General features: G+C 36.8%; 4 protein-coding genes across 6 annotated transcripts in view; 1 reads left to right on the plus strand and 3 right to left on the minus strand.

Moving 5' to 3' along the window:
* The first annotated feature begins 20,362 nt into the window (after positions 1–20,362).
* Positions 20,363–34,645, plus strand: IL17B (interleukin 17B). Its single transcript, XM_031949512.1, has 3 exons — positions 20,363–20,480; positions 31,031–31,359; positions 34,114–34,645. The coding sequence occupies exons 1-3, from the start codon at positions 20,460–20,462 to the stop codon at positions 34,358–34,360; spliced, it is 597 nt and encodes a 198-aa protein (XP_031805372.1). The 5' UTR covers positions 20,363–20,459; the 3' UTR covers positions 34,361–34,645.
* A 5,221-nt stretch (positions 34,646–39,866) lies between these two features.
* Positions 39,867–53,027, minus strand: PCYOX1L (prenylcysteine oxidase 1 like). The gene is made up of 6 exons (XM_003756849.4): positions 51,655–53,027; positions 49,804–50,010; positions 47,926–48,100; positions 42,573–42,784; positions 42,215–42,355; positions 39,867–40,925 (listed from the first exon to the last, which is right to left on the minus strand). The coding sequence occupies exons 1-6, from the start codon at positions 51,731–51,733 to the stop codon at positions 40,264–40,266; spliced, it is 1,476 nt and encodes a 491-aa protein (XP_003756897.3). The 5' UTR covers positions 51,734–53,027; the 3' UTR covers positions 39,867–40,263.
* A 4,717-nt stretch (positions 53,028–57,744) lies between these two features.
* Positions 57,745–79,519, minus strand: GRPEL2 (GrpE like 2, mitochondrial). Its single transcript, XM_012552635.3, has 4 exons — positions 79,334–79,519; positions 64,131–64,284; positions 60,364–60,445; positions 57,745–59,525 (listed from the first exon to the last, which is right to left on the minus strand). The coding sequence occupies exons 1-4, from the start codon at positions 79,408–79,410 to the stop codon at positions 59,170–59,172; spliced, it is 669 nt and encodes a 222-aa protein (XP_012408089.1). The 5' UTR covers positions 79,411–79,519; the 3' UTR covers positions 57,745–59,169.
* Positions 79,520–97,814: 18,295 nt separating this feature from the next.
* Positions 97,815–144,179, minus strand: part of AFAP1L1 (actin filament associated protein 1 like 1) — a 60,100-nt gene continuing 13,735 nt past the window's right edge. For 2 of the 3 annotated variants that reach the window (XM_031953686.1, XM_031953684.1), the window contains exons 2-18: positions 133,126–133,257; positions 130,754–130,837; positions 128,881–128,975; positions 127,117–127,225; positions 122,826–122,924; positions 121,487–121,698; positions 119,629–119,808; positions 118,713–118,805; positions 116,344–116,434; positions 115,029–115,181; positions 113,842–114,053; positions 111,966–112,111; positions 111,493–111,565; positions 111,040–111,151; positions 109,771–109,935; positions 102,789–102,967; positions 101,310–101,725 (exon numbers count right to left, since the gene is read on the minus strand). In XM_031953686.1, coding sequence (XP_031809546.1) covers positions 101,549–101,725; positions 102,789–102,967; positions 109,771–109,935; positions 111,040–111,151; positions 111,493–111,565; positions 111,966–112,111; positions 113,842–114,053; positions 115,029–115,181; positions 116,344–116,434; positions 118,713–118,805; positions 119,629–119,808; positions 121,487–121,698; positions 122,826–122,924; positions 127,117–127,225; positions 128,881–128,975; positions 130,754–130,829 — 2,172 coding nt within the window. In that variant the 5' untranslated portion in view covers positions 130,830–130,837; positions 133,126–133,257 and the 3' untranslated portion in view covers positions 101,310–101,548. Of the gene's footprint in view, positions 98,027–101,309; positions 101,726–102,788; positions 102,968–109,770; positions 109,936–111,039; positions 111,152–111,492; positions 111,566–111,965; positions 112,112–113,841; positions 114,054–115,028; positions 115,182–116,343; positions 116,435–118,712; positions 118,806–119,628; positions 119,809–121,486; positions 121,699–122,825; positions 122,925–127,116; positions 127,226–128,880; positions 128,976–130,753; positions 130,838–133,125; positions 133,258–144,179 lie in introns of those variants that run through there. The other variant, XM_023506399.2, reaches the window with a different exon arrangement.

Below are 144,179 nucleotides of genomic sequence, written 5' to 3' on the forward strand. Positions count from 1 at the left end.
ATACTTATTCTGTATCTAATTTATATTTTAATATATTTAACATCTACTGGTCATCCTGCTATCTGGGGGAGGGGATGGGGGGTAAGAGGTGAAAAATTGGAACAAGAGGTTTGGCAATTGTTAATGCTGTAAAGTTACCCATGCATATAACCTGTAAACAAAAGGCTATTAAATAAAAAAAAATTTTTTTAAATAATAAAAGAAAAAAAAAAAAGAAATTTAGGCCTAAGCTCTGACCTTCTTTACCTTACAGACTCTGAGGAATCTTCACTGATCCCATTCAAGCTCAAATACCCAATACTTTTTTTCTTTCATTTATTTATATTACTAACAGTGATAATAATAATATTAACTTAGATTTTATCGGAACTCGATAATTTATGAAATACTTTTCCCAAAACAATTTCATGACATCAGAAAGACAAATACTATTATCCCCATTTTATAAATTCGAAAACTGAATCAAGGTAGCTGATATGACTTCCTCAAGATTTTACAGCTACTGAGTATCAAGAGTTGAACTGTGAATTCAGGTATGTTCATTCTAAAATCTTTGTGTACTGGACTTCTTTCTGTATTTATTAGAGATGGTTTCTTTTGAAAGTAACACTACTTGATGCTACCTATTGCCCACTTTTCAATTGGAGAAATGAAATTGCAAAGAATAAAAATGTGCCATAAGGAATCAGGACAGTGGTGACATAAGAATATATTTCTCCTCACTTATTTTTTTAAAATAATATTTTGTGTTTTCCAATTATATGTAAAGATAGTTTTCAATATTAATTTTTTGTGATTTTGAGTTCCAAAATTTTTCCCTTCTTTTCTTACTTATCCCTCCCAAGACATCAAGCAGTATGTTATAGGTTATATATGTACAATCAGTATGTTATAGGTTATATATATACAATCATTTTATTTTATTTTATTTTATTTGCTGAGGCAATTGGGGTTAAATGACTTGCCCAGGATCACACAGCTAGGAAGTGTTAAATGTCTGAGACCAGATTTGAACTCAGGTCCTCCTGATTTCAGGGCTGGTGTTCTATCCACTGAATCACCTAGCTGCCCCTGTACAATCATTTTAAATATATTTCCATTAGTCATGCCATAAAAGAAAAATCGGAACAAAAGGAGAAAATCATAAAAAAAAAATCAAACAAGAAAATGATGAAAATAGTATGTATGCTTCAGTCTCCATAGTTCTCATGTTGACATTTAAAGGAGACCCAAAAAGGCTGGGGTTACAGACTGGTTCACAAGGTATCTCAAAAGAATTTGTAGGCTTGAACCTATCTTCAAGTCAAGGGCCAAAGTTTATTATAATTGTAATGCCAGTTGAAGAGGGCTAAGTTCCAAAAGGATTTAGCAAAAACTAAGAGAAAGAAGACAAACTTATGAGAAAAGATAAGGAGATCAGATGCTTCCTGTCCCTGATATACTAATTTTATAGCTTAGTGGTAGAACTGAGAAGTGGTCTGATATGCACCTCAATATTGAATTTTATGATTTAGAGGTGGGATTGAGGCATAGTCTGATATGTACCTCATCATTGTCTCATAAACTTTGTTATTACAGACTAATAGATTATTATCTGGTATGTTTGTAGGACTCTACTATAGTATTCCTAAAATTATCAACAAACAGATTGTTAGAACAATAGCACCCCTAAGGTCAGGGGGTCTCAGGATTACTGCTATATTTTCCCTATAAGCTGTATCCCATCACTTTCTCTGATTGCAGGTGGCATTTTCCATCCTAAATCTATTGGAATAGACTTGAATCACTGTATAGCTGAAAAGGGCTAAGTCTATTGCGGTTGATCATCACATTATCTTGTTACTGTGTACAATGTTCTCAAGGTTCTGCTCAATTAATTCGGCATCAATTCATGTAAAGAATAATTACAATTACAATTTCTTACTTATTCTTACTTATTCTTTAACACAAATGCTGGAGATTTTGAAGAAATCTGGCTTTCCTTTAATCCAGATGAAAAAGATTTAGGAAAAAGGGGTGGGGTCTTAGTCAAATAAGAGTTTAATTGAGTCAATAGTGTGGCATGGAAGCTACATGAACTAAAGAACTAAAACCATCTTAGGCTACATGAATTGTTTTTGGCTCAATCATTCATTCAACAAGTGATCACTAAGTTGAATTTATTTCCACAAATATTTTTTATAACTATTAAGTTCAGAGCATTGTGCTAAGTGATATAAATTTCAAAAAAGGTAAAGTCCCTGCCCTCACAGAACTTTTCCCAAGATTTTGAAAGAATATTGTTGTTTGGGAATCAGAAAAGATTTCCTGGAGGAGATAGCATTTGACTTGGATTGTAAAAGACAAATAAAGGGGCAGCAAGGTGGTAGAGTAGGTAGAGCACAATCCCTGGAGTCAGGGAGACCTGACTTCAAATCCAGCCTCAGATACTTATTAGCTATCTGGGCAAGTAACTTTAAAAATTGCCTCCATCCAAGGCAATCCCAATAAACTTTGGATAGGAAATGCCATCTGTATCCTGAAAGAGAACTATGGAGATTGAATATAAATCAACACATGCTATGTTCACTTTTTTTTCCTGTCCCTTTTTTTTTTTTTTGTCATGGTTTTTTCCCTTTTGTTTTGATTTTTCTCTCCTAACATGATTCATAGAGAATTGAAAAGTTGATATACATATATAGATGTAAAAAATAAAAAAATACATATGTGAAAAAAGATTACCTCAATAAAATAATATAAAATAAAAAACAGGAATTGTGAGTGTGTGTGTGTGTGTGTGTGCGTACATGCGTGTGCGTTTATATGAAATAAACTATAGAGAGAAGCTGTGTAGCATAATGGATACAGAACTGGCTTCAGAATAAGGGATACTCTGGTTCAAAATATGCCATATGAGCAAGTCACCTATCCCACATTGCTCTCAGCCAGGTAGACTTCCCAAAGGGGGAAACATAATATCCTGATGAAATCATATACCTAATCCAAAAAGAAATGTTTAAAGAGATAGTTTGTAACTACCCAATGGATGACCTTGGGTGCCATGCAAGGAAAATCAAACTTTACTTAGAAGACAATAAATATAAAACTATCAAATTATCTCCATAGAGGAGCAACATGATGAGATCAATGCAAGAAGGTAAGTCTAGAAACAGTATAAAGATTGGACTAATCAAGGGAGACTAAAGATGAGAACACTTTTTAGGAGGTTCTTGCAATAAACTAAGCAGACAATTTGATTATGGTAGTGGTGGTTTTAGTAAAGAGGTGGGATCATAGTTTTAGATTTAGAGTCGGAAAATAATCTAAACCCTTTCACTTTATAGATGTTGGAAATGAGACCTAGAAAAGTTAACTGATTTGCCCAACCTCATACAGTTAGATCAGGATTCAAACCCAGGTTCTGTGCAAGAAATGAAAGCAAAACATACTGTACATGTGGAATTAACAGTGATCAGTAATGGATGAAAAGAGAAGAATCAAAGCTAACATCAAAGTTTCCAAAATGGAAGAATAAGTGAACAATGGTTTCTTAGTTAGAAATAGTGAAGCCAGGAAACAGAGAATAACTTGGACATATTGAGTTTGTGGTGCTGGTCAAACAAAACTTGTAGAAAACTAGAGATGCAAGTCCACATATAAGGAGAGACAATGGGCTGAAGATATAAATTTGATAGTGAGTGATGGAGTTCATAGTCAAAGCTCTGGAAATGAAGGAAATTGTCCAGGGAAAGGGTATAAAAAAAGATGCAAGGAAGGCTAATCACTGAGTCTTAGGCTTAAAAGGACAGCTAGTCAACAGTCATTTATTAAGCACAAAAAAAGAAAATGCACTGAATCAGTGAAGACAAACAAGGAAGTTAGTGTCACTAGATCACAGGAATATGGAGGATAGGAAACACAGGAAGAAATTATAAAAGCTTTGAAAGCCATACCACGGATTTTATATTTCCTTCTGAAAGATGTCAACAATTATCAATTTTGAAAGTTTACTAAATTAAAAAAAATACAGGGCATCTATCATGAGTTCATATTCCCTCGAGTCAGCACTTTAAATCCTTTCAAAATCATTCCATATTCACTTTGCTTTAGTCTCAGAGAAAGACATCTGTCTTCTCCTTGCCAAGATCATTTCAACTTCTTTTGATACCAAGAAATGTTGCTTCTTTGATCAATCATACCCTTCTCTTTATCACTTTATTTACTTGTTTTTTTCCCTAGTATCTACAAATGTTACTAGAGTTCCTACTTCTTTCCATTCCCCCCCCCAAAAAACTTCCTTTTATCTGCAATTCCCAAAAGCTATTATCTATATTTACCCTTCTTTTCATAGTCAAATTTCTGGGGAAATATTTTTATATTTCTAGCCTCTATTTCCCCACTTTCCTTTCTTTAAGATTCCTTTCACTCTAAATCCTATTATCCTATTAGTGTTAGACAAAGAGTTTGAAGATAGAGTGGAGTTGGCTGAAAATAGGTCTAGTTGGGAAGAGCCAAGATGGCAGAATAGCAGCAGCACTACAGCCTATCTCTCCCAATATTCCCTTCCAAACAACTTTAAAATGAAACCTCAAGTTGAATTCTGGAGTTGCACAGCCAACAGAAGGTTGCAGTGAGACATTTTTTTTCTAGCCCAACACAACCTAGGAGATCAGAAGGAAAGCTCTAGGACAACTAGGATGAGAGCTGTCACAACACACAATGCAGTGGGAACAGCATATATGGGCTTTGGAGGTAACTGTGATAATAGTAGCAATTTCAGAAATTCTTAGCCCAAAGATGGTAAAAGGATTGGACAAATGATCAGAAAAAGATTACAAGAGACCCATATACTAGCACTGAATGAAGGACCAGGGGCTATTTGGTAACTATATTACTCACATGTAGTTCCAGGTTATAGTTCCAAGGCAAATAGGGGAAGAAGCATTTGCAGTGACAGCTTCCTTTCCTGGGTAAGGACAATAAAACAGATCAGGAGAACAATGACCATATTTCTCTTCAGATCACATCACCCTGAAGGTACTAGAAATATGTTTTACATGACTTCACATGTATAATTGATGATACTGATGAGATGCAAATGATGAGGTGTGAGAATCAAGAGGAAGAGATCCCTTAACAGCAATGGGATCCCCTTGGCCAGTGGCAGGCTTTGCGAAAGAATTGGTCAATTCCAGTGAATATAGACATGAGGTTTGTGGCAGAAAATGGGATTTAATTGCACTAAGAAGCCAGCTTGCTAGGATGACAGATTTCTTAGTGGGCGAGGAATATAGCAAAAGTGGGTTACACCGAGAAGAAAATATCATGTCTAATTTATTGTGACCCCATTTGGGGTTTTCTTAGCAAAGATATTGAAGTGGTTTGCTATTTTCTTCTTCAGCTCATTTTTATAGATGAGGAAACTGAGGCAAACAGGATTAAATAATATGTCCAGAGTCACATAGTGAATGTCTGAGGTCAGATTTGAACTCATGAAATTGAGTCTTCCTGATTTCAGGCCTGGCACTCTATTTACTATACCATCACATTGCCCCAAATGTTTAGTCATTGATTGAATTAAAAATTATCCATTTTTTTAATTTAAGGAGATGTGGAAAGAAATATCTTGCACAAATGTGCCTACGGGAATGCCATAATTAAACAAAGAGAAATAGAAGATAAAATGAGAAATTTGGATTTTACAAAATTAATATACTTTTGAATGGCCAAAATCAATGCAGCTATAATTAGGAGCCAGACAGTTTTATAGAGAAAAAAAATATTTGTGTAAAATATTTCTGGCAAAGGTTTGCTATATATTTGCCAGAAATAGATATAAACACATATAAAAACAAGATAAGTGATCACAGGCAACTTTTAAGAAAAATATAAGCTATGAACAATCAAATGGTGAAAAATCCTCTAGATTAAATGTGAATTAAAACAGCTCTGAGGTTTTACCTCTCAACTATCATATTGGTAAAAATGACGAAAGACAAAAATGATCAAAGTTAGAGCTACAGAATTTAAAAAATAGGCATGGTTCCACTATTGATGAATTGGACTAACCATTTTGGACAACAATTTGGAATTATGCTTTAAAAGTCATTAAATAATATATATTCTTTTACCTATTTCTAAGGGTACAAAGATCAAAGATAAAGGAACAGGATCCATGTGTACAAAAGTATCTATAATAGCATTTTTGTAATAATAGAGTACTGAATTGCCTTTAAATTCAGAAGTGACTTAAGAAATTATGATTTGTTAACATCAGTGAATAAAACTGTATCATAAGAAATTATATATAAGTAAAAAAGATTTATTTGAACCAATGAAGAGCAAAATAAGTAGAACTTGGAGAGCAATTTACATTATGATTAAAAAAAATAAAGGAAAACAACATGGACAGCTTCTTTCATAATTCTGATCCACACAGTGATCAATTTTCAGACTTCAGAGAACTTGATGCCAGGCTATGTCTCCCATCAATCACAAGAGAAATGGTAGTCAATAGATATAGAATAAGTCATGCCTTTTAAGACATGGCAACATGTTGATTTGTTTTGCTTGACTATATTTATATCTTACCAAGGAGGTTTCTTTTGGTGGGGTTGGAGTAGACACTGGGAAATGACAGTGATAGTGGAAAAAAAAATAGATATCAAAAATACTTAAAAGAATAGTGTTTCACAAGGAAGAGAAATATCAAGGTCTGAATGTATTTAGAGAGGAGAATTCTGTGTCATTTGACAAGCAGTACATAGCAATGGGTTGTAGGAGATAAGAATTAAGATAAAGAGAAAGGCAGAATTTAAAGCTGGAAGAATCCCTATAGTTTGTTTAGCTCAGATTCTTTATTTTGCAGGTAAAGTAGACTGGGACCAGTTTGTGAATATCTTTATTACATAAAGGACGCTGAATTTTATCCTTTAGATTGCAAAGACACATTCAAGATTCATTTTTGAGCAGAGAAGTGACAAGATCAAAATTGTATGTTAGGAAAATTTGACCAATGATATGCACAGACTATATTAGAGGAGAAAAGAGTCAGGAAGACCAAATAGAAGGTAATATTGGGAAGGGAAAATTGATAAGAAAATGGACAACAAAAAAGAGAAAAATTGATGTGACAAATATTTCCAAGGGAGATAACTTGGTATATAGAATAGAAAACAACACTTGGAGAACATCTGGATTCAAAGTCCAGTCCTACTACTTACAATCTGTGTGATGTGCAAGTTCACATGACCTCTCTAAGCTTCAGTTTTCCTATTTACAAAATGAGGTGATTTTTAAGGTCTTTTCCTGATCTTATTCTTTGGAATAATTAGGTAAAGAATAAAGGCAAAGGAAGAGTCAAAGACAGCACAGAATTTCAACCAGATAAGAATGAAACTGCTTTTAACAGAAATAGGGAAATTAGGAAACAAAGTTGTTTTGAAGAGTGCTGCTTTGGACAGAAACCTAGGGCCTATGTTCTTTGACCCAGAAATACTATTAGTAATATGCCTCAAGGAAGTCAAAGGCAGAAAGGTTGCACATATTCCAAAATATTCATTGCAGGACTTTTATGGTAACTAAAAAGCAGAAACAATGTAGGTGCCCATCAGTTAGGGAAGGGCTAAATAAACTGTGCTACAAAAACGTAATGAAATATTACTGTTTGTAGGAAATAATGAATGTTACAAATACAGAGAAACATAGGGACATTTTTATGAATGGATGCCAAGTAAAGTAAGCCACCCCAAAAAATATACACAACCACTACAATATAAATGGAAGGAACTGTAATGGAATGATGTGTATGTACAATGACCAAGCTTGGAACCAGGAAAGAGAACGAGAATGTCCCTCTCTCCATTCAATAAAGAGAAGAAGCCTATAAATGGAAAGTAATATATATGTTATAAGATCTGGCCAATATGTCAAGTGGTTTTTGCTGACTACATTTTTATTTTTTAAATCTTTGTTAAAAGAGAAGGCTCACTTGGTAAATCGGGAAAGACACATTCAGAATCAAATAGGATATAAAGACAGAAGGGTATATATACATATATGTATATTCTCCCAAAAGAAGTTGAACCTATGTTTATTATGGAACATTCAAATCAGATGTCTTCTGAAATACTTGCCAATTCAAAGATTCTTTGATTTTTCATCAAGCTGGAAGTATTAAGGAAGGAGCCATAAGGATAAAGAAAGATCATAAGTTTTAGGATTCAGAGATAACCTAAATTCCAAATTATGTCATGTGAGGTTTAGCTTAAGAAAATAATGATTTAGTCTGGAAAAGATAAGACAAAGAAGATTTTAAGTATTGAAAGGATTATCATTTAGAACAGTACCATAGAGCTAGAAGGGACCTTAGCAGCATTCTAATGCACCTCCTTTATTCTACAATAAGGAAACTGCTGCTTGCAGTGCTACTACTGGGTTTATATCGCAAAGAGCTCTTAAAGAAGTGAAAGGGACCCATATAAGCAAAAATGTTTGGGCAGCCTTCTTTGTAGTGGCCAGAAACTGGAAACTGAGTGGATGCCCATCAATTGGAGAATAGCTGAGTAAATTACGTTATATGAATGTTATGGAATTTTATTGTTCTGCAAGAAATGACCAGCAGGATGATTTCAGAAAGGCCTGGAGAGACTTACATGAACTAAGTGAAGTGAGCAGGACCAGAAGATCATTATATACTTCAACAACAACACTATATGATGATCAATTCTGATGGATGTGGCTCTCTTTATCAATGAAATGAAACAAATCATCTCCAATAGAACAGTAATGAATTGAACCAGCTACACCCAGTGAAAGTACTCAAGGAAATGAGTGTGAACCACTACATAGAATTCCCAATCCCTCTATTTTTGTCTGCCTGCATTTTCGATTTCCTTTACAGGTTAATTGTACACTATTTCAAAGTCTGACTCTTTTTGTGCAGCAAAATAACTGTATGGACATGTATACATACATTGTATTTAACATATTTAACATGTATTGGTCTGCCTGCCATCTGGGGGAGGGGGTGGAAGGAAGGAGGGGAAAAATTGGAACAAAAGGTTTTGCAAGGATCAATGCAGAAAAATTACCCATGCATATATTTTGTGAATAAAAAGCTATTTTTAAAAAAGGAAACTGTTGCTCCAAGAGATTAAATGACTTCTTCAATATCATACAGCTGGTAAGTAGCAGAGTCAAATTTTAATTCAGATTCTATGGAGACAGTGTTCTTTCCAGTTAACCACATTGCTACCCTCAAGGGATTAGAATTATTCTGCTTGGATCTAGAGGTAGGTGGTACAAAGAGGAAAGTAATCAATGTAGAGTCAGAAGAATGGTTCAAAATCTAGATACTACCTCATAATCTTAAGGAAGACACATAAATATCTTTGAGCTTCCTTTTTCTCATCTATAAAATGAAATTGGACAAGATGATCTTTGTTTCCTCCTAGTCAGAGGTGTGTTAATAAATGCTTATTAACTGCTCACCAAAAAAGCATGGAGGTACAGCACATTTTTAAAGCTACATTCTTATTATTTACATTTTTTCCAATGCTTTCTTAAGTCTAGACAATCAGCAAAACAATAAATTTATCCCTGATTTGTGGTGTTTGCAGACTTCTGAGGTATCAGTGCTTACACTAAAGAAAATTAATAATCAGTTCTCACAAGCTAGCCACAGGCACTCCTGCTTCCAGGTCAAAAATAATCTCATGAATGGAGCAATGGCGATAAAATAGGACATTTACTACCTATATGACCATGGAAAAATCATCAACCTTGTTGGGCCTCATCTTCCTCATCTTAAAAATAAGTGGGATTGATGCCAATAAATCACTTATCTGCCCTTCTATTGGTTGATTTCTCACCAATTGGTATGGAACTCTCAGTTGCCAGCATATGAGCTCCCAGACTCAGGCCTGCGTATCTAAACAGAATTGGTATGGAGCAGATGGACAAGTCAGCCAGGCCTCCCTCCATGTTTATATTATCCAGAGGCACTGGTCTGGTAGTTTTCCCTTTTTTGAGAATGGGGAGCTCACAGGCCTGTCTCATTCCCACCAAACAATGTTCCTTTCCTGAGAGCTTAAAATAGCTCCTTTTGGCTAGGACTCCAGAGAGATCAGTGAGCAGGCATTTGTGCAAATATGGGCCTGGGCAAGGAGCCCCCAAGTGGGGCTGAGCTGCAGGGGAGCTGATGGCAAGACTCCTTGGCCAGTAGCCTACCTCTGAACTCCTCTGTATAATGCTGCCTTCTGTCTTCCCAACCTGTTCACTTCTAGACCTTCTGCCTGAGACTCAGATTTCTCCCCTCCCTCACAATTGTCCCCCTGCTCAATATATTTAAAAAGCTCTAGCTCTGCAGTTACAAGTCCTGCTTCTAGCACCTAGTACTTGTATGGGTTGGGTGAGTCATTAAAACTTCCCATGCTTCAGTTTCCTCATCTGAAAATTGAGAATTGGACTAGAAAGCCATTGGGATCCCTTCTAGTTCACTATGATCCCTTTACCTCTTGACACTCTCTCCTCTCTCCCCACCCGCTTTGTCCCCTATTGTCCTCACTCAGAACATGCTATCCTCTCTCCTTTACCCTGCCTATTCTCTGCTCCCAAATCTACTTTGTCCCCATCCTTCTAAACTTTGTTCCTTGCTCCACCCTCTCCCCATGAATCAGTCTATCCATTTCTCTTGGAATCTGCTCATTTGCAGCCCCCCTGATAATTTTTCCTCTCTTCTCTTTCCCACTGTCACTCTCCAGGCAGCACTGACGCAAACCTTATTTCAGGCTCCTGTCTCAAAACGCTGCTGTCTCCTTCCTCCCTCAGGCTTATGCTGTCCCCTGCTCCCCACCCTGCCCTTGTTCCCTATCTCTTTCACCCTGTCCCTGCCTCCCTAGACTTTGTTCTTTTTTTTTTTTTATTTTCCCTTTAAATCATTCAGTCCTTGCTCTATATTCTGCCCCTTTGTCTCCTCACACAATCACATGTTTGCCAAATTCTGTCCTTTCTCCCTCCACACTGAGGTTCCCCACCCCCATCACTAACTGCCTCCTCCAAAATATGGCTGTCCCCTTTCTCCCTCCTGCCCATTCTGTTACTCCCTAGTGGTTTTTCAACTGGACCAAGGAAGTAGAAATTTCAATTCATCATCTCATCATCCCACATTCCAAGGCCAGATAGTCTTTAAATCTTCTAAGGACAACTTGTATACAGGCACCACAGCCAAACGACTCATTCTTAGAGTCATAGCACTTAGAGTTGGAAGGGACCTTAGAGAAAATCTAGTTCAATTTTACTTTACAAAGAAGAAATTAAGGTCTGAGCAACAGCAACAACATGCCCAACATGCATAGGTAAAAAGTAAAATTGCCTGGAACTATGCCCAAAGGGCTATCAAAATGTGCATACCCTTTGATCCAGCAGTGTTTCTACTGGGCTTATATCCCAGAGATCTTAAAGGAGGGAAAGGGACCCACATGTGCAAAATGTCTGTGGCAACCTTTTTGTAGTGGCAAGAAACTGGAAACTGATGGATGCCTATTAATTGGAGAATGGCTGAATAAGTTACGTTATATGAATGTTATGGAATATTATTATTCTATAAGAAATGATCAGCAGGATGATTTCAAAGAGGCCTGGAAAGATTTACATAAACTGATGTTGTATGAACAGAACCAGGAGAGCATTGTACATGGCAACAACAAGATTATATGATGATCAAATCTGATAGACATGGCTCTTTTCAACAATGAGATGATTCAGACCAGTTCCAATGATAGTGTGATGAAGAGAGCCATCTACATCCAGAAAGAAGATTGTGGGAACTGAGTGTGGATCACAACATAGCATTTTCACACTTTTTGTAGTTGTTTACTTGCATTTATTTTCTTTCTTATTTTTTTACTTTTTGAGCTGATTTTTCTTGATAAAATTGTATAAAGATAAATTGTAAGATAATTGCAAGATAAATTGTATAATATGCATGCATATATTGGATTTAACATATATTTACTATGTTTAACATATATTGGATTACTTGACTTGTCATCTGGGGAAGAGGTGGAGGGAAGGGGGAGGAAACTGGAACACAAAGTTTTGCAAGAGTCAATGTTGAAAAATTATTCATGCATAAGTTTTGAAAATAAAAAGCTATAAAAAAAGAACTGCTTTGGCTGCATTGCCTCTCCCCCCCCCCAAAAAAAATAAATAAAATGTTCATTGGCAAAAACAAATAAATAAATAAATTCTTAAGGACAAAAAAAGTAAGATTGCAAATCCTGCTCTATTTAATACGTAATAGTGTTTTCAAAGTAGCAAAAGTATTCTACAAATAAATTGCAAATCCTACTCTATTTAATATTTAGTCTTTCTATAGAGCTTCCAAGTTAGCAAGTACTTCACAAATATTATCTCATTTGATCCTCACAACTAATCTAGGAGGAAGGTGATATTATTCCCATTTGACAAATAAGTGACCTAAGACAGGAAGAAATTAAGCGTCACTCAGCCAATAAATGTCAAAGGCTAGTTATATAAACTCAGATCTTCCTGACAAGAGGCACAGTACTCTATCCACTGTTTTTCATGAAGCAGTTGCTTTGTTCAGAGACACTGGGCTACAAATAAAAATATATGGTAACTCTTATATAGTTTAGAGAAGTAACATTGTATGGGAGTGGGAAAATCCCAATTATGTCACATCAAGGAGATCATATCTACTATCAGCTTAAGTTTCCTCATAGTTGCCATTCATATCACACTTTAAGATCTGAAGAACATTTTATATACATGTGTTATCTCACTGGATTATACCCAAAACCCTGAGAAGTAAGTGTTGTCCTCATCTGTTAGTCATTCACTCAACAGGCATTTGTCATGCTCAGTCCTGAGGATTTCAGTGAGGGGGCAAAATATGGTGCCTACCTTTAAGAAGCTTATACTCTAATAGGGAAGTAGCATGCAAATAACTGTATATACAAAGAGCTATATCCTATAGATGGAAGATGATTTCAGAGGGAAGAAACCAGTAGTTGAAGAAGAAGGGCAACAGAAAATCTCCTAGAGAAATTAGAAGGCAGCAGGGAAGTTGAACATATCAGAAGTGATGAAGGAGAGTAAGTATTCCAGGCATAGGGAATCAGTCAGTGCCAAAAGTACTCAGTAGGGAAATTAAGGGTTATGTGTGAGAACAACAGGTATGCCAGTGTAACTATATTAAAAAGTATGTTAGATATACAATAACAGAATGTGAGATGATCAGTTATGAAAGATTTGGTTCTTCTTGGTGATTCAGTGATCCATGGCAATTACAATAGACTTTGAATAGAAAATGCCATCTGTGTCCAGAAAAAGAACTATGGAAGTTGAATGTAAATCAACACATGCTAAGTTAACTTTTTTCTGTTTTTTTCTCTCATTTTTTTTCCTTTCTGTTCTGATTTTTCTCTCCCAATATGATTTGTAAAGCAATAAATGATTTAAAATAAATAATTAATTTAAATAAATGATTTAAAAAATTAAACAAACAAACAAACAAAAATGAGTACATTGGAGTTAGATGTAACAAGACTGGAAAGGTAGGGGGGAAAAAGTCCAGGTGGTAAAACAATTCAATTCAATTAACATTTATTAAGCACCTACTGTGTTCTAGATACTGTGCTAAGACTTGGGGGAGTACAAAAAGAGGCAAAAGACAGTATCAAACCTCTGGCGCTTATTTTGATATTAGATGCTGAAGGCAATAGGAAGCCATTAGAGTTTATTGGAGGAGGAAGGGGTAACATTCAGATCTGCAGGTTAGGAAGATCATTTTAATCACTAAGTGGATGATGGATTGGAGAAGATAATATTAAACTATTTATTCCATAGGGATGTTGTGAGGTTCATTTGAGATGAAGAATATAAAAGATTAATAAATATTTACTATCATTACTATTATGAAATATATGCTAAGTACATGAGAAGTAAAAACATATTACTCTACAAAATCAGCCTGGAAGATCTCCATTGGAAGAAGCTGGTTTTTGAATTAAGCCTTGAAGACTAGGTAGGATTTCCAAATGAGAGCTGAGGCAGCCTAGGACAGTAGAAAAGGTCACAGTTTCTGGAATGAAAGAATCTGCCATTAAATTCTGGATCTGAGCATACAGTCCAGATGAGTCTTGACCAAACCGTGAACTTTCCTGGACAACAACCATAAAATGAAAAGATTAGATTAATCAGTCTCTGAGGCCCCTTCCAGCTTTAGGTCTATGATCTTATGATTCTGAGTGCTTGATTGGGGAGAGGGAGGGAGAGAAGAAGAGAGAGTAAAACCGGGGGAATTGTGTGAGCCAAGGACCGGTGGCAGAAAACAAGTTCCCGAGTTCCTGTATCAGGAATATGACTTTATAGCATTGCCACCTGGTGGACAAAAACAGTTTCCCACCATCATTATCAACCTTCCCTGATTCTTCAAGTTTTCTGATCTTCTCATTCATTCAACAATTTGTCTTTACTTAAGGCCCATGTGGAGGAAATAAAGATGAATAGGCATTGGTTACTCTTTGTTGGTAGTCCATCTTTTAGTTTGTTGTTATTCAGTCACATCTGACTCTTCATAATCCCATTTGTTTTGTTTTGGCAAACATATTGGAGTGGTTTGCCATTTCTTTCTCCAGTTCATTTTACACATGAAGAAACTGAGGTAAACAGGGTTAAGTGACTTGCCTAGGGTCTAAAAATAATAAGTGTCTGAGGCCAGATTTGAACTCAGGAAGAATGAGTCTTTCTGATTCCAAGCCCAATGCTCTATCCTCTTTGCAACCGTGATGTCCCCATTCTTTAGTAGAAGAGATCAGAAATGATCTCAAACTCAGACTGAGAAGAAACAGATTTGCAGTAGTGGAAAGAATACTAAACAGGAGCAAGTCACCTTCACTTCTCTAGAGCTGTTTTATTTTTTCTAAAATATGAGTAGAGGAGTTTAGGGAATGAAAGAAGAGTTAGATGACCTCTGATGCCTCCTCCAGAAAGAACATGATCAGCACAATAGGAAAGTAACAACAAAGTGTCATTGGGCTCAAAGATGGGAGACATCATTTCCAATATGAAAAAGTTCTGGATAGGTAAGATTGAAAGCTGAATGACATTTCATAGAATGCTAGCTCTAGGGTTGGAAGGAACCTCAACTTTCTTAACCCAACTAGCCTTAACCACTTATTTTTCAGATTAGAAGGGCTTTGTTCGAGGTAACTTAGGTGATAATAATAACCAGAAGCAAAATTTGATTAATCCTCTAATTCCAGAGCTAATGCCTAAAGAAAGGAATTGAGGCAGAAAAGCACTTGGCATCTCTCTGATGCTTGTTACCTGTATAAGCTTGGGTGAGTCATTTAAATACCTTGAGGTTCAGTTTTCTCATCTCAAGTCCTTTCCAGCTTTACAGCTATGATGCTGTTTGATGGAGTGCAAAGAAAGCACAATGTTTAGAACTCAGGGTTTGTGTTGGAGAACAGAAGGAAAAAATGTTAAAGATGGAGATGAGGACAAAAGGGCAAAAGACTTTGAGTAGCAAGCTGAGGAGACAGGATGTTATCTCAGAAGCAATGAGGAACCATTGAAAGTTTCTGAGAAGGGGTGTAATATGATCTGAGAAGCAATCCAGCTATGATTATCCAGGAAAAATACTGATTGATCCAAAGAAGAGAGACTAAAAGTAGAAAGATCTTTTAATAAGATATTATAATAGTTCAAATAAGTGATGGAAATCTGTGCCAAATTTGGTTGTGGTGGGAGTGTACAGGATAGGAAATATGAGACAGCTCGTTTGGAATGGACTTGGTGATGACTTTAAGAACGATATTGATTAATGGAGAGGCTCCAGAGTAGAATGAGTACAATGGAAAAGGGCCTCAAGATTAATCCATATGAGGATCAGCTGAAGAAAGGCAACGTTTCACCTGGAGAAGAGAAGGCATGGTCGGATAAAGAAGGGGAATGTGCTATGTTTTTAAATATTTTAAAAATTATCATATGGAAAAGAATTTAGATTTATTTTTATTCAATTCAGTCATTTTTCAGTCATGTCCAACTCTTCATGATCCCTTTTCAGGTTTTCTTAACATAAATACTGGAGTAGTTTGCCACCCTTCTTCAGCTCATTTAACAGATGAGGAAATTAAAGCAAATAGGGTGACTTGCCCAGGTCCCATAGCTAGTAAGTGTCTGAGGCCAGATTTGAACTCAGGAAGAGGAGTCTTCTTGACTCCAGATCTGGTACTCTGTCTAGATTTGTTCTGCTACTCCCCAAAGAGAAGTAGTACCAAACAGTGGGGAAAATTCTAGAGAGACAAATTCCACCTTGGCTTGAAGAAAAACTTTCCAACATATAAGAATGAGCTGGTTTAATCAGTGGTCAATTTCTTATCACTACAGGTTTGCAGAGGAGATATAGAGGAGATTTTCAGTATGTGTGAGAGCAGGTGGCCCTTGAGATTCCCCTCTGACTTTGAGATCCTCTGATTCCATCATGAAATAACAAGATTAGAGCAATGGATATTACAAAGAAAAATAAGAAGCACAAAAAGCAAGCCTTGTCTATGCCAAACTTTCTATAAGGCCAGCCTTGCTTTGGTGGTGTGGGAGAATGAGTGCTGCTGTAGAAAGATCCCTGAGTAACCTCCAGAAACTGTTCCACTTCTTACTTCTGCTATCTTCATGCTCTAAAATCTATTCTAGTTTTGACATCGTATGTTTTGTCTGTATTAGCTCTCTCATTTCTGAAATTCTATGCTCTACGTGATAAGCCCCTTCCAGCTTTGACATTCTATGTTTTAAGCTCTAAAATCACATTCAGCTCTGCCATGCTATATTCTAAAGTTCTTTCCTGTTCTGATATTCTGTTCTAAGACTTCTGACACTATATTCTAAGTTCTAAAGCTACTTCTAACTCTGACATTCTATTCTGAAATCCTATGTTCTATGGTCTAGACGCAGGGGTCCTCAAACTTTTTAAATAGGGGGCCATTCACTGTCCCTTAGACTGTTGGAGGGCTGGATTATAGTAAAAACAAAACCTTTGTTTTGTGGGCCTTTAAATAAACTTCATAGCCCTAGGTGAGGGGGATGACCATCCTCAGCTGCTGCATCTGGCCCACAGGCCATAGTTTGAGGACCCCTGACTCTAGACTCTAGAGTCACTTTCAGATTGGATATTCCATTTCTAAGGCTACTTCCTATTCTGACGTCTGTTCTAAAGCATTTTCCAACTCTGACAGTTTATGTTCTTTGTTCCAAGGCATCTTCTAGTTCTGACATGCCATGTTCTGGTGTACTAAGGTCAATTTCATATCTAATATTTTATATTCTAAGACCTCTTCTACCTCTGGCAGACTTTATTCTAACTTCCAAGGCCACCTCCAGCTCTGATATTCTATGTCCCATGTTCTGAATTTCCTTCCAACTCTGACATTCTATGTTTTCTGTTCTAAAGTCCTTCCTCCTTTATGAACTTCATGAAGTCTTTGGATGGTTGTTGTGGCTTTTGTTTTAGAACAAAACTGAAATGACATCACTACATTGGAATAAAGGTAGTGTGTCTGACTGTGTCTGATCTGACCAATACAATCTCAGAAGGACCTATCACAATTCAGACACAAATAGTATATGATTATAAATTTGTATATCTCATGTTTCTTTTGAGCTAATGAAATTCTGTTTTACTCATAGGACACATCACCTTCTCTGATGAAAGCATGCCATTCTGGGCAGTCCTGTGCCAGTGTTTCCCATGTCATGCAATTGATTCCAAATTTGAAACTGCAATGAGGTCTTTAATAATGAGTAAAATGGAAAGTCACTTGTGTAAGGCTGTGAGCGAGTTGATCATGGGGATCAGAAATGATCAGAAACTATGCAAGTCCTCGGACTCCTCAGTGACAGGAGGAACCAGATAGATCCCTATGTTCCTGCTCAATAATAAAAAAAAAATTGAGAGAGATGAAGAGCAAGAGGCTGAGGACTAAGTCCCACAGCTCTCCAGTCTTTCCAACCCCCACCCAGGGTTATTTATAGGAAAGGAAAGAAGTCAGGAAAGTGAAGCTCATTCGTAGAACTAGAACCACTTTGGAATGTCACAAGATGGATGTGTCCAGGGGAGGTTTGCACTACATGACTGAGGAGCTGGCAAGGGCAGGAGGATATGGGGAAATACCACCATATTTGGTCAAATACCAAGCAGGGCTCAGTTCTATCACTGGAAACTTTGTAAGGAAGATGGCTCTGAAAACATGTCTTGAGGCACAACCTCCTTGCCCCTCCCCTTGTTCTCCCACGGGCTTGTCACCCACTTGAGGGAGGACATGAAGAGCTGCCTTCCCAGATCTATTTCCTGCCTTCCTTCTGCCAGACCCCCCAGGCCTTGCTCACAGAAGAGCCTTGTTGGAAGACTGGTACAGTGGGAAAAGACCTGGCCTAGCAGGCAGAAGATCTGCATTCAAGGGTCTACTCTGCCAGTGGCTAGCTCTGTGATGCAGTGAGCCATTTTGCTATTTGTGATCTTTAGTTTCCCTTGGCCTAGCAGGCAAAAGATCTGCATTGAAGAGTCTACTCTGCCAGTGGCTAGCTCTGTGATGCAGTGAGCCATTTTGCTATTTGTGATCTTTAGTTTTCCAATCTGTACAATGGAAACAATAATATTCTCATATTTGCATTTCCTCATTAGAGTAGAGTAAGGAAAGTGTTTTACAAACTTATCTAAATATGAAGTACTTAAGTGGTGTAGTGGATAAAAGCTGGACTTGATGTCAGAAGACTTGAGTTTAAATTTAGCACATTACATTTACTGGTATGTGTGACCCTGGGCAAGTCACTCTATCCTAATTTTCTCAGTTGTAAATTGGGATAATAATGGCATCTATTTCCTAATTCTAAATCTGTAGCTTATATAGTCTAGTCAGTACCTGAACAAAAATTCTTTTTGTAATATCTCTGACACATGGTCATTAGCCCTTTGCTTAAAGATTGTGAGGGTTACTTTCTGAAGTGGCACATTCTACTTTTTGATGGATCTAATTAGTAGGAATTTTTGGTTTCTTACCTCAAGCTTAAATCTGTTTCTCTGCAAATTTTACCTATTGTTACTAATTCTTTCTGCCAGGGCCTAGCAGAACAGTTTAATCCCTCTGCCATATAAATATGTTAAGGGAGCTAGCATCATTATCTCTTCTCCACTACCACCCCATCCCTGCCCCAGACTTGGCAGCCTATAAAAGTTTCTTCAACCAGTTATCATAGATATAATCTCAATTTCTCCTCCCAATCCTAGTGTCCTCCTCTAGGCACATTTGCATGTCATAGGTTAGGAACAAATTTCATTTCTTCTAAACAAAGTCCAGAACGATTGCATTCCTTGTTATTTTAGGAACAATCATGCTACTTCCATATTTCTTTAGGTTTTAAGAAAAATCTTATATTTCTTTTGAATAAAAGAATACACTTTCTATCCCATTTAGAATGCCATAGCTGAGATGGGCCTAAGACCACAGAACATAGTATGTAAGTGCTGAGATGAGCCTTAGAACATAGAACACAGTATGTCAGGACTGAGGTGGGCTTTAAAACAGAAAACAAAATGTCAGAGCTAAAACTGACTTTAGAACACAGAATATAGAGTGTCAGCTAAAGCTGACTTTAGAACACTGAATAGAGAAGATCAGAGCTAAAATAGATAGTGGATCTTGGAAGGTAGAAAGTCAGTAGTAAAAGCATCTTTAAACATAGAGGATCACAGTTGAAGATATCTTAGAGCATAGAGCTTTGAGTGTTAGAGTTGTAGGAAATGTTAGGAATTAATTGTCTCTTCCAGCCCAACTCACTTTCCATTTGGATAAATTAAGGCTCAGAAATGGCAAGTGTCTTGCCTAAAATTACAGAATAGATTGGTGGCAAAGCAGGAATTATAAAACAAACGACCTGATTCTTGTTGAAAATGTGGCTTCTTTGCAGAGCTCAGGAGCTGTTTCCTTGTGAGATTAGGCTGAGCTCCAGCTGCAGCCAAAGAAACTGCTGAGGACGTTTGCTCTTCTGACCGCACCTCCCCAACCTTCACCCTCCCCCCAAAGTCCATCCAGGGAACCTGATTGTCTCAGTTTGAACTGTGGGTGCTGGTGGTCAGGTGGCCACAAGCCAAGAGCAGAGATGCTGTCCAGCTAAACTCTACCAGACACACAGGACATTGTCCTTTTGTCAACAGCCCAGGCAACACCTTGGGCAGCTTCCGAGGCTGCCCACGGCCCCCTTTCCTTGCCAATATGAATCTAGGCCAGACATGGCCAGGGGGTGAAGCTCTGAACTATCCCACCCACCCCTCAGTCTCCACAAACACACCCCTTTTTATCTATAATTGCCTTGTTCCATATTCTCTTTGCCAGTCCGAGGGAGACATCCCTGCTGTTACTGTTGCTGCTGCGGCTGCTGTCATCAACTGGTTCCCTACAATGCCTTCAGTTCACACTCTGGTACGTGGCTGTTTCTCACCCCCATCCTTCTGCTTCTCTCCCTTTTACCCCATTTAGGGATCTTGGGGTTCAGTTTTTCTTATTCAGTTCTTTCTTATGGGTGCATGGCTGAGGCTGTTTGATCTGGAAATATAGTCCACCAGAGAATCATTCTTTCACTAGTCCCCCTCTTCTCCCTTCATGCCTGCGAGGTCCCTCAGGCCAAGGAAGAAACAGAGCCTAGTTTTATAACATTTGCCAATGGCGACTATTAAGAGGGCTGGATCACAGTCCTAAGGCTGCAGATTCAAAGCAATGCATATGGAGTGTAACAACTTGGATTCAAAATCTTACTATCACTTGTCACACTAACTGGAGGATGTTAGGTGAGTCACTTTCTTTCTCTTTCTGGACCTCAGTTTCCTCCTCAATAAAATAAAGAAGTCAGTCTTAATGATCTCTAAAATGCATTAGTCTCTTAGTCTGACAACAACACATTTGTACTGTATGGTACGTTGAGTTTTACAAAGTACTTTCTTCACAAATATTCACTATCCCTGTTTTACAGGTAAAGGAAATAAGGTTCAGAAAAGTGAATGATTACCTAAGGATCAAGTATGCATCAAGTGTCCTGAGGCAGGTTAGACCCAAATCTCTCCTGATTCCAGGCACAGAGCACTGTCTACTCTCCCACACTGCCTCTCTCTGAATAAGTAAAGTTGGAGTGGGTGAAAACTCCCCACTTAAAGGCTATGTCTAAAGGACACATCTGGGTGATACCTAGCAAAATTTTTCCAATCATCTGATCCTTCCAAAAAAGCAACGTATGAGCCAAACAACCTTAAAGCTTGACTGACTTTTTCATATTTCATTTTGAGTGATTAATGTTACACTGACAAAGAAAGGGAAACAATGTTGATGTAAAGAAAAGAGTGGAAGTTAAGAGACCTGGGTGCTAGTCCAGATTCTTCCAGTGACACACACATAAGAGCACCAAGCCTAGAGATAGGAAGACTCATCTTCATGAGTTCAAATGTGACTTCAGACACTTACCAGCTGTGTGACTCTGAGCAAGTCACTTAACTCTGCCTCAATTTCCTCATCTGTAAAACAAACTAGAGAAGAAAATGGCAAATTACTTTAGTATTTTTGCCAAGAAAAATCCCAAATGAGATCAGAAAGATACAGACACAAGTTAGCTCAATAACAACAAAAACTCCACAGGTGGTTGTTGTTTATTAGCATGTCAGTAGAGTAACTACCTTTCTGTTCCAGAGTATAAAAATTTCTGTTCCAGAATTTACAATGAGAAAGGAGGAACAATTTAGCCACTGGTTGTAAGAATAAAAAGGCACATTTACAGATATATAGACAATTCCAGGTGAAATGCTCTTTCCAGACTACCTATAAGGAGTTGTTAAAACTTAATTTGAGCTGGGATACTTCACCTTCCCCTCCTCCTATCCTTATATGGTCTCCTCTAGGCCTTGATTTACCTAGATATTTTATTGAGCCTACAGATCTTTAGCTAAAAGCTCTAGGAAGAGACTTATCCAGCCAGTTTGTCTTTTCCTTCAAACTCAGCACCTCATTTTCATTAAGTCACATCCCACTCTTCTGATTCCCATCTTACTGAGGTATATTGCTCCTCCTTCACTTTCTCTTCAAATATCATTCAGTGATGATCCAGATGTGCCACATCTGTTGCCATTTGTCTCATCATAATATTATTAACAACTATTTGCATAGTTTTAAATATGTTCAATCAAAATTCTAGTACTAGGAGTTCAGGATGCCTTAGACATTTACTATCAGTGTGATCCTGAGCAAGTCACCTAGCCACCAACTTGCCTCGGTTTTATTATCTGTAAAATGTAAAAAAAAACAAACAAAAAAAAAAACCAAAAAAAACCAAACTCTCATGGTTATTGTAAGAATAAAATGAGATAACATTTATAAAGTTATTTGTGAACCTTAAAGCATTATATAATTGCTAGCTATTATTATTATTAATCCTATCTTAATACTAAAACTCTTATCTGCCCAAAGGATCTGCAGCTTATCTTAATACTATCCCCATATTTTGTTATATGAATTTATTTAAACAAGTCCTCACTTTTCCCCTGCTTTTCTGAATTTCACCCTTCTCTTTTTATTAGTTAGCAGTCAACCTGTTATTTTTTAAATGACACAATACCAATCACATGCCACCCTACTTATTCTTCCTTCCATTAATAATAAAAGTCATCATTCCAGTTGCTCTTTCTACCTTTCTATCTTTGTGTATATGAAACACAAAAGGGGAAGCAATAATGTCTCCAGATACTCCAAATTCAGGTCCATAGTCCAAACAGGATGAGTTCTAATAGTACATGACCCATTTCTTCCAGTATTTCACAGACCATTTATGCTTCGTTTGCATCCTCTAGCTCTGTGTTTTGGTACCTGGGTTGCTATACCTATACTGAAAATAGAAGTTAGTCATCTGGCCTTCTCACCAAAGGTAGAAGAAGGACCACTTTTTATGCTATAATACCCATATACCTGGGCATCTAGATGGAACAGTGGATAATGTGCCAGGCCTGAAGTCAAGAAGATTTATCTTCCCGAGTTTAAATCTGGCCTCAAACATTTACTAGCTATGTGACTCTGGGCAAGTCATTCAACTCTGCCTCAATTTACTCATCTGCAGAATGAGCTAGTGAAGAAAATGGCAAACTACTCCAGTATCTTTGCCAAGAAAATACCAAATGAGGTCCTGAAGAGTTGGACATGACTGAAACAACTAAACAACAGATTATACATATCTATATATAGGAACTCTCTCAGATGTACAAAGCAATAAATTGTGTCTGAGCCCATAATATCCAACCCATTCTCCCTCCAAATATTTGATTAGCATAACAATCAATCAATCAATCAGCATTTGTTAAACACTTACTTTGTGCCAGGCACTGTACAAGGCACTAAGAATACGAAAGCAAAAATGAAACAGTACTGTCTTCAAAGGGCTTACATTCTATTGGAGGAAACAACAGGTATACATATAAGCAAACACAAAACACATACAAAGTGAATACAAAGGGCACACTCTGTCCTATTTGCACCCAAATCTCCCTCTGACAGCTTTGATCACATCCAGTTTACCCATAAGAATATGGTTCCTAATTTGCTCATGATGTTGCATGGCAGAATGTTGCATTTTGAGTTCCAAAATCTCCAAAAATTCTTCCTTTCCCCTCCCCTCCATGGAAAACAAGGATATGGAGAATGCCCTACTAATGGAAGAGAATTAACAAGTGCTGAGTATCCACATGCTCCTTCCCTATAGATGCTGCCTTGATCCATCACAATAGAAACTTTCACTACTATCTAAGGAGTTAGGGATTAGACCAATATCATGTATTCCTTTAATAGGATTGATTTTAAGTTTATCCTTGATTCATCCTGTTTACAAGTCTAAAAGATTTGGGGGATTATAACACAACTTTTGTCTCTGACACACTCCAGATAATGAAACAGCCAATTCTCATGGTCTCTAAGACTGGTCACTGAAATTACTGAGGTGCTATACTAAGAGATGTTTCTATACCTTAAATTCATGTAACTTGTATCTGCATGTAACCCTTAACTGCAGATGTGCTGCCCGAAGGAATGTAAATTTTTAATCACTAAAACCTTACAAAATCTTTTAGGGTTACTGGCTAGATTTCTTTCTTAAGAACCATCCAAATCACTCTGGTTTGGGACCAATAATAGGTTGCAGGCCAAATTTTATTTGGTCATTGTTTGGGTGCTATTGGCTCAGAATGAGTGTAAGCAACAATTGTTTCTGTTTTGACCAAAAACCCAAAGGATCTTCCGCTTCCAGGTTGATTTTTTTTTTGACTAGGTTATTCCCGGATTCATTTCTAATCTAGTCTTACCCATATTGGATGTTGCCCAAACTGGAACCTGTTAAATATCTTAGCTTAAAAAAGCCAAAGTACATGGATTGATGCTGAGTGAAGTGAGCAGAGCCAAGAGAACATTGTACATAGTAACAGTAACATTGTTGCAATTGTGCAACTCTAATAGAATTAGCTCTTCTCAGCCATACAATGATTTAAGACAGTTCCAAAATACTCAGATTGGAAAAGGGTATCCAGATCCAGAGAAAGAACTATACAGTCTGAATGTAAATTGAAGCATATTATTTTTGCTCTTTTTTTTCTTGCTCATGGTTTGTACCTTTTGTTCTGATTTATTTGTCTTTCACAGCATGATTAATGTGAATGTTTGATATGATTGTACATATATAATCTATCAACTAGCTTGATCTCCTGGGGAGAGAGGATAAAGGGGAGGAAGAGAGAAACATTTGGAACTCAAAATGCTATAAAAGTAAATGTTGAAAACTAAAATAAAAAAAATAATAATGTAAAAAAAAAAAAAAAGCTTAAAAAGATTGCAACCAGAGTTGTCTCTAGTCATCTTAATCTATATTTTGCCACTGAACCCAGATGATTAAAGTGAGTCTGATAACTTTGCACAACCTTATAATCCAAGAATTTATTAAATGCTGGCTCTGGGTTGTGTATGTATGTGTGTGTGCGTGTGCGTGTGTGTGTGTGTGTATGTATGTGTGTGTGTGATGTATTATCTCTCTGTGTCTCTGTTTCTCTCTGACTCTGTTTCTCTGTGTCTGTGTCTGTCTCTCTCGCTTTCTTCCCCCCCCCATATATATGTATATATATATATATGCATAGATATATATATGTACACACATATATACACACACATATGAAATGAAGGTATCAGACTCATTGGCCTCTTAAGTGTCCTTCCAGTTCCAAAATTAAGACCTGATGATTACATGAAACAGAATTTGATGCAGCTTTGGGAAGACTTCCTCCTTTTTTCAGGCTGCTCACCACTTTGGAAAATGTCTCCTTTCTTCTACTCTTTGCAACCCTATTTGACTCCTGCCTACATGCTACTCTCCTCAGTCCCCTATGGACTTTGACCAATGATACAGACTCTTCTCTGTATTTTGTGAATAAGGCACTGCCCTCCCCCCAATTTGTAATGGGAAGCATACAAACAAAATCCAGGTCAAAGAAGCACTGGTTGTCCCAACCTCCTGTGCTTGTTCAACCCCAGCAAGATTCCAAGGGCTTACCCCACTTTAACTCAGCTCGACCACGTCAAAATTTTTGAGCTGTCTCTTGGCTGCAGTCCTTTCCTCTGGGACCTCAAATCTGGAGTTTTTTTTTCCCTGAAATAGACTTGTCAACTATTTTTCTCTCTTGTCTTCCTTTCTGGGATGATCATAGAGCATTCCCCATGAGCTCTTTTAGGGGAGAGGATTTATCTTTCTGTCTTTAGGGATCCAAGTGAAACAATCTCCTAAGGAACTCCAGGCTTAATTTTTCTGGGTATCTTAGGCTTTCTTCCTTGCAGGAAAGTCAGCAACACAATTCATTATTTATTCTGTAATGAACTCCTTTCTCCTATTTCTCCTAGGCATCCTATAATTCTTTTTGTAATGTTAAACATTTCTTCTGTCCCAGATGATATGTCATTGAGCAAAAATCTGATAACTCACAGTCTCTGACTCCACAGATTTAACTTTCACAGTTGTTTCTTTGTTAATTCTTATGTTTCACTGGTTTAATTTCAAGTTTGTTTAAGGGGTAATCTACTCACCTCTTGATCTGATTTTTCTGTTTTATATGCACCTACTCCTCATTTTCATTGATCTGGGGCACCAAAATCTTCCAGAGTATAGCCCTCACCCTTCCCTTACAGTTTTCTTTCTTCTTTTTATTTAAGTTATAAAGACTGCAATGCAGGAACTTCATCCCTTGAAATAGCCATTCAGTTGTATAGAATCAACTAATCCTTATTTCTAGTTAGCAAAAATAACTAGTTTTAGAAGCATAGTCCTTCCTTTTAGTGGACAAATTCTAACTAGCTCTGCCAAAATGTATCTTAGCAATTATATCTTAAAGTTGATTTAAGGGCATGTTTTGTGTTATTTGTCTCAGGCATTGATTTCCAATTATAGCTCTGCTATAATATTTATCAACTAAACTTTCCATTTCCTCTTCAATGAACAATAATCTTTTTTTCCCCACGGACAAATTTCTACCCTATATGTTTACTATTTTAAAGTGACTATAAATCTCCCTTTTCCTTATCTGTAATTTGGATTCTTAAAATGTAAGATTATATATCACCATATAATCAGCTCCCAGAAAACTATCAGTCAAGTCCATACTGCACTGGAACTGCACCACCTCCATGCAGAACTCCCAGACCCTATTCCTGAGACTCATCATGGCCAATGGGAGTTTCAGGAAAAATATATAGGAAACTTGGATTCACCTACTTTTCTTGAACTTGCATATCTCTGGCTAAAGGCTATGTGAATTGAACTTGCCATCTAAACCTAACTTTTCTCCCAAAATAGGATAACAAATTCAGTGAGCCAAATCCCACTCTCTCTCCATGCCCATGACACTTATCCAAATTGCCCCTCCCACAGCCATTCCTGAATGTCACTCAAATATTAGCCTATGGTTTCTTGACCTCGTTGTTACATAGTTCAACACATGCTCAACCCACTCTCCAGTAAGGGAGTACCTCTGTCGTCTGGGTAACAGTCTTACTGCCCATGCGTGTTAATAAATCTCTTCATCCTCTGGTTATCTTGACCTGGTCATTTATTCCTCTCATCTCCTAAGTATCCTTCTTGTATTGTCCCCTTTGTCCTGTCTCCTCTGCATTCCTTAAACTAACAGGCTTACAATAGTGCATTCTCAAAGCTATCCATCCTCGGATATCAGCCTAGTATTCTACACCCTTGTCAGCATCCAGCCGGCAGCCATTTTTAATCCTCTTTGCCACAGTAACAGAGATGACTTGTTTACAATGCTGACAACTTGGTATGCAACATGAAAATATAACTATTTCTTTACTTCCTGTAAGAGTGTTTCATATAGTAGACAGGAAGGAATTTACATGGTCTTAGTACTAGAAGGCTTTTAGAGACAATCTACTTCAATGTTTCCCCTTGACAGAAAAGGAAACTGAGCTCAGTGTGGTCAAGTCACACACTAAAAATCATAAAGATTGTTAGGGTCAAGGTTATAAGGTTCATAACTCATAAGGGCCAAAGCCAGGACTCAAAGTCAAGCTGTGGTAATGTTTTCCATTTTGTTTTGTTTGGCTTTTTATTCTGAATCCAGGATTCTTTTGCTGCAGCATTCTGACTCCCAAATATAAAAAAATCTGACAGTCAATGAACAAGCAATTATAGAAAATGCACTCTGTGCCAGACATTGTGCTAATCATTCCATTCACACAAAGAAAAACCAGTTTCTGCCTCAAGGAACTGATATTCTAATGAATGTTAAAGTACTATAGACATATATACACATATATTTGCATGTATATACATATATACACCCACATGCATATATGCATACACTTATATGTGTATAAAATATACATGAAAATGTCCCTCTAAGCAATGTTCATAATTATAATTGCAATAATCATATTAGATATATGTATATGTAATAATCATGTTAGATATACAGATTATTACAATTACAGCTATGAGCATTGCTTAGGAAAGGAATTAAGTACAGACTGGAAATTAAAGATAAATATCAAAGCTTCGATTTCAATTCAATTTACTAAGCAAAGGAAACAAAAATGAAGAATGTTATAGTCCTACCCCACATGCTTATTCTCTGTGTGATACTAGACAAGTAATTTCACCTGTTTTTCTCAGTTTTCTCATCTATAAAAATGGAGATTATAATACCTTCTATTTCCTAGGATTGTTGCAAGGATGAAATGAAATTATGTTTTCAAAGTGTTTTGCAAATGTCCGAGTACTATATTAATGCTAGCTTGTTTTATTTTTATTATCTCTGCCTTCAGGAACATTAATTAATTGGTCAATTATTTTAAAAAAAACATTTATTAAGCATTTACTATGTGTCAGGCACTAGGCTAAAGCCCTGGGGGCATAAATAGAAGAAACAATCTCTGTCTTTAGGAAGCTGCAGTTCTAATAGGGATAGTGGTAATTTAACAAGGAAAGGTAAAATTATAGGGATGATGAGTAGAGCCACAGAGCAATGTGATGACGGGCCATTTCCAAAAAACAATCATAGTATTGATATTGAAGTTGCCATTCTAATAGGGAGGGTGGTAACTTAAGAAGGAAAGGTAAAGTTAGAGGGATGATGAGTAGAGCCATAGAGCAATGTGATGATGGGCCATTTCCAAAAACAATCATAGTATTGATTTGATGATTATTCCTAAAGCAAGTTAGAAGGGAAGGAGGAATTGTACAATGACAAGGAATAGCAAGGAAGTAAGGGTCACTAGATCATAAAATAATTCATTGGCTGCATTGGATATAGATAAAACATAGATCCAAACAAAATACATATTAATGTAAGTAATATGTAAGAAGCCTGGAGAGGTAGGAAGGAGTTGTGCCATGGAGGGCTTTAAAAAAAAAAAGGCCATGAAGGTCAAAGAAAGAATTTTGTATTTAATCCTATAGGTAATAAAGAGCCACTGGGATTTATGGAATGGTTTAGATTGCCATGATCAAACTTATGCTTTTGGAAGATAAGCTTGACAGCTGATTGGAGGATAAGTTAAAATAAGAAGAAATTATTGCAGTGGTTCAGGTGTGAAATGATGAGGGCCTGAACTTACATGGTTGTAGTGGCAGAAGAGAGAAAGTGCTGCATACTAAAAAGCTGACATGACAGCTGATTGGATACGGAATGGCCTCCCTCACTGGAGTCTTCTAAAACTGCATGACCACTCATCAGATATGTTGTGGGGGGAATTCTCCGTTCATATATTTTTCAAGTTCTTGAAGTCTTCCAAATCTGAGAAACTGTGATTCTGCAACACAAGTTAAGATGTGATGGGGGCAAGGAACAGGAGGGATTATGGATAAAACAGAAATCCAAACAAAATACTTAGGCAAATTCAAGAAGTCAGAAATTACTTTCATCTGGAAGGAATTAGGAAATCTTCATTGAAGAATCAGCATTTAAACTGTGCCTTCAAGGAAAGAAAGGATTCTAATAGGTAGATATATGGAGGAAATACATTTCAGGCATGAGAGAGAACCAGTAAATATACAGAGGCAAGAGATAGCAGTAGATAAGAGGTTATCTGGTAATGCAATTTGCTTGGAATTTAGAGTGTGTCTAGGGATGTAACATAAATCTGACTAGATTATTTGGACCCAGATTATGGAGGGCCTTAAATGACAAGTTAGGAAGTTAGCATTTTATCTGATAGGCAATAAGGAGCAATAAAAGATTTCTGAGTTGGAGTAACTGTGTGAAGGCAAGACTAGGCAGGGGAGACAAATGTGACAGGGATGCTAATGAGAAAACTTCCATAATAGTTCAGGTGAGAGATAATGAGGTATGAAATTAGGTGACATGAGGAGAGGAGGGGATAGATGCAGTTTTGAAGATGGAATCAATAGGATAAAGAACCTCATTGGATGTATTAATAAGGGAGAGGAAAGAATCAATATTTCATCAAAGTTCTGATTCAAGATGACTGGGAAAACAGGGCAGCTGGTTGGCAAAGTGAATAGAGTGCTGGACCTGGAGTCAGGAAGACTCATTTTCCTGAGTTCCAAACTGGCTTCAGATACTTACCAGCTGTGTAACCCTGAACAAACCACCTCACCCTGTTTGCCTCAGTTTCCTTATCTGTAAAATGACCTGGAGAAGTAAATGGTGACCCGCTCTATTATCTCTGCCAAGCAAGTCCCAAATGGCATCACAAAGGTTTGGGCTAAACAACAACAATGACTGTGAAGATATATCACTAATAAAAGTGTAGAATTAAGTAATTCTTATGATCCTGCCCTCACCACTTACTATGTGACTTTTGATAAGGCTCTATTTTCCCTCTTTTGGCTTTAATTTCTTCATTCACAAAATGCAGAAAATGGATTAGATAATTGCAACAGTCTCTTCCAAGTCTAAACCAGAAAATCCCATGATTCTAGAATAATTCTTTTTAATATTTTGATAATTATTTTAATCTAATTGTTTTCCTTTGTAATCCTATATATTTTATGATAGGGATAAGGGAGTGAGGGTAAATGTAATTGGATAGGCATGTATGAAGTAGTATGGAATTGAAGAAAGGTATAAGTGAGGTAGAGTAGTTGACTGTTGATGGAAGGTAAGTGTGGTTTTAGGGGAAGGAAGGAACATGTATGATTATGTCTAGAAATGTATGGATGGGAATTGGGATGGTGGTAGACGTGAGAAGATGGTACTAGGTATGATCATGGGTAAGGAGGGAAGGGCAAGAGGAGGCCTGAGTATTGTAGCAGGCATTGGGGGAGACGATTTTAGACAATATAGAATTCTTTTCTCCTTGGGATATCTTGCATGGCCAGGGCTGTGGGACTGTGGATTGACTCTTGCTGCTTGACCTCACAAAGAGTCAGGAGTGTGACTCTTGGCTCTTTGTAAAACTAACTTAGATGGTAACACTTCTATGGGCTCTTTCTTTAGCTTGGACTCCTTGCCATCTCCATCTTCTTCTCCCTGACCCTGAGTGTCCCAGGGCAGCCAAAGACCAAACTCCAGAATCCCAAAGGAAAGAGGAAGGGGTTGACGAGGACAAAAATTCTTCCCTCAGTGGCTCAGGGATCCTTAGACTTGGTCCAAAGGGTGAAGCTGCCAGGGGAAAAGGTGTTTGCCTTAATGGAAGAATATGAAAGGAGCATTCAGGAGATGGTGGCCCAGCTGAGGAACAGCTCAGAGCAATCTAAAGGCAAATGTGAGGTCAACCTGCAACTGTGGATGTCCAACAAGAGGAGCCTATCCCCATGGACATACAGGTGAGTCCAGCATCTGGTCCCCAGAATAAGGGTAATAGAAGGGTAAGTGGTAATAGAATCTAGAATGATAGACAGTAGACACTTTTCAATTTAATCTAAACCCTTCATTTTACAGATGAGGAAACTGAGACTCAGGGAGGGCATGTTCTTTAGTCAAGACACATGATTGTCACTATGAGGTCTAATATCTTGGACTCAAATCCAGTCTTCTTTCCACTATCTCATGTTCCTATAGTACATTAAGATTAACAAAGCACTCTCTTCCAAACAATCCTAAGAAATAGGTTGGGTAAATATTATTATCCAAAAAGAGAATGGAGCATCAGAGAAATAAAGTCATTTGCTCAAGGACACAAAGGTAGTATTAGAACAGGAATAGAAACTCATAATTATAGGAGAATGATAAAGTCATAAGTTATGAGGCAGAAAAGCAACAAAGTCCACTGTCTTCATATCGTTGTTGTTTAGTCATTTTCAGTCATGCCCAACTCTTCAAAAACCCCATTTTGGGATTTTCTTGGTAAAGACACTGGGACAGTTTGCTATTTCCTTCTGTTCATTTTATTCCTGAAGAATCTGGGGCAATCAGGATTAGGTGACTTTGCCTAGGGTCACGCAGCTAGTAAGTCTCTGAGACCAGATTTAAACTCAGATCTTCCTACTCCAAACTTGGCATACTATCCACTGTGCCACCTAACTGCCCCCTCCTCATTTTACTAATATGGAAACAGAAGCCCAGATGAACTTCCCCAAAGTCAATCAAGTAATATGTAGCAAACGCAAGATTTAAATTTAGGTTTTCTGATTTCGAATCTAGTGTTGTTTTCACCATACTACATTCACGTAGGGAAGAATATTAGACCAGATTACTTCTAAGGCCCATTCCAACTCTAAGGTGCTCTCCCACAGCAAAAACTAAATGAAGTTGAGGACATTAGCCATGGATAAAGAATTGTGATGACTGAGCTGAGTCTCAATAAACTGCAAATAAAATCAAGTAAAGATAACAACAAAAAAAGTGTTGGTAATAAGGAAAGAGTGCTAGGATTGTATTTGGAAAATCTGACTTTTGATTCAGGCTTTGTCCCTTATAAATCCCTGGACAATAAAGCACTTTTTTGAGTCCCTTTCTTCCCATCTACAAAATGAAGATAATTGCTTGCTGCTTGGCTGCAGTGAGGTTCGAGACTCATCTCTGAAATATATTGGCTGTGTGATCCTGCAAAAGTCATTTGTTTTCTAAGCATTCTAAATCTAAACCCCAACTAACTTGATGAATAAGTGTTGATATGCTTTGGCAGACAGTTTCCTCTCTAGTTCCTTACAGAAATAAAATCATAGGATCATGGTGAGAACCAAATAAACCAATGTATGTAAAGCATTTTAAATTTGTATATAAATATGTTATTATTGCTGTTGATATTATAAGAACATCCCATAAAAAGATGAAACATTCATCTCAAAATCTAGATATGTATAAAAGCTGATTGAGGAGTTTTTCACTCAATACTATCCATTTGGGTCTTTTCTGAGAAGAATAGCCTTCCAGAAGATACTTGTAACTCTGCCCATGCCTCCTTGGTAATAATCATAGCTAACATTTACATACATGACCTTTTCAAGATAGATAGTCCATGCATTATTCATTATTTCCCTCATTTCACAGATGATGTAAAACTGAAGTTCAGAAAAAGGAAATAACTTGACTAAATGGCTTACACAACTAATAAATAGTAGAGCTGAGATTTGAGCCTAGTCTCCAAATGTCAAGTCCAAGGTTCTTTCCATTATACCATGGCTATCTATTTAGAAAATAATAAGATGTCATGGAAACTATTAAACTTATAAAAAGTAGGCATCATATTCATAATCCTGACCCTGAATGATATGATTGGTACATTTACTACCTGTTTGTTCCTAGAAAAGTCAGTTTACATCTATTTCAGTCTCCTTATCTGCAAAATGAGGGTAATAGAAGCACCTATTTAGTAGAGTTGTAAAGATCAAATGAATTTTTTATATTAAAGTGGTTTTGTAAACCTTAAAGGACTATATAAATTTTAGTTATTATTACTTTAAGTTGAAAAGATTGGGATGTTTGGGTTGTGAAAGAGCAGACTTAGTGGGGGAACATGACTACAATTTTCAAGCATTTGAAATGTAATCTTTTTCTATATATATATATGTGTGTGTGTGTGTGTATATGTAAACATAAACATATATACATATGCATGTGTGTATGTTTACACACACACGGAGGAAATAGAGAATTTATTCTGCTTGACCCCGGAGAGCAGAACAGGAGTGATAGAGCAAATGTAGACAAATTTCAGCTCCATGTGAGAAACTTGGAAGTAGAACAGTCTCTTCCAAAAGATCATGAGTTTCCCATCACTAAAGGTCTTCATGTAGAGGCTGGATGAACACAGGGATGTCCAGGGGAGACTTACTCAGAGTCAGAGTAGATTGCCTCTGACATCCCCTTCTATCTCTGAGATTCTATGATTCCACAAAAACTTTGATATTGCAAAGTTTTTTTGATTATGTTTTCAATAGAAGATAGTACTTCAGAGAATCATCTTAGTTTGAGCCAAAATCGCTTTATACTACATGAACGTGAGGGTTTGGGAGAAGTGACCAGAGGGCATAGGCCTTGCTACTTAGTCTTAGCCTTCACCTCTAGGTCAAGGGGACAAGGGAGGATTTAGTGAATCAGCTTTCTCTGTGAGCCTCTCTCCCCCATCTCTCCTGCAGCCTGAATCATGACCCAGCAAGAATCCCTGTGGATCTCCCAGAGGCCCGCTGCCTTTGCCTAGGCTGTATCAATCCCTTCACGATGCAGGAAGATCGAACCATGGTGAGTGTTCCTATTTACAGCCAGATTCCAGTACGTCGTCATCTGTGCTCCTTGTTTCCCCGGGCTGGCTGGAAGCAGCAAAAGGCCTGTGCTCCGAGAACTGTCATGGAGACAATCGCTGTGGGCTGTACCTGTATTTTCTGAGCAGGGCCAAGAGAATGGCACTTTCTCCTCTCTGATGATGGACCTACATATTGAGCTACAGTGGGACTGCCCTTAGTATTGTTGATCCAACAATTTAATTTGAGTCAACAAATATTAATTAAATGCTTATTGTAAGCAAAGCCTTACCTTTGGATATGAAGATGGAAGAGGATGCTATCTCACGTTTTTGGACATGGCCAATGGGGAATTTGTTTTGCTGGACTATGCATATTTGATATAAGGAGCTTTTCTTAATTGTTTAATTGTTGGGGGGGAGACATAATAAAGGCATGTAAAAAAAAAACCCCAAGTCTTTTAAAAGACATGTAAAAAAATAACAAGTCTTTAAAAAAAATCAATGATCTATAATAAAGATTAGATTTAGGAAAAGTCGTGTGGGGGGGGTGAACAAGAGAAAAGAAAATAATACAGTCTCTGACCTCAAGGAACTTACACTCTAGTGAGGAGCATGACAATATTATAGTATATTACAAAGTAGACCAGGATGTGAGAAAATAAGAAATACAAAAGTACTCTAAGAAAACTTGAGGACCAAGAAGAATATTTTTAGGTGGGAGTGGGAAGCAGTGATGTCATGGAAAGCTTCACAGAGGTGAACTTAGTTAAGTATGAATAAAATTATAAATAAAATTGAGTAAGGTAAAGTATTACCACCATCCTGTTCCCTCTTACCTCCTCCTCCTCAGTCTTCAAGGCTCTACTACTTCATTCCCAGCTCAGTACTCCACTAGGATGAAGAAAAGAAGGATGTGTGTGTGTGTGTGTGTGTGTGTGTGTGTGTGTGTGTGTGTGTATACAGAGGGAGAGAAGGGGGACTGTGGGAAATGGAGATGGGATGGGATGAAGTTGGAAAAAACTATTTCTATATTTTCTTTTCTTTGTATCCTCAGCCTTAGTGCCTGGCACACAGTGATTAATAAAATGCTTGTAGATTAATTGACTAATCTAGCATAACTCATTTCAGAAAGAAAGGCCTTCCCTTGCCTAATCTGTAGCTCTTTGTGGTTAACCTTGTTCTTCTATTACAAATTGTTTGAGGCTGGACTAGGAATACTATAGTGCAGATCTGACCTCCCAGTTGTTCTCTAATTCAATAAATATCTATTAATTATATACTATTTGAAAGGTCTCTAAGGATATGCAGATAGATATGACACCAACTTTGCTCTTATGAAATTTGTAATCCAGTAGAGAGAAAAATAGAAAAAGATAGAGATAAGGATATGGATATGGAGAGAGACAGAGACAGAGACAGAAACCCAAAGACATACAAAGAGATCTCTATATATCTTATCTACATAGCTATAATCTTTTTCTATATACCCATGTGTGTATATGTACATATATACATATATATCTAAATATTTAGATATCTACATCTAATCTTTTTCTATATATACATGTAAATATGAATATATAGATATAGATCTATAAATTTATGTATATATCCACATGTCTATATTAGTAAATTCATACATATATATATATATACACACACACACACACAAACACATACACACATAACTATTCAGATGTATGTGAAATAAGTTCAATAGTCAGAGATTCCATGTATAATGAAGATGATGTGTGGCTAGACCATCTGAGATGAGTTAGAAGGGGAGATGTCCCATAAAGAACTGGATACAACTGGAGGCCAAAGAACTAGGCAAGAGCCAGGGGATTCTTAGCTATCTTACCAAACTATGGAACCTCTGGCCCCACAGCATTGAACCATGAACAATAGGCAAAAGTTAAAAAAAATAAAAAAGGTAGATTTTGCCTCAATATAAGGCAGAACTTGCTAATAACTATAACTGTCCAACAATAGTGATCTCCCTGTAATTACTGGATATGATCATCATAATCATATAATCTCATGAAGATATTGATGATAATAATGATTGTGATTTATTAAGCACCATGTGCCAAACACTGGAGAAAAGGTCGTTTCATAGCTATATCTTTGCACACATAGTTACACATATTATATCTTTGGACATCATGTCTGTGATTTTATTGGTATAAGAAACTTTGGTGAGGAAACTAATTATATTTACTAAAGAAAATCATCACTGACTCTAAAATTCCATTCTACAGAGTTGACTGAGGATACTGAGAGGCTATGAGATTTGCAGAGGGTCACATAGTGAGAATGGGTGAGAGGCAGGCCTCAAATGCAAGTCTTCCTAATTCAGAAGGTAGCTCTTTCTATTATGTGTAGGGACATATGTATGAGGAAAATAGGTGGGACAGCAGATAAGACTACTACTGGCCCTAAAGTTAGGAACCACCAGAGTTCAAAAACAGCCTGAGACACTAGCTGTATGACTCTGAGCAAATCACTTAAACCTGTTTATTTCAGTTTCTTCATCTGTAAAATAAAATGAAAATGGCAACTACTCCAAAAAAATCCCACAAAGGGTCATGAAGAGTTGGACACAATAGAACAAAAAAAAAAAAAAAATGTACATATATAAAATGCCTATATGTGTGAAAATAAGCAACATATGTATAGCCACTCAAAAGATTTTAAAATTTCAGGGGTCTGTGACTAAAAGATGATAGGTATTCCTTCCACTGATACAGATGGCATCCTTCCTAGACAATGCATTGGGAGTTACTGTGAAAGAAAGAAAGAAAGAAAGAGAGAGAAAGAGAGAGAGAGAGAGAGAGAGAGAGAGAGAGAGAGAGAGAGAGAGAGAGAGAAAGAAAGAAAGAAAGAAAGAAAGGAAGAAAGGAAGGAAGGAAGGAAGGAAGGAAGGAAGGAAGGAAGGAAGGAAGGAAGGAAGGAAGGAAGGAAGGAAGAAAGAGAAAGAAAGAAAGAGAAAGAAAGAAAAAAGACAACCCTTGGAGACTAACCCTTTGATTATTACATTTGGCTTTTTGTACTTCATTAGCCTTTGATGACAGTGGTGGCCCGTACTTGGGCTAGCTTGTCAGAATTTTGCCAGAACCTTTGTTCTCCTGGAATTATTTTCAGAACTCCAGATTCTCTTCCATTTCCATGTTAAGGCATGTATGATGAGAAATGTATGTACTTTTTGAGCTCATGTGGTACATAATTATTGCCAAAAAAAAAAAAAACTACCACAATGCAGAAATTGTAGAGGCAAAAAACCCAATTATTTTATGTATTATTATTTATTTTGTTTTATTATGCTTAAACACAATTCCAGGAGGTAGAAATGTAATATTGAACAATGACTAGGCTCTTTACAAAGCTTTTTATAGACCAATTATGTTAATAATAGAGAAATAATTCTTTTACATATTGCAATTTCACATATTCTTTTGCTATAAAAACTTTTTAAGATTTATAATCCTAGGCTTTCTTCAATGTCATAAAAGTTGAATAAATTTAGTTAAATAGAATCAGAATCTCATATATTTCCTAAGGAAATAAATCTAGTTAAAGAGATTCTATAGGGTAAATGAAGTCAGGTTACAGATTAAACTATATTTAGAAAGAGTTTATAATGGGTTGATTAGAGGGGGAAGATTTACATATCACCATTCACCAAAATATCCAAGGAGTTGGGGACAATTACAATTCTTCCTCTGGCTTCTTATCTGAAGAATATTTGAGGCCTTAAATAAATTTTCACATCCCACAGAGACAGCTGTCAGCTAACTCAACAATCTCCTAACCAGGAAAAATAGCCCTGATTTCCTCCCATTCTCAGATAATAAAATTTAATAAAAGGAAATTTAAAAATCAAAAATTCCCATAACACAAAAATAAAGACTTAAGTGAGAATAAAGAAAACCTCATTATCCCAAAGTACCTCTTAAAAATGCTTGTTGCAAAATGTTGAGTGTATTCTCTATTGCTTTTTTTTTTCCAATGAAAATGCAGGTGATTTCATCTCGTATTTATTGCTATTTCAGTAAGAGTGCAAGTACAGATCATTTTAGGATTATACTGATAAGATTATGAGAAAAATGTAGTCTATTTTGTGACCATTTCAAAATGGTCAGAGAGCAAATAGATGCCAGAACAATATAGTAGGAAAAAGCACTGGATTTAATCGATGGTCCTGGGTTCAAATCCAGCACTGCTGCTTATAGGTTAAGTAACTTTAACTTGAAAATAAATCATTTAATCTCCTGGAAGCTCACATTCTCATCTAGAAAAGGCAGGGTTGGATTATAAGCCCCCAAACTATCTTCCAATCCTAAATTCTCTCTTTTTTAGGCACAAGTAACTAGTCTACCTTCCTATAAGCTCATTTTTTTTTTCTAGCTGATTTCTGAATTTTGGACTTCAAAACTATCTCTGCTGCTATCTCATTCTGGAACTGTCCTCAGGCATCCTCATCCTGGAATATTCCTGATCCCTTTCTACCAACGTCAAATTCTTCCTGGGGCCTCCATTTTGTGGAGGGGTTCAGACTGTCCTTCATTCCTCTTGGAATTAAGTGCTTTCACACTCCCCTCTCCCACAGTTCCCTTCTGTGCTACTCTACCTCATTGTAACATAAATTCCTGAAGAATAAGGACAAGTTTAGAACAGTCCCTGACACATAAGCAGCACTTAATAAATGCTTATTTCCTTCCCCTCTCCATTCTTTCTTTCCTTCCTTCATCTTCCTATTTTCTGAGCACAACTTATTTGCCTTTTCAAGGAGAAGCCATAATGCAATTTTCATACTTGTCTTCTGAAGTTAATAAGAATGTCCATATGTTTATGGGTACAATTGTTTTAGTAGCACATTGATCCAATAACTGGACGAAAATCTCATATTTAGAGTATCAAGAGTTAAATTGTAGTCTAAAAAACGTGATTTCAGCATTCCTTGCCCCCTTTTTCCATCGCTCTACAAAAGCAGAAAGACAAGACTGAGGGTCATTTTGTACTTTTGTTTCATGGCCAAAGAATTCATTACCAAGAGGCCAACCAGCTGGAGATAGACCTTTATGAATTTGATTATGTCCTTCATTACTAGATGCCATTTATATACACATACACACATATTTTTCACCAATTACATGTTAAAACTATTTTTTCAAACTTAAAAAAGGTTTGAGTTCCAAAGTCCACTCCTCCCCTTACATGATGACACCATTTGTTTCTAATACCATAGTTGGAGATTTTCTAGCTTGGTAGAAACCGCCAGAGCTGCAGGCTCAACCAGCAATTTCGGCCTCGGTTTTCTCATTTGTAAAATTAGAAGGCTAGAATAGATAGTTAACCAGGGATCTATAAACTTGTTTTTTAAAAATATTTTCATAACTATTTCAATATAGTCTGTTTCCTTTTTAATTCTAGGTATTTTGTTTTATTCATTTAAAAACTTATTCTGAGAAGGGCACCAGACTGCCAAATGGGTCTGTGAGATAAAAAAGGGTAAATACTAGACTAGATGGTCTCTAAGGTCAGGTATAAGGCTAAACCTATGCTACTATATTCTTCCCAGGCTGAATTCTAACTGTACCCCTACTCTTACTCTGCCCTTCAATCAGAAAACCAGGAGTTAAATCAATGCCAGATTTAGAAGACTGATTTTTATTTAAAATTAAATAAATAAAAGAGGTGTGATTTTGCCTCTCCTTCCCCCGAAGGCAACTACCCCCCAAAATCCATGAAAGGCAAGCAGAAAGGTCTGACATAGAAGAGAGAGAAAGGGTCACACAAGACATCAAGTGCATGGGACGTGGGTTTCCCAATGCTTTAGAAGCTATCACTGATTTAGAATCAACAACCATCATTACAGGATACTTTAAGCTCCAGAAGGGCCAAAGCCCTGTTTTATCCACATCTGTATCACATTAAGCCTCTAGAATATAGTATTCCACATGAAGCAAGTGCTTTATCAAAGTTTGTTAGATGAACGAATGAAGTTCCATAGACTCCTATCCATCTCCCTTTCTTCTAACAAGTCTCACAGTTCAGTCTTAATTTTGTGTATCAAGTCTTTCTGATCAATCTTATCCAGGTCTTGGTACCAGCGGTTGTAGGCCAAAAGGGCCACATTTTTAGCTGCCACAGCACTTATTTCCACAGAACTGGCTACCCATTCTAGGGCATTGAGGTAGAAGAGCTGGTCATGGAGGGCAAACAGTGGTGTAGCCATACGGGAACCATACTGTGGATAGGCCTGCCATTGGGCTGTCTGAACTGAGTAATAGGAACGGAAAAGGCTCTTTAGCTGGGGACGTTCTAGGGGTTGGGGAGACAGGACTCGCCAAATAGCTGCTTCCTGTGGCTGTTTCCTTCGGAAGGTAGATGAAATGTTGACAGGGCACATGTTGTCCAGGGCACAGAAGAAGAGGTTGGGGGCATCTGTAGAAAGAATGCTGGCAAAAGGGAAAAGCTTAGGGTCAGGAAAGCCAAAGTAGGAAGAGTTAAGGTAGCCATGGACCAGTGAGGTGACAGTGGATTGAAAGGAACCAACAAACTCTTCAAAAGGAGGCTGAAATCCATCAAAGGTGATGTTGCTATTACTGCCCACATAGAGGGGAGTAGCAATGACTACAATATCATAGAAGTCTGAATGCATTTTATCTTCCTTCTCATACCACACCTGATAAAGGGCTCTTCCTTCTGTGGAGAAAGAACAAAGATCAACTTATCATTGGCTACTACCTACTTACTTCCCTACGTGTCTGCTGAAGCATATGAGAAAATACCAAATATTTGACTTGGAATTGGGAGATTTGGGTTTACATGCTGTCTGAAACATTTGCTATAATTCTGGAAGTAACAACCTTTTTGGAACTGAGTTTCCTCATCTATAAAATGGAAATAATAATACCTATGTACTCTGTATATAGTACAGGGAGTTGTGAAGTTCAAGAGAAATAATGTATAGAAGATTCTATGTAAAACACAATATGCTATATACAAATAAAATTATTACCCCAATCTTTTCATTAATTTGCCACATGGCTGTACAATAACTTTGCCTCCCAGTTGTTTTCTCCACTGTACAGTCCTTTCTCTCCTTTCTACCTCACAGAGTGTATAGGATCAGATCACATGGTACATATGAAAGCATCCTGAAAAGTACAGATTACACACTGTACAAGTGAACAGGATTAGCATTGCTTCAAAGGATTAGTAATGCTTTGTGCTTTGCAGAGTGACCACTAACTATTAAAACTTCTCTAGTCAGGCTACAGACCTGTCAGTTCCTAACAACATTCATTTTCATTAGTGACCTTGAAGAATTCCCCTATCAAAATGTTCTTCTTTTCAGCATTTAACTCCTTCCAATCCACCTACCTCCAGATTTCAACCACCTTCACTTTCTCAAACCCTAATATGGTAACTCCCCCCTGCCATTTTCCAAGGAGCACAACAAGGCTGTTTTGTTTGTCTGTCTTAGGATCTTAGGCATGATCAATGGCATTCCAGAGAAGATGAAGCCAGTGAATGATTGATTTCCAAAGAAACAACTCAGCAGAGAAAAAGGCATAGTAGGAAGAAGAATTTAGTGGGAGCCAAGACTTCACACTGCTAGTTCTGACGCTGCTACTAACAGGCTGTGGGACCCTGGGCAAGTCACTTTCCTTCTCAAGGCCTCAACTTCCACATTTATAAAATGAAGGTCTTGATCTAAAATTTCAATGATCTCTTCTTATTCTAAAAATGTATGATCCTGGGGCTAGAAGCAAGATTTCATATAGACAGTGCCCTCTGGTGTTGGAAATCACAACTAACGCTGCCATCTTCTGCTATTTGTTCCCATACTTTACAAAATAGAGCTTAGGATCCAAGAGGCAAGTGTTAAAGCCTCTGAGACACTGCAGTGACCTTTCCATTTCCCCTGGCCAAAGCTCATTATTCTCCAGTGCTGTCTACTTCTTCCCTTTGGCTTCTTGGCCACTCACCTGTGTTGTGCAAGGCTACAGAGGTCACTCTTGCATGTATCACATTGGCTTTAGTCAACTTCAGCAAGCCTGAACATACTAGCTTATTGCCCCCTTCCACAGCCCACAGGTTTCCCTGTATTCCAGCAAGTGACATGGCTCCTGGAAGAAAATGAGAGAAAGATATGGTCATTTTACTCTGAGGGTCAATAGAGTAAAGAGGCTAATTTCTTAATAAATGGTAAATTCATCAAACATTGTTTATTATGATTCCTGAAAAATAAGCTGAAGATTCCCCTGGAAAACTCAAGGAAGGCCTTCCATTTGATAAATATTGTCACAGGCAAAGAGGGACACAGTCCCAAGGCTTGAGGCTCACCTGCAAAGGCTGCCATTGTTGCAGACTGCCCATAACTGGCACGCAGCAGAGCTGTGATCACCTCATCAATGAAGCGCTGGGTAACTCCCACTTCTAGCAGACATTCTGCCACAGAACGCTGGGTCATGTTGATAAAGGTATATTCACCCACTGAGTACAGCAGCTCCTCCACTCCTGAAAAGGCATAGCCATGGGCCTGATACTTATATATTCTGAAAGAAAAAAAGGAACCCCCAACTAGGGGTCAGGCTTGTGAGTACATTCCAAACAGGAATACTGTAGAGCCACTCTGCCATGCTACAGAGTGGGGTAGGAGAAGAACGCATCTGGGACCCTTATAATTGCTAGATGGAGAGGATTTAGGAAGAAAGTGGTGTGAAAGAGTATAATGGAAAGAACACTGGTTTTGGAAACCAGAAACCTGGGTTTAAATCTCAGCTCTACAACTTACTAGCTGTGTAATGCTGGACAAGTCATTTCCCCTCTTTCAGCCTCAGTTTCCTCATGTGTAAAATGAAGAGACAGTACTTGTATTACTTACTTCATAGGGCTGTAATGAAGATCAAATGAGAAAATGTACAGTGCTTTTTCAAACTTTAAAATGCTATGTAAATAACAGCTAGTAGAACCTTATTATGATTCTCCTTATTTTCTAAGTATCAAACTTGTAATTATCACCATAATTCAAATACTTCATCATGGTCTATTTAACAATAACTTAGATAATTCAATCAATCAATAAGTATTTTTAAAGTACTTATGTGCCAAACACTAAGGAAGCAAAAGCAAGTATGAGACCATCCCTACCTTCAAGGAGGGCATTCTAACAGGGAGTCATATGTACCCCCACACAAATATATGCATAGATATATACATACACATGTATGTATACATTATACAGATATAGACACACGCATGCATATACACATATATATCTTTATATATACATACATACATATACACATATAATTTATACAATGTATACAAGGTGGTTTGAAGAAGGGCACTAACAACTGAGAGTGGGTAGGGATTAGGGAGTCATATTCATGTAGAAAATGAAGCAAAGACAAAGACTTTTCCCCATTTGATTATTTCTCCTATTATCCAAGGTGCATTAATTTTGTCTGTGCAGAAGCTTTTAGTTTCATGTACTCTAAGTGATATGTTTAATCTTTTGAAGTTGTTTCTGTCCCTTGTTTGATTAAGAATTTATCTCCTACCCAGTGCTCTGAGAGCTATAGGATCTGCTTCTCTCCTAAATTTTTTAATAGTATGATCTTTAATATTAATGTCACATATCCATTTATAATGTATTATGGAAGACGGTGTAAAGTATTAGTCTAAATCTCATTTCTGGCAGACTGCTTTCTAGTTTCTCCAGTTTTTCTGTTTATTAAACACTAAGATATTGAGTTCCACTGTTTCTGAATCTTCCATGTTTGATCTGTTTCATTCTTCTACCTTTCTAATTTTTTCCTAATACCATATAGTTTTGATAACTGTTGTTTTATGATACAATTTGAAGCCCAGAAGTGCTACTCCTCCTTCATCCATATTTCTTTTCATCATTCCATTGATTCTAGATATTTCTTTTCCCGAATGAATTTTATTCTTTTGTAAAGTTTTATAAAGTATCTCTTTGATATTCTATTGGCATATCATTAAATGTATAATGTGGGTAGAATTGTCATATTTATTAAATCAACATATAGCCAGTGAATGAATTAACAATGAATACTTCCCCAGATATTTATATTGATCTTTATTAAAGAAAAATTTTGCCACTGAATCGCAGATGAGATTTCCATGTGCTTTGGTAGCCTTATCCTGGATACTTTTGCATTTTGTAGTTATTTGGAATGATTTCCCTTTCTATTGGTGTTTTGTTTTTGTTTTTGTTTTTTTTTTTTGGCTGCAGTAATTGGGGTTAAGTGATTTGCCCAGGGTCACACAGCTAGGAAGTGAACTCAGGACCTCCTGACTTCAGGGCTGGTGCTCGATCCACTGCACCACTTAGCTCCCCTATTTTTGTTATCCTTATAAAAAAATACAATTGATTTTTAAGAGTTTATTTTGTAGCTTGCAATTTTGATGAAGATATTGTCTTAATTAGTATCTTTGCTGATTCCCCAGGAATTTTCAAGCATATGATCATATTATCAACATACAGAAATAGTTTTCTCTCTTATTTATTGATCTGCATACATTTCATTTCTTTCTCTTGTCTTATTATTATTGCTAATATTTCCAGAATGATATCAAATAACAATGGGCAGAGTGGGAATCCTTGCTTCATTCCTATATTTACTGGAAAAAGTTCTAGTATATTCCTACCATGATTGATTTTGGATTTAGATAGATACATTTTATGTGATTAAAAAGAGAGTGCTCCTGGGCAGTTAATTGGTGTAGTAGATAGAGTATCAGCCCTGACGTTAGGACAATCTGAGTTCAAATCTGGCCTCAGACACTTAACACTTCCTAGCGGTATGACCCTAGGCAAGTCACTTAAACCCAATTGCCTAGAAGAAAAAAAAAAGAGTGCTTCTGTACTTATACTTTCAGCATAAATGAGTCTTGTACCTTGTTAAAGGCTTTTTCTTCAAGAAAATGAAGATTGAACTGAGTTTCTAAGGTAACCAGGGATCATATCAAGCAAGTAACTGTAAATATTTCCCCCCTGGCTACTCTCCTAGACTTCATCATTGCCTCTGAAGATGGAATCAACTCTAAAACTCGCATCTGCTCAGAACTCATTGCTCTGCAGCTCCTCCCTCTTTAACTGGAATAGATGGAAGGTAGATAGAAGGTAGATAGAAGTGATTTCTTCTTGGATCTTCCATTTAGGAGGGAAAACAGATCATACTTGGCTGCAAGATTTCAACATATCCCAGACCTTTCTCTCTGACCCTTTGCAGTTTGTATGACCTTCCCCAGTTAGACTGTGAATTCCTTAAGCACAAGAGCAATCTTTTGCCTTTCTTTATATCCCAACTGTTTAGCAGAGTGCATGGCACAGAGTAAGTATTTAATACCTATTTACTGGCTAACACATCTAAAGACTTTAGCTTAAAAATATCAAGATCTCTCCCTATATACAGGGCCATCTCCAGTTACCCTAAGCTATAACTTGTAATTGGGCCCAGATGGCTCTGGAGGAGAAAGTGAAGCTGGTGGACTGTGTACAACTCTCCCTCACTTAAATCCAACTCACTTGCATATCATGATATCACCTCTCTGATGTCATGGTTGTCTTCAAGAATGAAGGACAAATAACAATTGACTAACACGTAACTTGGTTCTTTGCCTCCAGTTTCTCTTCTTTAATAAATTTTCTCATTTATAAAATGAGTGGACTAGGTTATATGAACTCAAAGTCTAGTTAAATTGAGCTTGCTCTTTCTCAAGCACATTTCTTGAGTCTATTCTATAGCCTGGAATTCACCTGGAATGAACCAGATTCTCCACTTCACTTCCTTTACCAGTTGTCTTTATCAAAACCGTAGCCATCCTTCAAAACACAATTCTGAATCCTATGAATACACTTATAGAATAGTCTCCCCAATACATATCCCTTATTCAATGTTATTTACTCAAAAACCTTAAAAGATCTACCTACTCTCTCTTCCCCAATTGCTGATAAAATAAGATTAAGCTCTCTTCTTGGCATTCAAGGTCTTCAATAACCATATCAACTTTAATTTTTTCTTATATGTAGCCTTCACTCTAGCCAAACTAACCTTGCTATTTACCAATTATATCTACTTTCTTAAATCTGCTCTGCTAATCACTTCATTCTCCCCTAACTCCAATTAGATGTGTCTATCAAAGTATTAGATATCCTAAATCCAGTTAAAGAGGTATTTTCTCCCTCCCTAACTACATCTATTATATATAACACCTCTTCTAAACTTATAATAATACTAGGTAACTTTGCTCTAGTACTTTGTGATTTGCAAAGCAATTTTTTTAAACATCTCTTTGAGGTAAGTAGTACAATTATTATTGTATCATCCTCAAGTTACACCCAAGAAGACTGAGGTTTTGAAATTTCATGATCTTAAGTCTATTAGTCACTCTGGGGTTCAGTTTTCTCATCCATAAAATGAAGGTTAGGATACATGAAACTTCCAAAATCCCTTCTACATAGGACGCTACAATCCAATCTAAATGAGTGCTCAATGAATGAAATATAGAACATAACCCTAAAAATATTAATTATTTGAAAGAAATGTACATATTTATCCTATATATACTTAAATATGTATTTGTCTCCCTAGTTACAAACTAAGTTTCTTAAAAAATAAGGGTTGTTTCATTTTTTTCTTCATAACTCTACCACTTAGCAGGGTCTGATACTTAATAAATGTTTTGAAATGGAAATGGAAAGAACAATCAAGAAAAATCAAAAATCAATGTTGAAAATTACAAATTAAAAATTTGGGCCCAAAGAAGAGATATGAGAAGATACTTCTCTCTACTTCTTTGCAGAGGTAAACAAGGGGAAATTTAGTTTAGAAAAACAAAAGACATAATTAAAAGTGTATTTTTAAAAAATACTTGTTGATTAATTTATTCTAGGCCATACTTAGGTTTCTAATAAGCTAGACATATATAAAAAAAAAGAAATGAAAGAAAAACTATGGTCTATAGTCAAATCAATATGGTAAGCCATAAGCTATTTGAGGTTAGCAAATACTCCTGGTCTTCTAGCTCTACCACTTTACTAGATAGTTATGTGATCTATAGGAAGTCATGGACTCTCTCTGTGCCACAGTTTACCCATTTGTAAGATGATGATAATATTACAAAAGGCTGTTTTGAGGAAAGAGATTTGCAAATAGAAAAACATAGAAATAGGAATTATAATTGCTATTATCATGATTAAACTTCTTTTATAGTACCTACCTAGTATGCCCATCACAGTTCTGGGCACAAAGTCTAGACTAAAGATACAAAATATATGTTACTATGTTTTTAAGCTGTCAGGGACCTGAAAGATGATCCAATGCAATCTCACTTTACAGATAAACAAACTGAGGCCCAGAGAAGCTAAGTGACTTTCCCAGTGTCAATCAGGTAGTAAGCAGCAGAGCCAGGATCTGAAACAAAGTCCTACTACTCCATATTCAGTGTTGTTGGTTTTTGTTTGTTGTTTATTTTGTTTTGTTTTTCTATTTATTTAATCAAGATGACCCCTCACAAAATCAGCAATTCTCATTCTAGGCTAATGTGGCTAATTCTATATCACTTTTGCTCTATGGTAAACAGCTGACCTGATTCTTACTCAACCCACCTCTGACCAGTCTATTTAAAATGGAATGCTCTCACCGAGTTCTCCACAGGGCCACACCTCATAAACTTTTCCATGACTTCCTCTACCCACATCTGCAGCCTCAGGAAGCTAATGCCATAATGCCACCAGACTCGGAAAAGGTTTAGCAGGTACCAATCCGTCTCTTCCAGAATAAGTTGTTCACCACCAAAGATGGCACTCTTCCCTGCCACCTCCCGCCTTTGTTTCAAACCTGAAAAACAAAGAAGCTGCTAAATTACTTTTTAGAGATGGTCCAAGGTTGGGAGAGCCCAAGGTAACAAGGAAGAGGATTTTCAATATGGACATAGAAGTAAAAATCTTTGAAGAGCTTAGGGAGTGTTTCAAAGATTGAAAGACTCAAGGCTTGATGAGAGTTCAGAAAGTATTTCATTCAACTTCTATCTAAACAATAATTTCCTCTTTTGGCATATGAATATCCAGCCTCTGCTTGAAAGTCTTCCCCAAACAGTTCATTTCACTTTTGGGCAGTTTATCTTCATATTAAAGCCAAAATCTATCTCTCTACAACTTATAATAATAATAGCTAGCACTCATATAGCATTTTAAGGTTTACAAAGTGTCTTTTATATTATCTCATTTGATCCCTGAAACAATCTTGTGAAGGAAATGATATTAACATTATCCATTTTATAAATGGAGAAACAGAGAAATTAAGGGATTTCCAGGGACACACAGACAATAAGTGCCAAAAGACAGATTTAAGCTCAGGTCTTCATGACTTCAAGTTTATATTGTAACCACTGTGTCACCCAAATGCCTTAGCTGTGGCCTCTGAATTAAAGTGGAATAATCACAGGCTTTCATTTTAAACTAGAGATCAAGTCCTTTGATATAAGTTACTTCTTCAGACCTAACACCCCACTTTCTTTCAACCAATTCTCACATATTCAAGTTTATAATGCCAAATCTTTTTAAGCTGTCAAGAGCAGTAGAAAGAGAACCACACTCAGAATAAGGCTCCACTACTTAACAGCTGTGTGAACATGGGCAAAACCCTTGATCTCCCATTTCCAAGATTTCTCATATAATAATGTGCAACACTCACCTCAGAGTTGTTAGGAGGTGAAAGAATCAAAATCTTAAAGAGCTATCATTGTTGACAATACTGATAAGCCTTTTGGGAAAAGAAAGAAATGGAGGGGGGGAGAAGCCAAAGAAACAATCTGTGATTTTATTCAGTGGAACCACTCTAAATGGAACACTTGATCCAGTAGGAAGCTCTGCTGATAATTATATAATAGAATCAAGGATACCATTATGGCATCTGAGTGTCCCACCATTTTTGGCTAGGGAAATTTAGATTTATCCTCCAAGGTTTCAGAACTAACTTGAGGCTTTAAGTATACTCATCTTGGCACTAAGTTCCAAAAATAAATTGGAATCTGAAACTCTTCTGAGACTAGGTTTAAGACTTGGACTAGTTATCATCTAAGAAAAGGGATAAAGACTAACCCTGTGATTTCACTGGTGTGGGGGACACCCAGATGAGGAAACTCCGTCTTCCAATGTTGATCAGCACTTTCTCTGTAGACAGCTACATAGCATACTAACAGGTTAAGACTAGGACTAACACAGGAGCCAGGGCAGATTTCCCAAGCATAAAATGATTTAAAAAGCACTATATTTAATAGTTATACTAAGTTACCTTTCCCATTACACACCTGGAGGAAGGAGTGTTTCTCATCATGTAAGATAATTATCCTGTAGTCTATTAATTCAGAGAATTATAAGGTCTTCAGAATTGGAAGGAATATCAGAGGTTCACCTCAAAGAACATCAGATTTGGAATGAAAAGATCTAGGTTTGAATATTAATTGGAGACTGGAAGGTCTTTAAAGCATAGATTCTTGAACCTATGCTTTCTCTTTCCCTGGGACCCCCGCTCTTACTTACCTAGGAGTTTGACAAAATCCTGCATATGCAAGCTGAAGGAATTGAATGAGGCACCACCACTTTCATATTGCTGTTTGTTGACAGTGATGGTAGCCAATCGGCCTCCAACAGTCCCCTTCTCATACACATCAATCTGTACTCGTGGCCCAAAAAGCTGCTGAAGGAAATGGGCTGCTGCTGAGCCCCCAATTCCAGCTCCTACAACCGCTGTTAGCAAACACAGAGATGAGGATACAAAGGAACATGGGAAATGATGAAAGAGAAAAGTTCCCAAGCAAACCAGAACTTCTGCTTTAAATAACTTTTTCATTCAAAAATCATTTCTTAAACCTTAACTATGTACAAAGCCTTGTGCTAGGCTAAGCTGGAAGAGATTCAGAGCTAAGACAAATTCTGAATTCAGAAAAGTCATATCATTGCATACTGGAAATCATTAGATTTGTAATTAAAGGATCTGAACTTGAATTTCAGTTTTGCTATTATTATCGTGTAACCTTGGGCAATTATATAAACCTCAATTTCCTTTTCTGTTAAAAAAAACCAAAAAACTTTTAGCCCTGATGATTTTCTAAAATCTTTTAAAATTCCAAATTCTTAGATACCTACTAGGAGGAAGGATAGGACACAGACATAGGTAACTCTTAATATAATTTAGGACAATGTAAGTTCAAAGAAGACTAAAATGTGTTAGATCTGAGAGATTCCTTTCAGTTAAAGGCCTGGGGGAAAAAATCACGTAGGGGATAGTACCAGAGAAGGGCTTTGAAAAACAAATAGGATTATAACTGTCAGAGAAGGAATCATCCAATTTTAAAGTTAAAAGAGGGAAAAAAGGTTAGAACAACATCAGCAGATAGTGAAGTGTAAAAAGTAACAGTGCAAGGATAAGGTTGAAACAGGAGGATAGAGATAGAATAGGGAAGGAGTTGCAGGCAGGTCAGTTTAGATTTTATTAAAGAAGCTGAGAAAAGCCATTTAAGTTTTAGAGTGACCTTAAATAAATGATGATGCTTTAGTTCATTAACAAATTCAATTTGGTAGCTTGTGAAAGATGGAGTGGACAAAGGAAAAACTAGAGGCAGAGAGACAACTCAGTAAGGAACCTACTGGAATAAAGCATTGTCTTCAAATATCTGAAAGGCCATTGCAGAGGAGAGGGACTGCAATTCTGCTAGGCCCTTGCAGACAGAACAGGGTGGGGTGTAGGGGGGAAGCGGAAGAAAGAGAAGCTACAGCAGGGCATACAAAAACCAGATCTCTCTAAGTCTTTGACCCTTCCCGGATTCGTGGGATGGTCCTTCCCCAGCTTCCACACCTTCCATACGGATGTCAGTCCCCCTCCCAACCCAGACTCAGGCAGAGTCTGCATCCCCAGCCTGCTGCCCCCTCCGGCATGTGTCCCTGAGCCTTGCCCCACGACTCTTATGGCCCCACCTTCCCCAATCTCAGCTTCAGCCCCTCGTCTATTACTCCCACGTGAGTCCTTCATCCCCAGCCCAGACCGCCCTCATCCTTGCCCTCATCCAGGCCCGAGATTTCCTTATCTTCCTTATCATCTGGAGCTGGGTATTCTCAACTTTATCCATGGCCTAGACCTTCCCCATCCTCCCTCTTCTGCATGGCCTGGACTTCTCCAGTCTCCCTTTCATCAACAGTATGGTCCTCTCCCATCCTCCCCATCCTGCATCTCAGGACTCTGCCGTCCTCCTCCCATTCAAGGCATGGCCTTTTCTCGCCCTCCAGGACCTAAGCCTCCTCCAGGACCCCCTTCATCCTCCGGACCCGGTCCTCCCCGCACCCCCAGCCCCTCGCGGCGCCCGCTGCTTAGCCCTCGGCGCGCTCGTAGGATACCGATTTTCCTGGGCGGGGTATCTCTAGACGCGGCCGCCGCGGCCACCAGGGTGAGGAGAAGCACGGCGGCGCCCGCCATGAGGCTGCTCGAGGCGGGGGCCGTCCTAGGCCGGGCGGCGGGCGGGAGGCACAGCGCGCTCCCCGGCCCCGGCACACAGGTTGCCAGCCCGGCTCTCCGCAGCCTACCTGAAAGGAGGAAGGAGGGGGCGGGGTGGTAGCGAGGGTAGGGAAAGACTCACGGTCAAATCCATAGGCTGCTCGCTAGACCTGGCCCCGCCTCACAACTTCCATTGGCGAATTTACCCTCCCATTCTAATTTCGGATTTTTTATTGGCTACCTTTCTTGCCCATTCTCAGAGACCCAACCTTTCATTGGTCTTATAACCCTCAAAATCCCTGCGCCCCCCGCCCCCCCATCCAACCTTCTTATAGGTCAACCCGCCTTCTATTCCTCGACTTTGGGGGCTCTGATTGGCCCTATCAGTAACGGGAGCAGTAAGGGGCGGGGTGCCTTGTGAAGTCTTTGTCTGGGTGGGCTAGGGAGCTGACGATTGTGTCAATATTGTGTTATTCTTGAAATAAAGTCTAGATTCCTATCCACAGAGCAGGGCATCGGAAGCCTTTAAAATCACAAGGTTAGGGCTTAGAGATTCTCTCTCATTCTGCCAGCAAAATGTATGATTCCAGGGAACAGACTTTTTTCCTGTCTTTGGTGCCCAGCAAGGCGCCTTGCAAAGAGTTGATGTTCAATAAATGGCACAATTGAAACCGAGGCGCAGAGAGGTTGACTACGCGCGTGGGCTGAGGTAGCCGAGACACTAAGGAACAAAGTCTAGCATCAAACCCATCTCCTGACTCCAGAACCTGGCCCTGCAGGTTGACTCTCTACAATCCCTTTTTCTGTGATTCAGAGGGTTTCCAGTTGAAAAAGAACGAGCAAAAGTGGAAATGACACACCGAGGATCAAAAACGGGAAAGCTAGATAAAAAGAGCATGGAGTTAGGTAACTGGAGACGGTCTGGTGACGAAAGGTTGATGTTGAGGGGACACCAAGCCCAATCTCTTAAAGGGAATGGGTAGTTCTGAGTAGTGGCAGTTCTCAGGTATGGGAATAACTAGGAACTGCAAGATAGTCATCAAACAAGGTTGTTTGTTGAAGAATAAAGAGAATAATTAGACAAGGAGGAAGATAAAGCCAATTACTCTTCAGAGAGAAAGAAAAAACTGAGCAAAAAGTTTAAAGAAGTGTAAGGAATTCCAGAGTGAGCGACTACATCTGAATGCTGTCAAACTGAATTCCCAGGAGGAAAAACAAACTCAGTAGGGAGTGTGTCTCAGGATAAAGAATTTATCCTAATTTACTAGGGAGCAAATTTTTTTTTTTTTTTTTTTTTTTAACACAGAAGAGCAAACTCAGGTTTAAAGATGGGAAAGAATTTGTCCAAGGTAACATTGAAAGTTTAAGTCAATGAATTCAAATAAGTATTTATTAAGCACCTACTAAATGCAAAGAGCTGAGGACTAAAAAATAAAACAATCCCATTTGCCCTCAAGGAATTTATGATTCTACAGAGGAGATTTGCTGAGCTTCAGCTAAATAAACAGAAACAAGATGATTTTAAGAGGGAGGAAGAAAGGGGGCTGGAGAGGATAAGGAAAGACCTCTTACTATAGAGTACCTAAGGTTTTTTTTTTTTTTGTTGTTTTTTTTTTAAAGGAACCGAGATACAAAGGGGCTGAAGTGAGGACAAAGTGCATTTCACAAATGGGAAACCAGTTGTGCAAAAACATGGAAGCAAAAGCTAGAATGTAAGGTAAGAGGAATATAGATGGCAGGTCAGAGCTAGACCCAGAACAGAGAGTAAATAGAACATAAAAGGAATAAGATATGACTAGAAAGGTTAAGTACAAGCTATATTATAGAGGGCTTTAAATGCCAGGCTGAAGATACAGTATATATTTTAGAACAACGAGAAGTCATTAAGGATTTCTGAGTTGGAAGAAGGGTGACATGATCAGATCTATGTTGTAAGAATATCAATTTTGCAGCTTTGTGGAGGATAGAGTGCAGAGAAGATAGACTGAAAGCAAAGATAGTAGTCAAAACACTATTGTAATAGTGCACATGAGAAGTGATGAGGTCCAGAAAAAACTCAAGAAGAAATAAGCTTATGTGAGTGGAGATACATGTAAAATGTAATAAAATTTTAAGAAAAGATTTGGCAATTGATTGAATATGGAGCTTGAGGGACATGAGTTTCAAGATTTGCAACCAGATTGATTGGAATCATGATACCCTGACTTCATTTTGGACAACTTGAATTAAAAGTATTATTCACATTGGGGATGTGCAGAATAGCAGGCAGTTAATAATACACAACTAGAATGGAAGTGTGTGTGTGTGTGTGTGTGTGTGTGTGTGTGTGTGTAGACTCAAGATTAATCTGCACAAATAATAATTTTAAACTCAAGTAAGCTGATAGACCTGGACAGAATCTTAGAGAATACTCATATTTAACTCTAAGCAAATAACCAAAGCAGTGTCACAGAAGGGTAAGAGAGAATGCCAGAACTAAAGGCCAGCTTTTTGATTTCCAGTTTAGTGCCCAAGCAAAATATCCATAGTTACTTAATAATTACTGACTGACTATACGTCAGCTTATTACATCTAACAGATACCAAAAGATGTGATAGTAGAAGAGAAATTACAAAAACATGGTAAACCTTTAGCGAAAAGATCCTCTAGCAAGGTATATTCCTCCAGATCATTCAATATAGAAAGGAAGATTCCATATACACACTAAGAGCAGTTCTTTTTGTAATAGAAAAAAAAAATTGTGTAGCTGTCCACCAAATGGGTAACATCTTAATAAATTATGTAACTGAATGAATGAATGTAAATTATTTGATTGTAAGAAATAATGAATATAAAAACCTTCACAGAAACATCGTAGCTTCTGAGAAAATGTACTGCCCTCCTCTTTCTGAAGAGAGGTATCATAGGTGGGGAATAGTGATATACCGTTAGACACAACTGATGTTTTGATTAGTTTTACTGAATTGTCCTTTTCCCCTCCTTTCCTTTAAAATCTTTGCTATAAGGGATAGATCTCTGGATAGGAAAAGGGGAAATGAAAATAATATGAACACAAAGTCAACAAAAATAAAATTTATTTTTTAAAAAACATAGAAATCAAAGTAGCTTTGGGTACTGAATTAATACCAAAATTATTTAAAGGTAAGGATTTTATTCAGGATATTCTGAGTACATTCAATGCCTTGATTTTCACTATTAGATTCTGCCTCACTTATTCCATGATAATAATCATCAGTGTCAATGGGGAAGAAAATTCTTTAGCATGAAATCTAATGTTGGCTATGCAAATTATTTTAAATACATCCAATTATGGGGCATGCTCAATATGAGGACATCATCATCAAAAGGGAAAGAGTGTTAAGAATCCAACTTCTCAATTCCATAGCATCCTTTCCCTCTTGCTATTTTCTTAGAGCAATGTTCACACTGAGGTCAAAAAGCTTATCAACATTGTGGTAATAATTAAGAAATTTATAAAATATTTTTGCTTCTATAGGATTAAAGTATAAATTTCTGTTCAAATTCTATTCAAAAAAAGTTCATAAATCTTGGAAGGAACCACTTCAATTCTAATGACATTGACAGTTTGTAAACTAAACCCTGATTAATCAGAATCTCATTCTCTCACCCCTGTCTCTAACTTCAGAGAAAAACAAACAAAAAAACAAAAAGAATTACAAATCAGTATTCAATAATGTTGCTTATAACACACTTGAAACAAAAAAATACACAGTTAAAAAAAGGAGGGGGGGGGGAAAGCAAACTTATAGCAAAACAAAAACATAAACAAGCAAGAAAATTTCATTTTAAAAAACAAATCCTTGGCTATAAGTGAAGATTACACAGCTCAGTTCTCTGTAGCTAGTTCCCTAAGGTACAGAAGCATTCTCTGCAAGTTGCTAAATCATAAACAGAAAAAGACTGTTACAGTAGAAAGAATACAGGATGCTGATTTATGATTCCAAATTCACTTAAGAAGGGGAAATCTAAAATCACGGTCATGTTAAAGTAGAAGGGTACTTAACAATTAAACTCCTTTTCACAGAGAGAAGGCTGAGGTCAAAATTAGGTGTGATTCACCAATGGTATTCAGAAAATTAATGCTAAAGCCAGAACAGAACTCAAATCTGCTAATCTTCCAAACTGTTGTTTTTCTGCTTATTTTTAATCACTATACCCTTCTATTTTCAGCATAATTTTTAAAAATTAGGTTTTCATGCCATAAAAGACGATATTTTATTTTTCCTTTTTGATTGATTTTTCTTGTACAGCAAGATAAATGTGGAAGTATGTTTAGAAGAATTGCACATGTTTAACCTATATAGGATTATTTGCTATCTCGGGGAGGAGGGAGATATGGAGGGAAGGAGAAAAATTTGGAACACAAGGTTTTGCAAGGGTGAATGTTAAAAATCATCTTTGCATGTATTTGGAAAAATAAAAACCTATTATTAGAAAAAAAAAAAAAGGTGATGAAATCTATATGTAAAGACAGAACAAAGGCAACAATGGTATCATGGAAAAACCAGAAGACCTGAGCCCACATCCTGGGTTCTACTGCTCATTATCTATTTAACCTTATGCAAATCACTTCACTTTTCTTGGCCATAATTTTCTCATCTAGAAAATGAGACATTTGGATGTGCTTTAGGGCCCTTTCAAGTCAGAAACACCCATGATACTTTAAGCATATCGTGGATATGACCTATCCAGTAGAAAAGGCTTAGCTGGCCAGGGGTCATATGCTCAAAAACTCATAGAAAAGAAAACACCATAACCACCACTGGCATAAAGAACAGATTTAAAGGTTAGGTCAAAACTGTTCAATCTGAGTTACTAGCATTACCAATCTAATATCCTTAAGAAAAAACAAATTATATAAAAAACAAGCTGCCTGTGACCCAACTTTGCAACAAATTACTTTTAGCCATAAACAGTCTACTAAGTTGATGAAAACCATAACCCTACAATTAGGCTCATTTGATATATCTACCATGAATAGAGATTTTATTACATGGCCTAATGTAGAAGGTTTGTGATTAATTAACTACTTTTGTTCTTTAGTGACAGAAGAGAAATTGTCAGAAAAAGGACAGGTTCAAGAAACAATCAGAGTAAGTGAAGTTCAAGTAGGAAACTTATTTCCAAATAAAGCACTTAGAGTCTTAAAAGTAAAAGGAGCCTTAGAGGGCATCTAGCCCAACCCTCAACTCCCTTACAATATTCCCAATAGTGGTTGTATATGATCTGCCTGAAAAATTTGGCCACCTAGTCTTTGCTTGAATTATTACTATGAAGTAGCCCACTCTGTTTTAGGACATTTCTAATAGTAAGGAAATGAGTTCCAAGTAATTGGAAACATTCAATAGAGAATGAATGACCACCTAGTGAACAGGTGATTCATGTCTCAAGTAGAGGTTGGAATTCCTGAACTCTCAGGTCCCTTCCAACTTTTGCATTCCCATTCCTCAACCGTGTTAACAGGTTTTTAGCATGGCTGGAATATTTTCAGGGACTGAATCCACATTGCTCTGGTAGTGATGTGGATTAAGGTAATTGTTAACTTCTATAAAGTTTACCTTCTGCATCTTAACTCATACAATAAAATGAAAAAAAAAAAACCATCTGCAACCTTTTCCAAGACAGTTATAATTATTAACTTCTGAAAGACCTGGAGTAACCTGAGGTTTCAGTTTATATCCTGCAAACTGACCAAAAAAATGGCATTAGTCAGTTTTGGAAGGCTTGTGGAATAGTAGGCACACTAATATATTGTTGATGAAACTGTGAAACTTTCCATTTTGGAAAGCAATTTGGAAAAGTCTTCACACATACCAAAATATTTATAGCAGCAAAGATATGATAGCATTTTTTATGATAGCAAAGAGTTGAAAACAAAGTAGATATCCACCAAATGGGGAATAGCTGAACAAATTGTGGTACATGAATGTAATAGTGTTGTGCTATAAGAAATTATTTCTGTGATGAAAACAGAGAAGCATGAAAAGATTTATATGAACTGATAACAAGATGAAATAAATAGAGCCAAGAAAACCATGTACACAATAACTAAAACCATGTAAATTACAAGAACACATGTACCAAAAATCAAAAGTGAATGTAACAAAATTATAAAGTTCAAACATGACTTGACTGAAGAGATATAAGGGAACATCCCCAACTCACATCTCCATAGGGGTGGGAAGGACATAGGTGTTACACACTATACATTTAAAAAGTTTAAATATGCTAATTTTTTTTTTCTTTTGTTGTCTTAAAATATTATTTATTATAGAAGAAGGGAAAGGAATATTGGGTAAAATTAAGATGATGTAAAAAATGACATCAATTAAAAACTTATAAAAAAGAAAACTAGGAAAAATTTAAATGTCTTATGACTAAAAAAAGAAAGAAATGGGTTTGAATCTGTACTAATAGAGAAACTATTCACTTCTATGAGATCACAAATCTACTGACTTGTTAAGTACAAACACTGAAAAAGATGAAAAGGATTATTTTTTTTTCCATTTCAAATAAAATTCACTTAGATAAATCCATATATTATAAAGTAGAAATGATTTCCCTTATCAAACTCTAACATGTTTTTATATAATCATGGAAATATTAGCACCGGACAGAACTTTAAAACAGTTTCAGAACTAAAAGAAGAAAAATAGGCCAAATTAATTTTGAAGAAGAAAATTAACCAACCAATCAGTAAGTTAGAACGTAAACACTATCAGAGGCAAAAAAGATTTTAAAGATCTGGTCTAATTCTTCTAATTTTATAGATGGAGAAGAAAGAAGGTGTGGAAGGTGACATAAAAGAGACAGAATATATAATAAATATGTCTACATAGGACCACTACACTTTCCATTAAGATAATTTTGAATTGTTATTAAAGAATATAGGGAAGTGGGAAAGGGTAGGAGGGGAACATATCACAGAATTAAATTTGATTACACACACTATATTATACTTTGCTCTTTCTTTCCAGCTGAAAGACACCAGTGTACCGTCATTAATGTTACTAATAAATAACTTTCTCCAATATACATTTTAAAGAAGGCCAATGAGAGGTTTTCTGACGAAGTCAAAGGTTACATTAAAGCAAGTACATGTCATAATACTGAACTTATATTCATATGACCATGAAATTAAAGAAATTGTTTAGTGCATACCCCTCATTTTATAGCTCAGAAGTAATATGATTCACAGAATTGAAATGAAAGTATATGTCTTCTGACTCAATCCAAATCAACAATATGTTTTTTTTCACTACATAGATTAAACTCAAAATGGATCAGGCAAAACATTCCAATTATAATTCAAATCAGTGTAATAAATAAAGGAAACTCAAGGAGCTGTTTTCTGTACAAAAAGGAAGAATGTTAATTTACTCTGGTCCCAGACCCTATCATTCCTGTGTCTCAACAGCCACACCCACTTGGGCAGGTCTGATGGTTCGACCATGAAGTTTATAGCCATCTTGGGTAACAAGTGTCACTGTGCCTGGCTGCACTCCATCAGCTGGTATGTGACAAACGATCTCATGGTCATATGGATCATATTTGTCACCAAGGGGAGTCATTTTCTGCAGACCATGCTTAGCAAACACACTCTGTAGCTTAGCTTGGAGGAGGGAAAGTCCTTCAAAGACCTTATTGAGGGTTGTCTTTTGGTCTGCTGGCTCTGCTTCCCCAGAGCCATGTTTGATGGCCTTCTCCAAGATATCTGCGATCTCTACCAAATCTTTGCAGAAGCTCTGGATCCCTAGGGAACAATCAAACAGCATAATTGTCCAGATTTACTAGATTATCTTAAAGGCTATACACTCACAGAATCCAAATCATTTAGAGTTTAAAGGAATCTTAAAAGTCAGCAAATCTACTCTTTTCGTTTTACAGATCAAGGGATTAAAAGCAAAGAGTTCAAGTGACTTGTCCATGACAGTAAGTAGTATAAACATATTAAAACATATGTCCTCTGATACTAAAGGGACTAACTCCAAAGAGCCTAAGGAGTACCAAGAGGGACTGGAAGAATAAATCATAGAGTACAGAACCCAGGTCAGGTTTCAAATGCAGTGCTTTAGGCACTCTTATCACAATACTTTTTTGGCTATTTTTTAAAAATAGAACTGGTATTTTATTGGCATAGTATGAAAAAAAAGCTGTTTTCTCTATCTTATTTAGTACTATTTTCACTATAGCATAGTGATTCATGGTAGCACATAAAACAAGATGCTAGAAGGTTAAGTATAGGTCAGTGTACTTTGAATGTATAAAGAGGAGGCATGATTAGTCAGTGATAGGAATGACTATTCACATTCTCTTCAAACAGTGGGTGGCAATTAGTCATCATCAGTACTGTTAGAAGAACAAATAATACCAAGTGCCTCAAATAAAAGCATTTACAAAATGAAATTCAAGGATATTAGAGTTAAGGATGCCTAGAATTCTTTTCTAATCATATATTACAAAAAGCATACTAGAATGGAAATAGATTATGGATCAAATGGTCTGCTAAAAAACCTCACTGAGTTTACTCTATGTGAATTGCAAAACACTAATAAGCTCCTGTAAACAAAAAGGTATATGCTTCCACTTACCAAATATTTTGGCATCTTCCACAAATTTCTGTGTACGCCTCCGTACATGTTCAGAATCAGCTAGAGCTTTCTGGTATCTTTCCTATATACCAAGAAGAACAGCAAAATCAAAAGACAAGTGTTCACAAGTACAAAATTCACTTTCTTTGCTTTATGCAGTTTGCTTTTTAATCTTGTATTTGTAAGGGAACTTGGTAGTCTATTTTAGGCTGGTGAGAGTTGGCAATTTGAGCCAGAGGGAGGAGATCCTTAGAAAAGGCCAGAAAGAAAAACTGATGGATCCACAGAATATAACTACACCAGCCTATGTGCCATTCTTATCTTGCTTCCTTATAATTGGTACATTTGTAAACTGATCCTCAGATAACTTTTTTACTCTCCAGTATAAGATCTTCCAATGAACGAGTAGAAGAGAGAATAAAGAAATGGACCTTTCAAGGCCAATCTCTAGCTCTTTGATGAGCTTCTATTTATGCTTGGCATAGTTCAAGATCAGGATTTAGGCTACTTATTTGACATAAAACACATGTTTTTACTGTATTCTTTGTGTTAATATTGATAAGATATAGTTAGGGAACAGCATTAACTGAGCATTAGCTATGTCTCTCTTTCTTGAATGTTACATACTCAATGAAGGAATATATGCTATAACATCACAGATTGTTAGCTATGGTACCTTATCCTACATACATGATCTTGTTTGATATAAAGTCTCATGGAAAAAATTGTAGTGGATCAGGCATCTGACTGCATATAACAATTTGAAATAGGGCCATCTGAGATATAGGTAAGAGGTAGTATTATCTATATTACTATATAGATAATACCTGTCAACAGGAAATCACTTCACAAAACATACACGAAAAACTGTAACAAGAGAAATGAAACTGCATGTAGAATCCTATATAGATATAGATCCACAATCCAAATAGAAACTTAAATATTTATGAGATTATAACAAAAAGGAAGGTAAGACAGCAATTCCTTCCTGAAGGGGAATGGTATGGCAGGATGAAAAGAGCAGTAAGAGTAGAAAGGAATGATTCTCTCCCAAAGGAGAGGAGAAATCATAAATAACATGGCAAAAGCAATATTGTTTTTTCTTGGGAATGCGCAACTTAAAAAGACAAGTTCAAGGAGCCCCAGAAAATAACTAAATTCTCTGAGTTTCAATTTGCTCATCTTTAAAATGGAAAATATTCATAATTCCTGTTCCCCAAAGTAAAAATTAAAATCAAATTGAAAATCAAATGACACAATACAAAACACTTCAAAAACCTGAAAATGCTATATACAATTATTAATGAATATTATCTTACAGGTCAGATCTCCTGAGTCCCAAACCATCTTTTTTTTTCCAACTATATCATGCTGTCTCCATGATAGCTAAGTATCATTTAATTTTTTTAGATTCTAAAAAAATGAAGATCTTTATTTGAATTCTAAGTTCGCTTTCTAGCTCTAAATCCTATAATCCTGAAAATTCTGTAGTGTTAAAATGTTTTTTGATTACAATAATAGCAATTTTTCAATTATATTTCTATGGCACTTAAGATTTATAAAATACATTCCTCACAGCAAGACTAAATTTTTTTTGTAGTAGTAGTAACATTTTTCATGCTGTAAATTAATATAACCTTTAGATTTATAAAGCACTGGACGGTGGATTCTGCAAGAATTATCCCACTGTCAAGTATCAGCGTAATTTCTTCTTGCTTCTGCCCCTTTGCTAAACTCCTTTGGAATTTTAGCCTGCTGTCAAGCAGCGTAATAAATCTTTGCCCCTTAACTTGGAGACTGACTATGCGAATACATCAACCAACAGGACCTTAATCTTTCTGGGTTGTATTTCTCCTCAATACTAGCAATTAGACCTATCTCAAAAATGGACTTGGCAGACTGGGAAAGGAGTGGAATGCCTATCCCTAGAGGCTTTCAGAGAGAGAGGCAGGTATCCAGCCTCTGAAGTGAATGAACAGAAAACGGACATAGCAGAATGAGATATTGAGATGTCTCATTTCTAGATTGCACATTCAGAAAAGAGGAACAGACAGCTAGAAGATTTAATTAAGAAGCCTAAAATATAAACTTCAAATTAAAGAACAAAAGGTTTGGAAAACAAGCCAAAGTCCATTACTGCAGTATGAAATATCTTAGAAGCAAATAGAAAAGACTTAAATTCACCAAAACTGAAGATTAAATATTATCAGCCATCCTGTGAATGGACTGCTTCCATAGTGGAGTGTCCAAATAATATATGTAATATGATATATTAAAGTTAATATAAGAAAGAAAAAAATATTTACAAAGCACTTTACATATATTATATCTCAATTCTTCCAATAACTTTCTAAGATAATCATTACAAATAATATTTCCATTTTACAGATGAGGATGATGAGGTTGAAAGATTAGTTCAGTAGCCTGTCCATAGTAACATACTTATGAACCAGAATTAGAACTCAGATTTCCTAACTTCAAGACTAGTTCATTTGATCATCTAGGTAGAATAAACCCATAATTAAAAATAAAATCAGACTTCCCTCATCCCTCCCCACCAAATTACATATAGGTAATAAGCTTATTAATAATTATTAATTAATTAATAATTAATAACTAATCAATTAATAATTAATTATTTTAAGGGAGTCCATGAGAAATGAAAGGTTATTCATAACACAAATTTATCCAATAATTGAAATGTTAAAGCTAGTTATGCAAAACAATGGGAGAAAGCAGGTATCTGGAATGTACTCGTTAATACCAGTATTTCTACTATGATAGCTTCACTTTATTCCCACTGCCCCAGAATTATTAAGAGATAGTATTTCTTTAAACATGACTTCCCTCTAAATCCTTTTCTCTCCCAAACACCAATCTCCAGCCCTTTTACCCCCAACAATGTAGAAAAGCCTTTGTGATATAAACTTTTTCCTCCCTGAGGCAACTGGGGTTAAATGACTTACCCAGCGTCACACAACCGGGACGTATTACATGTCTAAGGTCACATTTGAACTCAAGTCCTCCTGACTTCAGGGCTGGTGTTCTATTCACTGTATCACCTAGCTGCTCTGACACAGATAAACTTAAATAATAAGATCTAGTTAAAGTCTTCAGACATATGGGATAAACTTGGTGGCCTTCAGGAAGATGCTTCAAAGGATGGCCATGGAATCAATAGGGATCACAGGTCTAATAGCAGAGCAGCCTAAGTCATGGGTTTGGAGTGAGAAAAGCTGGGCTCAAATTCCACTTCTGTAATTTGATGCCTAGTCTAAACTTATGCAAGTAAACTCTCTTTTAGAGTTTGCTTTTCAAATCTGTAAAATGAGGACACCAAACTTTTTTTTAATGGTGAGGCAATTGGGATTAAGTGACTTGCCCAGGGTCACATAGCTAAGACATACTTTTGATGATCTCCAAGACCCTTTTTAGTTTGACTCTTATGATTCCATAATACTTTAAGATCATAAAGAACCTTACCTACATATCTCATGAAATCCTCACAAATTCAATAAGATAGGGGCAAAGATTATTATCCCCATTTAACATATAGGAAAGTCAAAGTTAAGAAAGAGGAAAAGATTTGCTGAAAGCACGCAAAATAGTTATAGTTATAGTCTCAGAACAGGCTGTTCTAGGTATTAAAAGAGAACTATAAGCAACTTATTGGTGCAGACCTCAAGGCTCAAAATCAAGGTGAGAAAAGGCAGTAAGTCTTTATTCAGCTCACAATGGATAACAACTGTATCCTGTTTAAGACTCACAGTTAAATCCCGGACTTCTTTCTGCAGTCGAAGGGCTTTGTGCTCCAGAGCTTCTTCTGCCAATAAGGGGCCTGGCTCAGCCGGAGGGTCATTAGAGCTGCAGTCCTCTCCAGCACTACTTTGGGCAGCTGTGCTGAAGGCAGGTATCCAGCCTCTGAAGTGAATGAACAGAAAAGGGACATAGCAGATTGAGATGGGTATAAAAAAAACCTGGCCCTAGGCCCAAGTACTAGATGAACTATTTGCTTCCCTCCTAGTAGTTCCTTTTTTAAACTGGTAGAAGAGAATCTTGCCTTTGCCCCAGGATTATTTCTTCATTACTAAAAATGCTCACAGTGGAACCTGCACTGCTGCAATTGTTTTGAGAAAACAATAAAGATCTGAACATAGAGCATAGATCATGTGAATAAATATGAACAACTAGGAGAGATGTAAAGATAGAACCGGGAAGACCTGAAAACTTATTGGAAGGGTTGAGTGGAAGAGTTGAGGATGACTCCAAGGTTTTGAACTTTAGTGACTAGAAGGTTGGTAGCATTCTCAGTTGAGATGAGGAACTTTAGAAGAGGGATGGAATTTCAGGGAACTGAGATTTGTTTTAGGCATGTTGAGTTTAATATGACTATAGGATATCTAAAGGAAGATCTCCAGGGACTGGTTCAGAAAAAATTATCATTGAATACACAGATCTGAAACTAATCCTATAGAAATGATCATTGAAACCATTGGAACTGATGAGATTATTGGATAAGAAAGAAAAGGGTCCATGATAGACTTTTAAGGAGATGGCAAAATTTAATGGGCAGAAGGAGGATTCAGTGAAGGAGACTAAGGAAGTATAGTTAAACAATTAAGAGAATCAAAAAGAACAATGTCAAAGAAATCAAAAGAAAAAAGTTTATGCAGTGAGATGGCTAAATTCATCAAAAGCTATAGTTTTTCAAGAATGGCAGCTGACGGGTAGCTAGTTCGCTTAATGGATAGAGTACCAGCCTTAAAGTCGGGAGGACTTGAGTTCAAATCTGGTCTCAGACACTTAACACTTCTCAGCTGTGTGACCCTGGGCAAGTCACTTAACCTCAAAAAAAAAAATGGCAGCTGAGAAAAGAATACTGGATGAAGCACTTAAGAGAAAATTGGTAACCTTGGAGAGAATAGTTTTAATTGGAATGGATAAGAAGTCAAAATGCAAGGGGAAAACAGAAGGAAAGAAAGATAGTTTTTGAATTGTTTTGTTTGGTGCCAGAGGACATAACTGAGATACTCTGATGGTACAGTGAGACAGAGACTCTTGTCTCAAGTTATAAACAAATAAAATGTTCCAACAATTATAGCTGTCCTAAAGCAGAAGGTGCTGGTTTCTGAGAGAGTCGCTTTCCATCAATGGATATCTTTAAGCAGAAGCTAAATGAATGAATGAATGAATGATAAAGAATTTAAGTCCTTACTGTGTGCTAGGTACAACACTAAGCACTTGGGACACAAGCAAAACGAGGTAGCTTTGTCCTCAAGGAACGTTTATTCCACTGGGAGCACACATAAGGGAGAACTGGAAATAATTGGATAGGGGTGGAGAGGAATTGATTCATGTTTGCGGCAGAATGGTTTGGGAATAGCTAGCAACTGAATGGAGGAAGATAAAGAGAAACGTCAGTCAGCAGAGCCCGCTGTGACAGGTGTGGGGCTAGCTAAAGTGCAGACAGTATGATCTGGAAACAGCTGGAAGACTATAAAGTTTGCTACTCGGGTCTGTATTAGTTTGGATGACCTGAAATTCTAAATAAGAAAAACAACAGCACAGTGCCATGAAAAGTACACAAGCTAGAGTAAACAAAACTGGAGGTTGAATCTCAGTTTTGCCATGCTACTTTAGTCACGTAACACTTAATTGGACTGCAGTTTTCTTATTTATGAAATGCCTGATTAGAAGTTCAAATATAAGTGCAACAGTACCAACATAGGAGGTTCTATATAAATGCTATCGTTGTTGTTGTTATCCAATCTCTACCCAAAATTTATTTAGGATAAAATATTTTTATTTGATAATAGCTTTTTATTTTTAATACATATATACCTTTTCAATATAAATTTTTACATGTATATTGAAAATAAAAAGCTATTATCAAATAAAAATATTTCATCCTAAAAAAATAAATTTTGGGTAGAAGCTCAGTTGATTAAAGTGGAGGAGGAGAGTATTCCAAGAATATGGAACAATTTAAGTAAAAGGCATAAAGACTGGAAAGTTCAGAACATGTTCCTGAGACAGAGAATGATGTAATTCAATCCTGGAATGTAATTGAAAGAACTGAATTTTGGAGACACAAGAACTGGGTTTAAATCCCTGCTATACTACGTAATAAAAAATCTTGTGTGACCTTGAGTAAGACTTAATTTCCCTGCCTCTTAGTTTTCTTCATCAATAAAATAAAGAGCTTGCATTAAATGATTTCTCCAATCCCTTTTGAGTCTAAAATTTTTTGGTCCTTGGATTGAGTGTTTAATGAAGAGTATTCCTAGCCTCCTCCTGTCTTTCCTTACTCACCACCATGGATTCTTCTACTTAGGGACAAAGTCCTCCTGACTGTTCCATGAACAAGATACAACCCAACTCTGCTCAATGTATTTTCTCTAACTGTATCTCTAACTGTACCCCATATCAGGAATGCTCTCCCCATTTCTGCTGATTGTTGACCTTTGTGATTTCCTTGAAGTCCTAATTAAAATCCCATCTTCTATGGGAAGCCTTCCTCAACCCCTCTTAATTCTAATGCCTTTTGTTAATTACCTATTTATCTTGCATATAAATTGTTTTGTATATATTTGCTTGCATATTGTTGCCCCTTTTAGATTGCAAACTCTGAGCACTGGGACTATCTTTTGCCTCCTTTTGTAATTCCAACACCTACCACAGTGCCTGGCATATAGTAGGTGCTTAATATATGTTGAATGATTGATTGAGCAGACCACTTTGGCTGGATTACAGCCTATCATATAGAGTATTATGAAATAAAGCATTGAAGGGAAGGGTAATAGGTAAGATCCTGAATGCTAGGACAAACTGGATAACAACAACAACAGTGGTAGCTAGCATTTATATAGAACTTCCTATGTTGGAAATACTCTCTTCCTCCACTTTCAGATCAATTGAGCTTCTACCCAAAATTTGCAAAACCTTGTGTTCCAAATTTTTCTCCCTCCCATCCCCCTCAGACAGCAAGTAATCCAATGTATGTTAAACATGTGCAATTCTTCTAAACATATTTCCACATTTATTATGTTGAAAAAGAAAAATCAGATCTAAAAGGGGAAAAAATGAGAAAGGAAAAAAAAAAACACAAGCAAAAACAAAAAAAGGTGAAAATACTATGTTGTGATCCATATTCAATCCCCACAGTACTCTTTCTGACTACAAATGGCTCGATCTCCATCACTGCTGGGTCAAAGGGTATGCACAATTTGATAGTCCTTTGGGCACAGCTCCAAATTGCTCTCCAGGATGGTTGGATCAATTCATAACTCCATCAACAATGTATTAGTGTCCAAGTTTTCCTACATCCTCTCCAACATCATCTTTTCCTGTCATCTTAACCAATCTGAGAGGTATGTAAAATTCATTCCTCTAATAAAAATGATTTAGAGCATTTTTCCATATGACTGGAGATGGCTTTCATTTCTTCATCTGAAAATTGTCAGTTCATATCCCTTGACCATTTATCAATTGAAGAACAGTTTGTATTCTTGTAAATTTGAGTCAACTATATGTTTTAGAAATGAGAACTTTATCAGAAATTTTGGATGTAAAAATGTTTTCCCAGTTTCCTGCTTCTATTAATCTTCCATAATCTTGGTTGCATTGGTTTTGTTTGTACAAAAACCTTTCAATTTAAGATAATAAAAATTATCTATTTTTACATTTCATAATTTTCTCTAGTTTTTCTTTGGCTATAAATTTCTTTCTTCTCCACAGATCTGAAAAGTAGACTATCCCTTGTTCTCCTAATTTGCTTATAGTATCTTTTTTTTTTTTTTTTTGCTAAAGCAATTGGATTTAAGTGACTTGCCTAGGGTCACACAGCTAGGAAGTATTAAAACCAAATTTGAACTCCGGTCTTCCTGACTTCAGGGCTGGTGCTCTATCCACTGCACCACCTAGCTGCCCCTATAGTATCATTCTTTGTCTAAATCATGAACCCATTTTGTCTTTATCTTGGTGTATGAGGTGTGAGGTGTTGGTCAATGCCTAGTTTCTGCCATACTATTTTCCAATTTTTCCAGCAATTTTTGTCAAACAGCGAGTTCTTATTGCAGAAGCTGGAGTCTTTGGGTTTATCAAATATTAGATCACCGTAGTCATTTAATACATGTCTTATGAACCTAATCTATTCCTCTGATCCAATCCACTATTTCTTAACCAGTACCAAAAGGTTTTGATGAATGTTGCTTTTTAATATAGTTTTAGATTTGGTACAGCTAGGCCACTTTCTTTTAAATTTTAATTCCCCTAAAAGTCTTAACCTTTTGTTCTTCCAGATGAATTTTGTTATTATATTAGCTCAGCTTACCCATGAGTACTTGATATTTCCAATTGTTTAGATCTAACTTTATTTGTGTGGAAAGTGTTCATACAGCTCCTGGCTTGGTCTTGGCAGGTAGACTCCCAAATATTTTATATTATCTACAATTATTTTAAATGGAATTTCTCTTTGTCTCTCTTGCTACTGGACTTCGTTGGTAACATAATAGAAATGCTGATGATTTATGTGGATTTATTTTGTACCCTGCAACTATGTTAAAGCTGTGAATTGTTTCTAGTAGTTTTTTAGTTGATCCTCTAGGATTCTCTAAGCATACCATCACATCAGTTGCAAAGAGTGATAATTTGGTTTCCTTATTACCTTACCTATTCTGTAATTTCTTTCTTCTCTTATTGCTAAAACTAACATTTCTAATAAATATTGAATAGTAATGGTGATAGTAGGTAATCTTATTTCACCCCTGATCTTATTGGGAATGATTCTAGTTTATCCCTATTACATATGATGCTTGATGATGGTTTTAGATAGATGCTATTATTTTAAGGAAAACTCAATTTATTCCTATGCTCTCTAGTTTTTTTTTTTTTTAATTGGAATGAGTATTGGATTTTGTAAAATGCTTTTTCTGCATCTATTGATATAACCATATGATTTCTGTTTGGTTATTGATATAGTCAATTATGCTAATAAGTTTTTTTCAAGTATTGAACCAGCCCCACATTCCTGTCTACCCAAACTATAAATACCAATTCAAAAGTAACACCCTCAAAGACGTTTCCCATGAGCTAAGGGTATCCCATTTTTTTGATCAAACAGCATCTTATTCCTCTTTAATGAGTTCTTCATATAGTATTGTGCACAATAGTTATCTGTGATTCTATCTATTGTATCACACTGCTGAAGTAAAATGGTATGTGGAAAAAGCCCTGGATTCAGACTCAGAAGATCTATATGCAAATCTTGGTTCGACAAATTTCTAGCTATAGGGTCTCAGAAAAGTTATCTCTGTTCTTTGACATCTGGTGTTTCCAGCTCAAAAATGGACACTTTACAGAAAATTATCTCTAATGTCACAGCACTAAATTCTATAATCTGAGGATCAGATATTAAGAGTTGATAGGGATAATACTATAAAATTCTGGTATGAGCTCCATAACAGCAGGAAATGTGATTTACATTGGTCTTGTGTTAACTAACATTTTATAGGTAAATTGAAAGAAGGCAAAAATGCCATGGCATGCTTTTCACATTTACAATAAATAGAAAACTGAGAAGGCTAGGCAACACACTTAATGAGAGTAAAGATCTTAAAAAAAAAAATTAAGGTTTTAAAATTTAAAGATGTCAGCAAAAAGGTAGTAAATCACCTTAGCTCTCCCTCTGAACACTTTTAAATAATGCCACAAAACAATCCCGGACCAACAGAATCCCAAAAATATCAGGGTGAAATAATTTTTCAGACAAACACAACTCAGAAGTTCAGCAGGAAAAGTCTATCACACTTGGGTGGGAGTAGAGCATAGGTCAGGTCAGCACCGACCCAGACAAAGCCCCAGCAAATGAGGAACAGGCCATGGGAGTCACTGAATCAATAGTGGCAGTAGCTGTGTGGAGAGTTTTTAGCCCACAGACAGTAAGCAGGGTAGGACAAGTGGTCAGAAGGAGATCTGAATGGTCTCTTTGTTAGCTTGAGGCAGGACTCTTTTGCTTTTTGCATATTTAGACTGATAATAGTCCTAGGTAGCAGTCTCAGAATAAGAAGAATTAGCACAAGAGCTTGCAGTCAACCCTTATCACAGTTCCAGGGCAGAAAAGAGAGCTCATAGACCAGAGCACATGTCAGGAGAGTAGTAAACACATCTCTCCTTAGATCATAACACTTTGAAAAAAACTTACAAGTTCCTGGAAGTATTTCTGAAAATAGCTGCACAAAATCCCTGAATCTTGGGACAATGTGACTTCCCCCCTGAAAGGAGAGCTCTACTTTTAAAAAATAATTAAAAGCCAAGTAATAGTCTAGGAAAATGAGAAAACAAGAGGAAAAAAAAAATTCTAACCACATAAAGTTACTACAGTGACAAGGAAGATCAAAACACACACTCAGAAGATAGCAAAATTAAATCTCCTACATCCAAAACCTCCAAGAAAAATAAGAATTGGTCTCAGGCCATGGAGCTCAAAAAGGATTTTGAAAGTCAAGTAAAAGATAGAGGAAAAATTGGGAAAAGAAATGAGAATGATACAAAAGAAAATGCAAAAAGATAAGGAGGGGGGAAAAGTCTTAAAAACCAAAATTGGCCAAATGGGAAAAGAAAAAAATACTTCTTTAAAAATTAAAATTGAGCAAATGAAAGCAAATGACTTTATGAGAAATCAAGAAACAATAAAACAAAACCAAAAGAAGGAAAAAAATAGAAGACAATGTGAAATATCTCACTAGAAAAACAACTGACCTAGAAAATAGATCCAGAAGAGGTAATTTTAAAATTATTGGTCTATCTGAAAATCATAATTTTTTTAAAAAAGAACCCACTCATCAAGTTCTAAGAAATTATCACAGAAAACTACCCTGATAGTCTAGAATCAGAGGGTAAAACAGAAATTGAAAAAATATACCAATCTCTTTCTGAAAGAGATCCCAAAATGAAAACTCCCAGGAATATTATAGCCAAATTGAAGAACTACGAGATCAAATACAAAATATTACAAGCATCCAGAAAGAAACAGTTCACAATCAGGATACACAAGATTTAGTGGCTTCTACATTAAAGGTTCAGAGGGCTTGGAATATAATATTCTAGAAAGCAAAGGAATTGGGATTATAGCCAAGAATCACCTTCCCAGAAAAACTGAGTATATTCTTTCAGGAGAAAAAATAAGTATTCAACGAAATAGAAGATTTTCAAGCATACTTGATGAAAAGGTCAGAGCTGAACAGAAAATTTTTCTTTCAAATATAAGACTCAAAAGAAGCATAAAAAGGTAATCAGGAAAGGGAAATCATATGGGATTTAAGGTTAAACTTTGACATTCCTACATGGGAATACTTGTAACAAAAACGTTCTCATTATTAGGGCAGTTAGAAGGAATATATATAGACAGAAGGCATAGGTGTGAATTGTAAATGATAATTTAAAAATAAAATTAAGGGTTGAGAAAAATGTATTTGGAGAAAAGGAAAAGGAGAGGTAGAATGAGGTAAATTATCTCACATAAAAGGAAAAGCTTTCATAATGGAGGGAAATAAGGAGAAAGTGAGTTAGTGAACCTCAATATCATCAGAATTGGCTCAAAGAGGGAATAGCACATACACTCACATGGGTATAGAAATGTAACTTACTCTATAAGAAAGAGGGGAAAGACATAAGAAAAAGGAGAGGGAGTAATCAGAAGCAAAATGTTTTTGAGGAGGAACAGGGTAAAAGGAAGGAGAATAAATGCGGATAATTGAATGGAGGGATATAATTTTAACAACAGTAATTGTGAAAAAAGATTTCTAATGAAAGCCTCATTTCTAAAACTTATAGAAAATGGAGTCAAATTTATAAAAAATAAGAGCTATTCCTTAATTGATAAATGATCAAAAGATTTGAACAGTTTTCAGATGAAGTAATTAAATGCTATATATGGTCATACGAAAAAAATGCTCCAATTCAATAGATACGAGAAATGCAAATTAAAATAATTCTGAGGTACTACCTCATACTTATTAGATTGGCTAATAGGATAGAAAAGGAAAATAACAAATGTTAAAGGGAATGTGGGAAAAATGAGACATTAATGTGCTATTGGTAGAGTTGTGAATCACTCTTCAGTGCAATTTGAAACTATGCCCAAAGAGCTATAAAACTAAACATACCTTTTGACCTAACACTATCACTATTAGATCTGTATCCAAAAAGAGATAAAAAATAAAAAGGAAGAAGACTTACATATACAAAAATATACATAGTAGCTATTTTCTGGTGGCAAAGAATTGGAAACTGGGGGGAATCCTATCAACTGGGGAATGGCTGAACAAATTGTGATATGCAAAGTGAACTGTGTTATGTATAAAGCATCAGCAATATTTTAAGATGATTTTCTGTGAATGACTTAGTTATTTTCAGCAATAAATTGATCTAAGACAACTAAGAAAGTTTAATGATGAAAAAATATTATCCATCCAGAAAAATAACTGCTGATATCTGAATACAGATTTAAACATGCTTTTTTTTAAGTAGTCTTTTTTTTTTGGTCAGTTTTTTTTTAATAACATGACTAATATGAAGATGTTTTACATGAATACACATGTATAATTATACTAAATGGTTTGTTTTTTGAATTGGGGGAGGAGGAAAAGGGAGAATTTGGAACTCAAAGTTTTGAAAATGAATGTTAACATGATAGACTCTCAGTAGTTAAGTGATCCCATGAAATCTCAATAAACTTTGGATGTAAAGGACATCTGAATCCAGAGAGAGAACAATGAAGACTGAATGTAGATCAATATATACTATTTTCACCTTTTTTTTCCTTCTCGAGTTTTTTCCCTTTTGTTCTAATTTTTCTCTCCCAACATGATAATATGGAAATATATAAAAAATGAAAGTACACATGTAACCAAAAATAATATTTTTGCATGTAACTGGGGAAAATAAAAATAATTTTAAAAATGAATATTAAAACTGAAAATACTAAATAAATTCAAAACTTTTTAAATTTAGAAATCCCCCCAAAGCATTTCCTTACCAAAGGAATTCTCTGTAAAAACTGAATCCCTATTTTATACCATTTGCTTTTTTAAAAAAAGTGTAATGAATTCCCTTATTTATTCTTCCTTTATTCAAATGTTAGCATTATCATCATTATATACTACCTTTCAATTTTTAAAAATAAATTTAACTTTCCAGATTTCTCTGGACTCTCTAATTTGTACTTCAAATTTCCTACTCAACTCTGGTCTTTTCATCAGAAATGTTTGAAAGTTCTCTGTTTCTTTAAATTCCTTTCCCTTTTCCCCCTTATAAGATTATATACTTGGTTTAGCAGGATAAATTATTCTTGGTTGTAGGCTGGTATTCTGAAATAGTGTACTCCATACAAGTCATTCCTCAAATGATAAATGGTCAAAAGCTATGAACAGTCAATTTTCAGATAAAGAAATTAAAGCCATTTTTACTTATGTGGGGGGAAAATGCTCTAAATCATTATTGATTAGAGAAATGCAAATTAAGAAAACTTTGAAGTTACTACCTCATACCTCTCAGATTGGCTTTGGAGAGAGGAAAAGATAATGACAAATGTTAAAGGGAATGTGGGAAAACTGGAACATAAATGCATTGTTGGTGGAGTTGTGAACAGATCCAAACATCCTGGAGAGCAATTTGGAATCTGCTTTAATGGGTATAAAGATGTTTATATCTTTTGATCTAGCAGTGTTACTATTACTATCCCAAAGAGACTGTTAAAAAGGGAAAAGGACCCATATGCAAAAATGTTTGTAGCAGCCCTTTTTGTAGTGACAAGGAATTAAAAACTGAGTGGATGCCCATCAGTTGGGGAATAGCTGAATAAGTTATAAGAATATAATGGAATACTATTCTATATATTATACTATTTATTCTATAAGAAATAAGCAGAAAAGCCTGGGAAGGCTTAGATGTTCTGATATGGAATGAGGTGAGCAGAACCAGGAGAACACTGCACACAATAACAAGATCATGTGGTGCTTAACTTGGCTCTTCTCAATAATGCAGTGATTCAAGGTAATTCCAATAGATCTGGGATAGAAAATGCCATCCACATGCAGAGAAAGAACTATGGAGACTGAATGTGGATTGAAGCTTGGTGTTTTCACTGTTTTGTTAGTTTGTTTTCCTTTTCATGGGTTTTTCCCTTTTGTTCTGATTTTTCTTGCACAACATGACAAATATGGAAATATGTTTAAAAATAATGCACATATTTAACCTATATTAGATTGATGTCTTGGGAACAGGGAAGGTAAGGAAAAAAATTTGGAACAGTTTTACAAAAATGAATGTTGAAAACTATCTTTACATGTATTTGGCATAATAAAATACAACTGAGGAAAAAAATCCTGAAATAATATATTTTAAAACTTCTGTTTTTCAATAGAAGCTGTCAGGCAGGTCTGGTGACATTGACTAGTTCTTCAATATGTGGACTTACTCATTCTGGACACTTTTAGTAATAGTGAAAGTGTGAGTGTATGTATGTGGAGGTATGTTTGTGTACTCTGGATTTTAGTTTTGACTTTCTTGGGTCTTTTCCTTTTGAGATTCCTTTGAGAAGATGATCAATAGATTCTTTTTATTTTTGTTTTATTCTCTGGTTCTGATGTATTTGGGTAGCTATGATTTCATGAAATATAATGTCCAGAGTTTTTGTTTTTTAATCATAGTTTTCAGGAAGTCCAGTGTATCTTTATCTAACCATGACCTGGTTTTCAGTCAATTATTTTTTTATATCAGATGTTACATTTTCTTCTATTCTTTCAATCCTTTGATTTTGTTCTTTGAGGGAATCTCTAGATTTGTAATTTTTAAAATACATTCATCAATGTGGTCTTTGATTTTACTCTTCTTTCCAACTTTAATCCCTAAATTAGAGCTTTGCTCTCTGGTGTAATTTTGGAAGGGGCAGTTGGCCTTGCTTGGTCTTATCCTGGGTCTTATGAGTTCTTGTGCTGACCTCTACTTTCCAAAGTTAGGCCCAAGATCTTTTAAATCCAGAGGACTGGATTTTCAAGGCTTTCTCTCGGCACCACAAGACAGTGTTAGGGTGAGAAGCCCTTGGTTTGCCTCTATCTTGTATGAGTACAGCAACTTCCTCCATGCTGGTTACTGCTATTGCTCTCTTGGGTTTCCTAGGTCCTCACTATTGGGCTTTCTAACTAGTCTGGACTTTCTTTTTTTTTTTTTTTTTTTTTAATTTAATAGCCTTTAATTTACAGGATATATACATGGGTAACTTTACAGCATTAACAATTGCCAAACCTCTTGTTCCAATTTTTCGCCTCTTACCCCCCCCCTCCCCTAAATGGCAGGATGACCAGTAGATGTTAAATATATTAAAATATAACTTAGATACACAATAAGTATACATGACCAAAACTAGTCTGGACTTTCTAAGGGGAACCCTCTGCTCTTGTTGCCTTCAGATGTAAGATCAGTCTTTTGTGTTATACATGTCCTTTCTATGGTAATATAGGGTCCCTGAACCTAAGATGGCTTTATGGAAAGGATCTCCTTTCCTATTGCCCATAAGCCTTCTTTCTGGTTAACTTCTTATACTGTTTTTGAATGGGAAAAGTCCCTTACAGTTTTCCATTGGATTTCTTCATTATTAAATCTCATTTCAGGATTTTGCTGGAACAAATATGTGGGAGCTCAGAAGTCCACCTTGTATTCAGTTAATCATCTTGGTAGGAAATTCCTGTGACACTTTTCAACTTGCTTTTTTGTCACTGTGAAATTTCTAAGTATTGTGGAAGAAATGGACTTCATTGATTTTTGGACTGGTCAAAGAATTTTCAATTAAGTATATGAAGCAGAAAAACATTCATCACAGATACAGAATCTTAGTGTTCCTCTCTAATCTGAATAAAGGCAGATCATTTTATAATCTTATTCTTTAATGAGAAAACCAAAAGCAATATGTAGCATTTATTTGTGTCAACAGATCATAATAGCCAAATTGTGGATGAAAATAAGTAACATATTAATAGAACTTTATGTTCTAACTAGACCAAACTTTCCAAGAGAAAGAGAATTCCCATATCCTTCAGGGTTTATGAATTGGATCTATATAATTGTATTTATAGTTTTATGTGTGTAGTTTTTTTATGACGAAATTAAAAATGCAAATGGAATTTCTTCATCACTTAGAATTACTAAGTGATATATGAATTTCTAGTTGTGATATAAATTATGTTATAAGGAAATAAATTGTGATTGAAAAAGGGAAAGTAATAAGAAATCAATGGTTAATTTGTTCTTAAATACTCTGTGAAGTAGCAAAACATGTTTAAAACATGAAATTTCTTGAGAACCATTAAGGATGAAAAGAATTCTGTATCTATAGGAACTCAAGGTGATCATTCTTTACTAGAGTTGCAATATTGAAGTGCTGCTACTTTTGGGGTAAAAAAGATATCAGAGTAAGAAAAGAAATTATATATAAAAAAAAGATTTCAAAAGAAGTGATTCTAGGAAAGAAAAATGTAAGCCAAATGCTTGCTATTAAAGAAAATGTGTCATTATCACTGCTATACAATAAATGTAGCTTAAAAAAACATTTTGTCAATGCAATGTTATTCAAATGTTGCCTATTTTCTTCATTTGAAAAATAAATGAGGCTAAATTTATATTGGGATATTTGTGGGTTCCCAAAGCAAAGGATGAAAAATTTTGAATAAGAGTTGAAGTTAAAGGAATTCTGGGGAAAATGCAAGGCATAAAATCATCACAAAACAGTCAATGATTTCCTTAAAGCTACAAAGTTTTGGGGTTTAATGTGTCACTCAAGAGCTATTTCTTGACTTCATACTTGAACTTCTTCCAAGAATATCTATTGTAGTGATGAACAAGAATAATAGTTCAAGAAACCTCCACAATGGGAAAAAAAAAATTAGCCAAGCTAAGTGGAATAAAAACATAGTGGACACAATATTGTTGGATTCTAAGAAGGGATGTTCTACAGGCAAAATACAATAGAAAATCATCAGTAGCAGTACCTACATTTGAGTTGATTAAAGTACCATTTTGCTTGGACAAAATTTTTTTTTTTCTGAAGCAATTGGAGTTAAGTCATTTGCCCAGTGTCACACAGTTAAGAAGTATTAAGTGTCTGAGACCAGATTTAAATTTCCTCCTAACTTCAGGGCTGATGCTTTATCCACTGTGCCACCTAGCTGCCCTGACAAAACATTTTTGATATAAAACTGAAAATAAGTACATACACAAAAAAACCCTAAAGCTATATTTAAAATCACAACAACAAAAAAAAAAACTGTAAGATTAAACTATTTTCACTTTTGTAAAAATAAAAAAACTTTTTTTGTTGCTGCTGCTGCTGTCTAGCATAACAACAAATATAACATGTAATTTTATAAGAATGTAATATTGTATCTAGGATATACTATGACATATTCAACATATATAGGACTGCTTGCCATCTAGGGGAGGGGGTGGAGGGTGGGAGGCAAAAATCAGAACAGAAGTGAGTGCAAGGGATAATGCTGTAAAAAAATTACCCTGGCATGGGTTCTGTCAATAAAAAGTTATTATAAAAAAAAAAAAAAGGAAAATATTCACCAAAATGTAATTAAACAGGGAATTCTTTGAAAAAAAAAAAAAAAAGAATAAATGTAAAATCTCAAGCTGCAGCCTGGCACGTTGGTGAGTGTGCTGGGTGTGAAGACAGTAAGATATTGTTGTAAAACACTTGGAACCACAAGGAAATGCTACTCCCAACCTTTTTTCTCCTTAAACCTTTCACATTTTTTTCGTTCATTTTCTTGGCTGACCATCTCTTATCTCTTACTTTAAAGAAAAAAATAAGGCCATTTCAGCAAATCCCTCTTATCTTGTTCTCATCTCAAAACTCCTAGGCATCCTCCCTATCAATGGCTAGTCCTGCAAATAAAATGTCCTCACCCTATCCCTCCCCACCAAGACTGTTTTCAGGAACATTTCCCAGGGCCAACAGCCTCTTATCAGCAGCCACAGCAGATCCTGAAAAGTTCTAGCCACCCAAGTCCTTGGCACTATCAAATGACTTAATATCAGAAAGACACATATTTTGTCAATGGAAAAGCTACTAAAGAAGCTTCACCATCTGCTTTGCCAGTGCACCCTGAAGACTATCCGGGGCCTTTCGATCTGACTTGCTGCAAGATTTACAGCAAGATTCTCTTTCTCTATTAGAACTGAGCCACTTGAGACCATCCTGCCTTGAATGCTCTCCATCATCAATCCCACCTTCTACAGGAAGCCTTCCCCAACCTCTCCAAATGCTTATGCCTTTTCTTTTCTTTTCTGTTCACCTTCCCCCTTCCTCCATATTTATACAGTTATAAATAGTTATAAATAAATAAATAAATAAATACAGTTATTTGCATGTTATTTCTTCTCCATTTAACTGTGACTTCCAAGAAGGTAGAAATTGAGGAGAGGAGGGAGGAGAGCTTGCCTCTTCTTAGAATCCCAGTGTCCCAATGTAGCTCCTGGCACACAGTAGGCGCTTAATTAATGCTTGTTGACTAACTAATGCACCTCACATAGGTACACTTTATAGAGGAAGAAATTTGGGCCCAGGTGAGAGGACCTGCCTGCAGGTCACAAGTGGGTCCCCAAGTCCGGCTCCGCCCTCAGCTCAAAAGCCACTCCACCAGAGCGGGAAAAGGAGCCTGAACAGGAGGGAGGGGACCCCGGCTCCAAATCCTAACTCGGCCTTAAGCAAATCACTTCTCTTGCCTGGACCTCAGTTTCCTCTTGTGTCGAACGAGGACGACGGCTGGAGGTCCGAAATCCTTGCCCGCTCAAGACCCTGGAGTCTCGACTCTGGGGCAGCTCTGGGCTTTTCCGTCTTGCGCCCCCGCCATCCCCGCCCGCGGCCCCAGCCCCCCGAGGCTCCGCGCCGCCACACCATCTCCGCAGTTACCTGCCCGGGCCGGGGGTGCGGGAGGCCGCGAGTCGCTGCAGAGTCCGTAAAGCCGCCGGGAGCCAGAGTCCGGCCATGTTGCTCCGCCTTACAGACTGAAGAAGTCACCGCGAAGGAGGCGTTCTCGCCCCGGGACCAGGCGCGAGAACTACAATTCCCAGTGATCTCCACGGTTCGGACAGGTAAGGGTACCAAACATCCCGGAAGGGGAAGGCTAAGAGATCATTTCCGGTCACGGTACGGCTGGAGCGGGGCGGGACAAAAGGGAGATGGAAAGAAGAAGGTGGGAAAAAGGATGGGTGGAGGAAAGGAGAGAAGGAGAGGATTAAAAGATTGGAAGGGAAAGGAAAAGGAAGGGGGAAAGGAAAGAGAAAGGGATAAAAAGGGAAATTTGAAAATATTTTGCTTGATTATACATATTTGTCACAAGAATTTTGTTTATCTTTTCTAATGAGGAAAGGAAACTAATATTTGTTAATTAAAAAAAATAAAATTTAAGACAGGGAATGCTAAAGAAGGAGAAGTGGAATGGGGTAAGAGGAAAATAATGAGAAGAATGATGGGAATTAGGCAGTCAGTCAGTCAACATTTATTAAGGGATTGCTATATACCAACCCCTGTTCTGAGCGCTAGGGATACCGCAAAAGGCATCCCTAGGAGTTCATTCAGTGTAACGGGTGAGGCAAAATGCAAACAACTGTATGTAAAGAAGTTATATGCAGGACAAATTGGAAATATTCAACAGAGGGAAGGCATTAGAATGATGGGTAATTGGGAAAGGATTCCTATAGAGAGTGGAATTTTAGATTTTAAAGGAAAAAAGATCTAGAAGAGGAGGGGAGTATTTCAGGTATGGCTGATGGTCAGTGAAAATGATCAGGAGTAGGGAAATGGAGTGCGTTATTAGAGAGCCTATAGAGTTGGACTGGGGGAGGTGGAAAGGAAGCTGTCAAGTGCTTTGGGAAGATCACTTTTGACAGTTGAGTGGAGAACGGAACTGAGGAGAGACTCGTTTGTAGCAAGCTACTGCAATTGTTTAACTGTAAGTTTAAAGGCCTGAAATTTAGTGATGGCAGTATTAGAAGGGAAAAGGGGGCATCCGTGATAAGATCCTGTATGGTCTCTGTGGTAGGCAGAGAGAAACTGAAGCACTGGTAAAATTATTTCTTGGTACAGGCAGGAAGAAGTCTGACAATCAAGATCAGTTTAGTTCTGTAGTACCACCTTCTGTGGAAATAACCAGTCAGAAATTTAAGTTATGTCAAGTCCCTGAAGCTAAAATTTCCCTATCAAACCGTTTATGTCCCATGCCATGGCCACTGTTCTCCTTTGGGTCAGTCTGTCATGACACTCTGTCATGACACACCCGTTATCCCTCTGCGATGCCACATGGTGTCTCTCCTAACCTTACTATGCTTCTCAACCCCCTCCTCTTCCTCCTTATAGCTAACTAACCCTTTTAGAGTGCTAAATCCCTTTCAGGATTTATCTTGCCAGCTAAGGGCATGCCCCAACCTCATGAGGTGCTCCTTTTCTACTAGATAATTGTGAGTTCCACTAAGGAGCTTGTCTTTTATTGCCCTCCCATTCTAGTTCATATTTACCCTTCCTGGTGTTGATGTATCTCTTCATTTTGTTTGTGACCTCTTCTCCAAAATAAACCTACCTTTTGCTAAAAAGAATGGCCATTGTGATATGACCAGACAATTTTCAGATGATGAAATTGAAACTATTTCCACTCATATGAAAGTGTTCCAAATCCTTACTGATCAGCGAAATGCAAATTAAGACAGCTCTGAGATACCACTACACACCTGTCAGATTGGCTAAGATGACAGGAAAAGATAATGATGAATGTTGGAGGGCATGTGGGAAAACTGGGACACTGATGCATTGTTGGTGGAATTGTGAACGAATCCAATCATTCTTGAGAGCAATCTGGAATTATGCCCCAAAAGTTATCAAACTGTGCATACCTTTTGATCCAGCAGTGCTACTACTGGGCTTATATCCCAAAGAGATACTAAAGAAGGGAAAGGGACCTGTATGTGCCAAAATGTTTGTGGCAGCCCTGTTTGTAGTGGCTAGAAACTGGGAAATGAATGGATGCCCATCAGTTGGAGAATGGTTGGGTAAATTGTGGTATATGAATGTTATGAAATATTATTGTTCTGTAAGAAATGACCAGCAGGATGAATACAGAGAGACTTGGAGAGACTTATATGAACTAATGCTAAGTGAAATGAGCAGAACCAGGAGATCATTATATACTTCAACAACGATACTGTATGAGCATGTATTCTGATGGAAGTGGATTTCTTCGACAAAGAGAAGATCTAACTCAGTTTCAATTGATCAATGATGGACAGAAGCAGCTACACCCAGAGAGGGAACACTGGGAAATCAGTGTAAACTGTTTGCATTTTTTGTTTTTCTTCCCAGGTTATTTTTACCTTCTGAATCCAATTCTCCCTGTGCTATAAGAGAACTGTTCGGTTCTGCACACAAATATTGTATTTAGGATATACTGTGACATATTTAACATGTATAGGACTGCTTGCTGTCTGGGGGAGGGGGTGGAGAGGGAGGGGGAAAGTCGGAACAGAAGTGAGTACAGGGGATAATGTAAAATATTACCCAGGCATGGATTCTGTCAATAAAAAGTTATAATTATGTAAAAAAAAAAAGAATGGCCATTGTGAATTCTTCATATGACCAAACTCCAACATTTCGTGCTTATCATCATGTGGTGTCTACATCAGCCACATCATATACAAATACTAAAGTAAAATCTTCATGTCTTACCAATAGATTGGATATGGGGAGTAAGAGAAAGTAAGGAGTACAGGATGACACCTAGATTGTTAGCCTGAGTGATTAGAAGGATGATGGTACTTTGGACAGTAATAATTGGGAGGAGGGGAGGGGTGAAGTTTTTTTTTGAGGGGGGAGGAATAAAGAGTTCAGATTTGGACATGCTGAATATAAGACATCTATCAGACATCAAGTTCAAGAGTTAGAACTTGAAGGAATTATAAAGTGATAGTTGTTTTGTTTTGTTTTTTCAATTGTTATAAAGTTTCCCTGTGATCTAGGGGAAAAAAAGTCAACAAGCATTAAGTGCCAAATCTGTATCAAGGTACTGTGCTTGCTAAATTTTTGGAACAAATTAAGGTTACACAGGATTAGTCGGCATGGGTGAGTTAAAATCTACTATTTTGGAAGGAGCTCCCAAATCCAAGAAATTATAGATGCTCTTGGGATAGTTAAATGGTGCAGTAGAGTACCAGCTCTGAAATCAGGAGGACCTGAGTTCAAATCTGGTCTCAAACACTTAAAACTTCCTACCTGTGTGACCCGGGGCAAGTCACTTAATCCCAATTGCCTCAGCATAAAAAAAAAAAAGAAAAAAAAAGAAAAAGAAAAAAAGAAAAGAAAAGAAAGAAAGAAATTATAGATACCCTTGATTATCTAAGTAAGGAAAATCATTTATTCTATTTCAACCTTCTCATTTTTCAGATGAGCAAACTGAGACCCAGGGAGAGAAAGTAACAGTGACTTCACAGCCCTTTTTGGCCTACTCTTCTTTTGTACTCTTCTTTTGGCCTACCTTTCTTTGTATGCCCTATATTTATTGCAGTGACTTACACATAAATAATTTCTTAATAAATGCTAATTGCCTGACTTGAAAAAAGCAAAGGTAAACAAAAGGGGATCCCCACTGAAACAGTGGTGGATTTGCTGAGATTGGGATGCTAGGATTCTGGAATCCTAGTAATGAAAAAGAGGATATTATTAGAAAAAAGGTTAAAAGCTCTCTCCAGGCAATAAGCTACCCTGGGAAATCAGAGAACTCTCTTGCAGTGTTCAATGGCAAAGATAAGGGAAAAGCTAGTAGGGCTTTCAGAACTACCAATACCCATCACAACTTGCTTCACATTGCCCATTGTGAAGGAAAAAAAAGTGAAGAAAACCAAAAATGCAACTGATGAAATATCCTTCAGCAAAGAGAACACTTAGGGAGTTCACAGGGATGCCACACACAATATAACCTCCAAAACCCTAGTCAAGTGGGATTCTGTGGTAGAAGCAGTGACCAAAAGAGCTAAATTTTCCTTTGAAGGAGCAACAAGTATTACTTACCCTCATAAGAAAGTATTGGATAATTGGATCTGTTAACTCCCCTGAAGCATGAAAAATTTTAAACCTACTTCATTGAAAAAAAAAAAAAAAGGAGTCCATGATGGTCTCTTTTTTGACACTTTTATTAAATACTATTTCATGTTAGCAGATATCCTGCATTTGGAGGATGGGTAGAAAGGCTATTCCAACAGCTCCCCCAGTCCCTTACCTGAGCTGCCTAAGAGATCTAACTCAAAGCAGATTTACTCTGATGCAGCACCCTAGAGATGTTGATAAATATTTTGTTTCCTTCTCCATACCTGAATGTATTCCTCAATGATTTACAAATTTCCACTGGATCATGTCTTCTTCATCCCAGTAATTCCGAACCCCTATAGGTGTCATCATTCAAACCCTCTGTCCTTCACTACTCTTCCTTTATTCTTATTCTTCTCAACGCAATCTTTTCTTTCAATGTTCCACTCTATAACTATCTTATCTTTCCACTGTGTTTCATTCCTGTGCAGGTATTCCCAGAAACTTCTTTATCCTGGAAGTTTAATCTAGTCCTGTAATTCACACATTGGAAGTACCTTCTGCCCCTGTAGCCTATCTCTTTGATTGATTGACTCCTCCAAGAATCTCCATTCTAGAAAGGCATCCAGTGTAGCCACATCTTCGTTATTCTCTAGTCTTTAGCTGGACTTGCTTTACCATGCTTCTACTCTAAGTACATTCACTCCTTCTTCCCATCCACTGCCCCTTTCAACTTCCTTTTATGGAGTGTTTTCCTCCATTAGAAAAATGTAAGCTCCTCCAGGATAGTTGTTCATTCTTTTCAGTCAGTGTCTGACTCTTCATGACCCCATTTTGTGTTTTCTTGGCAAAAATACTGAAGTTTCTTGCCATTTATTTCTCCAGCTTATTTTAACAGTTAAGGTAATTAAGGCACACATTAAGCAACTTGCCCAGAGTCACACAGCTGGTATCTTTCTGACTTTAAGCCTAGACTTCTATCTGACTCAGCTATTTTTATTCCTGGTGCTTAGCATACACCGTGCTTGGCACATAATACAGGATTAATATATGCTTGTTGACTGATTGATTTGTGCTCTTTGGAATGCTACTTCAGAGATTGTTCTAAAATATTTTCCTTTCCCATTACTTTTGTCTTCTGACTTTCATTGAGACCTGGCTCCTTTCTAATAACACAATCTCTTTGGCCACCCTTCCTAGTACTGGTTGCATTCTTTCACTTATTTCCCTGATTTCAAAGCAAGAGAGTTGGAGTATTCTTTGTTCTCCATTGCCACTTCCAGACTCTCCCTCTACCACCATCACACAATACTTTCTCCTCTTTTGAGGTTCAATAAATCCAGAATTACCTTTCAAACAAAATATTAGAAGTTGTTATCCACCAACTTCTAGGACTTTCCCTTTTTTTCTTCAATGAATTCAGTTCCTGGCTCACAATTTTTCTTTCTCATCTTCTGCCCTCACGCTAGAGGATTTCAACACACATATTGATAAGCCCATAAATACTGAAAGCTCCAAGTTTCTTAGTTTATTCATTTCCCACTCTTCTACCCCACTTCAGCTACTTAGTTATACTTGATCTTGCCATCATAAACAAATGTACCATTCCCATGTCCATAATCTCTGAAATTCCCTTATCTAATCACAATCTATTATTATTATTATTATACCTTTCTCTCTTTTCAGAATGACCTAACCTTGTTCTTTGCTCTCACCATGATCCCTTTGTTTCTCCACTTCTCAGTTCTTTCATAGGCTATCACTCTTGAACTGTCTACACTCTTCCCTTCCCCATCTTGACCCCTTAGTGAACTAGTTCAGCCCTACACTGCCCTCTTCTCTAGAGTTTTTCCTCTCTTATCCTACTGCTAATCTGACCCAATTGAGCCTTTGTCTTGGATTAGTACTACCATTAGCTGCCTTCACTCCTATTCATATACTTACTTGCTAAACAAAACTGGAGAAAATTTTGACTGCATTGTGATGACTGGGTCTGATACACATTTGTTACATAATCTCAATTGGGAATTTGCTATAGCAAGGAAATCATTTTATACCTATCTAATTAACTTACTATTTCCCCTACCATGACAGTTTTTGCAAATCTTTTCATAAATTTTCAAACCTCCCATAGTTTTCCCTTTCCCCACTCTGTCAGCTGAGAACCTTGCCTCAAGAAAAATTGAACCATTAGACAAGAACTCCAAATTCTCCTAATCTCACATTACCCAGATGCCTTCTATCACTGTTACCTCCTTTACTCATGTCACATGAAGAGATAGCTCTTCTTTTCCCCCAAGGTAAACTAATCCTTCAAACTAAGTGCTCCCATTCCATCCTCTCTTCTCCAGGAGATTTCCCTCTTCTCTTTTATTTTCAATCTCCCCTACATGTGCCATATCTCCCTCATCCTCCAAAAACTCTCACTTGATCCACTCATCCCCAATGAATATGGTTCATATCTCTTCCCTTTTGTGATAAAACTTGAAAAAGCTGTCTACAACTGATGACTTCACTTTCCTCTCACTCTCTTCTTAACTCTACAATCTAGCTTCAGACCTCATCCTTAAACCAAAACTGCTCTTTTCAAAGTTTCCAATGATCTCTTTATTGATAAATTCAGTGTTTTTTTCTCAATCCACACCCTTAACTTCTTTGCAACTTTTGACATTGTTGATCCCTCTTTTCTCTTTAATGTGTTTTCTCTAGATTTCTGTGATACTACTGTCTCTTGGTTATCTGTCTTACTGTTCCTTTTTAATCTTCTTTACTGACTAGTTGTCTCCAGGGCTCTCTTCTTTATCTATTCTTTTAGTACTATTTCCCTTGGCAATCTTATCACCTCCCATGACTTCAGTTTTCATCTCCATGATGATTCTTAGATCTAATTATCTAGTCCTAACCTCTAATCTCACATCTCAAACTTCCTATTATGCCTTGAACTGGATGTCCCACAGTCAAAAACTGAATTCATAATTTCTCTTCCCAAACTCGTTACCCTTAGCTTTTTCTATTAATGTTGGGGACACCACTGTCTTCTCAATAAACCAGACTCACAATCTGGGTGTCATCTTCAAATACAGTTTGTTGCCAAATCCTGTCAATTTTACCTTTGTCACATTTCCCCCAAACATCCTCTTTTCTCCTCTGTTACTACCACCACTCTGGTGTAGTCCTTACCAACTCAGATTTGAACTATTGCAATAGACTTTTAAAAAATATAGGGTTTTTAAAATTTTTATGATGTTTTCTGTTTCTCACATCAACATAGTTATTTCAAATATCCTTCTCCCTACCAGCTCTTTCTCAGAAAGCCATATTATATAGAAAAAAATTTTTAAAGGAAAAAATAACCCCAACACAACTGATCTTTACATTGAAATAGTCTGAAAACATGTGCCAAGTGTAACATTTGTGAACCTTCCATCTCTATAAGGATTTAGTTAGGGTCCTCTTTTGTTCGTAAAAATTCTGCTTGATCTTTATAGTTTTAATACATTCACTTTTTATATTTCAGTGTGTAGGTGTTTTTTTTCCCATTTACATTGTTGTAGTTATGGGAGGAAATGATTTATTATGCTATTTGGAAAAAAATTATTATACTTTAAATCTAACCTCATGTGATTATCTGCACCTAGAATGTCACCTGACTCCATTAACCTCTAGGAATACTGGAGATGCTACAAGAAATTAGGAGTTGTCCCGGGTCTTGGATCCATACAAAGTACTCTTCTTTTGGATCCACCATATTTGGGTTCTGGAAAAAGCTCCATTGGGCCCTTTGTTAATTAGTTCTTGTGAGGTCAGTTGATAATAGGGAACAGAAAAAATAGGATGCTGTTGCCCACCCAGCCAAGTGCAGGAGGTTTGAGTCATGGAAAACAGGATGTGGTTACTCAACAAGCCAGGTGTGGGTAGCTTGGGTAGTGCTACATGTTTCAAAGATCAGGGTCTCTGTTAGTTTTAAAGTCTTGATGAGTCCCAACCAGTGGTTGAAAAGTAACTTCCCCTGGGAGGAGATGAGAATTGTTTTATTCTGTAAATATCTTTCACAAGCAACTTCCTCATGTCAACCAGTCCCCTGATGCTGTTTGGTTCTGTTTGCTTTTACAACACTAAAACCCTTTCCTTTGAGAAACCAGTCCAGTCTCTTGGCAATTCTTACTGATCAAATCTGCCATCCCTCAGCAGGTTCCTTTGTGTTTTGAGTTCTTTTGTGTTTTTGCTTAGCTTAGATTTTATTGAATGTTTACATTTACTCAGATGCATCTTAGTCTATCTTGCAAAATTACTTAACTGTTATACTATGGTTTATGTAATCAATCACCCTTGTCTAAATTTTATGTAATATAAACCTTCCAGATGAGAAAGAACCACATCTACTTTCTGGCCTGCTCTCTGCTATCAAATCACCCAATAAATTTCTTTCTAAAACTCAGATTTAAGGGTTTGTTATTGTGAACAACATTACTGTGTATGTTATTTTCTTGGTTTTGCTTACTTCATTCTATATTGGTTAGTATAAATCTTTCTATGCTTCTCTGTATTTATTGCACATAATTTCTTTTTTTATTTTAAATAATAATTTTTTTCTTTTAAGTAATATTTTTTCCCTAGGTAATTTATGTTTTCTACTTTATCAGATACTAGGTGTTGAGTTTTGTTGTTTCTAATTCTCCCTTATCTAGTCTCTTCTATTGATCTCTTTCTCTTTTTAACCAATGTCAGATAATTTTGATGACTTTTGCTTTATAATATAGTTTAAGGTCTGAAAGTGCAATTTCTCCTTCATCCCTACTTCTTTTCTTCATTTTCCCTTAAGATTATAGATCTTTCGTTTTTCCAAATAGGTTTCATCATAGATTTATAAATTTGATTGGTATGATATTAAAGGTATAAATTAATTTTGTTAATATTGTCTTTTTATTATGATCATAGTGGCATTGTTTAGCCATGAATACCAAATATTTCTCCAGCTATTTGTTATTCTTTCTAATTTAGAAACACATTCTAAATTGAAACAATACAAGTTTTGTGTATGCCCCAGATATTTTGATCCCCAGATATTTTATGCATTTTGTAGTTATTTGGAATGGAATTTCCCTTTTTGCTATTGCTTCTTGTGTTTTGTTTTTATTATTTAGAAATGCTATTGATTTTTGAGAATGTATTTTGCAGCCTGCAATTTTGTTGAAGCTATGAATTCTCAATTAGTATCTTTTCTGTTTCCCTAGGATTTTCCAAATGTGCTATCTATATCATCAGCAAATAGGGATCTTTATGCCTTTTTTTCTCTTGTCTTATTACCTTTAGCATTTCTAGAACTATATCAGTTCATGGTTTGTTTGCTTTTACCTTCTTTTGAATTCCTGATTTCTTAAGTCATGAAGACATATAAAGTTAATATTTGATGCATAACCTCTGTTTTAGAGAGGTTTGGGAGGTCGATGGCATTGGAGAAAATGCTTAGATGTCTATTTTGTTTATGACCTGACTGGGAAGTCCTGTAGTAGCCTTTTAATTAGTTTCTCCTGCTCAGATCTCTCTATACTTCAGTATCTCTTAAACTTTGATGGCAAATTAATCCAAGTGCAAATCTAACAATGTCACTTCCCTCCTATGCTCATTGAGAAAATTCCAGTGACATATTATCTTTAGGATCAAATATAAAATTTTCTATTTAACACTGAAAGCCCTTCATAACTTAGCCCCCTTCTATCTTTCCAGTTCTCTTATACTTTACTCTTCTCTTCCCCACTACCCTCATCATATGACTATGATTCAATAACACTGGTCTCCATGCTGCTCCTCTAACAAGATATTCCATCTCCTGACTCCATACATTACCATTGGAAAGCTTCCATTCTTGGAATTTCCTTCCTCTATATCTTCACCTCTTGGCATCCTCTAAAATTCCATATAAAATCCCATTTTCTACAAGAAGCCATCCCTCTGTTGAATTTCTCCAGTTTATCATGTCAATATTTTGTTTGAATGCTTTTTTTCCATTAGATAGGAGAGACTGCTTCTTGCTTTTCTTTGTTCTCTTCAGTGCTTTGCACAGTGCCTATCACACTGTAGGCACTTAATAAATGCTTGTTGACTGACTATAGTGGGGAAATTCTCCCTCATAGCCATCACACTAGAGGAGACCAAGCAGAACCCAAAGAGAGCTTTTAAAAGCAGTTTATTTAGGTAGACCAAGGCCCAAAGAAAGGAAAAAATCAAAAGTAAAGTTTCACAAAGTATTAAGACACCAAAGCCCTAAATCAGGTTAGAAAACTGTCAGTCCTACAGAGGCATTAAATGAAATAGAAAACATTAAAAAGGCCAGAGTACAGAAGTGAATGAGCAAAAGGTGTCAGAACTGTGAGAACTGTTAAATAAAGAGCACTTATTAAGTGCTTACCATGTGTCAGGCAGGACAGCTAGGCAGTGAAGTAGATAATATGCTTTTTCTAAAGACAGAAAGACCAGTATATTTTCCAGGGATGTTCATGTTGTCAGAACTAGCACAATGTCTGAGAAGCTCTGAAGGAAAGTGTGGGAGAGAGGAGGTATTGGACTGACAATGAAACTGAAGGTCTACAGAGTTATTGCATTGATCTCATTGTTGTATACCTATGAATTTAGTGTACCAGCACCATGCTGTGAAATTGAATCACTTACATTTGAATTGTGTTAGGAAAATTCTGAAGATCACCTCGCAAAATAAGATATCAGATACTGAGGTCTTTTCTCAAATTAAACTGCCAAATGTTCAAGTTCTTCTGCAGAGAGCACAACTCTAATGGACCGTTCATGCCAAAAGTGTTTGCCTAAAACACTGTTTTATGAAGAATTCATACAAGGCACTTATATGGTGGTCAGAAGAAGGACGATCTCAAGATTTCTCTGAAGAACTTTGGAACTGATTGCATGATATGGAGGACAATGACACAAGAGCATGCCTGCATTACAGGATGTATGCTCTATAAACAAAGAAGAATTGAAATAGCTGAAAAGAAACATGAGACATGCAGTTTTAAAGAATCCATCCCAATGAAAGTGGTAGATGGCTCAGCTCAGAAGGAATATGAAAAAGCCAGAGAAAGTGTGTCTTAAACATAGCAAATCAGCAATTAAGACCTTTGGTCCTGGCTCAGTAGAGAAGCAGACCAGGGAGCAACTCCTGACAGTTCAGAAGGCAAATTCTGGGAAATAGGCCGTTTCCTGGGAAGAGCAGGTAAAGCTAACCCCTACTCTGAGCAAGACACCAAACACAACGGGCCCCTGTGCTCAAAGCCAAGGTTCAGAGCTGCACAGGAAGCTTGGAACAGCATCCTGTTTACCCCAGTAGCAGAGCTCAATCATAAAAGTTTTTTAAAAAAAGAGGAAAATACAAAAAGAAAAAGAAAGAAAATAAACAAGAAACAGAAAAGAACTTGGCCATAGAAAGCTATGAAGGTGATTGACAAGACCATAGCATCAACTCAGACAAGGGCAAAATGTCCACAGAGAAAATCTCAAAGAGTGATATGAATTGATCTCAGACACAAAGAGGCTTCTTAGAAATGCTCATAAAAGACTTGAAAAGGCAAATAAAAGAGGTAAAATAAAATATGAGAGATGTAAGAGAGTCAACATCTTTGGAAAAGAAAGCAATTCCTTAAAAAAAAAAATAGGCCAGATGCAAAAAAAAAAAAATTCCACTGAAGAAAACAACACTTTGAAAAGTACTATTAATCAAATGGAAAAAGAGATACAAAAGCTAACTAAAAAAATTCACACATTAAAAATTTTTTTTTAATTTTTTTTCACACATTAAAAATTAAAATGGGGCAAATGGATGTTAATGACTGTATGAAACATCAAGAATCAGTCAAACAAACTAAAAAGAATGAAAAAATGAAAGAAGATGTAAAATTCCTTACTGGAAAAACAGCTAACCTGGAAAATAGATCCAGAAGAGACAATTTAAAAATTATTGGTCTACCCGAAGGCTATGACCAAAAAAAAAAAAAAAAACCCACCCCAAATGTTCACATGGACAATGTGTGCCCAATATGTGGTAGAGCATTCCGCGTTTGAATTGGTCTGATCAGCACAGCTGGACACACTGTACCTTGACTTTAATATAGTGATGTCATTTTGGTCCTCTTCAAGAATGAAGGATGGCAGCCAAATAACCAGTAAGGAAAGCCATTACTTCTTAAAATAGCTTATTTTGCTTTTGGGTATTCCCAAGTGTTAGAATTTTTCTTTAAAGATCCAACTGAAATGTGCTGCTTGTAAATCTTATCCACCATTTTATAAGTGAGGAAGGATCTGTTTGAGAGCAGCTATCATGCTAAATGTGTAATAGAACCTTTATTGGAAAGAAAATCCTTAACCATAATTTTCTACTTTTATAGTTTCTCTGAGATTTTGGTTTAGTATGAAGTCATATGATCCAGGAAAATTTTAAAGGAACTTAGGAAATAGTGCTGCAGTTTTGGAGTCATACAGTCTTAGATAGTGGTTGTGGAACATTGATATCATTCTTGTGAGGATTTTTAAAAATCAGTTTCCTAGAACAATGCTGTGACTGAAATGACCAGTTTGGGATGTGGAAGGAAAATGAGGCAAATAATTTCCTCCTTTTTTATTTATTTTTTTTTTTTGAGAAGTCAAGGCCAGAGGTGAAGAAAGTTATTATATTGCCAAATGTAGTTGTTTCTTTTGATTATTTTGTTTTATTCCTTTTTATCTCCTGGAGTGGCAAGGAGTATTATGTCTGTATGTGTATGTGTGTGTGTATTTGTGTGTATGTGTATAGGTATATATATATATATGTGTGTGTGTGTGTGTATAAAAATGACCATGATGTAAAAACTATAACCATAAATAAAACTTTACTTTTACTTTTTAAAAAGGAAGTTACTTGAACCTCCAGCCAAACTGTGTATTTATTGATATCTCCTAGAATATTAAGTTTTCACATTTCTACATACTTCTGTTTTGTTCCTTCCTACTATTGTGCCTCTCCTAACAGGTTATAGAAATTCTGTTCATCTTTAAAAGTCACCTTTTTCATTATACCTTTTCTGATTCCTTTATATTCCCCTCATCTTCAGCCAAAAATTATTCCTCTTTCCTTGAATTTTTCATAACACATGATTTGTATCATTTATAAATCATCTAGGATCACCTCATACTCCTGCTCAAAGACTAAATGGGGATCCCTATTGTCTCTAGCAGTAGTCTCTAAACCTTTTTGAACTTATACCCCTATAGGAAAAAAAATTCAGGATACAATTCTTATTTATAGCCTTATAAATTATATGCCTATACTATTGTATTAATAATTTTGTGTATTACAAAATAGATGAGCTAAATGTAAAATAGTAAAGAAGTGACATGATTAGTTCTGCAATTGAGGAAAATTACTTTGGCAGTCCCTTGATTGAAGAGAAGGGAACAGCACAGAAACCATGTAGAAGGCTATTGCTGTAGTATAAACGAAAGGTTTTGAAGGTCTGAATCAAGTAGTTCTGTGAATAGTGAGAAGCAGACTGATAGGAAAGTCGTTACAGAGGTACAAATAGCAAGATGTGGCAACTGGCTGTGTGAGGTGAGGAATGAAGGGTCCAGGATAACCTTGGTTGCACATCTGAGTGACTGGAAAGATGGTGCTTAGAATTAAGGGATAGGTAAGGGGTGGAAGAAGGTAATGTGATCACAACTAATAGATACCTTTTTATCCACCAAAAAAAGTGAAACATGAGGAAAGAATCTTGTTAATTAATTACTGTACTACAACCCAAGAGAACCAGAAGTGGAATTTTGCCTGCCTAGAGATTCTTGAGTTACATTTCGGCTCTCATGATATGTGAGATACTATGGTTTCCTACTAGCAATGCAGATTTTAGTTTAGTCATTTTCATTTGGGTTTGACTTTTCATGATCCCAGTGGAGTTTTCTTGGCAAAGATAATTAAGTGGTTTGCCATTTCTTTCTCCAGTTCATTTTACAGATGAGGAAACTAAGGCAAACAAGTTAGGCAACTTGCTCAGAGTCGCATAGCTAGTGATTCTGAGACTGAATTCTAACTTAGGTGTCCTGACTCTAGCATTCTATCAACTAAACCATCTAGTTGTCCCCATAACATGTAGGTTGGGCTAGTTCTTTTCCTAAAAGACACAGAATCTGTCCCCAGGAATTGGTTGGCCCAAGAGGCTGTCTGAAATCTTCCATTTTGTGTAGTTTCTTAGTGGGTCTCAGGCCACATTGGTGTGTGATTTCCTGTTTGCCTAAGGGCACATACATGCTGCCCACATGAGTATGTTTTACTTCTTAGAAATCCCAAGTGACATGTGTCACCTCCCTCTACTGCATTTCCATATGGAGTGAAATCTGTATTTTATATGTACATACTTATCTGCTTTATTGTTTTTTCTAAGCCATGGTTAAGTAAATCTTTTTTGTAATGCTAATATTTAAGTATCTTGCTTAGTTTTAATGATGGAACAACTAAGACCCCAACAAAAGACCAGGCCCAGGTATCGTGAGTTAAAGAGAGGTGCATTAATAGGCGAGTGCCATTGTTGAGGGAGCCTTAGCTGTAGTGGGACTTAGTTGAATTCCCAATTACTCTGAGACAAGCAGAGAGGGTTGTTTATGAAATTATCTTGTCCTTAAGTGGGTCTTTGTTGCTTGGCCCCTCTTGAATTCCTTGTTGATTTGCTATTAACAAAATCATGACCTCAGTTGTCACTCTGCCTCCACTCCCCACCCCACTCTACTTTACAATTAGTTATTTAGGAACTAACCCTGCCTTATCACATTTTCCCCTTTGTTAATGGTATGAATTTTACTAGGAATTTTGACTGCTGCTGACAGCATAATAAAATCTTGCTTCTTGATTTATAGGTGGTCTCAGCCTACAAATTATTTTGTGACACCTTATGACACTAGCCTGAAATCCCAATATATATTCTAGGGTTCAATCTGTTATTAACCCCAACATTAATAACTTTAACTTATTTAAATTAACAGGGTACCTGAGCCAAGCCCAGATCCCTAGCTATAATCCTCCCTGAGGCCTGGCAGTCACAGGAGGAACCAACCGTGGATACACATAGAGTTGGGGAAGTGGAATTGTTGCATAAAAAACACCATTATTAATAGGGGGAAGGTGGGATAAAACCCATTCCTCCCCTCTTCTGATGGATTGATCAAAAATTCCTTGGGGCTGTCAGTTCCTTTCTGCCTTGTTCTATGGTTCCAACTTTGGACAAAGTAGAAATTCCTTAGCTTTGGGTTTTAATAATCTCTATATTCTGGCTTATTTTTCTTTACTCCCTTATACAGACTGCATTCCATTCAATTTATACTACTACATGTTACGCAAACTCTACATGCTTTTTCTATTTCTTCTATTTTTTCTATTTCATATGGAAAACCTACTCTCCCAGGATCTAATTAGGTGTTGTCAAGCTAATACCAATCGTGTCCCCCAATTACACACATATTACAGTCTCAAATTTTCTTCGATAATTCTTACTTCTATTTCATTTCACCTTATATTATGTTGTAAGCTTGGGTCAGGGCCTGACAATTTTTTTATCTGAAGTACAGGTCTCTGCAGAAAAGCTGGTCTCTAACGTTCATAGAATTGACTTCCATTTGGCAATCATTACATCTTGTATTGCAGTTATTAATGTCCCCAGTTTTATTTCCATCACTTCCAAGGATAGAAACTGAATCATATGTATTTTTATTTCCCACATCAGACTTCACACATAGTAATTAGGGACTCAAAAATGGTTGGTAGATTCTTATTTGAAGCTTTTCTTTATCCCATGAATATTTAGGTGCATAATTATTATTTGATGATATGGCCTATGGGCCATGTAAGCTAAGATATCAGAAGAAACCTATAGCTCGATGAGCTCTTGGCTCATAGAATGGAATAGATGGCGATTAATAAAGATAAAAGGGAGCTTAATTATTTTAAGGGCAAGGACTCTATCTTTTATTCCAGCATAGAGATAAATACTCAACATTCAGTAGTAAAATTTTATTAATTTTCAAAAATTTAATTGCCCATTGGGAGCTCCCGAACTCTCCTCCATTAAACTTCAGCAATTTAAATGGGATGAGTAAAAAGATCACCTCCCTCATCTAAACTTAGTACTGCCCATTTGGACAGCTCTAATCAAGTCCAGCTGTTGATTGTGAGCCATGTAAGACAATACATAATAGAGCAAAGGATACTAATTGATTAAGCTTGTATTCCAGTCCTAAGTCTTCAACTAGTGGTGCAAGTATATTACTTGAGCTCTAGTTTTCTTCCATATCAAAGAGAGACAACACCTCTAGGGTTGGTGTGAAGATCTCATGAAATAAGGTACTTGAAAATAATTTCTCAAGAAGACTTCCCCATTACAATGTAACCCCCCTGAGGCCAGAGACCTGGTCTTAATTTAGATTCATAAAATGTTGCTTCAAAGGTTGTTGTTAAAGGTCATTTACTCCAATCCTTTTGATAAATGAATCCTAGGCTCAGAGATAAAATGCTCCACCCAGTCAAGTTGCCCAGAACTTGTCTCCTAGTCTAATTCTCTTTTCAAAACAAACCTTGTCTCTTTCTAACTTAGCCTGCAAGCAATAGACATTTAAGAAATTGAATTTGAAATTGTAGGGTCCTAAGTAACTTTCCAAAACCCCCAGGGAAAAGTGCTGACTCCATAATGGTGAAGTTACAAAGTTTTGTCTTTATTGGAGGAAAACAACACAAACTTTTAAAGTGCATACAGTTTTTAAACAGTAATTTGTGGCACAGTATGCATAAGCACTCAATATCTAAGGTCCTCATTTCCTTACTGTGCTTACACTAATTCAGCAGGGCTTCCGTTGGTCTTTGATAATGAACTATTTTACAGGAAGATGGGAAAGGGAAAGAGGAAGAGTCCTTTTCCCTAGTGAGCTGCACATCAGGATGAAAAGAGAACCTAGATTTCTCAACTCTTTTCAAGCAGAATTCTATTCTGAGATTAACTGGCAGATGCATCACATGTGAGGAGAGAAGACTGATGGGTATTAGGATAGAGTCCCAGGAAAGAACATCTGTACATTTGCTACATTAAAACATCTGCATCATTGGCTCATATCTTCCTATGGAGTATATAAATTCACAGGATTTTGTGTGTTAAGGGACTTCCCTTTTTGAGTAGCTAACCAGTCATACAGGTTATAAGTTGCAGGGCTGAAAAAAAAATAAGTTGCAACTTATTTCTATAGCACTTTAGCATTTCCAAAACACTTTATACATGTTTCATTTGATTTTCATAAAAGCTTTGTGAGGTAGATGCTATTATTGTCCCCACTTTGAAGATGAGGAAATTGAGGCTCAGTCACATTAAGCGACTGCCTCAGAACACACACTTTCTAAGTGTCTGAAGCAGGTTGGGGTCCTCTGACCCCAAATCCTGCGTTCTTTCTGAAACCACAATGCCCGACTATGAGCAGGTGTCTGCCTGTAAATGTGCTATTAGTATGGTAACCTTGTATCTGTCTATCACTCTCCTTAGGGTTAGTCTAAGCATATGTGCCACAAAACATCCACTTGCATAAATTTTCACCACTTCTTCAGATCTTTGCTTTCATATCAATCAGATTTGGTTGATAACAACATGTATAGCAGACACTCTCGTTGGTTAGTTGTTCCGTTTCCCAGAAAGGCACCCCTCAAAAAGGGAAAAGATGAAAGGTCACAGGATTCACATTCTGCAAAGCTTTAGTCCAAGTTTAAATAAGTCATTATTTTAGTCATCTCCTGGTATCTCCTCATGGTGTGGAGGTGACCCTGGGACCTTCAAGGCTATACCAGCACATCAGAGGCTCTAGGAAGGTCCTAGCATGATGGAAAGACTTCAAGCCCAGGCCTGGTGAGGACCACAATTGTCAGTCAGGTGAGATTTAGGTTACAAAGTTTTGCAGGGTCATAGCCACTGATGAACATTAAAATAGAGGTTGTTCAAGCCATGTCTCAGCCCGCTTCCAGTAGCTACCAGGGTCCCAGGAGCCCTTTACAGTGTCATAAGAGGAGCTTATCCTTATTACAGCATTCCATATAGTTCAGTGTTTTCTTATTTCAGATATTAAAATGGGATTCTGAGGATCAGATGAAGGCGATTCATCAGTTTCTTGCTTCTTCAAATGCAATGGCCAATCTATGTTGTTCAGGTATTGTTACTTAACTGTCCTTTCCCTCCAATCTTCATTCCCATTCCCACCCCTCAAATCCCAGTGTCTTTTTCATTCCAACATTTGCATATTCATCCAATCCCTCCCTCCTTGAGTCCCCTATAACAAGATGCCTCTTTTTCCCTCCCTTCCCTCCCCTCTCCCTGCCTCCAACAAAGAAAATGAAGATGATCTTCATGTGTTCCCAAACAGTGGTACTTTCTTAGGCTTTCAGAAAAATGGGGCTGAAAAGTTGGAGTGAAGAAGCTGCTACTCCCAGAGGATATATTTCTCAAGTTCCTCTTAGGTTTTCTTCATTTCCCATTCCTGCAAAGCAGAAAGACAAATAAATTTAACTGAACGGTACTTGAGAAGAATGAAGACCATGCATTTGCCATTTCCTTTATTAGCTATTCCACTTGGATGAGTGGTCACTTCTGCGCAGAGGTCAGGGGACAGAAAGATCTCACTTGTGTCTAGGTGAGATATACAAACATGTCATGGGTAGCTTTGGGGATGGGCAGCCTAAGAGTCCCATTACAGGCATCTTAAGAGAATCTCAATCTAACCCCCTCATTTTACAGCAGAGGAAGCCAAGGTCCAGAAAGCAGGGAAATAACCATATAATTTCAGAAACTGGGACTTCAGTCCCTGGCAAATGGTCTTTGTTCTCCCTAAGCATTTATTATTTGAATAGCTTTTTATCATTCTATGATGGAATCACCATTAAGGCCCCAAGGTATGGGACCAAGAGCCATTTATAACAAAAATACTAGTTCATATTTGTAAAGCAATTGAGGGTTTATGAAATGCTTTTACAGCCATTATCTAACTTGAACCTAACAATATATTCATGTATAATATATTCATGTTTTACTGTAGCTAATATCCCAGTCACTAATATAGGTAGACAATGTGTGGCTTATCACCCAGGAGAAGTAGTAGCATCACATACATAGGCAATTTGTTGATATTTGTCCAGATATTAAGTCCCAACAACAGAATCCAGGAATATTCTGGACTGCAGCAGTTACAGCTGACCATCCTATGCTCACTATCTATATAAATGGCATACTATTGAAAGGGTTAGTAGACACAGGTACAGATTGTACAGTCATTAGAGGTGCCAACTGGCCCAGTCATTGGCCAAAGATTACAGCAAACACCTATGTGTCTGGCATAGGAGGATCAATAGCAGCTGAAGTTAGTGTTACCCCTCTGAGATGGATATTTGAAGGTGAAACAGGAGTTTTTACTCCTTTTGAAGTTGAAAAAAATCCCCCATCAATCTATGGGGAAGAGACATTTTACAACAGTTAGGATTACAAATGAGTACTTCGGCTTTTTAGGCAGGTCTGCTGTTGAAGGCCTATCTGTATTCAGATCTGTTCCCATTCAATGGAAAACTGATACACCCATATGGGTAGAACAATATACATACATATATGTATAATGTTTGGGCTAGTTTTCTGGAGACCTTCAGACCCAAGTCCTTGGTCTTAGTAGAGAAGTGATGAAGGCAGGACAGCCACCAAGAGGCTAGTCAAAGATAGAATGTCTATCTTCCAGTCCTTCTTAGCCCTTATATATCTTATTGTAATTATATCATTATAGCATACTGATTATGTGTGAACTTAGAGAAGCATTTCATCACCATACTAAGTATTAAGTATATATATGAATTAGAGAATCATTATCTCATCATTATCTCACACCTTGTTTCAAGTATACTTCTCCAGAGTTCCAGTTCTTTACAGAGAAGGAATATTAGCAAAAGAAGAGATAGTTACTCAGGCTATACAGCCACTGCATACCAGAACTGGGACTGGAACCTAGTTTCTTGGCAAGTGCTCAGCATGGTGTGACAGAAAGAGCATGGAATTAGAAGTGGAAAGCCTGGATTCAGGTCCTAACTATGCTACTTAAAGTATGATCTCTACCATGTTCCTAAGCCTTAGTTTTCTCCAGATGAGAATAATGCTTAAGACTCCTTACTGCATCAGATTTGAAAAGACCAAAAGAAAGAGAATAAGTGATCTTCCTGAGGTAAGCGATTTTTTTTGTCAAAAAATATTAGTCCTACAAAATCACAGAATTTTAGAAACAACTTTAACAGGCATCTAGTTCAGACCATACTTGAAAAAACATCCCTTCTATGTCAGAAAAATCAGTTAGGAAGTTCTTATGATAGTCCTGTGAGTTGTAATAAGACCCTGGTCCAGGAAAACAACAGTGGGGATGAATATGGAAGTGAATGAATATGGAAGTTGGCTTAAAAGATACATTAGAAGTTACTAGGTCCTGCTCTAATGCTTCTTTATGGTGCAGAGGTGACCTTGGATTCTCAAAAGCTAGGAAGCACAAATTTGAGCAGATCTTGACAAACTGAAAAAGTTTAAAGTAGGAACCTAGAAAAGAATTATATTTATGTACTAATGAATGCAAAGAAACTCATGATTAGGTTGGATGCAGGCTGCAAATGTTAGCCACAGCAATACTCCAAGGTCATATTACAGGGAGCTGTGATCTCATGGTATGAGGGATTTCAAATGAAATCATTTTTGGAACATTAAGAACAGCTCGACAGTACCCCAAAACTCTGATAATTTAGAATCACGTAATTTAGAACTAGAAATACATCATCTGGTCAGACAGCTACATTGTACAGTGGATAAAGTGCTAGACCTGAAGATAAGAACTCAGTTCAACTCTGACTTTGGACACTGACTAGCCATGTGACTCCTAGGAAAATCACTTAAACTATCCGCTTCCATTTTTTCATTTGCAAAACACTAACACTGCAAGGTTGTTTGGAAGGATAAATTCCTTCTGGTATTCCTTTGGGTATTAGACTTATTGGTAAAGTGTTTTTGCAGACCTGAAAATAGTATGTGAATAGTGTTATATGAATATTAGATACTATCATCCCAACCCTTCATTTTAAAGATAAAGAAACTGAGACTTAAAGATTAAGGACTTACCCAGTTTCACAAAAATAATAGAGCTTCTTTGACACCAAGTAATAATAATAGTGAGCATTTATTTATAATATACTTTGAGGTTTGCAGAACACTTTCATATATTACTTTATTTGATCCTCACAACAACCCTGGAAGATACAATTATCTCCATATAAAATTCCTTATCCATAAAAGATAAGGAAGTTGAGGCAAATAGAGATTAAGTGACTTGCTCAGTATCACACAGCTATGAAATGACTAAAGTAATCTTGGAACCCAGGCCTTCCCGATTCCACATCTGACACTCACTTAATCCATTATACCATGTAACTGCCTAATCAGGTGATTAGCCGTTTCCTAAAACAATGACACACACACACACACACACACACACACACACACACACACAAAAAAAAAAAAAAAAAAAAAAAAAAAAAAAGACAGGATCATTTTTTGTCCTTTGTATCCTCAGCAACACATAGTATTGCTAAAACACATAGTATTCACTGTGGATGAAGTGAAATAGTGAGTGACTGACTAAAATTAAAACTAACCATTTCATATTAAAGCTGATTTTTACATTTTCAGTGTGAGCATTTATATATTGGCATTCAGCAAATGCTACAACATTGGGCTTGATTTATTGTTTTGTTGACTGATTAGATTTAAGAAAGTGAAGGTGAAAATGTTAATAATGCAGATTTTATTTAAAAGTGTGTTCTGAATTTTTAGAATGCCATTATTAAACATGAATGAATCTGAAGTGAAAGTTTCTAATGAATCAAGATCTGCAAGGGCATTTAGCTAATATGTGGAGGAAGAGACTCAAACCCAGACTATCCATATCAAGTTGGTGGCAGATCCAGGATTAATAGGTCAGTTTCTTCTCTTATAGCTGCCTTTCTAATTGTTGTGAATTCTGTGTAAAGTGATATGCCCATACTTTGGCCTTCTGGAGCACTTTCCCTTTGCTGGAAACATTGATAGATGGGCTTCTCTTCCTCAATTCTGATGTACAGTTGACAGGAGGAGAAGATTCTTGGCTGGGAGGCTTATTTGCCGTTTCCTAGGGAGAGCAACAGAGAAGTTGAGAATTCTGGAGAAAACTGCCTGCTTCATATTAAGAGAACCGCAAGGACAAGATTAGCCTATGTGAGCTGGATTACTGCAGATCTCTAATGACTGTGCAACTTGTCGGTTCTCCCTGGCTACAACCCCTTCCCCCATGCCCATCATACACCTTAACCTGATAAAATTCCTTTTTCATAGGACCAAGGGAAAGCACCTTGAAAAATCCTAGGTCCAACTTGCTTAGTTTCCCTGAAAACTGAGACCCAGAGAGTTGAAGAACCTTATTTAAGGCTCAGCTTAGGTGTCATTTCCTCCATGAAGTCTTCGCAGATTCCTTTCACTAAAAGTGATTCCTCCTTATATCTTTTTTCTCTTTTCATTTAACCTCTCCTAGATACTTTGTGGATGTCAATTTGGCAATTTACAGCAAGGAACAGTAGAAAGAATATGAACTTCAAATCAAGAAACTGAATTCCAGGCCTCCTTTTAATGCTTCTTGGAATAGACAAATAGTGTGATGTAGTGGAAACAGCATTGGACTACAAGTCAAAAGTCCAAGGTTCAAATTTATACTCCAAAACTAATTTCATGTATTGGGCCTGTTTCCTTACCTACTGAATGAAAAGATTGGACTATGTGCTCTAAAAGACCCCTTAGAGACTGAAATAACATAAGATTGTAGAGCTCTATGATTATCCTCATCAGTAACCTGAGGATCATAATGCTTAAACTATCCACCTTATAGGGACATTGCAAATAAAAGCATTGTAATTCACAAGATGCTATACACATCTGAATTGTAATGTCTCATTGCCTCTACAAGACAGTAAACTCCTTGAGGATAGAAAGTATATCTTGTTTTATCTTGCTATTCTGGATTTCTACCAGAGGGGCTTGCTAAATTGAAGTCAGCTGAATCCAGAAGCTGGGAAAGTTTGAAAGAAGCAGTCAAGGTTGCTCTTTTCCATTTCCAACACCCCAAACAGAGATCCCAGACTGAATAGCTATCCATAACATATGTGTGGAGGAGGATACAGGAAGGAAAAATGTGTACTTACTCCATTCTTGCATTGGCTGGCCACAGCAAGCCCAAGGGCTGGGCCTCCCGCCAGGGATTGCTTCAGGCTCTCCTTCACGGCCACAAGCTTCAGCTCAAGATCAATCCTTCTCTCTTCCTTCTCCCGGCACTGGGCTTCTAGCATCACTAGCTTTTCTTCTAGATCCTTTAACCTTGTTCCTGTTTTCAAGCAGCACAAAGTTTTGAGGATGCTGTCAGGAGTGACGGAGTCAAGCGAGACCTCAATAATAATATTGTGCCTAGTTCTAAGTGTCACAATTTAAGAAAAACATTGATGAGTAATAACTGATGAAGTATAGGAATTGATGGAAAATATTTTAGTAAAATTATCTTCTTGTAAATTCAGAAGATATGGCAGTATGCGTAGATTAGATAGAAGAAAGACTGAAATGGGGAGACTGGTTAGTGTTGGGTTATCCAGTGGCCATTCCAGAATCAAGCCCAACTGTCCCAATAATCCTAATGAGATACCAGATAGAATGTGCCCTTATACTTCATTTGTTGGCTATACACAGATAAAAACATATATATATACAAAGTATATAAATGTGAACATGCAGAGGGAAAGTATTATTTTAACAACAACCCTGTGAAGTATGTGCTACAGGCATGATTAGCCTCATTTTACAGCTAAAGAAACCAGGTCAAAAAGGTTAAAGGTTAAAAAGTCACACAAACAGCAAGATTAGAATCCAGCTCTTACAATTACATTGTGCTCTCTCTAAAGGAAAATAATGGGAAAAAGGATTCAAAACCATAGCACACCAAGAGTGGTCGAGTCTAGGGAAGAGAAGATTTAAAAGTGACTTTAAGGAAGTCACTTATAAAAACCTCTCTACCTTAAGTTTCTCATCTGTAAAATGAGGGATTTGGACAACATAAATTCTAAAATTCCTTGAGCTCTATCTCAATGACTTTTGATAGCAAAGACCCCTTAATATCTAGCATAATGCTTTTCATATAGTATAGGTTTAATAAATGTTTAATTGAGGTGATTGGCTTTGTCCCCACCCTTTCTTTCTTCTGCCTTTCCTTTTTCTCTCTTCTGTATATGAATGTATGAGTTTGTATGTATTGATCTATTTATATCATTATCTTTATTTTAAGAGGTAGAAGATCAGATCTTGTTGTGGTACAACTCATTTGGATTATGGGGACAGCTAGATTTGACTCTGCTGTGGCCCCTTTGGCAGCCTCACTTCAGCAGTTTTCCCTTTTATCTAATCCATCCTGCATATACTGACATCTTAATATTTATAATTTGAAATTCTGATACATCACTCAGCTCAAAAACATTCACTGGCTTCTTATCTATAGGGACATACAAACTCCTTATCCTGGTTTCTAAGATGTAGTTCCAATCTACTTTTTCTTACCTCATAGACTACTTTCTGCCCAAGCTAGACTTGGTCTTACCCGTTTTTGCCTCTGTGCATTTGTGACAATAGTCCCTCAGGAATTCTAGAAGAATCACATCTGATTCCTGAACATTCTATTTTACCTCTTCTATGTACTTAATCATATTCTAACTAATTTATCATATACCTTATGCTTCTATCAGTAAATTCCCCCAGGGCATTTCCATTTTGTATCCCCATTATCTAGCACAGTGTCTAGTACAGGGGTCCTCAAACAAGGTCGCAGGCCAGATGCAGCAGCTGAGGACAATTATCCCCCTCATCCAGGGCTATGAAGTTTCTTTATTTAAAGGCCCACAAAACAAAGTTTTTGTTTTTACTATAGTCCGGCCCTCCAACAGTCTGAGGGACAGTGAACTGGTCCCCTATTTAAAAAGTTAAAAGGAGGACCCCTGGTCTAGTACATTATGGTTATGAAATTGCATTTAACTTTTTCTAGACTAGTTGTTTCATTTCTGCCTAAATGTTTGACTCCCCACGGTCATCCACAAGTCCAGCATCAATAACCCTTCTGTGGGCCGCAATTGGCTATTTCCCTTCCTTTCTCAACCTTGAAGCTTTTAGCTGTTCAATTATTTCAGATCTCACCTATTTCAGAGCCACCTAGTTCAACCCATTTTGCATAAGAAACATCCAAGATCAAAAAGGTAAACCACAGGTAGCATGTAGCAGTCTGATCCCATGTCTTGGGACTGTAATTTTAGTGTTTTCCCACTGGCTCTTCCAGTTTCTTAATAAAGAAAAGTTGGAGCATTATACTCTTATGTGTCAATGCCCTCCCTGCCTGATATAGTTAAGGAAAGAAACGAAATTTTCACTTTAACCACTAGATGGCACCAGCTCATGGCACCATAAGACTGGAATCTGCTTGAAGTTACTTAAAAGTATAATGTTCAAAATAGAGGATGAAAGTCACCCTGTTCTCCCAACTGGTCTGACACTCTAAGAAGTCTTGTGTAAATTCATAAAGCCACACTTTGAGGTTGATGTTGTTCATCCTTTTTTCAAGGAGGACCAATGATACCCCCCCCCACAAGGAGGATGTCTTCATTTAAGTAGTTTCAAAGTAATCAGTCTCATTCTCTCTTCTAGACTCAAAGTTCAGTAGCAAGACCAAAAGTCAAGATGACTAGTGATGGATCACCCAGAATGCATTGGGTGACCTTGTCCTTTATCAATATGAAGATATTGGTAAACTTTACCAAAGAGCTGGGGCTATTTGGCCTTCATGACAGACTGTCAGGTTGGGGATGGGGGAGAAGGGTGTGAAGTGTTATGGAAGCTGTCTGAGTATGTGACAGCTTGTCAGGAGGTAATCAGTTTCCCGTCATAGAATCATATAGAATTAAAAAGTCAGGCTTATCTAGTCCCAACTCCTTCATCTTATACAATAAGAAAATAAGGTACAGAAACACTCAGATTACAAGAAGGCAGTGCTATAGGATTCAAAACCTTGTCCTGTGACTCTAAATCCAGAACTCTTTCCACTGAATTATATTTCCTTATCACTAGATGACTTCAAGGGGTGCCTGGATTGCCACTTGTAAAGTAGTTGCCTATACGTTATGATAGAGCTCCAGGGGTATTCAATCAATCAATCAATAAACAGTTCTGAAGCACCAAGAATATCCCAGACATTCTGGTAGGCACTAGGAATATAAAAACAAAAGAGAAAATAGTCCCTACCTTCAAGGAGCTTACCGTCTAGTGGGAGAGACTACACTTGCAGGTGGGGGCATCAGGAAAAGAGTTATGAAAAGAAAGGGTGTAGAGGCAAGTAGATGGCACAGTGGATAGAACATTAGCCCAGAAGTCAGCTTCAGACACTTAACACTGTGTAATCCTGGGAAAGTTACTTAACTCCAATTGCCAGGAAGAAAAAAAGAGAATTAGTATACCTCGTATTATACAGTAAGGATATCAAGAATGTTAATCTTCCTAGACTGAGGTAAGTAAGAAGAGGAGCAGTGTGAATATTCTGGAAAAGGGAGTCAGGTTGTGAAGGATCTTCAATGTAGGGGGGAAAAAGAGTTTATATCTATTTGATCCTGAAGGTAAGAGTGAGCCACTGGGACTTTATTCAGTAAGGGGTGACATGATCAGATGTATGCTGTAGGAAAGTCAACTGTGTGAAGGATGAATTTCAGGAGTCCATTTTTCATTCTGAGATTCTATAAGATCTGGGACCCAACCCAGAAGAGTGAAATGAAATTCGCCATTTGGCAAGAAGAAAGAGACACACCTTTTATCCAAGATAGAGAGCCAAGAACAGCAAATCCTATCTAGGACATATAGAAGTGGGAGGAAAAGAGACAAAGCTGAGATTGCTTATAGGGAAAATATGGTGTGTAAAGTGTAGGAGGGCTGATGTGCTAGACAGCCAGGTGGTCAGTATTCCTCAGGAAGAGAGATAGTCACTGCCAATTTTAACAATAAGTAAGACCACAGGTCTAGAATCAGGAAAACTCATGTTCTTAAGTTCAAATCTGGCTTGATCCCTGTTTTGAAACAAATCTAAACCTTTTCCAGATGCTAGAAGAAGTTTTTTCAGCTTCATAGGTTCCTTACCTTCCTGGTAATTCCCTTCAGCTTATCAATGTCCTCCTAAATGTGATATCTAGAATCTGCCTCCTTACAATCATTACCCACTGGCTCTGCTTCTAGTTTCCACAGCTACATCTAATCTAGTCTAATCCCTTAGATTTGAAGAAATAGAGAGAGCAATACATTTTAAGTCAGAGGGACTGCTTTTGAATCCCTCATGAATGTGGTCTTGAGCATGTCATTTAATAGCTGAAGGCCTCAATTTACTTAAGGTACCTCTAAACTCTATTTATAATTTTAAAGCTAAAACCAATTGGAAAAAAGGACTTCTTTTCTATCCCATACATGCAAAACACAGATAGGAAGAACCAGCAGTGGAGAGATACTGTTTCAAAATGTAAGATTAAAGCAATTCATAAAAGTGAGAAAGCCACGGCATCTCAATGGCACCAAGACTAGAGATCCAATTTGAGTTTTGGCTACTAGGCCCCAAATAGGATTATGGGGCGGTAGCATGGGATTTAGAGGCTAGGAGGTAGGGGCAGTGGAAGAGGTATAAGAGCTAAATCTCTGGTGGTTTCCAGTAGGGCAAGAGAAGTCACTTTTATCTGGATTGACTCAAACACTGAATGATTTTTTAGAGAGCCCAGGCAAACCTTTGACACAAGGAGAGATTTTCTGGACAAGGTGAGAGTAGAAATACTTACATTTATTCCTAAGCTATGAACTTTGAATCAGTAAACTCTGGCCCCTACCACTTAATGGGACCTTGAACAAGCCCTTATTTTCTCTAAGCCTCAGTCTTCTCATCTGGAAAATCTAGAAACAGTAACAACGTCATAGGATTGTTGTTAAGATGACATGATATAATGTCCATAAAGCACTATAGAAACCTGAAAGTGGTATATCCATGTTCTTTGACTTCTCAGATATTCTCCCCAGCTATCTCCCCAAGGCTCTGGCTTAATTTCACTCTCTTACCTTTCCAGTCTTAATCAGGCAATTCACTTGTTCAATATTATAGTCGTTTATGCTTTTCATGTAATCCACTTCTCCCATTTTGCTCAACAATGTGAGAGGAATCCACAAATCCATGCCAATGAATCCATTACAAATTTATGCCATCTAATTTCAATTGGTCCTTCAGTTCAGTAAAGCAATTCCTGGTACTCTTCCCCAGCTGATTATCTCACTTCTCATATCAGTTATTCTAAACCTTTCTCTTCTCTCCTAAACCATCCCATACCACTCCCTCTCCCTAGAGCCTCAAAAAGAGATGGACTCATATTCCAGAGACATTTCATCCTGAGCTCCCTATTCTTCCCTATGTTACATCTCAAAATCTAACATTATTACTCATTTTCTTTACCTTTAAATCATTTCTTATAAAGAAATGGCACTTCTCATCAAGGCAGACTTAAAACTTTGAGCCCATTGCCTTTAATTTTCTATAGCTGACTGCCTCCCTTTTTCATCTATATGCTTATCTTTTTCTCACTTTTCCCCCATTCTGTTATGTATAAGCATAATCTTCATTAGACCCTATTATCTTTTATCTTTCCTCCATTTTTCAGCTAAATTCCTGGAAAAGCTAAAAATACCTCCATTTTTACTAAACTTGAAGATACTTTATCCATCATTATCAATGATCCCTTACTTGCTAAATTATGGCAATCCTCTCTTCTTTTCTTACTTCTCATCCTTCTCATCATTATCTGCTGAATTTGACACTGAGGACCACTCAGTCTCCTAGACACTATTTCCTCTCTGAGTTTTTAAATTACTTTCTCCTGATGCTCCTCCTGCCTACTTTAACACTCTTTTTCTATACCCTTTCCTGGCTTATCTTCCATATCATCTAATGGATGATTACCAACTAATTTTGGGTTGCTCCCCAAGGCTCTGTTCTAGGCCCTCTTCTCCTTCTATACTCACTGATCTGATCAACTCCCATGAGTTTAATTATCATATCTATGCAGATGAATTCCAGAATTAACTATCCAACACAATTTCTTTCCTTTTCTATTCAATCCCTTTTCCTCCTACACAAGGCTTTTCCTGACCTTCCTACTGCTACTAGGGCTTCTCTCATAAATTACCCTGCATTTCCCCCTATAACATATAAACTCCTTATATGTTTTGCTTGACAATACATGTTTATAACAGGACATTTCACATTTTTGCTTTCTCAGTGAGGAGGAAGGATGGGGAGAAGTGCGAAGGAGAGAAGCCATATCATTTGAAAATTAAAATTTAATTTGAATAATTGATAAATTATTTACATAATTTTAATAAATTAATTTAATTAATGTTCTAAGAGGCCAGAACTTTTGCTTCTTTATCTTAACAAAGCACCTAGAATATAGCAAGTATTTAATAAGTGCCTCTCAAATAAGTGCCTCATATAATTTTTTTTGCTGGTCCTGTGATCTTATTAGTATATTAGTATAAGAATGCTTATTAGTATAAGAACGCTCTCCACCAATGCCAACCAGCCCAACTGTTTGTAATTTATAGAACTGCCCTAGAGAGTCTTATTGCTACAGTGGTTCAGAATCAGGACTTGAAACAAGGTCTTCCTAGATCCAATACTGATCACTATTCACTATACCACATCATCTCTCTAGATAATTACTGTCATTATTATTAATAAAGACAATAATATTTGAGCAAGCCATTTCATTGGATTTTAAATTATAAAGCTCTATGGAAAAAAGCTAATAGTTTTTGAGACAAGTTTACAAAAAATATTTTTGCAATTTATTAAAGAAAATAAAAATTAATTATTGGATTATTGGGTGACATCATAGCCAAAAGAATATACATTTTAGTCTAAAAAGCCATAGAAAGGAAAACTTGGTCCCTCTCTGTGTTGTCCCCATCTTTCCACCCCCCTCAGCTGCTCTTGATTCCAACGAACTTTCTGGGTCTTACCCAGATTTTCCTAGCGATCATGTTATTCTGAAGGATTCTCCTGACCAGGATAAGGAACACCAGTACCTTCACTGTTCTTCAGGGCCTCTTTTAATTCCCTCTTCTCTTTGCGTAGGGTCATTAGCTCATTCCTGATCAAACTCTTCTCAGTCTCCAGCTTCTCCTTTTCTACCAGGTACCTGCGGGCATCTTCCTCTGCCCGGTTCTTCCCATACTTATATTGATTGGCACCTATAAAGATGGAGCAGAGGAAAAAGGCACTCAGATATGTGACTTCCCCAACAGCATTGTTACAGAGACATAATGCTGGATGGGAGGTACAACTTCTACCTCCAGAGAGTTACACAATCCCATCCAAGCATAAATATATACATATGTAGGTGATTGTACATATACATATGTACATGTATGACATACAGTGTATATTGTAGTGCTGTTTTACGAGTTTGAAATTGCACTAAAATTTTTGGGACATACACAATAGGAGTTCCTTTCTCCTTAGTTGATATATACTCATAAATTAAGGAATAGCTAACAGAGGAAATGAGCAATTAATAGATTAACAGAGTGAAATGATGCATCTATATCCTATTAGGCCATTACAAAATGTGAAAGAATTCTACTTGATAGAATTAGAAGGGCAGTTAATGTGGTCACTGACTTGTGGTAATCTTCCACCATCCTAATGAACCTTTAAGAGCTAAATTTGTCAGCTAAGTGCATGTGAGGCCGGGAGCAACTCTGGATTGTGACTTCTGAACCTTTGCAAGAAGAGAACAAGGTGTGAGGATCCATCTTTTCTTCCCTTATTGGCTATGGCAGTTTGCTCCACACAGAGAGTCAAGGGAGAAAGAACCTCTGGTTTCAGAGAGCCAACCATGGGAAGAGTCTGGCCTCTGAGAATTGATTGAAGAGATCTCAGCCTAGTGTACCCTGTAGTAGAAATATTGTCCCTAAGTGGAAGCAACATGAAGACACCTCACCTCAATGGAAAAGGCATTGGGCCCCCGTAATACTAGAGCTAAGAGATGTTTTAGCCACATGGGCTTCTTACCCCTTTTGTTTCTCCCTTCCAGGGTACTCTTAAATCAATGCCTACTTTTAGAACAAAGAATATTAAATATTAAACAAAAATATAGACTATTAGGGTCAGAAGAAGTCTAGGAACATAAAATGTTAGAATCTAAATTATTAGACAAATATAAAATATTACTCCTAATAAGGTCTATTAGATGACATAGCATTAGAGCATAAGACTTCAGAGCTTAAAGGGCCCTTAGAAATCTTCCCCATCTTCCACCTTAATTGGGGAAGAAGTCTCTAGACAAAACTTACTGGAAGCATGGCGCTTGATTTTGACTTGTGGGTCTATACGGATTGACTTCTCACTGCAAGAAGAAGCATGTCGCTTCACCTGGGCCCCGGATGGACGCTTAGGTTCTTCATCCTAAAGAGAGGAGCAAAAATATTATTTAGCAACCAAGAAGACTCCATTTTAGCTCCACCAGGTCAATGTATGACGGCCGTGCTTCTTGACAAAGGTTGAATAAAACTTCACTGCTGTAGGCTCAGATGCATTAAGTGTGGGAAGCAAACTTGGTAGACTTAGGCAGACATTGGGAAGCATTGTGATCCCTGAAAGCAAAGCCAGGAGTTAGTGCAGAGAAGGGAAGAAAAATAATATTAGGACACTACTATGGTTATGGAGAAAGGGAGAAAAAAAGTTAAAGCAAGTTAAAGAAGCAGAGCCAGGGACCAGTCTACTGGGCAGGATTCACATGCTCATACCTGCATCTTCTCATAGGGGACCTCATCATAGACCCTAGGCTCAGGCCATTGGCCTTGACAGGAACTTGCAAATCTGGATAGCAGAAAACAAAGGGAAGGAGAGAAGCAAATTTCTAATTTTAAGCTTCTTAGTCTTCAAAACTATGAATAATACTCGTACTTTTTCCTCAAACATCTATTATTAATCTATCAGTCCACCCATCTAGTTGTATATGTATCTGTCAGCCATCTGGCTATCTGTACAACCATCTTGTTATCTATTCATTTGTCCTTTTTCCTCTCTTACATTTTTTCACCTCTATCCACAGAGTTCTTTATAGCTTATCCTGTTCTTTACTAAGCCTCTCCCTTCTCCTCCCTTTCCCCCAATATGACCAGTTCATTTCCCTTGATAACTTGGCTGGAGGAGTGTGATCTGATAACTTCCTACTTGGGGACATACTGGCTCTGACCACTAGATGTAAGGCTCTTACAAAAAGGAGTGTCGCCCAGCACTAACAATGCTGGCTATGGTCTCCACATCTACATAGTCATAGTGCAGGGCCTCAGGAGGTACTCTGGAACCTGTTTCAGCCAGCAGCAGCCCCAACCAGCGGCCCATATCTTCAGAACAGCTTGCCTAGTAGGAGACACAATTAAAACAGGCCATCATGAATATCTAGAAGAGCTCAGGAAATGTTCGAGGTCCAGATTCTAAAGTAATCCCGTCCTTTTCATTTTCTTTTTCTTTCCTCCAAATAACTTTTATAGACCTTCTAACCTCTATCCTATTTTCTCCTCTACCTTCCATCTTTGACACTACTAAAATACTAAGAATACTACACCTGAAAATCAGCTCTTACCTCCTCCCCCCCTTTCCTGAGTAATGTTCAGATTCCTTTGCCTAACATACAAAGTCCTCTACAACTTGGAGCCACCCTCTCCTTCTAGCTTTATATCCTTTTTTTTTTTCCTTTCTACATACTCTATTCTTCAGCCATAATGGATAACTATCTGATTTCTGAACACTCACACAAACACACACTTAAACTTCTGCATCTTTGTTCAGATTGCTCTCTGTATGAGTAATACCTTCTCTTCCTTTTATATCTGGTGAACTTTGACTTTCTTTTTAAAGCACAAGTCAAAAGCTCCTTCCTAGAAGAAACGTTTTCTATTCCCTCAAATTGATAATGACCTTATCTATCATTGTTTTATAATTCTCTCTACTTAGCAATGTAATACTATGTATTATATTGTGTCATATTTCTTTAATAGAGCATAAGTTCATTCAGAGTGGCGAGAATCTTATTCTATTTCCTTTAATGCCTATCATAATATTCTGTGTACTTCATGCACTTAATAACTGACTGACATAAATCTTACTTGATCCAGACAATTCTATTAGGTAGGTGTTATTACTGCCTCCATCTTAAAGATGAAAAAAATTGGATTTTGTATAGATTTGTATAGATTATATATACATATATATTTTGTATATGTATAGTTTGTATAGAGTAAGTGTCTGCCTATGGTCACATAGCTAGTTAGTTTGTACGGTAGGCTTTGAACCTAAATTATCATGACTTCAAGGCCGATTCCGAATCCATTATACCTTTCAGGGAAATCAAGTTACCTCCAAAAAGTCTAGACCCGATAGGTAGTTAGGTGGTACAGTGGACAGAATGTTGGGTGTGAAGTCAGAAAGACCTGAGTTCAAATGTGACCTTACTGTGTGACCCTAAATAAGTCATTTAATCTCTGCCTACCTCAGTTTCCTCAATTATAAAATGAGGATAATAATAGCACCTACTTCATGGGATTGTTATGAGGATCAAACGAGATAATGTGTATAATACCTATTATATCGTAAGAATTTCATAAATGTTTGTTTCCTTCACTTTTCTAGGCTCCAGATCACTTAAAAACCTTACAGGCTCAATCATGTGATAAAGTGAATTTTAGGTAGCTTGGCATTCTACATCCAAGGGCCTTTCCAGCTTCTATGATCCCTAACTTTAGCATGCTCTGCATTGATATTCTAAATTCTGAAGTCTAAAATCATTATTAAAAGTCCCTTCTTGCTCTGACATTCTAGGTTTTATATTTCCAATTGGTTCTTCTTAACACAAATAGTCAAGTCAAGAATTCTACATGTACCTGGGGGTACCATTTCATTATTATGAAAGAAGAGAAACCATCCTCAAATTATAGAGAAATAGAGGCAGAAAGAAAGGGAGGGATTTACTAATAGATGGTGTGCTAGGTAATATATAATAGCTCATATTTATATGTCTTCTTTTAGGAAAAATCTAAAAAAACATGGCTCTTTCCAAATCTCCAAACCACATAGAATATTTCAGAAATTACCTCCAAGATAGAGACCTCCTGCCGTCCACGGAGAATCCTGAAAGCAAATGGATGTTTGGGGCCAAAGCCTGGCACAACCTCACAGCCCTGAAGAGTGATGGCATTTACATGGGTCCGGAGGTCTGTGCGGTCCTTGTGGAAATATAATATGTTGCCTTTGAGACGACACCAGCGTTCCTTCCAGCACTGATTTCCCAAGACGTTCAAGTAACCTGCAAGTATGGGAAAAAAGAAACTTGTGATGTCTTGATGATTTACATTTTAGACATAGGACATTTCAGTCTAGGAAAGCCCTCAAAGCATCCCATCTGCCTGGAAACAAGTAGGAGCTGTCTCTGTGATAACACAGGTCTATTGATCCATGACCCCCTCTACTACCATGACCAGACACCAGCACCACTAGAACCTGAATCACTGGTGAAAGAAATGAGGAAGAACCTGGGTGTGAGGGGTAGTAAGGCTGGGGCATCATACCCACCTGCAGATGATTTTTTAAAATTGAGAATAATAAGGATGGCAAAGAACTGGAACTAAAGTAAATACACATTGATTGAAGAATAACTGAAAAAGCCATGATGCATTAATGTAATGGATTATCAGATCTATGTGGTAAACAATGTTACATATGAAGAATTCAGAGAAGGGTGGAAATGACCAGCTACTGAGTGAAGTAAGTACTAGGAAAATGAGCACAAGCTCTTCTTATTTTGAAGACAGAATATTCGACCTGGAAGGGATCATAGAATGTAATGTCATCAAATCTAGAATTGGAAGGGATCTAGAGGCCTCTTAGTTCAAGTCTTCTGGTGTTTCCTGTTGAGAAGTCTATAGGCTAAGTAGCATAGATCATGGTTGGTCTTCACTCTTGACTGGATTAATAACTTTAGTCTTTTTCTATTATCTCCCTTTTCCAATCCATCCTTCAGAGTTACTAAAATAATTTTCATAAGATACAGGTCTGACCATATCATTCTTCTGTTCAGAAACTTTCTAGAATTCAAATTTTTTCCCCTAACATTGAAGAATCTCTGCAAACTGATTCTTGCTTCTTTTTGTTGCCTTTGCATCACTCCTATTGCCTTGCATAGAAATGCATAGAAAATAAATATTTCCTAAATTGAACTGAGGTGTCATGCATTGTGTAGGAAGCAAGGCAATTGAAGGTCCTTATAAACTCCTATACCAACCAAAGTTTGGGACCCCTTCCTCCGCTGGGGACATCTGTGCATCTTCAGTTACTGACTTCTTCTTGGAGAAGCTAATGATGCGGTTAATCTTCCGTCCAGCGGCGCGGCTGACAGAGCCCTTCAGTTCTGCCAGGCTGCTCTTCTTGCCTCTTCCTATCACAGAAACAGAAAGAGGAATAGGGTGAAGAAACTTGTTTCCAAAATTCATCCTTATCCTGCTCATTATCCTTCCTGATCCTTGGAATTGCAAATAGATTTGGAACAGAGGGTCTCTGAGATCCTTTCCAGGTATAAAAATTCACAAGCTTGGATAGTATTCTTAGGCAAGTCACAAACTCTATTGCTTCAATTTTCTTATCTAAAAACAAGAACAACATTTACAGAGTAACGTTTTTCAACTGCTTTACATAAGCTTTAAATATGTTAACAATACTTAAAACAACCCCATGAGATAGGTTTCATTATTATTCCCATTTTACAGCTAAGAAAGCTGAGGCTGTGAGAAGTTGAGCTAGTATTTGAGGTAGAATTCATATTCAGGATTTTTTGTAGTCTGGCATTCTATCCCCATTCTGTTAACTGCCATATATAGTCATAGCAACAAAAATAGCTGATATTTATATAGTGCTTTCTACTATGTGATAAGCATTGTGTTAAGCATGTTACAATTTTTACCCTATTTGACCCTCACAATCCTGGAAATTAAGTGCTATTATTGTCTTCATTTTACAGATGAGATAACTAAAGCAAATAACAAGAATGCCATGTTTAATAAGAGCCCTGAGTTTCACAAGACTACTTAAGTAATCAACAGGAGACTGAGGGAGGTAAGAAAGGCTTCCCTCACCCCCATTTTATAAAGAAAACCAAGGCTAAGTGGATTGTCTAAGGTGCCTCAGCCACTGCTTGTGCAACGATGTCACAGATATTTGATGGGAAGAGCCTGAAAACTGTCTCCTGGGACTGTATTCCTGAGTCACACAGCCCTCACTTAGCTTCAAGGGGACTAAAGAGAAGGGCTGATCCAGGGTACATCTGAAAGATATGGTACCCTGCTCTCTCAACATTACACTTGCATACAAACTGCATGGTCACTTAAAACTTTCCAGTGAATAGACAAGCTCCAAACACACACAAACACTTACACACACAGAGCCATATACATATGCACACATATTCAAAGCTATTACTTCTTTCTACACACACACACACACACACTCATATACAAAGACACATTCACGTATACCCTCCCCCTGGGCTGCTTTAAGATGCGTCTGGGGATTGAACCCGCTGGTTAGAGGAGGAATGCTCTTACCAGGGTCTCCTGGTTCACGGCGACTATTGGTTGAACAGCCTTCTGTGCTGATGCTGTCTGAGTCTGACGTCTGCTTGTCTGGGGATAATCTCTGTAGGAAGAGAAAACAGTCAAGACATATGTGAGCCACTCTCTCCTCAATTATGCCTCCTTTCCCAATGATATTCACTTGCTCACACTGCTCTTCCAAAGATCTATCAAGGTGGAAAAGCTTTAAGTATGGATCCATTGATGGACCCTGGTCTTTATTATCTGAGGACCAATCTAATATAAAATTTGCATTTTTATAGTGTTTGAAAGCTCCACAAAGCATTTTTCTCATAATAATCCTATGAAGTAGATAGGAAAACTATTCTCATTTTAAGGAGGAAGAAATTGAAGCTCAGAAAGAAGGAAAATTATTTTTCCTTGCAGAATAGCTCAGTGCTATCACCAAAGAGTTAGCCACTGTGGGGAAGGGGGTGAGGAGAGAGAGAAGAGGGAGGGAGGTATACATGTACATCCACATACTCTCCAAAGCAGTTCATAAAGATTTATATAGAAAGGAGGATCATACTTTTTTGCTTGGCCCCAGAGGGAAGAATTAAATTGTAATGAAAAATGTAGACTTTATCAAACACAAAAAACCTTGCTAATAGTGGTTCAAGAAAAGAGAAAAAGAATAGGCTGTCTTGAGATAGCTAGATAATAAGCACTAGGGTAGAGCACTGGGTCTAGAGTCCTGCATTCAAATAAGTTCTCAGATACTAATTGTGTGACCCTAGGCAATCAGTTTTCTTAACTGTGAAATGGATAACATCTACCTTGCAAAATTGTTAAAAGGATCAAATAAGGTAATATTAAAATAATAATAAATAAAAATAAATAATAAAAATAAAATAATAATAATAATAATAATAAAACTACAGCACAGTGGTCGACACCTGGGAAGTACTTAATAAATAATTTATTTCCTTCCTTCAGAGGTAGTAGATTCTGCGTCACTGGAGGTCTTTAAGAAGGGGCTGGATGACTAATATTAAGGGTGTTGTAAAAGGGATTTGTATTTAGATGCATATTGGACAAAATGGCCTCTGATGTTCCTTCCAACTCTGTAAAATCTGTTTCTGTAAATCCTCAAGTCATTTTCACCAGAACTAGTAGCTAGTAATACCGGCCTCATGCAATAGAAGTGTAATTGATTTATTTTTGAGTTCAAATGTAGACCTTTATATTTTATCTTTATTATATTTCATCTCTTAATTCTAGCATGTCTTTCCAGCTTTTACATGTCCTTTCAGTTCCTAATTGTGTTATTTCCCTCTCTCCACCTCCTCATTTCCACAGGAGCAAATTCAATTCAACAAGTCTTATGAACTCTGATAAGTGCAAGGAGAAGACTAATGAGTAAAAATGCCACCCACCTTCTGACAGAGAGGGGAGGAACTAAAATAAGCAGGAGACACACATTTTTGAAAATAGTCAATGAAAGAATGTGCTTTCTTTGACTATATATTTATTACAGGTTTTTTCTCTCTCCTGGGGTAGAATGGATGGAAGAGAGAGAAAATGAATGTTAACTGAAAAAAAAAACCATTTTATTCATTAAAGCCTAAATGTAGCATCACTGTGAAATCTCTTATCTCTCCATAAGAATATTTTTTTCCTTTACTGAATTATTATTATTAGCTATATCTTTATACTCCTTACACCATTATGCCTTATATTTGAGAGGCATTTGTATTCATATCTTTTTCACTACTGTTAATCTATGAACTCCAGAAGAAACTAAGCCAAACTACCATGGATTATTTGTAAGGTTGGTTCCAGCAACCTATGATCCTATAAAAATCCTAGAATGAATGTAGCTATATAAGAGTTCTTTTTCTTGGGACGCAGTTTCCTTCTTGGTAAAATCAAAAGGTTGTACTAAATGAATTCTGAGGTCCCTCTCACTTCTGAAGTTTCTGTGCTTCCATGAGACTAGCATGGGACACTATAAAGTCTCCCAAAGTGAGAAGCATAATTATATACACATACATACATGGCATCAAATAAAATTAATCAAAATAAAAATTAAATTTAAAAGGAAAAAGAAAAAAAGGCAGCATGGACTAATGAAATGAGCACTAAATTTTGATGGAAGGGTCCTGGATTCAATTATTTAGCCTTTATTGCCTTCGATATCTTCATCTGAATAAAACTAAATTGAAAGCTAATTTCTTATGATGATCTTATATCTTTGCATCTCCTTCAGAGTAAAGTGATTTACAAATCACATTTTGAGCAGTTTGTAAATATTTGACAGATGAATTGATTTATGAAGTTACTCTTGTTTTGAGCAATGAGCTTCCAAGGAGGCCTAGAGGATACCAAAAAAGAGACATTACCTTGTCTAGGTCTAGTTTGTGCTGGAAAACGGGAGACTTGGGTTCCTCTGTTCCATCTGCTCCTCCACAAGACTTGCTCACCTCTTTTATAACCTGTGGAAAGAATCAGAATAAGCATGAAACATTCTTATCTTTTCTAAAAATGAAATGTAGGGGGAAGGGGTGGAGAGAAAGATGACCCAACTGGAAGAATTGAGTGATAATGGTGTTCTTTGCAAGTGGCCTTGGGAAAGATGATTTGTACATATTCAGTTTAAAAGAGCTTTTACACATATTGATGTATTTGATTTTCATAATACCAAGGGCAGGAATCATCATCTCATTCTTATAAAAGATGAAACTGAAGCTCAGAGAAGTGATTGGCTCAAGGTCTCACAGCCAGTTTTAATGATAATTTAGGAACTAGAAAGCAGGTCTCACTTGCCTCCTTTTTTAGTAGGAGACTAGTTTAGCTAGTTTCATGCAAATACAGGACTGAGAAAGACTTAAGAACTCATCTAGTACAATCTCTTGATTTTACCAAGGAGGAAGCTGAGTCTTATCCAGCTACATCCATTTTAGACTTCTATAGGATCACAGGATATCAGAGGTGGACACCTTACAGATCATCCAATGCAGCTCCCTTTTACTCCCAAGACAAAGTAAAAAAGAGGAAACCAAATATCCAGTAAGGAGAGTACCATAGAAAGTCCAAAAGAGAAGTAGTTCAAAGCTCTAGTGTTTTAATAGAACCATAGGAAAAGGAAAAGTCACAGGCATCCTCTTCCAGGGTCCTATGATTTCAGTCCTGCTGTCAAGACAATTAGCAATTGAGTCTGATGACCAATTCAGAACCTGGAAAATGCAAATATGCTTTAGAGACACTCTCCCCTGCTTTAGGGAATTGAGGTAGCTCAGCATAAAAAAGTGTTTCTACCTTCAGCCATTCTTCAGCCTGTTCCTTGCTCTGTACAGCCAAAACCAGGGCCTCTGTACCACCCAGAGAGAAGCGTAGCTCGTGTTTCTTGCGACGTCCATCCCTGGGCACATAAATGACATTACAGACTCCCAGAGCCAGCTTCAAGTGGGGCTGGTGGTCCTTGGAGTTTTTGTAACACTGAGAGAGAAAGAGAGAGAGAGGTGGGGGAGAGACAGTGAGGGGAGAGACAATGAGTGTAAGGGAGACAAAAAGAGAAAGGAGAGAAAGAGATATAGCATACTTTAAGGATCTTTGTCATATTTTACAGTGAGAGGAAGATCAGGTTCACTATACCCTGGCTTCCCAATAGCTACCCACAGAGATTGTAACTCGGAGCTCATGTATAGCTCATAGGAACACACTTCACTCCTATCCTAATCCTCAGGGACTAATGTACACTAGATAGCCAATTCATCCAATCCTGCTCAATCCAATCCAGGCAAGATCATCACACATAGGAACACCAATCCTACTGGTCTTAGAAAGGGATCCATACCTACTTTAATTGCATCATATATAGCCTAATAATATTACTTGGTACAATGAAAATCCAACATTTGGACAAAGATCACATATTTCAGATTATAAACGCTTAAATTCCTATTGTAGATAATCTAAAAACTGTTGCTTCTTCAAGCTCTCTGACCTTTTTTTTTCTCTTTCTATGCTATGGGAGACATAGTTATGTTGCTATGGAAACAGAAGAGGGGATACCCAGAACTGAGGGCCATTTTGTATTTTTGTTTGCTTCATCAGCTGCCAGAGAGAAAACAATGTATTATCTAATAGTAAACTTTTTGGCGATGAACCTCTCTACATTTAGCTGGGCTGGTCCTCGGATAAGACAGTGCATTGCCAAGGCCATTTCTAATGGATTTTGAGCTAGGAAGGACCTGCCACAGCTTGCACTCCACTGGCATAACCTTCTATGTTTAAGTGAGACATGAGGAACAAAAGGGAAATTACTGTAAATAAAAATTCAGTGAATTAGATTTTCCTCATATACCTCATAAATGTAGAGAAATGTAGAGAATAAATGTAGAGAAATGAAGAGAATCTGGATTCTTGAATATACAAGAAATCCCAAGTTCTTATATATTTTACCATCCTGGAAAGAATTGGAGGATAAACCCAGTGATGGACTATGTGGGACAGTCATCTGGGACTCAGCTTACTAAGAATATAAAGAACAAACCCACTACTCAAAGTCTGACTATCAGTGAACAATATTATTTTAACTAGAGCAGAGGTTCTTAGCCTTGTGTTGTATCATAGCAGTCTGGTGAAAACTCTGAACCTTCTTTTCAGAATAATGTCTTTGAATGAATAAAATATATATAGTATTACCAAAGAAAAAGTATACTCAGATATTTAAAAAAAAATTTTTTAAAAACTCAGACCAAAGTTAATAACCTCTGAGTCAAAGCAACTTGGTTTATAATGACAATTTCTAATGGTGAAGACAATATCAGATCTAATGAAAATGAATTTTTATAAGTGTAGCAGTAATAAGGATTTTCATTTCTATGACACTTTATGGTGATGAAGCACTTTTATAACAGAAGTCTTATAATGTAAGTAAGGCAAATATTACTAACCCTATTTGATAAATGAGGGAAAATAAAATAGAGGGAAAATGTCTCCTATATGGCTGCATGAAAAGTGAGAGCAAAGATTCCATGATTCTCTCTCATGTACATATGCCCAACATATAAACCATATGGCTATATGCATGAATCACTAGATTCTCTCTCTCTCTCTCTCTCTCACACACACACACACACACACACACACACACACAGTCACTAGATCTTACCAACAGCTGGTTGTCCCTGATAAGAGTCAGTTGCTTGGCCCACTGGCCAAAGCGTTTTTTCCGTAGCAGGAAGGCACAGATTCTACAATCTTTCACCAGGTGCATGGAAGCTTCCTCTGAAGGCCACTGGTGGGTTAACTGCTGCCCCTTTCCATCCTCTTCTTCATCATCATAGGATTCATAAGAGCTGCTCATGGCATCTGAGTCATTATCTGGGTGAAGTAAAGAAAAGTTTCAAGTTACTCTTGGGATCACCTCAGACCAAGGAAGCACCTGGCTCTTCTACTTCAATTCAATAAACATTTATTAAATGCCTGCTCTGTGCCAGGCACTGTGCAAACATTGGGGACAGAAATGAGAAAAAGAAAAACAGATCTTGTTCAAGGGATCAAAGGTGCAGGACTGAGGCTGCTGGAGATTTGGATCAGAAATTTTGGATCTAGAATCAACACAAAATTATGAAACTGAAAGAGACCTTAGAACAAAAGACTTTGATAACAATAATAATAAATCTCATTGATAACAATATTTCAATATTTGCAAAATACTATCCTCACTGTAAACTTGTCTAGTAAGATACAGTAGATAGTGTAAGTATTATTTCCATTTTACTGATAAAACTGAAGCTTAGATTTTGATATGGAAATATCAGAACTGAACAAAGAATATTACATGCAACAGACAAGTAGACAGAACTTTTATAATACACAGTAAAAGCTAAAAGAAACCTTATCTGCCAAATATCAATCCACATTTAGCTTTACTTCTTTTACTTTACAAGACTGAGGATTAAGATTTATTAAGCACCTATTATGTGCAAAGCACTGCGCTTTGCACAGGAAAGATATAGTTACTACCCTAAAGAAGCTCATAGCTTTGCAGTAAAGAGAACCATTCATAGCTTTGCAGTAAAGAGAACCATTCAGAAAAATATCAGTATAGTGCATACAAGTTGAAACTCCATATTCAAACTGTTGCCCAGGCCTGAGTATTTCACCTTTGCAACACCTCTCAAATATATTCCCTTCTCTTCTGAAACTGTTAACCACCCTCTAGCAGTCATGTCATGGCCCCCACTGAGTCCCGATCACCTCCAAGATCAAATATCAAATCCTCAGACTCCTACCTTTCCAATCTTCTTACACCTTATACCTCTCCCTACCACCCTCCATGTGTTCTTTTATCCACCGATACTGACACCCTTGGGGTTCCTCAAAACACTTCTTAGTCAGTGACTGTTGAATTGTATTGTATAGGCCTCTTGCAATTATGGAGATTATGTACCACAAGAGGTTCTGGGAGTGAAGATCTCCACCTTGTAAGTGACCATAGGACTTACAAGAATTCTTCTGCTCTCCATTAATCCTGGTCATTGGGTAGCTGCTGTCTGCATCCTCATAGTAACCATCCACAATGGAGTTGGGTGGGCTTGAACCATCTGCAAGAAAGGCAAAAATAACATAAGATAGGATAAGATAAGATTGGAGGCATAAAAGAAGGATTTTGAGTTCAATATCAAAGCCCTCAAAAAATTCCTCATTTTATGGGAAGAACCAAAGTATTCTCTCTTCTAACACAGAAAATGAAGTGACCATATCATGCCTCTTGTAAGAGTGAATAGTGTGAAAAAGGAGGCAAAAAAAAAAAAAAAAAGCCCCTGGAAAATAGAAATAAAAATAATTTTAGAATACAAAATGCTAGAACTAGTAGGTACTTTAAAATAGAACATAGAACATCAAACCACAAAATATGGTAGAACATAGAAAACAATATTAGAGCCAGAAGGCACCTTTGAACACAGACTGATAAGATGGTTCAGCAGAACATAGTACACAAACCTTTAGAGCTGTTCCTAGTCACCTTAGAACATAGAATGTTAGGCAAGGAAGACATTTTAGAACGATGCACAATTTCAAAACTGGAAGATATTAGAAGACATTTGAACTAGAAATGGCTTCTTCAAAGTTAAGCAGAATCCCCCTAATTCCCAGTGCAATATCCTTTCCATCATACTATCCTTTAATTTGATCTACTAAAGAAAAAAATATATATTACAGATATCCCTTCCCCACATCATGGGAGTTAGAAATGCAGTGTCCCTCTGATCTGGAAAATCCATGTAAAATTGTTGGCCCTTCCTTCATACCAGAGAAATCTTCCAGTTTCATGGATCTCCTTTTCATTTTTTCTTGATATTATAAAATATTATACATATATTTTATGCATTTTTGATTATCCAAACTTTGTGTCATCTACTAGTTCTCACACACAGGTCATCTATGGCTTCCACAAAACTCCCAAATTCCCATTGAATTTCTTATTCTGATCACAATATATCAAAATTGCAATGGGGAAAGTTGCCATATGGAAGGGATAAATAACTGTATAGTTTGCATTTTGGTACAAGTCTGTTAGAAATTTTTTTAAAAATTTAAATAAGACAAGTATCTTATTTAAATGTATATTTATATTTAAATATAAAAAATATATATATTTATATATTAAATATATATTATTAATATATTAATATTAATATATTTTAATTAATAATTAATAACAATATTATTAATATTAAATATATAATATATTATAAAAATTAAATATTTAAATATTAAATATTAAATATTTTAAAATGTTATATATTTAAATATGTTTATATATTTTAAATATATTAATAATATAATATATAAATATGTAATACAACAAATACATAGATAATAAAAATGTTTTAAAAAGTCTTATTCTAAACGTCAAAAACGTCAAAACTAGCATGGTCATCTTAGACTGTGCAGGTCATCTCTCTGACTTAAGACAATCTGTGGTGTATATATCAGATATATATATGTATGTTTTAATAATATGACATAATATGTTAAAAGACAGCCTGGGCTTAACATTCCAGAATATCAGTCATTTAATTTTCTGTTAAAACAACAGTGATAATCAAAGACTCCTTGCTAGATCATGGGCTTCTAGGATTGATAGAGGTTCCTCCTTGTGATCAATATATTTTTTCTGATTTAAAAAGGTCATAGGGTCAGTCATTCGAAGGGGAGGAGTGCAAAGATCGTAACTAGACAAGAGGGTCTCTTTGTTCTAAATTTTGTTATCATACAATCCATTTTCCCCAAGGCCTTATTTTTTATAGTTGACCTTCACACTTCAAGGAAGTTCATAAAGCATTTTGGGGAGGAAAATATTTATTTCTCAATATTTTCATATGAATCAAAAGGGAAAGTTTATTTATTATATCAGGCTTTAAGGTTTGTAAAATGCTTTACAAATATTATCTTATTTGATCCTTCCAAAAACCCTAGTGAATAATTCCTATTACTATCCTCATAGATGAAAAAAACTGAAGCAGACAGAGATTACATGACTTGCACACAGCCAGCAAGTATTATCTAGCACTTTAGACACTATGCCATAGCCTAACATTTGTAACTATGGAGAATGAATTGCCCAAAGTCTTTAATAAAGTAGTGTCACAGATGGGCCTAGGATTTCAAGTCCATCACATCATACTTTTCGCTTGTAGAAAGAAGCCAGGACTATTCCTTCCTCTATTGTGACTCAGAATCTTTAATATCCAAGGACATTAGCTCACTGAAGCTAAGCAAATACTTAATTTGGCCACAGATAGTGTTAGAGAAGTGCAGGAGATTGGTGCTGAAGGAAGCAAGAGAGGGAATGGATTTCATTCAGTTCCTGTTCTGAGAGAAATCTGAAAACCTGGCAATACTATCCAGAGGAAGTATCTAACAGGAAGGATACTGTATGACGTAACAGGGGCCTTCTACTCTGGAAAAGGTTCCAGTATGTCTTTTCCTGAGTTACTCCCCTCTCTGGCCTTATGGCTCTCCCACTCCCAGGGATGTTGTGAGCCTGGCCTTGCTTCCTCAGTGGGAATATTCTTCAGACCAAAGAATTCAAATAGTTTAAGCATGATGGGTGATGCTGATTATCGTCCCTTCCTTTCCGCTTCTCATTTCAAGACTTGAGACAAAGTGAAGCTAGAGTTGTTGTATTTCAACTGAATCCTTTTGAATTTGTACCTACTTGGAACAAGTCATAATGGCAGATTAGAAAGAGAACAAGTCATCCAACACAATCCTCTCCCCTTCAATAGATAAAGAAACTGAGGGAGAGCAAGGGACTGACCCTATGCTACACACTAAGTGAATCAATATTCAGAACTAGGTTTCTTATTTTGATAACAGGCTTTTGCCTGTTTTTTATTTAATTATATTTGCTGTTCCCTCCCCCCCCAGTTTTTAGAGAGCTATTATTTCACTTATTTTATTTTCACTCTTCCTACTTATTTTTTCCTTCTTTTTTCTATTTTAGGCTGGCATATTGGTTTGTTCCTTTTTCACATCTTAAAATGCAGATTCAACTCTAAATTTCCCTTTCTAATTGAATTATAGTCTATATCATATATTTGTCTCTGGGATATATTTGGCTATATTCATGTAACCTATTTAAAAATAATTGTCATGTGAGTCTGTACCTTTTACTCATCATATTATCATTTACACATAATTTTCTTACCTTTTGATCCATAAAGGGATCTTTGGGACTTGGATATGGTTGATTTTTATAAATATCCCAAATGTATTTGGGGGAAAATGTATTTTCCTCATTGAATTCTCTCTATATAGTAGGTGTAGTTAGTTTAGTTTTTGGTTTGACAACTTTTTTCTTGGTGTTATTACAGATTAACAATTATTGATTTCATGCTTTTTTAAGATTTTTGTTTCATCTTTTCAGTACTTCAGAATTACCAAGTATTTGTGGTTTTTAACACATATTTACACTTGCATACATACATATATATATTTATGTATATACACAAAATTGACTTACTATAATTCAGGGGGAAAAAACTTATAACATACTATGCCCTTGACTGTTTTTAATGCATATTTAACTTGCAACAGTAATTTTGTGAATTATTGTTGACATGAATAATTTAAGGTTAAAATTTTTTATTTAAATTTATATGGATCCTTTTTCATTGTTTCCTATAAAATACATTTTAAAGGATTCTGCTTTTTAATCCATTCCATAACCCTTTCTTATTTACAAATGGCATGTGAGTTCCATTATATTTTGCTTTACATTGATCAAATGCCTTCTCTACTACCATTATTTGTCAAATACTATTAAGCATATCAGAAGAATCTACATTTCTTTCTCTTATGATTGCTGATGAACCAAATTTAAACAGAATTTAAATTTAAACAGAATTTTTTAAACTTTGTACTTTTAACTATGAAGTTTTCTTTACTATGGTTTTCTTCTTATCAAGAATTGCTATCTAGAATTAAAGTATAAAGGTATCAATAAAATCATGAGAAACTGAACATCCTGGCTATGTGACTCTTTTGCAAGCCATTCAACTTGTCAGTGATTTAAAACAACTTTTAAGATTTTAAGTTGCTAACCTATATTAGTAAATGGAGTTCCCTCATAAGATCTCCCTTGAAATAGGTATAGTCTCTACCATCATATTAATTATCACTACATTATTAATATGACAATATAATATATTAATAGATAAAATATATTAATTCTTATTATTTTATCACTTCATTTCTCTGACCCCCTTAACCAACTAATGGACTCACTATGAGAGCTGATGTACTCAGGTGTCTTTCCTGGGCTCAGAGGAAGGGCTTCTTCATAGTCATCTTCTGGAGGAGGATTAGTGGGAAGTGGTGGAGGAGGATCTGATGACTAAAAGAAAAAAAAATAAAGATAATGTGAGCAAAGAAAAGGAGACTAGCATAGTCAGGAGAAGATCACAAGTGGTAGGGAATGCCAGTCCCAATGCAAATCTAGAAGTTGGTGTAAGGAATGGCAGGACCTTGGCATATTAGGGATCAAAGAAATAAACAATAAATCTCTATTAATCAGCTACACTGGTCCAGGAACTGTGCTAAACGTTACTGATTTAAAAAGAAGAAAAAGTCCCTGCACTTTAGGAGCTTACAATCTAGATAAATGAAAATTAAATCCATACAAATAAATATATACAAAATGTACAGGAAGCAATTAAAAATGGAGGCACTGAAAAGAAAGAAATTTAGAGATCACAAAGTCTATTTTATGGAATAGAAACCCAAGAACTGGGGAGAGGAAGTGATTCAGTCACTATCACACAGTGTGACTATGCCAAACATCAGACTCAATCTCCCAACTCCCAGTGTACTTTTCTGATACTCTGATACTTTTCCATTTGAATAATGCACTTTCATCTTCAGGGAGCCTTTATTATATAGAACACATCCATCCCCAGATAAATTTATTAATACGGATTTTTAAAAAATATATCAGTTGCTGTTCTAGATTCCTTATAGTTAAACTCTTTTGCCATAGATTCTCTGAATCTTCATAATTGTTTTGTGTCACCATTTAACCAATGAGAAAACAAAAGCTCAAAAGAGGGGAGAATGATCTGTCCAGGTCATAAGGTTAATTGTAATTCTTCAGCCTAAAGAAGAAACTATGAAATCTTTTGTTGAGTCATTTCTGTAGTTTCCAATTCTTCCTGAACCCATTTGGGATTTTCTTAGCAAATATATCAGAGTGGTTTGTTATTTCCTTCTCTAGTTCATTTTACAGATGAAGAAACTGAGGCAAATAGGGTCAAGTGGCTTGCCCATGGTCATATAGCTAAGTGTCTGAGAACTCAGAAATATGAATCTTCCTGACTTCAGGCCCGATACTGACACCATGCCACATAGAATCAGGGAGGCAAATAATTCTGCAGTCCTCTTCTCTAATCAGAACCAATATAGAGTACTGTATTCCATTCCAGATGCTTTGCTTAGAAGGGAAGTTAACAAAATAGCACATATCCTAGAGGCTGACCAGGATGATGAGGAGACTAGAAAGTGTGCCACATGAAAGTCTGTTGAGAGGAACTGAGAATATTTAGCCAGGAAAATATAAGAGGAGGTGGAAGGAAAGATGATAATTACATTAAAGTGTCTGTAGGGCTTTCAGCTAAAAAAAGGATTACACTCATTCTGCTTAGTCCCATAGGGCAGAAGTAAGAACAATGGAAACAGCAAAGAAACATTTCAGTTCAGTGTAAAAAATAACTTCCTGATTGAGCTATCCCAAAACAGGTCAGACTACATTGTGAACTCCTCATCATTGGAAATTTTCAAGATGATCCATTCATTGTCAGGGACATTCAAAAGGGGACTCTCTTGCTCGGGGAGACATGAGTTGGATTACGAGCCCTTTAGTGGTTTCTAGCTCCAAGATATTGCGAGTTCATGTTCAATGCAATTAGTTCTACTTTTAGCATGAGAACTAGGGCCCATCCTTTCTTTCAAGGGAGGAGATCAGCACACAAAAAACTATACTCATCCCTAACTTACTTTTCTCAGCAACTGATTTGTTGCTGGCTCCAAGTTGTCTCCGTCAACCTCCCCATCATCTTCATGCATGTTCTGAAGGTTGCTCAGGGCACAGTCTAGGGAAAATTTAGACCATTAGACAAAAATTTAGTCTGGTATGAATTCCGCCTTTTAAATCTCAGCTAAAATGCCACATCTTTTGGGAAGATTTCCCTGCCCTCCCAGATTTTTTAAAGACTTACCATCTCTGAACCCACATAGATTGCTTTATTTTTATTTTGTGTTAATTTTCCATTTCCAAAAATATATATGATTCATTCTCTATTAGGAGATAGTATGCTTCACTATCAAATATGTAACATATAATGTTGTGAATTATAGTTATCTTTATACCTTATCCTCCCATCAAATCAAGCATTATGAGGATGGGGACTATGCCTAATCTATAGCAGAGTTTATTAAAGCTTTGTTGAAGCAACAAATGAAAGAATTTATATTATACCATAACTTTGACTCCTCTTCATATATTCTACATTATAGCTAAATGGCCTACACTCTACCCCATTCTCTCCTGCCTTAGATTTCTGATCACACTGATCCTACCAAAGCCTAGAAATAGATTCCTCAAGCCCCCATCTCTGCTTTTAGAAGTCTTTTTCCTTCTTCAATGTCCAATTCAGGAGCAACTTTTCTAGACAGCTTACCCTACTTCTCCACACTACCTCTCCATCAATCCCAATAAAATGATCTCTCCCTCTGCTGAATTCTTCTAACACTTCTGCTTAAGACTTTTTAAAATCTTATTTTCTATTGTCTCAATGATTTTTGAACATGTCTAATCAATTGATCAACAATAAACTAATATTTATTAATTGCCTACCATATGCAGACTTATAGGACTAAGGCAAGGAGATATCAAAGACAAAAATAAATAAAACAGTCTCTCTCTGTTCTATTTGGAATTGGACATAAATCCTCATTCTATTACTAGTGTCTTAAAAGTAGGGTCTGTAGAATACCTACCACACAGAATTGTTCAGAAAGTCTTAATACTATGTAAATATTATCTTTTTTTAAATCAATGTTTGCATGCCCAACACCCTAACTCAAGGCCTTGTATATAATGGGACATGACAAACATTGCATTGCATTGGGTTGCAATTGAGTTGAACTGATTACATTGAATTGAAAGTTAGAAACAAGGAACCCTAGAAATCAGATCCTCTAATTTCTTTTATAGAGGGAAAGGAATTTATCCAAAATAATAAAGAGGCAGATCTCAGAGGTTCCTAGTCTCATAGCTCTAGAACTAGGACTGAAGCCTAAGGAATGGTCGACATGGGTGACTGGCACAAAATCATGAAGCTGTAGGGTCAGAGGTAAAGTATAAACTCAAGTTCTCTGGTTCCAAAGACACTTCCTGACTCTGTAGGTCAGGTTGCCTCTTCAATACTCAGTTTACTCTGAGGTAAGCCAAATGCAAATACATTCTTCTTTCAAACTCAAATCTAGGTTTTCTCATGTCCTAATAATATTTATGTCTACAAAAAAACCTGAATTCTTCTTTATTCTTTCAAATGGTTAAACGCTAATCCCAAGGAACACTATGGAACAACAACAAAAAAACAAACAAAAAAAAACTGAAATTGAAGCCAGAAGATTGGGTTTCTAGGGCTGACTCTGTTGTTGCAATATAATTGCAATATAATTTTGCAATATAATTTTGGACTTGCAATATAATTTTGGACAAGTCACTTGGATCTGTCTGGTCCCTCTGAGATGGTTGAAATTAGTTATCTCTCAGCTCTGACTTGTCTGAGATAAGGCAGGGGCCACCCAGGCATTTCAGGAAACAACAGAGGGGAACAAAGAGTAGTGTGTCTGAAATACATACCAAATTCTTCAAAAAGAGACTCCACAAAACTAGGTCCAGAATATAAGTCAGCTGTGTTCATATACATGTAAGACATCTCTTTTCCTGCAAAAAAAAAAAAAAAAGAAATAGTAACGGAGGAGGGAAGGAACTACTCTAACTACTACCTTAGACTACCTTAGAGTTAGAGATCTCTTCCAGATTCTGTACAAAGTTAGGAAATTCTTCTTCCACATCCACCAGGGAAAGACAAATAGACAGATGGGACATGGGAATAAGGGGGATGGAGAAAACCTGATGCAGTGGAAAGCACCCTGTAAAACTGGGTTCTAGTCCTGTCTGTCAGTAATCCACCTGATTTTATGCAAGGGACTTTTCCTTTCTAAGTCTCAATTTCCCTAATGTAATTTGAGAGGACTGGTGGAGATATTCTCTCAGGTCCATTTTAACATTTTAAAAAATTAAATTAAAAATTAAAGTAAATTTTTAAAAAAATCTGTGAATTTACTTTGTTACTTGAGGCCAGACCTTAGCACATATAGCACATATAGCACCTTTAACTAGAGGTGGCCAAGTTAATATCCTAGGTTTTGAGTCCTCTGCTTGCTAAAAGCAGAGAGGATCTGGAAGTGAGAAGGGGTCTCAAGGGTCATTAAACTCAGACCCAAACCTGAAGTTATCTAGACTTAAAGACCTTCAGAGATGGAGAATTTAGTGCTGCTGAAAGCAGCTCTATTTCATTTTTGGACAGCTCTAATAAGAATGTTTACCTCTATTAAGAACCCAAAGAATAGTAATAATTGTTCACATTGACCTACCACTTTAATGTTTATAAAGCATTCTATCCTCACATTATCTTATTTGATAAACATCATGACTATGGATTTTACAACTGAGCAGAAAACAGGTTCAAAGGTTAAGTGACTTACTTGGGCTCACACAACTAATAGTTGTGCTGTCTTATAGTTCATTAGCTTCTGCTCTCTGATGCTATCTCTGCTCTGAGGGTCAAGCTAATCCCTGTTCTACATAACAGCCAAATATGTGAAGTCAATTATCATGTTTCCCTTTCAGCTTCTCTCAGGCAAATACACCTAGTACCATCAACTGAACCTCAGAGGACAGTTACTTTTTTCCATCTTTGGGTCTCAATTTACTCATGTTCTACCTATTCCATTGATAAACTGAGGAAATCACCCTATCAACTGTAAAATGTGAATGGGAACTATCATTTAATACATCAGTCTTATTTCCCTTTATATGACAGCAGGGACTGGAAAGAATGGGCATGTCTTTTCTTAGGGCACTGTACTTTGAGATGACAAAATGGATTAGCTGGTTCTCTAAAGTGTTCCCTTGGTTGAAAGAGGGAGGCCATTACTCAACAAGATCTCATTTCCCTGGCTATAGAATTTAGAGATAGAAGGGACCTTAAAGATCACTGAAGCAAAATTCTTCACTTTTTAGAAGAGAAAAAATTTGAAGCCCAGAAAGGGAAAGTTCCTTTCCAATTAGAATTCATCATTTGGATCTGGAAGAGCTGACCCCATGAGTGAAGCAGACAAGCATCTCATGAGATTTTCTGAAATTAAAGAATGCCCACAAAAAAAGTAAAATGATAAATTCCTTCATGATTTAATTGGTTTACAACTCAGAGGGGAAGAGGGAAACTCTTCTCTGTAGCAGAGGGTTTAAATAAAAACAGGAATAATCAGGTTGGTCTGTTGAGTGCATATCTCAGAGTAGCTCCGAGGCCTAGAGAATTATGTTCATGAATACCATTCTCCATATCTTCAGGAAGTCAATTTGATACTAACTTTGCCTCAAGATCCGAACTTCAGTTACCAAATTATACTATATTCTACCTTTGCCATATCCTTCCCCCATCCATCTCTTCATCAGTACCATTCTAGGTCTCCCCATCCTTACTTTTCTCTATTATACTAAAAAAAACTTAAAATCTATCTTTTCTTTATCTATCTTAAAATCTATCTTTCACAACCCAGCCAGAATATACTTTTTTATTGGCAGAGATGTGATCACATTAATGCTATGCTTAAAAAAAAATCTCCATTAACTCCCTACTATTTATTCAAGTAAGGTTCAAATTCCTCTGCCTGGTATTCTGTGTTCTTAGTTTTTTCCATTCATTTTATGCTCCAGTTATTGGGGGACTGATCTATCCTTTGAACTGGCTTCTGACTCATTTTAATCTCTTTAATCAGAAGCTGGTCCTTTTTCATTTACTCATCTTTTGAAGGCCATCTCCATGATGATTTCCCTTATCTCATTAGGCACTTAAAATATCCAGGGATTAATGGGACAGCACTAATTATGAGGAGGTAGGAGTTTTTTGGCTCAGGAGCTTTCACAAGAAAGAGAATTGGACTAACCTGGAAGAGGCTGTATGTTCTTCAGAATGTCTGAAACAGCAATTTTCTTCTCTAAGGTAGCTTCACTCAGGTGCTCATGGTCCAGAAGACTGAGTAATCCTGTAAGCTCAGGAATGAGCTGTTCCAGCACAGCTGGAAAATAGAAAAAAAAAAAAGCAGAAAATACAAGTTGATGGTGAGGGTTCCTGACTCTGAGCAGAGGACAAGGTAGAGGTCAAGGGGATCAGAGTTTTTTGGGCTCCATTAGGAATCAGCTATGTGAGCACAGGGCAGTGTGGGACAGGCTGGGCACATGCTGCTCAAAAGAGAGACTTGATGCCTCAGCAAAAGGTGTATTGTAGAGTATAACAGCAACAAAATTATATGATGATCAACTCTGCTGGACATGGCTCTTTTCAACAATGAAGTGATTCAGACTAATTCCAATAGACTTGTGATGGAGAGAGCCATCTGCATCCAGAAAGAGGGTTGTGGGGACTGAATGTGGATCACAACATAGTATTTTCACCTTTTTGGTTGTTGCTTTTGATTTTCTTTCCTTTTTAATCTGATTCTTCTTGTGCAACATGATAAATGTGCACATATGTATAGAAAATGCATATTTCTATGAATTCTTTGCTAATATTATATATAAATTACTGCATTCCTACTTTTTAATGATGTTGGAAATTTTTGATTGTTGCATTTTGTTTTCTCTCATTTTTTTTCCTTTTTGATCTGATTTTTCTTCTGCAGCATGATAATTGCGTATGTTTAACATATATTAGATTACTTGCTGTCTAGGGAAAGGGGTGGAGGAAGGAGAAAAAATGGAACACAAGGTTTTGCTGGGATGAATATTGAAAACTGCTGGGATGAATATTGAAAACTATGAATATGTTTTGAAAAGCTTTAAAAACAAATAACTAAGAATATTAAAAAATTAAATGAGTTGAAAATGATGTCAGGACTGGAATTTTGTCTACCATATTTTTGTTAAGTAATCATTCAGACTCCACTCTAAAACTTCCAGGGAGGTTCTCCATATTTATCTTTTCTTTTGGCATAAAAATTCTATTACTGCATATTTATTTATATACCACAATTTGTAAAGCTATGAAATTGTGACTTACTTTGTTTTCAATTCTTTGCTACTACAAAAAGTGTTGTGATGATTATTTTGTGTTGGTGGAACTTTTCTGTTTGACTTACTACTAGATTACTACTCCGTCAGTTAATAAATATTTATTAAGTGCTTGCTTAATGCTAGATTTCCTTTCTTTCCCTTGGCAAAGATATTGGAATAGTGCAGGTCCCTTTCCTTAAGATCAGGTTAGATTTTTTTTAACTACTATTTCATATAATTGACTTACATTAAGCTCAATGTAATCCTAAATTAGAGTATCCTAAAATCTTTAAGCAATTGTCAGAATAATTAGTACCACTTTTTTCTCCTTCTGCAAATTGGCACCAAAAAAAAAATCCAATCAGTCAATAAACACTTAGATACTTAGTAATCTGTTGAATTCTTAACATACTTCCTCTATGTATTCTGATGGAAGTGGATTTCTTTGACAAAGAGACCTAACTCAGTGTCAATTGATGGATGGAAGCAGCTACACCCAAAGAAAGAACACTGGGAAATGAATGCAAACTGTTTGCACTTTTGTTTTTCTTCCCAGGTTATTTCTACCTTCTGAATCCAATTCTCCCCCTGCACCAAGAGAACTGTTCGTTTCTGCACACATATATTGTATCTAGGATATACTGCGACATATTTAACATATATAGGACTGCTTGCCATTGAGGGGAAGGGGTGGAGGGAGAGAGGGGAAAAATTGAAACAGAAGTGAGTGCTAGGGATAATGTTGTAAAAAATTACCCTGGCATGGGTTCTGTCAATAAAGTTATTATAATAAAAAAAAGAAAAAAAAACATACTTCCTCTATCTAGATAACTTTAGTAAAGGATTCTGTGAGTTGCAATGACCAAAAAAATTCATTAGCTAAAGGCTACCTTTCTCTCTACAATTAATGCTCATTTAGGCCAATAACTCAAATTCTATCCCTGGCCCAGTCCTCAAAGACTTTGTAGATTGATGGTCCTTGCTAATGCTTGCATTCTGATGGCTTAGGATCATAGATCTTGATCTAGAACAAACATCAGAGATTCTCTAGGACAACACCCTTATTTTATACAGGAGGGAAACTGAGAATCAGTATCCCTTTCCACATCTTGAGGAGGCACTGAAGAAGAACCACAGTGAACAAAATCTTTGAGGTTTTTGATTATATTCATGGGATTCAAAGAGCTCACAGCTAGAAAAGACAAAAGAAATCATCTAATCCAATGGATTCTTCTGACAGGTGAGACCATCAGAGTACCAGAGGGCAGGGCCTAAATACATAAGGCATGGTTTTGAGTGGATTTATCACCTTGGCTCTTGAGCTAAAGGACACTGGACACTGGCACCATTTTCCATGCCTTTTCTGCAGAGTATAGGGTGGGCTATATGAATTCGCATGCAGTTTTGAATAGAAAGATGGCCTCATAGTCAGGGAACTTGGTTTCAAGTCCCAACTCTAACATATAGTAGCTATGTGACTCTGGGCAGATTTCTTAATCTTTCATTCCTCCCAGGAGACTCTCTGGAGCTGTAAATTTCAGAGCAGGTGTTGTTCTGCATTGATAGAAAGTTCCCTATAGTCATGAAAGCATAACTCTGATCAAAAAAACAAAAACACAAAAAGCCATAGAAGCCTAGGCATTTTTCTCATCCCAAGCAGACCTTTAAAAGGCCAGCCCTGCTCTGGGTCCAGGATGTCTGCAGGAAGTAGCTTTTCCTGTCCTATCAATTCATAGTCTTCAATCTCTTAAAACTTCTGTTTCCCTTTCTTGGCTCTTTGGCTCTGGCCAAATTAAATATTAACCCTTTCCAACTCAAGTAAAGAATTTGTTTCATTTACTGCTTTTCCTCCATTGGGAATAGCACATTTTAAAGATTGGGAAATTAGCACAGGATACTGGAAGGATTGCTGGACTGGAGAGTTAGGGGTTCCAAATTTTAGCTGTTATTTACTATTTTTGTGACCCTGAACAATTCATAGTATTGTTACAAAAGTTATTACTTTTAATACTACATTACTTTTAATACTAATTACTTTTAATAACTACAAAGTTATTAAGTTAAATCAATAAGCATCTAAATGCATACTAGGTGCCAGGCATTGTACTAAATACTGGAGATTTTTAAAAAGGTGGGGATGGGGATGGAGAGTGAACAAAAATAATCCTTGTCTTTGAGGAGTTCATCTAATGGGGAGAGAACACGTAAAAAACTATGTATAAGATATATACAGGATAAATTGAAGGTGATCTCAAAGGGAAAGAAATAGCCATATCAGGAGACTTGGATTTAATCCTTCCTATGGTCAGTTGGCCTACACGATTTCTATAATCCCTCAGAGGTAAGGTGAGAGAGATTTTCTAGTTTACTCTCCCCATTTTACAGAGCACGAATTGGCCCAGAGATAGGAAGAAACTTTATAGAATCCTAGCGTTTAAAACTGAAAGGAGTATTTTGTGCCATGTACTCTTAATGCTTCCCATTTTACAGAAAACATCCAGAAATAGGAAATTACTTGGCTTAGGTCACACAAATAATTTGTCCGTTTTTGAACCCTCTGACACCAATTTCAGGGCTCTTCTCCAGGTACCACGTGAGTCCATATTTAAGATCTGGAAAGCAGGGCCAAGAAAACAAAATACATAGTATGTATAGTAATGTAAATGGAAAGAATAATCAAAAGTAATCATAATAAAATTATAAAAATTAACTAGGATATCAATGAAGAGATAAGAGGTGGATACTTTCCCCATGGGAATGAAAGATCCATAGGCATTTCACATTACACATGTTTTTGGACTTTTTCAATGTATTCATCAGCTGTCCTGACTTTTTTTTCCCCTATCATTTGAGAGAAAGGGAAAGGATAATAAAAAATAATAAAAATTTAAAAATTTTAAAAGCCCCTGGAGCATCATTTTTTCTGTAGCCTCAGGCACACAAGAGGTAAGGAGAGAAGCACTGAATTTGGAGTTAGGAGACTTGAGTTCAAATAGAACTGAGCTCCTTACTACCTGTGCCCTGGTTCAAGGTATTAGCCTAATGACCCTCCCTTTCCTGTTCTATAAAATAGTCATAACACTTGTCCTTCCTACTTGCTGAGAGGAAAGTGCTTTGTAAACCTTAAAAGTACCACAGGAACTGGAGATCGTTGCCACTACCAAATACAAGGAAATAGACAAGATGATGTAAGATTCCTTACATCGCCACATTAAATGATGCCAGATGTTTCATGGAAGGGCTCATTAAGTCACCCAAGGTCACAGAGGGGCAGCTGATGGAAAGACCTAATTTTTTTTAACACATTATTCCCCCAAAACAAACCCAAGAATTAGTATTTTAGCGAGAGAGCTGATCTTGAAGTCAGGAAGAATTGAATTCAAATCCTGCATCTTGCATACACTAGTTGTATGATCCTAGTAGCTGTGTGTCAAAGTTCATCTTTGTTGTGCAGCACTTTTTCAGTACATGCCTATGGAATGACTGAATGAAGACTGATTTCACATATAATTTCACAAGGAAATGCAGCTGTTTCCAAGCGTCAGTTTCCTCCTTGGCTCAAGAACAAGGAAACCCCAGGGAACACAGGGGCAGTTCCTCAGGGCCATCCTGAAAACTGTGGCCAGGCAGAGGGGCTGCCTTACTTAGCCAAGATCACTGTTCTCAGCAGACCTAGCCCAAGACAGAAAATTGGGAAACGGGAAAATTTTCTCTTTCCCTGACTTGTCTAATCAAATAGGACTAGTACTTAAAGGACTACTGTCTCATTATCTAGGGGGTCTCTTCCACCCACAGCCAAATATTCATCACCATTATCATAATATTGACAATATTGTTCATCACTATGTAGTATACCCAGTTTATTAAGCATTTTCCTTAGAATGACCTTGTGAGAGGTTGGCCTACAAGTATTCTTCCCATTGTAGAGATGGGAAATACAAGGCTCATAAAAATAAAGTAGCTTGCTCAAAGACACAACTGGCAAAGGTCTGAGCCAGGATTCAAATGCAAGTTCTTTTTACACCACATTGCTCCCCTCAAAGGTTATGTACCCCTCAATATGTACATAGCTTGCTTTGTATATAGCATGCTAACATATATACAAAGCAAGTTATGTACAAGATAAATAAAAAAATAATTAACAAAGTGAAGGTATTAAATTTAAGAGGATAAATTAAGACGATAAATCTAGTTGGGACTTAATAGAGGTCAGAGGTCAGGAGCTGAAACAGAGGAGAGAAGAGAGAACATGGGGAACAGTGAGGTAGTATTATTAGAGTCTTCACTGATAATTCAGTTCTTTCTTCTATTTCATATTTAATGGCTCTGCCTATTGTCAGATTCCAGTCTCTACTATTAGATTCAAAGGATCTTCTGAAATATAATCTCAAGCATGAGTCAGACTAAGGTAAAAGCACTTCTTATCAGTGGATATCATGTGGTCTCACTTGACCAGCTGATTATCTTCTCTCAGATTCTTTCTGTACTTACAGAGGTCAACAACGATCAAAAGGCTTCTACACCTGGACAACTTTCTGCTTGCCAATATGTTTTCTCTATCCTGGCTGTGTTCAGTTCAGAGTTTTATTATTTGCCTACTGGATACCTGGACCTTCCAAAGACTGTCATAGAACCAATATGACAACTCCCCCTTTCTTCAAGTGTTAAGGAATCTCTTCCTTTTCCCATAGCCTGTTCTTGTCTCATCCAACCTACTGCAAAAGTATCCAGCTGGGGCTGTAAGGACATCTCCCTTCCTTCCTTTGAATTGACAAGCACTTCCCTCCAATCCTTGGTGAAGGCCAGACAACAGATTGGAAGTAGGGGCCAGAGCAGCCAGCTGGATCAGCATTGTTTATCATTCAAACAAACACTTCCTGACCTTACAAAGCCATAAGACTACAGCAGGGGACAAGTGGAATTGAATGTAAAAAAAAAAAATTAAACCCACAAACACAAAACCATGAGCAAAAACAAAACAAATAGAATATAGCAGTTCTCTAATACTTCAGGATGGTGGGCCAGGGAATTCCAGGGTCTGAATCAATTATTCTCTCATAAGTGCTTGCACATCCTTCCAAATTGAAAGACTTTGAATGTGGGCTCTGGAACAGCTGAGGACCAGTCCAACTAAGTGCAGAGAAATTGATCATTCAGGCTGGAGATAAATTAATTAATTTTTTTGTATTTAAAAAAAAAACTACAGCAACTTGAAAAAATCATATGGTGTCCAAGAGTTGTGAAGTACAAGGGTAGGGAGACTAGATAGGAGCCACACCAAGAATCACAGATATTCTGAAGCACTGAAGTTGAAATAACCACAACTTAAGTTCAAAAGCTTGGGATCTTGTATCTAGACAGAAACTGTACAAATAAGACGCAAAGTATCATATGTTATAGTTGTCTGTCTTTTCTCCATATTAGACTAAGTTCTAATAATTCTCTAGAGAGTAGGTACATTCTTGTATGATCAAGAATATAGTGAGTGTGGCTTCCCCTACCCTCCAAAAATATCTATAAACAGGAAAACTGATAAATGAATCAAGTTGATCAAGTATCTACTATGTACCTGGCACTGTTCTAACAGCTGGAGAGAACCAGAGATGACAGTCATCTTAGAGGGGCACATGAGGAAGACTTTATATTGTCAAAGCTGGAAAGGATCTTGAGCTCACTTAGTCCCATTAAGGCCCAGAGAAACCAAGTCAATTGATTAATCAATGAGCCTTTATTGTTATTTGTTGGGCAGTAAATTAGAGAATTGGCCAGGAGTCTGGAAGATCCGAGTTCAAATGTGACCTCAGATACTTACTAGTTATGTGACCTTGGACAAGCCACTTAATATGGTTTGACTCAGTATCCTCATTTGTAAAAATGAGCTGGCGAGAGAAATGGCAAATCACTCCAGCGTCTCTACCAAGAAAACTTCAAAAAGGGTCACAAAGAGTCAAGCATGACTGAAATGATTGAACAACATCAAGATCAGGGGAAGCTTTAGAAGAAGTGACCTGAGGGGCTGGGGGCTGGGTGGGCTTTGGAAAGGCAACCCTGGAAAGCAGAGCATTCCAGATACAGAAAATGGTGAGTCAACTCACGACACATTTTAGGGAATGTATGTAGCTTGGCTACCATATAGGACACTCTTTAAGTGTCCTGTATAGACATAAAGCGGGAGACAGATGATCCCAGAAAGGTAGGTAGGAGTAAAACTGTGAAGGACCTTGAATGTCAGAAAGAATTTAAACTTTATCTGATAGGCAACTCAGACAGCTATTTAATGTCTGCTTGTGAAAGGAATCAAAAGGAGAGGGCAGATTAGGATCAAGCCTAAAGTACAATTCTTTGATTAGAAAAATTCACAGAACATCAGAGATGGAAGAAACTTTGGGGGACACAGCTGGAAAGGACACATAATCTGTTCCACTTTCTAATTTTGCAGGGGAAGAAGAGTGTTATTCCCTAGGTCTTAAAGCTAGTGGCAGAACCTGGACCCAATCCCAGGTTTCCTAAATCTCTATCTAGAGGCACTTTCCACTGACCCATTTTAATACTTCCCTGGCTCAGGTTTCATCACCAGGAAACTTATCAGCTTCCTTCCTATCAAGCTGTTTTCCAGAATATAGTTCTGTTAGTCACTGGAGAGATGGGCAGCTGATTTTGGTGGAAGCTGCTCAAGGCTGAGGGACTGAGCTCTCCCAGAATTGTTCTTTGTCTTCAAGATTCTTCCCCCTTGAATTCACAAAGGAAATGATTTCAGGAGGAAGTGGGGAAGTTGGGACTTATACATATACACACAGAGAGAGATGAACTCTAGTAAAGAATATATAGTAAATATATAGTAAAGTATACTAAATATAGTATTCATCTATAGTAAAGTATACTATAGATGAACTATAGTAAAGAATATATAGTAAAGAACTATAGTAAATATACATACATGTATGCATATATATCTAGATACAGGCATGTATACAACATATAGTCATATGCATACCTATACATGTAAACACAAGTATATACCCCCTCAAAAAAAAAAACTTAGTTAAAAAAACTAAATTCAAATTCCACCTGTGATATTTTCTACATTTGTTGTCTTGTGCAAGCCCTTTGACAACTCTGGGTCTCAGGGTTCTCTCAAAAGCCAACCCTGGATCAAGAATCTTATGAGATTCTTGGGGTACACTCAGGCCCTAGACCAAGTCCACAACTGCTTCATTCAACAACCCTTTCAATCAGCTAGCTGTTCAAGGGTATGACATATAAAACATTTGAGACGCAATTTCTGGATAATATATATTTTTAAGTTTTCAATAGTATTATTTTTCCAAGATACTTTTCCACATTCACCTCTGCAAAACCTTGTGCTCCAAATTTCTCTCCCTCACTCCCACAATCCAATATAGATTAAGCATGCACAATTCTTCTAAACATATTTCCATATTCATCATGTTGTATAAGAAAAAATCAGATCAAATGGAAAAAAAACATAAGGAAAAAAAAAACTAAGACCAACACAACAAAAATATTATGCTTTGATCCACATTCAGTGTCCAGATTCTCTTTTTAAATACAAATGGCACTTTCCATCTATTGGAATTGTCCATCTACTGGAATTGCCTTGAATCATCTCATTGTTGAAAAAAGCCAGGTTCACCACAACTGATCATTACATAATCTTATTGTTACTGTGTATGATATTATTGTCAGATTCCAGTCTCTACTATTAGATTCAAAGGATCTTCTGAAATATAATCTCAAGCATGAGTCAGACTAAGGTAAAAGCACTTCTTATCAGTCTGGATATTGTCTGGATATTATTAATAAAAGGATGGTCATTTGAAAATCTTTTTAAATCCCTCATAGAACTCAATGCTTATATGCCTTAGGAAGAGCGAGCAGTCCTGAGGGTGGAAATCAATGGAGTGGTTAATAATTAATGAGAACATCATATTGAGAGTGTGGTGGATCTATTCCAATAAGGGTCTAGGATACTTGACTGATTAGTTCACTTCCTAATCATTGCCACCTTGGACAATCTAATCAAATATTTTATCACCACTCAAACCTGAGTAGAACACAAGGAACACAAGGAGTAGAACATCTGGGTAGAGGGATTGAGGAGCAATATCCTTCAGATGCTGACTTGGGCTATTCAAAAGGGGATAAATTCTTCATCTCCCCCATAAGTCTTTCTTCCGGATAAATACATGGAGTTTGTATGTACATAGGACTTAGCAGAGAATTTGCCCAAATTTATAGTTAGTAAGTGATTGAGTCAAAGAGGTCATATTTACTCCTTCAGAGGTTCCTTCCCAAAATACTTTCCATCATCATTTCTAATCATTATGGACCATCCCCTAATAGATTATAAGCTCGATAAAGGCACAGACCAAGCAGAGATCCAGGAGCATGGAATAGTTGTGAGGAAACCAGAGTCTGGGCTCTGCCTCTTAAGATTATGAATGAATCTTTCCTCTTCATTTAAAATCTTGGTCTATAAGATGTCAAAGTAAGAGCTTAGTCTAGAAAATATCAAAGGTTCACTGTGGAGTAAACATTCTGCAGTTCTATGATATATTTCCTTCACTTAAGCCGATTCCTCAGTGTAATGTCAGCCACAATACAGGTAACTACCTGCTTCCAGGGCTGTTGTAAGGCAATTGCTAATGTGCAATGAGCTTAGACATTTAACCTTTGCTTGCCCAAGTTTCTTAATCTGTAAAATGGAAGTAATAATAGCATCTATCTCCAGGTAGTGAGGATCACTGCTGAGATAATATTTGTAAGGGACAGTGAAGCACAGTGCTTCATACATAACAAGCACTACATAATTGTTTGCTATTATTATTATGTAAGTATATAATATACTATATATAGGATATATAATATACTATATATAGGATATAATATAGTTACACTTCTATAACATATATTATATATAATTATAATAGTATATTATACTACTATATACTAGTAGTATATTATACTACTATACTAATGTAAATTATACATAATATATAAATTAAATATGTAAATAATTCATATATTTATGTATAATATATAATCCTATAATTATAATATAACATTAATACTACTATAAGTATATACTATAGAAACACAGTGGAAGAAGTTCTAAATTTGAATTCAAGAATTTGGGTTCAAATCTCAGCTTGGCTACTTAAAGAGTCTGTGCACTCCCAATTGCAAGGGACTTTTAGATATTGTCCACATCCAGAGAAAGAACTATAGCAACTCTAGCCTAGATATGAAACTTGGGTCCGCTTATTACCTTTGACATTATTTAACTTTTCTGAGCCTCACTTTTTCTTTTATAAAATGGGGTTAGATGATCTCCATGTCATCTATTACCTCTAAAATCTCATGATCCTGGGCCTTAAGTACAGAGGTCTGCACACAGTGATCTTTTGGTATCAAAATGATAGCAATGTTTAAGATCCCCGTTAGCCTAGTTTCTCCAAACCATGTCTCCCCCTTCTCTCAGAGAGTGGCCCAGAACACCAGGACACTGTATTGGTTCATATCCTGAATTACTAATAGGTCACATATGAGAGAATCTGGATTACTATATATGATCCCTTCTAGTTCTAAATCTATGGTTATATGTGCTTTTGCATTTATTATCTGTTTGTACATACACTAACACACACAGTCTAGGATCATAGTAGAAAGGACCTTGGAACTCATTAAATCCAAAGTTCTCATTATATGGTTAAAGAGAGTGAAGCCAATTAGAACCATCATTTGGCTTCAGTTCCTTTGATTCCAGAGCCAAAGTGCTCTTTCCGCTGTTATCTTGGACACATGCCTCCTCCTCTCTGTACCCCTGTTTCTTTCTGTGTAAAAACAGTGCAGTAAGACTAAATGATCCTCTCACACTGCTAAATCCATGACCTTAGGATCTTAGGCTGCCTCAAAAGTTGATTGAGAG

This window comes from Sarcophilus harrisii, chromosome 2, assembly GCF_902635505.1.
Source record: "Sarcophilus harrisii chromosome 2, mSarHar1.11, whole genome shotgun sequence".
In the NCBI taxonomy this organism is placed as follows: domain Eukaryota; kingdom Metazoa; phylum Chordata; class Mammalia; order Dasyuromorphia; family Dasyuridae; genus Sarcophilus; species Sarcophilus harrisii.

What these genes read in the sequence shown, in the direction of transcription:
- PCYOX1L (XM_003756849.4), bottom strand. Translation starts at nt 51,733, where the DNA reads ATGGCGGGCGCCGCCGTGCTTCTCCTCACCCTGGTGGCCGCGGCGGCC. An exon ending in GTCATGGAAAAGTTTATGAG is followed by an intron (nt 42,785 to 47,925) that starts GTGTGGCCCTGT and finishes TTTTTCTTTCAG; the next exon opens with AATATATAAGTATCAGGCCC. An exon ending in AACAATGGCAGCCTTTGCAG is followed by an intron (nt 42,356 to 42,572) that starts GTGAGCCTCAAG and finishes ATTTTCTTCCAG; the next exon opens with GAGCCATGTCACTTGCTGGA.
- GRPEL2 (XM_012552635.3), bottom strand. Translation starts at nt 79,410, where the DNA reads ATGGCCGGACTCTGGCTCCCGGCGGCTTTACGGACTCTGCAGCGACTC. An exon ending in CGCACCCCCGGCCCGGGCAG is followed by an intron (nt 64,285 to 79,333) that starts GTAACTGCGGAG and finishes CATTCACTTCAG; the next exon opens with AGGCTGGATACCTGCCTTCA. An exon ending in GGAAGATGCCAAAATATTTG is followed by an intron (nt 59,526 to 60,363) that starts GTAAGTGGAAGC and finishes ATTGTTCCCTAG; the next exon opens with GGATCCAGAGCTTCTGCAAA.
- IL17B (XM_031949512.1), top strand. Translation starts at nt 20,460, where the DNA reads ATGCCTTCAGTTCACACTCTG. An exon ending in TGCCTTCAGTTCACACTCTG is followed by an intron (nt 20,481 to 31,030) that starts GTACGTGGCTGT and finishes CTCTTTCTTTAG; the next exon opens with CTTGGACTCCTTGCCATCTC. An exon ending in CTATCCCCATGGACATACAG is followed by an intron (nt 31,360 to 34,113) that starts GTGAGTCCAGCA and finishes TCTCTCCTGCAG; the next exon opens with CCTGAATCATGACCCAGCAA.